Here is a 144,179-nt window from a genome sequence, read left to right on the forward strand (position 1 = left end):
AATGACAAAACAGTCAAAAAATGATCAATGACCGAAAATGGTCAAAGATTCACAAATTGGTAGTGACCGATTAACGGCCAATGACCGGTACACGGTCAGCAAGGTGGTTACAACCGACTCTCAAAGAAGTGGGTAGTTATGAAACTACTTGGTAACTACAGAAACCACCTGAACTGCCAATGATGCCTATAAAAAGAAACATTCAAAACAAAGGAAGGGATCCACAAATCAATCAAACAAGTCTTTATCTTTTATTTGTTATTTTCTTTTATCTTAGGAGTAGTGTAATGTAGATTTCATCCATCAACATGCCTTTTGGCTTGCTTCAAAAGACATCCATTATCATCAAGTTGCAAGCTTCAACAGTTCGTGGTTGAGAGAGCTGTGAAGGCTTCAACATATTCATTTCTATATTGTGAGCAATTTTGTCGTAGAGTAGTGGTAGTGTAAATACCAAGTTTTTTTTTTTTAATATTTGTGTAAATACCAAGTTGTAAGCCTCATTGGTTTCGGATTTGGCAAAGTTATAATGACTTCAACAAATACGTTCTGTAAAGTAAGTAATTTGATTTCTTCTTCTTCTTCTTGGCATTGCAACTTTGCATTTTTAAAAAAGTCCTTGGATTACAAAGGCACTGGTAGAACCCATTCTTTGATTCAATTCATTTTAGGACATCTTCAATTCATGCCGTCGATGCCAAATTTAGTGGAAACATTTTTGGCATACCCAATGGGACACCAACCAGAATTGAATCGTAATGTTGCCAAGAAGAGAAAATGCCGATGAGGGAATCCAGTTCCGAATCAGACACTGAAAAGGTGCTCAACCAGGGGCACATCCTACTGTACATGAGCACTGAGAAGCCATAACCCATCAACAAGGGGCACGATTTTATTTTCCAACTTTACTGCTGGTATTTTGGACGATTGATAGTCTATTTTCTGGCCAATAACCGAACCTCTGGTGGGCACCACCAACCAGGGGCAGAAGCTTGTTTTCGACCGTAACACCTGATATTGGTCAATATCGACCAAGCAAGGGGCATGGTTAAATCTTCATGAAATGGTGAAAATAAAAAAATCTGTTATCGCCATTTTTTGTAACCCTGGGGCAAGTTATTATGCTTTGGCTAAAACTAAGTGTAAGATGAAATATGTGGATAGAAAAAGCATCAATTATGGAGTTTAAAGAGGCCACAAAGTATTGAGGATAGATTGGTCTCTCTCTCTTGATTGGCACATGTGATAATGTTTCCTATTGAGAATGGAAACCCAGATTGCCTATCTCCTTAGAGATCTACATGCGATATGGATTCCCTGCAAGAATGGCAACTCGGCTCCTTATGATTCACCACATCTTTATTTCCATATTTTATGTTTCCATTCTCATCCACTTACCTTGTACAAATCCTAAAAGGATCTCACATTTTGTATTCCCTATTAATACTCTCCATTGAGAGTAATCTGTAATGTAATGAACATATTCAATATAACATGGTAATCAGAGCCACAAAGACTCCCACGAGTTTCCTCTGATCCTGCTCGTTCCTCAATTTTTTTTCCAATGACTGAAAGTTCACTCTCATCCACTATTACTGGCTTCCTCTCTTCCTCCTCTGAGGGCTTGCTGAGCATGCCATCTCCCTCCTTCCCCAATGCACACCACTACATCTCTATCAAGTTAACTTCGAAGAACTTTTTGTTTTGGCAAACACAAGTTGAGCCGTTTCTCAATGGGCTTGATTTATTTTGACACCTTGATGGTACTACACCGTGCCCTATCGATCCCACTACTACTGCTACCTGGCACCACCAGGACTCCATGATCCAGAGTCTCCTCCTCTCCTCTCTCTCGGAAGAAGTCTTTTCCATTGTGCTTGGTAAACGCACCAGTCGTGAAATATGGACTGCCCTCTGCACTGCTTACTCATCGCCTTCTGAAAGTCGAATTATGTCCCTCACCATGGCCATGCATGATCTGACCCCAAAAGCCTGATGAAACTGTTTCACAATTCTTGCAACGTGCCAAATCAATTGCGGCTGAACTTGCGTTGTCGGTCAGGCTCTACGCCCTAGTGCATTCAATCTTCATATTTATAAAGGACTCAAATCGGATTTTTGTGCCATGGTCTCGTCTCTTCTCACCCGCACTGATCCGATTGAGTATGATGATCTCCACGCCATGCTTCTCAGTCATGAGTTTCTTCATGGTACAACAATAACGACACTTGCTCTCTCTGACCCGGCTCCTGTTGCTGCTTCACCGTCTGCAAATACTGCTCAATGCACACCCAACCCTGGTGACATCTCCTCTTCCACTTGTGGTGGTCGAGGTGGCCATGGTGGCCAGAACCATGGTGGTCGAGGTGGCCGTGGTGGTACTTTTGGCCAATTCTCTGGTCGGTTTTGGTGCACCGTCTGTCGTAGAACAAATCATAGCATGGATTGTTGTTTTTACTGCCAGTAACCAAGTTACCCCTACCTGTAACTAGTCCTATACCCCATCCGGCCCCTTTCTAGCAGTTCATTACACCTATCCGGCCTCTACCCAACCCTACGGTCACCCTAATCTTCCCCTCCTACCGACCCCATACCCATCGACTGCTCTCCCTAGGTACCCTGACACCAGTGCAACCCATCATGTCACCCCTGATTTGTACTCCCTTTCTCAATATGATGAGTATACAGGTTCGGATCAACTTCATGTTGGCAATGGTAAGGGCTTACCGATTTCACATCTTGGTTATTCCTCTTTACCCTCTTTCTCTAATCGTTCTTTTCATTTAAATAATGTTCTTCATGTTCCATCTATTTCCAAACGTCTTGTTTCTGTTAATCAGTTTACCCGTGATAATAATGTATTTTTTGAATTTCATCCCTCTCACTTTCTTGTGAAGGATTAGGTCACCAAGTCAACTCTGCTGTCCGATCCGAGCAAAGGCGGTCTTTATGAGTTTCCTTCATCTCCATCTCCATTGGCTCATACTTCAGTTCGCATCTCCCTTGATTTGTGGCATCGTCGATTTGGCCACCCTCACGAACGTATTCTTCGGTCCATGCTTCATCAAAATAATTTGTCTTTCTCATCGTCTCGTCTTAGTTCGCTTTGTAGTGCTTGTCAGCAAGGTAAAGCACATCACCTTACTTTACCAGTTACTAATAGTAGAAGTCTTTTTCCTTTAGATTTCATCTATAGTGATGTTTGGGGCCCTTCTCCTACTGCTTCTTGTAATGGTCATCGATACTATGTAATTTTTATGGATGATAATTCAAAGTTTATTTGGTTTTATCCCATTGTGCACAAATATGAGGTTTTCCATATTTTTGTTCAATTTAAAGCACTTGTGGAACGTCTTTTTGAACGCAAAATTAAATCGGTTCAAACTGATTGGGGTGGAGAATTTCAAACTCTTCCTTCTTTTTTTCTCCAACATGGAATTTATCACCGCCTATCTGCTCCCCACACCCATGAACAGTAAGGGGTTGTTGAGCGCCGTCATCGCCACATTGTTGAGACGGGGCTCACCCTCCTTGCTCAAAGCCATGTTCCCCAAATTTTTTGGCATTTTGCTTTTGAAACTGCCATTTTTCTAATAAATCAGATGCCCTCTATTGTTTCTAGTGGTGTTTCTCCTTTTCAACTTGTTTTTCACAAAGTTCCTAGTTACTCCTTTCTTCGGGTGTTTGGTTGTTTGTGCTTTTCTTACCTTCGTCCTTATAATCATCATAAAATGGATTTCAGGTCTTCTCCCTGCGTTTTTCTTGGTTATAGTCCCTCTCATCATGGGTATCGTTGTTTTAATCCCACCACTGGTCGTTTTATTATTGCTTGCCATGTTTGTTTTGATGAGTCTTCCTTTCCATTCTCCACCTCTATCTTGGGTCCCCCATCACCCTTGGCGGCTCCTTAGGCTGCTGCTCCCCTTTGCGTTGCACCCCGTCCTGCCTCTTCTATGCCCTTATCACGCCAGCCCACACCACCCCCTTCTCTTGCCCCGAATTATTCCCAATACCCTTGGCCGAACCCTCTCCCTTGGTTGTACCTCATCCACCCTTCCCTGAGTCTCCACAATCCCCACCACTGCGTCTGCGCCCTCTTCATGACATCTATGAACAAACCCGACCCATGAACCTTCGGCCTGGTCCCCGTGCTTTGGTTGTTACTAATGCTACTGATGTGTCTATTGAGCCTACATGTTTTTAGCAGGCCTCCAAGTCTGTTGAATGGTGCACCGCTATGTCTGAAGAGTTTAATGCTTTGATTCAAAACGGCACTTGGTCATTGGTTCCACCATCTCCCCATCAGAATCTTATAGGGTGCAAATGGGTGTTTCACATTAAACGGAAAGCTGATGGTAGCCTTGAATGTTACAAGGCCCGCTTGGTTGTCAAAGGCTTTTATCAGCAGCATGGGCTTGACTATGGTGAGACATTCAGCCCTGTCATGAAGCCTACCACTATTTGCAGTGTTCTATCTATTGCTATCTCTCAAGGCTGGTTTGTTCACCAATTGGATGTGCACAACGCTTTTCTCCATGGTCGATTATAGGAGGAGGTATACATGTCTCAACCGCCTGGCTTTGTGGATCCGGCCCATCCTAACTATGTCTACAAACTCCATCGTTCTCTTTATGGTCTCAAATAGGCCCCTCGGGCATGGTCTTTCGGAGTTTCTTATCAATCTCGGTTTTCAGGGTTCCAAAACGGATACCTCTCTCTTTATTCGGCGCCATGGTAGTCGGATTTGCTATATACTCATTTATGTTGATGATATCTTAGTCACCAGCAGTGACTCGCATGAGGTGTCTTCTCTTCTTCGTCAGTTATCCAGTGAGTTCTCAATCAAAGATCTTGGGGCCCTTCATTTCTTCTTGGGCATTGAGGCTTTACCTCACTCCAAAGGCATGATTCTATCTCAATCAAGATATATTTTAGATTTACTCCACCGGGCTGGTATAACTGATTGCAAACATGTGCACACTTCTATGGCCACGACCTTTAAGGCATCTGATTTAGGGGGTGCCCCTCTGCCAAACCCCACTGAGTACCAATCAATTGTTGGGGCCCTACAGTATGTTACACTGACACGCCCTGATGTTTCTTTTCTTGTCAACCAGGCTTGCCAGTTTATGCACTCTCCTACAGTGGACCACTGGCAACTCGTTAAGCGTATTCTTCGCTACCTTAAGAGCACCCGCACTCATGGCTTACTTTTTGAGCACTCTCCATCTCACTCCCTCCAGGCCTTCTCTGATGTCGATTGGGCTAGTGACGCCTTAGATCGCAAGTCCACGGGTGGGTTTGCAATTTTCCTTGGTCCAAATCTCATCTCCTAGACCTACCTCAAGCAACGCACGGTTGCCCGGTCTTTCGTGGAAGCTGAATACAAGGCCTTAGTGGATGCCTCTGCTGAGCTAATTTGGCTAGAATCTTTGTTTCAAGAGCTGGGCTTCCCATTGTCTGGCGCCATGTACCTCTCCGCCAACCCCGCTTTTCATGCTCGTACTAAACACGTGGAAATCGATTTCCACTTTGTTCGAGATCGTGTTACTCAACGGCAATTGCAGGTTCAATTTATTTTCACTAAGGATCAACTGGCGGATATGTTTACCAAGGCCCTTGGTACTGCACGTTTTCAGTTCCTACGCGACAAGATGAAGATTCACGTGCCTGAATCTTCACCTTGAGGGGGTGTATTGAGGATATATTGGTCTCTCTCTCTTGATTAGCACATGAAATAATGTTTCCTATTGAGAATGGAAACCCAGATTGCATATCTCCTTAGAGATCTACATGCGATATGGATTCCCTGCGGGAATGGCAACTCGGCTCCTTGTGATTCACCACATCTTTATTTCCATATTTTATGTTTCCATTCTCATCCATTTACCATGTACAAATCCTAAAAGGATCTCACATTTTTGTATTCCCTATTAATACTCTCCATTGAGAGTAATCTGTAATGCAATGAACATATTCAATCTAACACAGAGAAAGTGGGGGAATTGGTTTCAATGGAGCCGTTAGGGCTGCTTCCACATGGAGTCTTGGAAAAGAACTCTTTTGATGAAACGGTTACTGGGCTTTCCCACGTTTTAATTCTGAAACCGTTTGGGTCCTTTTAAAAATAACGGTGTTAACAATCACGTTCCAAATGCTGATGCCATGTCCGGGTCGGCGTGCAATGTGTGGGGGTTGTTGTACTTACAGCCAAAGTAAGCATTTTTTGAGCAACTATCTTTACTGTGGAACGTGGATTATGGCCAACTAGGTAGAACAAGATGAAGAGAAGAAGTTAGTTAAAAGTTCATCGACGTCACCATTTTGATGGGAAGTGAAGCAAGCAGGGGATACAATGAGAATGAGGGTCAGAGCGGCGCAACCACGACAAAGAATGAGAAGCTTCTTTAATTGCAGTAATGATCTTCATTTGATCTGTTAACTGCTCTGTCAACCCAAATCCCAAGAATGGTTATGAATGGTTAAGCCCAAGGTTGTATTCGATCAGTTACGAACGATTATGAACAGTTATGGCGAATTTGTTGTATTTGACCGGTTATGACCATTTATGGATTTAAGTTTCACAGGTTAAATCTATCATACTAGAATGCACTTCATGTGGCGAGGAAGTGAAAGCCGTTTGTGGGACTCGTTTTTTCTTCCAAGGTGGTATCATCTTTCCCATCTGCAACCACGACCAATAGTGCTGCATCTTCTTCAACTAAGTTTAAGGGGCAATAGCAATGACATGTTTTTGGCCTTTCAGTGCCATCTACGTCAGGCTGGGCTACATACTTGCCAACGTGGGTGAGAAGAATGTGCTTATCTATGAATTCAGTGGTGGTGAATCCGTCTATACCTGTGAAGGAACTTGCTGAACGTGTTGCTAGTCATGTGCATTTGTGTACACTCTACTATTGGCTCTACCCTTTTTTGGGTGTGGAGTAATCCTTGGAAGTTATGATAGAGATGGACTACAATAGTACACGACTGAAAATTCTGATGTTTCATGTTGCCTCGATCTCTTTAACATACTAAGATGTGGTCAACGAAGCCATTGCCCTCCAAGCAATTGAAATCTGGAATCCCATCTGTGATCAAAGTATTGAGGTTCAAGGATATGAGGCACCTAAGAATAGTAATGCTGCACCACCATGCGACACCATGTATAATCAATCCACTAAAGGACACAACTGATCTATCACTTGACATCATCAGCAAGTTCGTTGCTCCATTCTTTGTCATGTGCGGTGACCTCATCTTCAAGTTCTTCTAAGGGATAACATGGGTAACATCCAAGAGGGTGGATTAAGATCACCAATTATTTTTCCTTATTTCCCTCCATTTGCTCCACTCAACCTTTTATTGTAGGAATTAAATCCCTTCTATAAACACATGTAAACAAGATCATGTCATTATGCATTCATGAATCACAAACATAAAGGGTAAGAGATAAGTACCGTTCACCAACGGTCCGGCAGAGTTGGATGAAGCCATTGATGCCATTGCTTGAGTTCCTTTCCTTAAGACTTTAATCGAGCTAGGTTTCTCTCCCTTGCCTTAGCCGTATGCTCACTCGTCAATGGGAATGAGTGTGCGTTGAGGTAGAGAGGGGACCTAAGTCTCCCTATTAAATAGTTAATATCTAGCCTCCCATAATGGCTAGATATTAACGGATAGTAGAAGAGTGTCTTATCCCATAATGTGTTAATCCCTAACAAATAGGAATTTCCTAATAAATAGGAAACTTAGCATCCAAAGTGCAACTAACATAACATTTGGGATACTTGGTCAATTGGACCAACCAATGAGATATTAGAAAAAAAATATCTTACAATCTCCCACTTGGACCATTTGACCAAACTGTAAATTCTCAAACAATAACACTTGGATTTAACATAATGTCCTATTCATAGGTCACACAACAAAAATACCTTGAATGAACAGTCTTATTAATGCGAATTATGACGGTTATATGTCATTTATTCCGACATACTTCCTTCCATAATTACTAGATCAATAATTCCATTCAAACCGATGCATAAAAAGGATAAACCCAAATATAATGGTCTAAAACAATAATATCTCACTCATATCAAGATAAATGTGCACATAACGATAGAGATGAGAAACATTCAGAAACATCAATAATATGATCAATCAAATAAGAGAGTGTTTATTACAATATGTGACCAATACAGCAGACTCTTACAAGACCCATATCCGATACAAGATCTATAAAGAGTTTAGGCGTCAATGCTTTGATCAACGGATCAGCAATCATCAAACTTGTCTTTATATGAACTATAGACAACTCTTGTTTCTGAACGACTTCCTTCACAAAGTTGTACTTCACTCCAATATACTTCGCTCTACTAGAATGCTTGTCATTCTTGGAGTAGTACACAGCGGCAACATTGTCACAGTACATTCTCAGCGGCTTCATGATGGTGTCGACAACCCGAAGCTCTAAGATAAAATTCTGTAACCAAATTGCCATAGATGTGGCCTCAAAGCATGCCACAAACTCAGCTTCCATGGTAGAAGTAGAGACACAAGTCTGTTTCTTGGATCTCCAAGAAATTGCCCCACCAGCAAGTAGAAAAACATAACCTGATGTAGACTTCCAGCTGTCAAGGCATCCAGCATAATCATGAATATCCAACCACTTCCAATTGATCAGATGCTCTATGAGTAAGCATGTATTCTTTTGTTCCCTGTAAATAATGCATCACCTTTTTCGTTGCCACCCAGTGATCCATACCAGGATTACTGACATATCTACCTAACATTCCAACAACATAGCTAATATCTGGATGAGTACAAGTCATGGCATACATAAGGCTCTCTACAGCAGAGGAATAGGGAATATTCTTCATCTTTTCTCGCTCCAGATCATTCTGTGGGCACTGGCTCAAACTGAACTTATCTCCTTTAATTACAGGAACAACACTTGGTCTGCAATTCTTCATACCATATCTCTCCAACAACTTATTGATATTATCTTTCAGTGACAGCCCAAGTAATCGACGAGATCTATCATGATATATCTCTATGCCGATCACAAACGAGGCCAAACTCATATCTTTCATTTCAAAATTACTAGAGAGAAATGATTTCGTATCCTTTAACAAACCAAGGTCATTATTGGCAAGTAAGATATCATCCACATACAAGACCAGAAATATAAACTTACTCCCACTGACTTTCAGATATATACACATATCAAATGTGTTTTCAACAAATCTGAAAGATACTATAATGTGGTTGAACTTGAGATACCACTGTCTGGAAGCTTATTTAAGTCCATAGATAGATTTCTTTAATCTACACACTAGACCTTCCTTTCCTTGTTTACTAAACCCCTCAGGTTGGTTCATGTAGACTTGTTCCTCCAAATCCCCATTTAAGAATGCCATTTTCACATCCATTTGGTGAAGCTCTCAATCATAATGAGCCACCAAAGCCAAAATGATTCTTAGTGAGTCCTTCTTAGATACAGGAGAGAAGGTCTCATGGTAATCAATGCCTTCCTTCTGAGTGAAGCCTTTTGCAACTAGTCTGGCTTTATGTCGTTCAACATTACCCTTCGAGTCGCTTTTGGTCTTAAATACCCATTTACAACCAATTGCTTTGAATCCCAAAGGTAGTTCAACGAGCTCCAAGACATCATTATCTCTCATAGACTTCATCTCATCTTTCATGGCATCTACCCATTTATTGGAATCATTATCATTCATAGCCTATGAAAAACTTAAAGGGTCATCCTTAATTCCTATATCAAACTCAAACTCTTGGAGATACACTATGTAGTCATCCGAAATGGCAGACCTCCTGACTCTCTGAGGCCTTCCCTGTAAATCCGGTTGAGGTGGAGGTAAATCCTCAGTATTCTCAGTGACAACATCCTCATGAAGTGGTACATCCTCTGTAGTTTGTTGTTCCATAGGATCATCACTAGTGATAACTTGTGGAAGAACAACGCTATCATGATGTACAAGAGCTGGAAGTGTAATCCGAAGCTCATCAAATACCACATTACGTGGTTTATCACTACCACTAATGTCGCCATCCTCTAGGAATCTAGCAGTTGATGTTCCCACAATCCTAGTACTATGAGAGGGTGCATAAAACCTGAATCCCTTTGACCATTGACAATAACCAATAAAATAACAACTTATGGTCTTAGGGTCGAGCTTCTTTTCATACGGATTATACAATCTGGCCACTGCAGGACAGCCCCATACGTGTAAGTGTCTCAAACTAGGTTTCTTTCCCGTCCACAACTCATAAGGAGTTTTAGGAACTGACTTACTGGGAACCCGGTTCAAGATATACACGGTTGTTTTTAAGGCCTCACTCCACAAAAACTTGGATAATGTCGAGTTGCTCATCATGCTTCGTACCATTTTCTGAAAGGTATGATTGCGCCTTTCTTCAACTCCGTTTTGCTCAGGTGTACCAGGAAATGTATATTGGGGAGTAATACCCTTCGATTTGAGGAATTGGGCAAAGGGTCCCTCACTTTCACTTTGTCCTACATCTGTATGTCTACCATAGTATTTACCCCCTCTATCAGATCTCACGGCCTTGATCTTTCTGCCTAATTTATTTTCGACTTCAGCACAGAATATCTCAAAGACATCCTTAGTTTCAGCCTTTTCCTTTAGTAAATAGACATAACAATACCAAGAGAAGTTATCGATAAAGGTGATGAAATACCTTTCACCAGTAATACAAGGGTTAAATGATCCACAATTATCAGTGTGAATTAATTCTAGAAGTGCATCACTCCTTGTGGCGGCCACTTTACTCTTTTTAGTTTGCTTACTTTTAATGCAATCTATACAAGTTCCAAAGTCAGTGAAGTCTAGTGTATGTAGCATACCTTCCCTCACTAACATTCTAAGTCTAGAGATGTGACCTATGTGCCTATGCCACAAGGTCGAGGAATCATCACTGTTAGATTTACATTTAGATCCAACATTCACATGCAGGATAAGAAGGGATTTCTCATAATCGGAGTCCAAGTTCAGTTTATAAAGATTTTCACATAAATTTCCAGTAAAATCTAGAACGTCATTTTTATAAACATTCAAAATCTTATTTCCAAAATTAAGATTAAAACCCTCATAATCAAGTCTGGACAAAGAAATTAAATTCCTAGACATAGAAGGGACAAAGAGAGTGTTCATCAACTCCAGCTGGTATCCAGTATCCATAATGAGTCTGTAAGTACCGATTGCTCGAACCTCAGACTCCATCCGGTTTCCCATGTAGACAACACTCTCACTTAGACTTGGTCTCCAGGTTGTAAGGAATCCCTGCATGGAATTTGAAATATGCACAGTAGTACCAGAATCAATCCACTATGTGTTACAAGGAATGTCAATAAGGTTGGTTTGAAAACAAACAAGGATAGAATTATTACCATTCTTTTCAAACCAAGCTCTACGCTTCTGACAATCCTTACGAAGATGCCCCGCCTTCTTGTAGAATAAACATTTCAGTTTGTCAGGATTCTTTTTCTTGTTGTCATTCTGTGGATTGACTATCTTCTTCTTAGGTGTAGCTTTAAAATTATGTCCTCTCTTTCTTTTGTGTGCCACAAAATTGGCTACTTGTTGTCCTCCAACTTGTTTCAATCTCTACTCTTCCTGAACGAGTTTACTTTGAAGCTCATTTAGATCCCAATCATCATCATTCGTGGTACGATGGATCTTGAATGGTTCAAATTTATCAGGGAGTGATTGCAGAATCATCTCAATAAGGATTGGTTCATTCATCTTCTAGTTCAGCTTTTCTAGTTGTGCAGATAAGTTTGCCATTTTATAGATGTGCTGGGCTATGCCACTATTGCCATTGTATTTCATGGTCACTAATTTTCCCATGAGAGTGCCTGCAAGAGACTTATCTGCTGAAGCAAACCGCTTTTCAACAGAAGCCAAATAGGTCTTTGCATCATCAAACTCAAGGATCGATCCTTTAATAGTCTTGCCAATGGTTTGTTGATGAACAAGAGGCATAAATGGTTCGATCGAGTCCACTTCTCATGAAGAGCTTTCTCAATTGGTGTACTGTTATCAGTGAGATCATCAGGTTTTACAATGCGGAAGGAATAGTCATGATTAATGGCAGCTAGGTAGTAAATCAACTCCTCGTGCCAATTCGGATAGTTTGAGCCAGTGAGGATAGGGACGGTATTAGGTACTGACATAGGTGATGGTCCCTCTGAAATGGAACAAAATACATCCTTATTATCAATAATGCTTTGAGTTTCAGTAATACTAGAACTATCAATTCTAGAAAGGAGTAACCTATTGTATCATTACAATCTATCCTTTGGGATCAAGGCTGTAACACATTAATGGTTCACTCAAAGGATGTTCAAAGTCATCGTTAGGGCTAGACAATCTATCTACACAATCAAACTAAGATGTATACCTTTGGATATTCCCATTTTAGCTTGACTATGAGACTAATGATTTTACCATAATGCCTTAAATAAGTTTGTTTATGATTGAAGTGTTTCTCCATTTATGTCTAGGACTAACAATCGAGGGCATCACAACCAAGAAGAATGTGTACCTTTGGATACTTCCATTCAACTTAATTGTATGTCCAAATACCCTAAAATAGTTGCATTCTTGTTTGAGATGTTTCTCTATAATATTTAGGACTAAACATAAATAAATCAATATAATCAAGAGAAGTGTGTGCCTTTGGACACTCCCACTAAACTCAACTATATGATTTTCATTAATGTCTTAAATAGTATTTTATTGATGTCATTTCATTAATGATGTCTAGGTTCAATCCCCTTGAATATTTTCATTATATGTTTACTTTGGTAGCAATTTAATCACTAAGTTCTTGGTTTTATCCCCTAAGTCCCCAACATCTAAGTGTATGTATCAATAAACTTAATTTATCATCCCAAGTTAAATTACAACTAATCATATTATTCAATCATATTAAAGTGTTCCAAAAAAATAGAAATATGGAAACAAACGAAATCAAAATCGGATTCAAAACGATAAAGATATCGCAACGGAAGTGATTCTAATAATGTTTCAATCATACAGAAACAGAAGTAAAAATTTAAACAAACAGAATTTATAGACTGTTTATATCATAAATGATTTCATCAGGCATAAATAGAAATCAGAATAAACAGAGACATTGATTTCTTTAAACAGAAATAGCAATCATAAACAGAAACTAAAACAAACAGCATACTTTAATAAACAGAAATTTAAAGTATCATAAATAGGAATCAAAATAGAAATAAATACAAACCAATTTATTTTCTTATTTCTGTTTCTGTTTTTTTTTTTTTTTTTTTTTTAAAATTCTGTCTCACCGGTCAACGCCAAAAATTCCCGACGACGGCACCAATTTTCGACGGGTCTGCCGGCAACCCGACAGGTCAAAAATTTAGGTTCTCGAGTCAGGTATATGGGTAACCCGAAAACCCGAACTGACGACCCGGACAGATAAACCGGATCGATACAGTTCAAAAGGTTCATCCGGTTCAGTTCATACTAAACCGAACAAATGTATTATCAAATGGACTAAGGCCCATTATGAGCTTTTAAAAAAAACTAAAAATAAAATAGCCAAATGAATTATTAAAACATAAAGAGGCCCAGAAAAGAATGGCCCATTGAAAATTCATTCACATAACTTAAACATAATGGACCTAAAGGTCCTAAAACAAATGATATAATTACTATCATATCCCTGTCTTCAACCTCAAGGATACACGGACAGAAACGCAAGGGACTTATCTACTTGGCTCTGATACCAAGTGTAGGAATTAAATCCCTTCTATACACACATGTAAACAGGATCATGCCATTATGCATTCATAAATCACAAACATAAAGGGTAAGAGATAAGTACCGTTCACCAACGGTCCGGCAGAGTTGGATGAAGCCACTGATGCCGTTGCTTGAGTTCCTTTCCTTAAGACTTTAATGGAGCTAGGTTTCTCTCCCTTGCCTTAGCCGTATGTTCACTCGTCAATGAAAATGAGTGTGCGTTGAGGTAGAGAGGGGACCTAAGTCTCCCTATTAAATAGTTAATATTTAGCCTCCCATAATGGCTAGATATTAGCAAATAGTGGGAGAGTGTCTTATCCCATAATGTGTTAATCCCTAACAAATAGAAATTCCCTAATAAATATGAAACTTAGCATCCAAAGTGCAACTAGCATGAACGTTTGGGATACTTGGTCAATTGGGCCAACCAATGAGATATTAGAAAAAATATCTTACATTTCCATCTTTGTCTCTTCCAAGGAGGAACTATTCTATAATTGGTACTAGTGGAGGAATATTATATGACCGATAAGAGCATCCAAAGTCCCATTTGAACACATACGACAAAGGTTGGCCGCATCTTGTATGGCTTAAACTGTCATAAACCATATTGAACTCTAGACCTTCAATCCCGTTCAACAGGTTTGTGAGGGGCATTGTTTATACCCTATTTTCGATCTATTCTGGTCAATTAAGAAATAGACAGAAATCCATTTCAGTCAAGACTGACCTGTTAGTCAGTGACTGGAATACGGTCAGTTATTGACAAAATAGTCAGAAAATGGTCAATGACCAAAAACGGCCAATGACCTTAAACGGTCAATGATCGAAAATGGTCAATGATAGAAAATGGTCAAAGATTCACGTATTGACAGTGACTGGTTAATGGTCAGTAGGGTGGTTACAACCCACTCTCAAAGAAGTGGGTAGTACTGAAACTACCTCTCAAACAAGTGGGTAATTATGAAACTACTTGGTAACTACAGAAACCACCTGAACTGCCAAGGATGCCTATAAAAAGAAAAATTCAAAACAAAAGAAGGGATCCACAAATCAATCAAACAAGTCTTTATTTTTTATCTGTTATTTTCTTTTATCTTAGGAGTAGTGTAATGTAGATTTCATCCATCAACATGTCTTTTGGTTTGCTTCAAAAGACATCCATTATCATCAAGTTGCAAGCTTCAACAGTTCGTGGCTAGGAGAGTTGTGAAGGTTTCAATAAATTCGTTTCTATGTTGCGAGCAATTTGGTCATACAGTAGTGGTAGTGTAAATACCAAGTTGTAAGCCTCATTGGTTTAGGATTTGGCGAAGTTGTAATGACTTCAACAAATACGTTCTATAAAGTAAGTAAGTTGATTTCTTCTTCTTCTTCTTGGCATTGCAATCTTTGCATTTTTAAAAAAGTCCTTGGATTATCAAGGTATTGGTAGAACCCACTCTTTGATTCAATTCATTTTATGACATCTTCAATTCACGCTGTCGATGCCGAATTTAGTGGAAACATCCACACAAGCACCTTCGGGATCGAACACCTCCGATGACCATTTGACTAGATGGGTTATACATGCTCTCTGTTGCATCAAGAAACCTCTGGTGGGCCCTCTGAAGATAGAACCTGTACAGAGGGGTAAACAGGCAAAGGAGATGAGTGCTAGTGGGGTATCGGCGTAGGACTCTTCGATGCCCAAGTTAGATCCCTTTAGCAAATATATGAAACAGTAAATGTTTCAAGAGTGTGACCCCTTGCATGGGATATTACCTTCCAATCTGTAGAGTTGGATCAATGCTATTGATATGGTAATGAGAAGATCCTGATTTGACAAATGATAGGGCCCTCCTAATTGTTAGGAGGAGTGTTCATGTTTATCAGGTCATGAAAAGTCTCTATCTGATAAGATCTCCTACATGCTTGAGAGCCTTGTTTGGTAAGCATCTTTAAATGCTCATTAATATTGTCGTGTAGTGGGATATGGCTTCTTTTATTGAATAGTCATACTTAGTGGGCAACGATGTGCCAAGCCCTTTACTGGATAACCATACTTAGTGGGTGATGATGTGCGACTGCATGGAGGTTTGCTTTGACCAAAATAGTTTATCCATCAAATTAGTCAGTTGCTTCTCGATCTGCGAAGCGGTTGTTGAACCTCAAGGACAAGTCCTACGCGGGTGAGATCCCTTAGATACCCCTGACATAGTCTCTTTATAAATGCCACGTGTTTCGCTATAATTGGGTGACCATTTTATGGCATAACACTCCCAATGGCTACACATTATTTCTTTTTTTATTTTTTTAAAATTTTATTAGTAAGTTTAATTATTTTGAATTTAATTTTTTAATCCCCAGTTTGACAGGTCAGAAGATTCGGAACCATTCAGAACTGAAACTGGGCTTCTTTTTAGCTCGATTCAGAACTATGAATTACTCTCAATCAATGGCCTACAATACAAATAAAAAAAAAAGTTCTGAAAAAAGAAAAATTCGGAGAATTGCGTGGAGGGAAGTGAACAACATTGCACACAAGTCGAGAGCTAATGAGCATAACACCAACCACCAAGTTTTGGATAAATAAATCCAGGCAAAATTTTTTGAGTACTTTTCAAACACTAGCTCCTAAACGAAAGACTTGGGCAGTGTTTGGTATGCATTCATAGTCAATTTCGCATTATTGGATGATAAAAATAGTTATTTTTATTTCTTGAGAATGCAAAATCGACCTAAAATGAATTCCAAGAATACATACCAAATACTACCTTAGGTTGCATTTGGTATCCATTCCAAGTTAACACTACATTCCAAACCACAAAAAAAAAATAAAAAAAATACATAATGCTACCATAGACTTCCACCTAAGATTTTAACATCTGGACCCAATATTTATTTTACCTAAATTTGTCATCTCAACTTCTCAACCTCGACATTTTGTGGGTCCTGTTTCTGAACTATACATTGTGTATAAAGGGAACGAGCTATACATCTATCTTTGAAAGCGTATGGAATCAAATAGTGGATTTTTTATTTTGAAGTAAAAGTATTTTTCTTATAATTTTTTGGAATGCATTATTGACATTATTGACCTAAAACACATTCTAAGAATGCATACCAAACGCAGCATTAAAGGACCAATAGATGGTTGAGTGCAGAGTCAGTTGCCTCATGCCTCACACCTTTGGAAGAAATCTTTGATCAATATTTAACTAGTAGAACGAACCTATATACCATTATCCCACAACCAAAATCATCACTTTCTATATCAAATTATTTTACCCTAGGAAGCAATGAGATGATAAAAGAAGGTGCTTTCAAATGAAAGTTGAACTCTTGATTAAATTATGTGAATTGATATAGCATCTTACAATCATTAGGAACAGCTCTTAAGACTTCCATTTGATGGAAAACACATCATCCTCTGAACTGCCATTGATTTGGTTATCATTTACTAAAAGCACAGTTTATTATAATTCTACTACATAAACATGTAATTTAACCCAGCAATAGTTTTTGGTGGTAACTTTGATGCTTGTTGTCCCCCAATTTTGGAATGTGGTTTACTGATGAAGAATAATACCTGGAAAAATAAATGAAGACTGCCTTTTCTGATAGAGCAGTACTGCATTCAAAATTCTCACCGACAACTGATTAGCTTTTTCTACTATCACCACTGCAACTCATTCAAGTAATTTTCCAGCTACAGTATGCTGTCAAGCCCTAACAAAAACAAATAAATCCTTTCCCCTGAGACACCATCCTCTTTGCAGGTTCAGTTCCAATGATCCTCCCAATATAACCATCACAAAATAGTTACTCTTTAACAGAAAACAAATGTATTCTTCTCTGATGATACCATCCTCTTTGCAGGTGCAGTTCCAACGATCCTCCCAAGCTAAACATCAGGGAAAAAAATTTGTCACATCTCATTAAGCAAAGAGTCAATGAACTAGAGAATTTCTCTCTTCTTTTCATAAAAAAGCCATAGGCATTACCCGGAACTGATCAAAGCAAGAAAAGAGCACTGTGCAGGTCATGTTATGCGAGCCTTCAAGCATATTAACAATCTGTAGTGGAAAAGTAGGGAGGGGGGGGGGGGATTGTAAATTCCGAATGAATCTCAATTAATGATATGCCTAGATGATACAATAATATTAAGGTGACCAAGCTCAAAAGCGGAAAGAAAGAAAATTAAAAGCCACATGATTCAAGGTTTACCTCTGGGTAGAATTCTTTTCTTTCTGGAAGAGAGTAGATTATTAAATTCTGTATGCCACGAATCTGTTTTACAAGAAAAACATAGCGAAAGCTTAAATCATGAAATAACTAAACATCAATATAAACACATTAATTGATTTTATACAATAATATTAATGTAATTGTTGAAAAATAAAATATTTAAAACCTTCAAGGATTAAACATTAACTATTCTGGAGTTACTTGATTTCAAAACCTGTGCTTTGGATCTCTTGTTGATTTGGTTCTCCCATGTCAAGCTTGCCAACTATATTTGTGGTATTTCTAGGGAGAGAAACTGTATCACGTAAAGCCTAATATTGGTATCCCCAGTTCTCCACAATGTAAGGGGTTTGAGTAGTCTTCTCGTGGGGGAAGAAATAGAGCAGCTCTCTGATTTTTGTAATGTTTCCGTTTCTGTTGGAAGTTATAACTAGAAATTAGAGTAAATTTGATAAGATGGCATTATATGGATGTTGATCTTGGTTACAACTGGAATGAATTACTGTTGTTCCTTTGCTCCTATCTTTAATTTTCTCCTTTTTATGAGTAACACAACTGTGCTTCTTGGATTTGGAACATCAGAATCCTCAAACTTGTTTCAATTGTTTTGACAACAGTAAAATATGGTTTAAACTTGGATTTGTAATGCTCTATGCACAATTCAATTTAGGGTGGGGAATACCAAGGACTTCAGAATTGAGGAAGGATTTGTGAGATCCAAGTTTTTACTGGATTTATTGATTATATCCTGAATATATGACCTAATTTGCTTGACAGTTGGTATATGTTATTATGAAAATATCATTTTGCGAGGGAAGGGGGAGAGATGCAGGAGAGAGAGAGAGAGAGGCTTTGGGGGGAGAGAGACACAGTGGGAGGTATGTGGGATGCAGCAGAGGGCGGCAGCTGGCCATGGGGAGATAGCGGGGAGGCCTGGCGGTGATCTGCATCTTGGAGGTGGCAGTGGCAGTGGCAGAGCCGTCAGAGGGAGAGGGGGAGGTGGTGGTATGGGTAAAGTTAGAAAAATGAAAAGAGGTACCCCAAACATAATATCAAACATGCGGTACCCTAGACATAGTTTCTCCAAACGAACCTAGGTGTAATTTACCTTCTTTTTTTTTTTTTTTTTTTGGTTAGTCATCTTATGTTTTCCACAACTTGGTTTTAGGAACCAATATATAGCAAGTCAGTTACATCTTTCTATAGCTTCATACATATATTTTTTAAATCAAAATTTTATTGTACAGAGTATGCTTGCGCTAGAAAGAACCTTATATCTGTGATAGAAGTGAGCTCTCTCCGTGTAGAGCATGATCTTCCGCTTTCCTCCAAAAAACCAAACCCGTGCACGAGATATATCACTCTGCTTTGTGTACCTTAATTTTCAAAAGAATAAAAGAAGCCAAAATGATCTCTCAATTGACTCCATCTAAACTTTGCATCCAAAATTAGTAAATGAAATGTCACTAGAAAAACTATTTAAAATTTTAAAATCTTTTAAATGACAACACAAAGGGTTCAGAATAAACTTATAAAATGAGAATGGACAAGAATCTCACTCGCTAAGCATACAGAAGGATGCACTCTGGGACTTCAAGAAATTACGAATCCGAACAAATTCGAAGTAAGAACTTATAAATATCATAATTCCACCCTGTATATATGATATGGATTATCAAAAAATAAATAACAATCAAAGAATTTCTATCAAGTCATCTGCATCAATATTAGTTATGCGAGCTACAGAGTCATTACCTCAATAGAATACTTCATTTTAGGAAATACCTGCAAAAAGAAACTACTGGAATCATATTTTGATGCCTAACCAAAACAAGTAAATGATAATATGAGACAGCTGCATACTTTCACCCAAAAATTGAAATTTAAGCTTTTCAAGTACATTTTAAATGTGTGTGTGTGTGTGGGTGTGAGAGAGAGAGAGAGAGAGAGAGAGAGACAGAGAGAGAGACTAGATGACAACCTGTCTTCAACTCCATTGCACCTCAACCACCAAACACCTTTCCCCCCTAGTATCTGCATATGGGAAGAGAACCTAAACCATTAGGCCTCTTCCTTTCCAGTCCCGCCCCCTTCCATAACGGCACAACACCTTCTAGAATCTCTTCCCAGCCCCATATCCTCTCTACAACTTGTTAACTGCATTCTAACCTTCAATGACAAGATTATGAAAACTGGTTCCCCAACCTCCATATTGACATGGAGATAACACAACCACTCCAGCTAGGTTTAAGAAATCAAATACCTATGGGCCAGACCAAGAAGATGAACAAAAACCTACTAAGTAATTTGTTCAATATTCTAAGTGATCCTTCTACTAAAGACAAAGCCTTCTTCCAATGCATCTGATTTTAATTTTCAGACTCAGGGTATTGAAGACTTGTAACAATTTGTTATTCTTGTCCGCAAGGCTCGTTGATTTAATGTGCAACACCTAAATAGTGGACACTAACATTTGCAGATCTATGCCATGCATGTTCCTGTTCAGCATGACTGGACTCCACCCCCTACGGGTATGTGGAAACTCAGTCTGATGGAGATTCCATAGGTAATCCTTAGCCAGCAGGGATTGGAGAGGCTATCAGGGGTTATAAAGGAAACATTTTGCTGAAGTTTTCAGGTCCAATAGGTGTTGCAGACTCCATACCAGCACAACTAAAATCCATTATCTTCATATTAACCCATGTCCCATCATTGGAATGAGATGTCCCCTCTAGAACCTAATGCCATTGTGTGTGAGATCAGAAAAGAGTATTTCCACAGGTCACCCTCTGCTCCATTCATTTGCCAAATGACCAATTCCAAGGCAGGATCCATTGGCTATCGTGCATTCAATATCTTAATAAAATTTTTCTATTTATCAAGAAATGGTTATGGTGGTATATTTATTAATGTAACTAGAGCAACTTTTCTGGACCAGTGAGCTTTAGAATTCTCTTTCTGAAGGGGACAAAACTTGAGTTGATTAATACCCAAGCAATAAGAAAAAGATACTTAAGGGCAAGATTAAACTTTAAAATTTTTAACCATATCATGCATTGGTTAAAAAGCGGGCCTTGGTGCAACAACAAGGTTGCTCCATTGTGACCAAGTGGTCGTGGGTTCGAGTCTGGAAACAGCCTTTCTATGACAGCAGGGGTAAGGCTGCATACATTATGACCCTCTCCAGACCCTGCAGTGGCAGGAGCCTGGTGCACTGGGTATGCCCTTTTTTTTTATTTTTTTTAAAATTTTTTATCATGCATTGTACATAGCCAAAATAAAAGAAAAGAGGAAGAAATATTGTAAACTGACCTTCTTCGCAAAATAATCAAGGCGGGCATCATCAGCATCAGCGATTGAGGTAGCATCAAAACGCTCATAAATCTGCACATTTCCAAAGTTACATCATACATTTAGAGCCAATCAAATGAGATTTAGCTTTCCCATCCCCCTTTACTAGCTGGAAACAAAAAAAGAAATCATTAAGCACAGAAAGTACAGATAAGTAATAAATGGGCAGGCACCGTAAGAAGTAAGATTTACAACATGTTCCACTATCTCAGGGAATGGAATTTCAGTTTCCTGTAGATGAGGTCCATGATTCTCTGAAAATTCTTTTAAAGAACAAATCAGTGACAGTGAATATATTCAAAGAGTACGTCTATGCCCTCCCAAGATCTCAAAAAAGACAAAGGGGAGCATAAGTTAGTCTACTACGAATGGAATGATAGTCAGTTTATGAGGTGACCATTTAATGTGTTAGGCATAATCCAGGACATTCCAAATAGACAGAAAAAGAATGTCCACTGCTTCCTTGTTGGCTCAAAGTGTTAATATAGGTGAACCCAGTAGCTTTGCATTTTTGACGTAGAATGCATCTGATGCAGAAGCCAAGTTGTTTGGCAAGAAATACTCTAAGAGATCACATGGGAGAAGGGCTGGTTCACTTCACCAACTGGTGGACCAACCAACTTTAAGTTGAGCCAGTCCAACTGGGCTGGGAGTTGCTAGGTCTCTGAAACCCAAAATTGTGGGGGTATAATTGTCAAATTATTGACAAAGTTTTTGTAACTCAAGTGTGGACCGATTGTCACTTATAGTGGTCCCCACTTGAGGAGTGAAGTTTTTATTTTTAAATTAGTTCAATCAGTAACTAAGGTAGTTTCTAATTTCTAAGTTGAGTTAATAAGTCAAGTTTCTATTTTCTCTTTTCTTGAGGAGCAAGACTTGCCCTCTATTAATTGTAAGGCTGTTGTAGCCATTCCCCACGATTTACCAGTTGAATGAAATTATCTTATTGCTGCAAATATGATTTTTTCTCAAGTTATGTGTGAAGACTTGAAGGGCTGAAGGAGCCTGGCTGTGAGACCCTAATCCACCTATCCCCCCAACCTTCTAATTTCTGTTTCTCCATCTTCTCTATCTCTCCATTTATCCCTGTCAATGCTGTGATTTGTGACTGCTAAACTATTGAAGAAGACCATTCGGTTGCCTCTACTGCTGCTGTTGCTGAACAATCAAGGATCCTCCACCTCCTTCGGATTCCAGTTTCTGATACATTTTGGTTGCAAACTTCAAGGCCCCACAACTCCATAATCTCTCCTCAGTTTATGCGGCTATTTGGAGCACAAAGTCCCCACACCAGGCCCCACACTCGATCCTGGTTTGGAGACCAGACTCCCACTGGTTTGTAAGTTCCAGCCAAACCTTCTATTTTGGTGTCACCCCTGCAACTCCCAATCCTGCCATCAGAGTTGTACGAGATTTACAGCAAAGGTGCACCTCCATAGGATCTCCACTCGACCCAAGTGTTGGTCCAGGTTGCTGCTTGGTTTGGTTTCTACACCTAACTCCCCTACTTTCTATTTTGGTGAATTTTCTCTTTGACTGTTTCCAGCCATCCGATTTGGCCCTAATTTTGGGAGTAACTAGTGCTGGTCCAGACTTGAACTCGACCCTGATATTAGCCCATTCTGTTGGCTGAAACTTGAGTTCCAGCACCACCAAGGTTTTAGGTCTCGGTTTCACCAGGCCACGAGCGAGATCATGTATTTTTTTTTTTTTTTTCTGAACTCGATGGTAGGTTTCGGTGGCCATATGGCCATGATAGGGGCTGAAACTTGACATTCCCCCCTATTTTAGGCCTTCTAAATACAGTGGAACCATTAGCTTTTACAAATTCAAACCCAAAATGGTACTTTGATTACGGACCATAAGTTGGTAGTCTACGGCGTGCATGAGGTCTACCCTAGGCTATTCCACACAATGTTTAGACTCATATAATTAAAGTAGATATGCAAAACAACTTAAATAATCATTAGGAACTAAAATACATCAAACCATAAACCATTTAACCATTACATACTACATAGTCACATAGAGTCATAGATTAAATAAATACAAGCTAGTAGCCTAGTACTGAAACGAGTGTCGGGCCGGATCATCATAATGATCACGTAGTTGTCGTTGTTGATGAATCAAGCACTGCTCTGATTGCATCACAAAGGCTGGCCATGACATATGTTGGTGGAAGTAACGCTCGAAGTCGTGCACAACAGCCCTATAAACCGAGTCATCAGCGTAGTGGAGGTACCCTAACCTATGGTATATATCTCTGAAACGCAAGGAACTCGATCGAGAGCCACCGCTACTAGATGGTGCCTGTGGAACCAGAACCGGCAAAAACATGTATGGCTGGGGGGCTGGGACCACAAAGATGCTTTCCGTAAAACCTGACTCAGTATGTGGGTGTTAGTCGTGTGACTAACCCTCATACTCACAGGCAGAGAGTAATGATGATGAAGAGCCAGCCCGTCTAAAGCCCCCAAACTGATCATACCCAGTATAGTGACTATACTTGGAACCGGTGCTCCCCGTGCCATATATGGATGATGGTGTATGCCACTACTCCCCATGATGAATACCACTCTCCATACTCATGCCTCCAATATGTTTGAATCGGTGATGTGAGCCTCTCGGCCCCCTCCTATAGACAATTCCAGCATGGTCCTCATCCTGTGTTGCATGAGTGAACTGAGTCTCTCCTGTGAAGCACACTGGATCAAGCTCACACTCCGGCTCCTGGTAGTGATACGTCTCATGCATACTCGCATCACCCGCATCATCTGCATAACCCCCATCATCCCCATCATCCCCATCACCGTCATCAGTACAATCACCATCACCATCACCATCACCATCACCATCACCATCACTATCCTGGAGGACAGTGTTGGAGGAGAAATTGTTGGGCTTGGAAGAAAATCACAGATGGGATCTTGTGCCACCTGGGGTAAGTTTGCTATTGGTTTCGATGGGCATACACTGTAAAAGTGGACCCTAATAGTTCTCTTGCCCGTTTAAAGGCTAAGTTGGTGGCCAAGGGGTATGCTCAGGTTTATGGGATTCATTATTTGGATACTTTTCTCCAGTTTCCAAACTTGCCTTTGTTTGCATTTTGATACCTCTTGGAGTTTCTCATCATTGGCCATTGTACCAGTTGGATGTTAAAAATGCTTTCCTTCATAGTGATATCCATTAGAAAGTCTATATGGAGTGACCACTTGGTTTTGTTGCTCAGGGGGAGTCTAGTCTGGTGTGCAAGCTCAAGAAATCTTTATATGGTTTAAAGCAGTCTCCTCGGGCGTGGTTTGGTAGGTTTACTGATGTTGTTCTTGAGTTCGGACTATTGCGATGTAACAATGATCACTCGGTGTTTTATCTAGTAACCAATGCAAAGAGGATATTCCTGGTTGTATATGTAGATGATATTGTGATCACCGGTGATGACGATGAAGGTATCACGCATTTGAAGATTCACTTACAGCAGAACTTTCAAACAAAAGATTTGGGAAGGTTAAATTTTTTTTTGGGTATTGAAGTGGACTAGTCTAGGAAGGTATTTCGCTTTCCCAACCGAAGTATGTTTTGGATTTACTTACATAGACAGGAATGTTAGGGTCCAAACCTCTTGATAGTCCCATGGACCCCAATGCGAAGCTTACAACTGATAGTGGTGATATTCTAGATGACCTTGAGAAGTATCAGAGACTTATTGGAAATTGAATTATTTGACTGTGACATGACCTGATACTGCCTTTCCAATCAGTGTTATGAGTCAGTTTTTGTCCTCTCCTCGGACCTCTCATTCGGATGCTATTATTTGTATCATGTAGTATCTCAAGCAGGCTCTAGGCTGTGGATTATTGTATTCTAATCATGGCCATGGACAAATTGAGGGTTTTTCAGATGCCGATTGGGCTGGGTCTCCAATTGATAATAAGATCCAATATTGGTTATTGTACTTTTGTTGGCGGGAATCTTGTGTTGTGGAAGAGCAAGAAATAGACCGTTGTGGCTAGATCCAGTGCAGAGACAGAGTATCGGGCTATGGCACCTGTCACATGTGAGTTGATATGGGTGAAGCAGTTGTTGGCTGAACTTGGGGCTTGCAGATGTGTCTCCTATGCAGTTGTTGTGTGATAATCAAGTTGCTGTCCACATTGCGTCAAATCCAGTGTTCCATGAAAGAACGAAGCACATTGAAGTCGATTGCCATTTTGTTCGATAGAAGCTACAACAGACTTATTTCTCCACAGCATGTTCACATAGGAGAACAACTTGCAGATGCGTTTACGAAATCTCTAGGAAGCGGGAGGACTGATTATATTTGTAACAAGCTGGGCATGATTAACATCTATGCTCCAGCTTGAGGGTGAGTGTTAGGAAATACAGGGTATCGGGATTAGCGCCAGGGTAGTTAGCGCTAATCCTGATATGCCTTTGGGTGCCTATTATTTTTTTACTTTATCGTTTGCTTTTCCTGTTTTGCCATTGACTTGTTATTATATATTGAATGGAAGTGGGGAGTCTAACCTAACAGCTGTGACTCCCTGGAGTTGCAGTGATAACTCTCTTCTTCTTCTTCTTCTTCTCCTTCTTTTATTCTTTACAATGCACAAACGGAAGTGTAGAATAAGGTTAAAATTTGGTGTTGTTCAACTTTAACCTTTCCATTCCAGGTGCTACATGAAGAAGCTATTAATTTCATAGTTGAAAGTACTGAACAACAGAAAACATTCATTAAAATCAAACCTTGTTTAGATCAACATACATTCACATTTAATAGCAATAGAGAGATATCTAAACAAGAAAACATACCTGCCGTACTTGAAGTAATACTTTTGGAAGAACACCTTTATAGTCGCATATCAACTTCACCTGCAAAATAGAAACAAATGAAAATCAAAGAATGCTGTCTCTACTGGAAGGAAGAATAATTAATACAAAGTTAAAAGACGAGCAAAACATTTTGCTCACCTTTCCTTGGTAACTAACACAATGGTGGTTGAACAATGCATTGATGTCTGAACATTGAAAACAAAAATGTGGAATAATTTCAGAAGGGAATTACAGCATCAAAACTAAAAGTCAAAAAAGTAAACATCATGTGGCAAAAGTCATGAGCTACAAGGTTGAAACTGGGAGATAAGAATCAAAATTTTTCCAAGAATTAGCAAATACAAAAAACAAAAGGAAATAAAGAGAAAAAAGAGAAACAACTTCATAAACTAAATCCCAGTTAACGTAAGAATCCTCATTGAAGAGAGAGATCTGGAAACGAGATGCGCAATGTAGGCTGAGACTTCGGATCTCGTTCCATTAATTTTTTGTTTCTCCTGGATAGTGGGTTCCTCCCCTGCTGATGGCCCAGCCGAAGGTGGTGGGTGGGGCTTTGCTGTGCTTTTATGTTTCTTATTTCTGATGTCTTTCTAGACCCAGCTTGTATCTTGTTATCTTCTTTTTTTACTCTCTTCTTTTAATATACATGTTCCTTTTAGCAAGAGTGAGAGATCTGGAACCTGAAATGTCACAAAAGGCTCCAGAAAACTCCATACCATGGAAGGTTATCAAAGACATCATCTTAAAAGTCTATTTTATTTAACCAAACTGCCTCCACAGACTCTTCTGTATGAACCCAAACTTTTTAAACCAACATTTAAGTGAGAAAACAAAAGACCCAAAACCAAACTTGAAGCAAAAATCATTCAAGGTAAACCCGAAACTATAAAATTAAGACAGGTTACTGGTCAATAATAACATACCCAATAATCCCTTAGGTTGGGCAGTGGAGTTGTAGAGTCTGCTGCCCATTGGATTTTGTTGAAATAAAATTTGGATGGATCCTCATTATGAAATCCAGGCCCATCTGGCAATCTGGCATTGGGGAGGTATAAGGTCTACGTTCTGGTGCTGTGATGGGAGCATACTCTGGTCTGATTGGGATCGACAAATCAGTGTTAGCTGAGTTGCTTTCATTGGGATGGGCTGGGCATATGTCTTGAGAGAGGGCTCCTCCAACATTATGGTGGAAGGTTCATTGCTTGGGTATCATTAGATAGGGAAGGACCTTTGAGACTTGCTCATGTCAATAGACACATAGAGCCTATTGCTCACATTTGAAGTCCTTGTTCCAAAATGGAACTAGGATCTTCAAATGACATAGCGAATCGTTTGGCCAAACAAGGGGTGGGAAAATTTTCTGGTGGTTTGGACATGCTCTTGCAGAACCAGGTTAGCCTCTCTTTTTTGTTGCTTGATGTCAGTCAGTCATGGTGGGAGGCCTTGTGAATATGTTTGTACAGTTCCTTTGTACAAACAATGATTTTTGTTATATATCAGAAAAAAAAGAAAAATCCTGACATCAGATGCACTCTACGTCAGAATCCTGACCAAGACTCAGGTGGAAACTTTGGATTTCCAGCAAATTTTCCTTCATTTTTTTTAATGTCCTCAAACTGCCTATGTATCCCCACCATCATGGTTTACTCAATCCAGGAGTTAATATATATAACAAGTGGTTCAATGTTTATATCCGATGAAGGGAAGATGTTGCCAAGCTTGGAGAATAATCCCCAGTGTGTGTGACTTATTAGGAACTCAAGGTGTGATTGCTTAGGCCCATCATCATAACCTTCTCTTCTCTGAATTTATGCCTCTTCTGCAATCTATGCTGCTCCTATACAAACTTCACTGTTGATTGCCTCTAAACTAAACCTTAATTTTCGATCAATTCAATGTATTTTTGTTCACCCCATATTACTATATTAGAAATTTGGTTGTTCTACAATAGCCATCACCTATAGTGGAAGCCGTCGCATGGATAGGGACTTTAAATCAGAAATTCATCAATCCAATGGGACAATAGATGTGTAATGTGTAATTATACAGAAGATGAAGCTTAATCTCAATTTCTAAGGTGACAGCTGCTGTTTGGACTTGGGAGACATTACTAGGACGTGTTAAATGGCTCTTTTTCTGAGACTAATAATCCATATCTTTGGTCCTAGATGAATAATATTACTGATATGCTATCTTTACCAATTCTCGGGGTTTGTAAGAAGATGAAGAACAGTCTTCAGACGATATAACTCAACAGCTCTGTAATAAAATTAAAGGGAAAGAAGGAGAAAGAGAGGAGAAGAAGAAGTGCAGCAACAAGTTGGGAGTCACGGCCGTATGAAGGCCTGCCCCAAAACATTCAATATATTAAAACTATCAATAGGGTAAACAGCAAAAGACTAAAACACCCCTAAGAGGGAAATCGTGAATTAGCTCTAGCACTAATTCACAACTTCCCTCCCCCTTTCACGACAACTTCTAACACTCCCCCTCAAGTTGGAGCATATATGTTAATCATGCCCAGTTTGTTACAAATATAATCTACTCTCACACTCCCCAAAGACTTTGTAAACAAATCAGCAAGTTGCTCCCTGGTTTGAACATGACGAGGAGAAATAATCCCTTGCTGCAGCTTTTCACGAACAAAATGACAGTCAATCTCAATGTGTTTCGTTCTCACATGAAACACAAGATTAGTAGAAATATGAATGCCCCCTGATTATCACACCATAATAACATAGGAGAATCATCACTAAACCCAAGTTCTGTCATCAACTGTTTAATCCACATCAGCTCACAAGTGCCATGTGGCATAGCACGATACTCCGACTCTGCACTGGACCGAGCTACAACGGTTTGTTTCTTGCTCTTCTATGAAACAAGATTTCCTCCAACAAACACACAGTAACCTGAAGTAGATCTTCGATCAACTAGAGACCCTGCCCAGTTAGCTTCACTAAAACCTTAAACCTCCCATGACCATGATCAGTATATAGAAGACCACATGCTGGAGCTTTCTTGACATAGCGCAAAACCCTTATAACCGCTCCCAATGACACGTCCGAGGAGAGGACATAAACTGACTCAGTACACTAACAGAAAAGGAGATGCCAGGCCTAGTCACAGTCAAATAGTTGAGTTTCCCTACAAGTCTCCGATACTTCTCTGGATCATTAAGGATATAACCATCATCTGCAATTAGTTTCGAATTAGGATCCATAGGAGTATCCAAAGGTTTAGATCCCAGTAACCCTGTCTCTGAAAGCCAGTCAAGAACATACTTCCGCTGTGAGAGCGAAATCCCTTTCCTTGATTGAGCTACCTCAATACCCAAGAAATATTTCAGACGTTCCAGGTCCTTAGTCTGAAATTGTTGTTCCAAATGTGTCTTCAAGCTCTCAATACCTGAAGAATCATCTCCTGTGATAACAACATCATCTACATAAACTATCCAAAATATCCACCTTGCATCAGAATGCCGGAAAAACACGAGTGATCACTCTCAGACCGAGTAAGTCTTAACTCCAACACAGCATCTGAAAATCGACCAAACCACGCCCTTGGCGACTGTTTCAGCCCATACAATGATTTCTTCATCCTACACACCTTACTAGACTCCCCCTGAGCAACAAAACTAGGAGGTTGCTCCATATACACTTCCTCATGGAGATCACCATGCAAGAAAGCATTCTTGACGTCTAACTGAACAAAGGCCAATGGTATGTAGCAGCCAAAGAAATGAAAATGCGAACAAAAGCAAGTTTCGCAACAGGAGAAAAGGTATCCAAGTAGTCTATACCATAGACTTGGGCATATCCCTTAGCAACAAGACGGGCCTTCAACCAAGCCACAGACCCATCAGGATTAACTTTCACCACAAATATCCAATGACAACCAATGGCGGACTTACCCGAGGGTAAGGAAACAAGGTCCCATGTCTGATTGTCCTTCAGTGCAGATAATTCCTCAGTCATAGCAAGCTCTCCACCTAGGGTCAGGCAAGGCTTCTGCAATAGACTTAGGAATAGGATGACGTTCAAGAGTAGACAAACAAGCAACAAAAGTAGAGGACAAACCAGTATAGGAAACAAAGTTAGAGATAGGATGTTGGGTACAACTCCGAACACCCTTACAAAAAGCAATAGGGACATCTAAATAAAAAATAACAGGAATAGGAGGCGAAGAGGAGGTACCTATTAGAGGATCCGGATCTCGAGGTGAAGAAGACGAGGTAGAGGTAGCTAACTGGGTGCTATATTTGTCATAAGCTGGAAAGCGAGTTGTCGGCTCGTCGGATGACCAACAGTGGAACACAACAGATGGCTTAGTAGGAGGCGACGCTACTGGCAAAGGATCCTAGGAAAGAGAAGAATACTCGAAAATAGAGACGGGCAGATCATCGTCCAAATCTGAAAAAGGCAGCAAAGACTCAACAAACGGAGTGGACTCAAAGAATTTAACATCAACTGTAACAAAAAATTTCTTTAAATCAAAAGAATAGCAACGATAACCCTTTTGAGTTTTAGAATACCCCACAAAAAGACATTTAAGAGCCCTTGGATCCAACTTAGAGCGACTAGGACGATGATCCTTAATAAAACAAACACTCCCAAATACACGAGGAGGTAAAGCAAACAAAGGTTGAGAAGGAAACAACAAAGAATATGGAATACCCCCACACAAAACTGAAGATCGTAGACGGTTAATACGATAACATGCGGTCAAAACTGCATCAACCGAAAAAATTTAGCCACTTTCATCTCAAACAAAAGAGAACGAATGACTTCCATTAAATGTCTGTTTTTCCTCTCGGCCACACCATTTTGTTGAGGTGTGTCTGTACAAGAGGACTGATGAATGATGCCATGCTAAACCATAAATGTAGTAAAAGGAGCAGAAAAGTATTCTTTAGCATTATCACTACGAAGAACTTTTAATGAAGTATTAAACTGATTCTAAATTTCAAGAACAAAAGCACAAAAAATGGAGAATAACTCAAAACAATTATTCATTAAATAAATCCAGGTAACTCTGGAATAATCATCAACAAATGTAGCAAAGTAACGAAAGCCCAACTGAGAAACAACCGGACAAGGGCCCCATACATCAGAATGAACTACAGAAAAAAGGTGGGCAGCCTGTTTATTGACTCTTGAGGGATAACTTACACGGTGAAGTTTCCCAAACTGACACGACTCACAATTAAGACTAGACAAAGATTTAAAACGACTATCTAAAACTTTCAAACTCTCCAAGGAATGATGACCCAAACGACAATGAATCTAATGAGGAAGCGCCACACTCGAACATGCCACCGCTGATGTATCTTCAAGTAGATACAACCCCCCAGATTCACAACCTCTACCAATCGTTTTCTTCGACTTGAGATCCTGAAATACACAATAGCTAGGGAAAAAAGTGATAGAACACTTATGAGCTTTGGTGAATTTGTGAACAGACAACAAATTAAATGGAAACTTCGGAAAATAAGAAACAGAGGATAATGACAAAGACGAGATAGCATGCACAGTGCCTATACCCCGAACCTGAGCTAAAGACCCATCAGCTAACGCAACATTTGAAGAAGACTCACGAAATGAAGAAAAAATACCTGAAACCCCAGTCATATGATCTGAAGCACCTGAATCAATGATCCGGGGATGAGAAGTGGATGAAAGGCATGCAGTAGCATTACCTGTCTGAACAAGAGTAGCAGGGGAGAACTGAGATGACTGGGAACTCTGAAACTGAGTAAAGCGCTCATAATCTTCATCAGACATCATCACAGTCTTACCCTCAAGATTGGAGGGAGAGGGAACACCCGAATCACTACTAGCCGAGTTGGCAAATTGAGGTGTTTTACCATGTAGTTTCCAACAAAAACGCTGAATATGGTCAAGCCTACCACAATGATGACAAGTCCTCACCTGTCTTGAAGTCTCTGAAGCACTAGAAATGGGAGCTTTACTAGTGCCAGTTCCACGACCACGATCACCACCACCACTATTACCTGTCCCACCATTAGAGCCACGGTTTGGTGGAAAAGAAGCAAGAGCAGAATTTTCAGCATTGTTGGGTTCTTGGCTGATCTCACGGGAAGCATGTAAAACTCGAGAAAAAGTTTCCGAAAGAGTGGTGATCTTATCTCCACCAAGATCTGAGACCTCACCGACTCAAATTCCTTACGAAGTCCACCCAAAAATACCATAACAGCAAGTTGTTCTCACTGGTTTTGCATCGCTTGCACATCCAATGAAATAGGAAGGACAGAATTCAGCTCCTCATACAAACATTTGAAGTTAGCAAAATATTGAGTGACATTGAGATTCTTTTGATCCACTTTATAGAAAGCCTGGGAAAGATCATATATACGTGATAGGTTGTCCTGTCCAGAGTACAAGATATTCAAATATTCCCATAATTCCTTAACTGTATCAATATGAGTCACCAAGTCTGCAATCAGATTTTCCATTAAATTCAGCATCTGGCTCAAAATCCGTGCATCGACAATGTCCCATGATGTATCATCAACAGGTTTCGATTTTGTCAAATGATCTTGTTGATCACGGCCAATCAAACCACCTTCTTCCATTGCTGGAAAATTGATATTCCCTCTAACTTGCGATCAATAATACGATGAAAAGACGAAAGCTCAGTCACCGTAGTCTTGGTCTCAACCATTCTTACTAATTCAGATAATCTTCAAATAGCAGAGACAGCCAAAGAACAATCCACCAAATAATCCCAATTTTAAAAAAATCGAGAATCACCCCCAAAGTATAACACAACTCAAAGTACAAAATCACGATAAAAAATATATATATATATATCGTGAATACTCCCAATGTCGCTGAGTTCAAACACTCACTCCATCAACCTTCACGTCCCACAACAACTCATCAAAATCATCCAAAAATAGACCTAGTTCTTCATAAAATCATGAACTAGTCTCTAAACAAAAAACAAAGACAGCATAGGGTGCTGCACCCCTTCAACCGAAAGACTGAATAGTCTACAACTTGATTGGTTTGTAGAAGCCACCTTCAGCCGCTGTAAAACCTCGATCAAAAGAGAACAATGGATCTCTGGAAGTCGTGAACCAGTCCCTATCAATCCAGCTCTGATACCATGTAATAAAATTAAAGAGAAAGAAGGAGAAAGACAGGAGAAGAAGAAGTGCTGCAACAAGTTGGGAGTCACGGCCGTATGAAGTCCTGCCCCAAAACATTCAATATATTAAAACTATCAATAGGGTAAACAGCAAAAGACTAAAACACCCCTAAGAGGGAAATCGTGAATTAGCTCTAGTGTTAATTCACGACTTCCCTCCCCCTTTCACGACAACTTCTAACAAGCTCCAACAAAAATGTGGGCACATCAGGATTATTATTGCCTTTTGACTTGGGAATTTGTTTTTCCCCTTTGTTCAAACTGTAGTACTCTACACAAAATTGTTACAGAGTCAATAATATTAGTTCTTATGAACGAAAAACAAGCAGCAGATCAATGACTCCAGTTGATCTTATTTTTGAAAACTCAAATTAAATTTGTAATGGATCAGGATATTCATTTGTGTAAGTGTATAAACAGTGGTGGTGCGTAGTCTCTTGGATTTAGATTACTAAAATGAGTATACATCAGGTTCAGAACTTAGCCACAAGAAGTACTTTGAATTTCAGATGAGATTTTTTGTTGTTTCCTTTTGCTTTAAAGTGAGTTGAATCAACAAAATGAGCAGCAAATGCAAATTATGCTCATGTTTGGTTTATTTGGAAGTTCATAAAGCAGACATGAAAGATGGTTCAATGCTTTGAGAAATCCATTCACTATAAAAGTAAGAACTTCATGGAAATTTAGAATTTTCTCACCTGGGTTTATAAAGGAACCTAAAATTATTGTTTGTCGATAAAATCGTGCATGTCCATCCAGATACCTTAACACGAATAAGATTTGTTAGGATAATGAAAAATCAACTCAATCAAATCATCGTCTTCAAAGCAATGCTTTTTGAAGCCTGGATCAGAAGCGCAGTGGCCAGGCATCATGGTTGAACCATTTAATTTGGTCCTGTCATCCAGCAGATTCAGTCGAGACTCCAAACCCTAAACACTGCTTCAAAGAAAATCTATTTATGCCAATAGCAGACATAGGACTTTTCTTTTAGAGTGGGGCATAAAATAATGGTTACTTTGAAGTAAATCTCAAATATGCAGCTAAACAATCCTAACATACCAGTGTCTAATGCGCATAACGTCAGTACCATGCTGCTTAGAGGGTATACGGTTCAATTGTTCAACTACGGAATTCACATGTGACCAATTCTGCAAATTTTTCATAAAACAAAGCCAAAGAACTTGTTTCTCATTTCAATTTAGAGAGAATAAAAACCAAATAAAGCTCTCAAGTCTCGTACCTGCATGGCTATCACATCTGCATGATCAATAATCAGTACCTACTCATGGAAAGAAAACCATCACCTTTAACAAACGTGAACATAATATGCTGGTATGGATAAACTTACTAAATTAGTAATCCCTAAAAGCCATCGAAAGCAATACCAAAGATAGAACAAGTCACACACCTCTATAGAGGAAAGATAATCAACATCTTTATCCTTCTCAATCTCAGCCTCCCCAATTTTCTGAAAAGTACAAATAATCACCTCAAATTCCAGATACATATTTGTTAAGAATGTTAATAAAGGAGAATATTATCATTCTTCCCCTCCACCCATTAATCAAACTGCGAAAGACAGATGACAGTTTGGATTGAAAATACTGTTACTTCTTTTGTGTTTCATTAAAGAGAATTTGATATAAGCTGATATTAAGGAAAAAGAAAATTGCAAAACAGAGTGCCATCATTATAAATGGAAACATACCCACACATGTGAAACAAGTAATCAAACATATTAGATTATTAGGACCCTGTTCCAAGAATAAGTTTTGTGAACTGAAGATGGTCCAGGTAGCCCTACAGCAACCAAACCAGAAAAATAGCACTGGAAATAAAGCTACAATACTCCCCATTGATAAAACTACCACCATAGAATCTGAAGTACATAAAGAAGCAACTTACAGTAATTAGCGCAAGAGGTGAAGCAACAAGCATGTCTGAGGAGTAGAAATCACTATACAGCTTTATGCTTTTCCTATAAGAACAATACAAAATATGTAATATGTAACTTTTTTAAACAACTACAATAATAATATTTATTACAGATTACTAATAAAAGAAAGTGTTCCCTCAGGATAGTGCTTAGATTACTTCTGACCATAAATGAGGAAATTTAAGCACTTTAGATAATCAATGTACCGAAGCTAAGAAGTAATTTTTACCTAGTAAACTTGATGCCAAGAATAAAGTGGTCATTGTTGTTCCCACCAAAAAGGGCTTGAAAATCTGAAGGCTTGGATGACTTCTGAGGCTTTGAATTTTCATCATGATGAAAATTTTCTAGTGACTTATTCTTGTCATCATCACTCTCTTTATCCTCCCCAGTTCCAAACTCATCAATGAAACGATCCATGTGCTCCACATTAACCTAGGAAAATCATCACAGATGTGCTCAAAAGAGGTTAAAGCATTATCAACAGTATTCTAAATCAGATATCACACCAATGATAACAATGTTGATATTTATATGCGTGCTTTATCATCAGCATAAGAGCAAATGCAGTAAGAAGTCGTGGCCTCATTGAGTAGGGCATCAAGTGATCAAACAGGTTGAATGTAGCCTACGTTTGTATCAGCTCTGAGCCAGGAAATTATCCAACTCAGATCTGTACATCCGGACTAGATCCGCCACAGCACCTATGCTATGGTTGGGGAGATCCAGTCCTCATTCATCATTATAACATCCCTTCACTCCTAGACAAATCTACACATAATGCCAAACAAAGGACCTGTTATAGTTTCTGAATTTTGTTTCTGTGAATGAAATACCAAGGATCCATGATGCCGAGACAGGCAGGACTGCTGGACCGTCTATGTGGAGAAATGTATGGATCAGATCTTTTCCTGATTGGAAGTTTGGACCTCCATGGTGGTTCCTCATCATCTTTATTGGAGGAAATGTAGTTACTTGGCGTAGTAAGAAACAACTGGTGGTTCTGCAAATGTAGAGTATACCATGAAAAATGGTGGATGTGAACTATTATGGCTGAAAACCTTATATTTTAAATGAAACAAGGGTTCCATAAACGATGAACTTATATTTTGAGTATCAGACAAGTAGGACATGATTGAAATTCATGCACCGACGTGACTAAGGATAACAGTAGAAGTCAGATTTGTGAGCTGACAAGTAGGACACGATTGAAATCTATGCACCGATTTAAGCCAAGCATTGAGATCTAAATATGGGTACTATTCAAATGATGTCTTGCATAATTTTGTATTTTTTCTATGTTAAAAGATTATAAAATAAATATGGGGAATTGAGTGGCACAATTCTTTCCTCTCCTTATTCACAGATTTTTTTTTCTGGGCGAATGCATTTACAGGTTTAAGTATCTGAATAATAACTGGACCCACTAAAGAACTTAATTCTCCTTCCCACCACATGTACCATTGCAACAAGGATTTCTAAACTACTGTCTCCCATTGATCTTGGATTCAAAGAAGAATCTCCAGGAACTTGGACAGAAGTTTGAGTTGGGATTGCTTTGCCAGATCAGCAATGACTTTGTGACGATTCTCTCTTTACTCTCCAGCCCTACCAAGAGCACAAAAAGCTGGGATTGTGAAAATCAAGAAATTTTAGCAAACCAACAGCCTTCAACTTATACAGTTGCCAGTATTCAAAATTTGGACAGAAACCATTGAGATTTAGCAAAATATTTCAAAGTTGAGTTGGAAGGCAAGCTCAAACTGGTTATACCCTATCTCTACAATCTTTTGCTCAAAATAAGCAAAGACATTTGGGCAAATTTTCCAAAATTTTGGTTGAACTCCGTTGAAATGGCCGAAAAGTCACATTGCCTATACTACCTGTTTTCAACCATTCTCAAAGGTTGAATAAGATGATGACCTGTATTAAGAAGTCTGCCAAGGATGTGCTTAGGGAAGCGAAGGATAGTCGTCAGGCCCTTAGGGAGACTTGGTGGTGGAATGATGAGATCCAAGCAGCCATTAAGACCAAAAAAGATTATTTTAAGACATGGCAAATGGCTAAAAACAGAGGATAAAAAAGAGATATAATGATGCCAGAAACAAAGCTAGGAAGATTGTGGGGTTGACTAAAGCGAAGAAATATGAGGATCTTTATACCAACCTAAACACTAAAGAAGGGGAAAAAGCTATTTATAAGATAGCTAAGACAAGAGAAAGGAAGAGTAGAGATTTTGATCAGGTGAGGTGCATCAAGAGTGTTGACAGAAGAGTGTTGGTGAGGGATGAGGACATTGTGAAGAGATGGGATGAGTATATTTGTGACCTACTAAATGGAGATAGGTCGAGTAGAAATGACCCGGACGATTACATTCTTCAGCAAGACACCACACATCATAGACATGTAAGAAAGATTACAGTGACAAAAGTTAAAGAAGCCTTAAGAAAGATGAAAAAGCAAGACTCCAGGCCCAAATGAGATTCCAATAGAAGCGTGGAAAACCCTTGGAGTAATGCAGACCCAGAGGGGATTTGCTATGATGGGCTTCACAGAGAGAACAATAGAAGAATTAGAAGGAGGGGAAGAGGGAACTCACATTCACACACACTCACGCAAAGCTTCACTAATAAAATCTCATTAATCGAATTTGAGTTCTCATAACACGGTTACATCTATTTAAATAAAAGAAACCCAACAAGAAAGGAAACTAACTCTAACTTGGAAACTCAAAGGAATAATTTTCAAAGGAATAATGAAACTAAATCCTAGTAGCTTTCTAAAACTGAAATAAGAATCTTATGTAGCTGACCCAAACAATTAAAAGACATAAAATAAATAACTAATTACTAAACTAATTCCAACCCTTGTTGGACCAAAAACCATTGGACCGGTTCTGTTTGGGTTAGGGTCTCCAAATCCTATCATGTAGGTCCAACCAGCCAAGTGATATTGCATCATGGAGGTTGAGGGGTTTGTTGGTCAACCAATTTGTTTAACAAGATTATGAATACTAGGAAGATGCCAGATGAGTGGAGGAGAAGCATTGTAGTCCCAATCTACAAAAACAAAAGTGATATCAAAAGCTGCAACAACTATAGAAGCATAAAGTTTACGAGTCACACTATGAAACTTTAGGAGAAGGTTATTGAAGCCCGTTTGAGAAGAGAGACTCATATCTCAGTTAACCAATTTGGCTTTATGGCAGGTAGATCCACAACAGAAGCTATCTACTTATTGAGTAGGCTCATGGAAAGATATAGAGATAGTAAGAAGGATCTCCATATTGTCTTTATTGACCTGAAAAAAGCTTATGACCGAGTCCCTATAGATTTAATCCGGCATGTTCTAGTGATGAGAGGAGTTTCGAGTAAATATGTGGATGTAAATAAAGATGTGTGAAGGCGTGGTGACTAGTGTGAGATCTATGGGAGGTCAAGGAAAGGAATTCCCAATTACGATTGGGTTACACCAGGGATCAGCCCTAGGCCCTTACCTATTTGCGCTTATCATGGACAGTCTAACCAAGAACATTCAAGACATGGTCCCGCAGTGTATGCTCTTCGCTGATGATATTGTTTTAGTGGAAGAAACGAAAGAAGAGATTAACTCTAATTTAGAGCTTTGGAGGTCAACCTTGGAAACAAGAGGCTTTAAGATTAGTAGAACAAAGAAGGAGTATATGATGTGTAATTTTAGTCACACCATGATGGATATTGATATACTGCAAATTGAGGAAAGACAGATACTGCAAAGTGACTATTTTAGATATTTGGGGCCAATCATAAGTAAAGAAGGTGCATAGAGGATGATGTTTCACAGAATTAAAGTGCGATGGATGAAGTGGAGAGGTGCATCAGGAGTTTTGTGTGATCGACGAATTCCTTTAAAGCATAAAGGAAAGTTCCATAAGACTGTTGTACGACCTGCTATTATGTATGGGGAAGAATGTTGGGCAGTTAAGAAGTGTCATGTTGATAACCTATGTGTAGCAGAGATGAGGATGTTAAGATGGATGTGTGGAAAAACAAGGAAGGATAAAGTACGGAATGAACGAATTAGAGCGGCCTTGGGAGTTGCCCCGATCATGGACAAGCTCCGAGAGAGTCGTTTAAAGTGGTATGGCCATATTCAATGGAGGCCTAGGGACGTCCCAGGAAGGAGGAGTGATAAGATTCTGACTAAAGGAGCTAAAAAAGCTAGGTACAGGCCTAAAATGACCATAGGAGAAGTGGTGAGGAAGGACATGCATAGTCTAGGTCTTGTACCAAGTATGACCTTAGATAGAGCTTATTGGAGGGCAAGGATGTAGCAGACCCCATTTAGCTGAGATTCTTCTGATGTGTTGGGTTGTGCCTCTTTCCTCTTACTTTCTTTCATCTTTCATTTCTCTTCTCTTTCCCTATCCCTCTTTTCCCATCTTTTCTTTCCCTTTTTTTTTGGTTAGTTTTCCTTACTTTGTTTTGTTTGGATCCATGTAGTCGACCCCATTAAGTTGGGATAAGGCTGAGTTTGTTATTGTTGTTGTCCTCAAAGGAAGGACTTCTCCTAAAAGCTGAAAAAACCTCTATTTGACCCTCTTTATTCTCAAACATAGTTGTCAATGTGACCCAAGGCCTTTGGGGGGGGGGGGGGGGACTGGACGCCAAGGCTTCCCAAAAGGCATCCAGTTTAGTACTTCCGACACATCGTTTTTTCATTCTTTTCTTCTGAGGTTGTGTACAACAACCAACACCGCACAAGCCTGGGCTGGGCCTACCCTCATCCCTAGAGGAGACAACGAACAAGATCTTAATCTTTCCCTTTCCTATATATTTAGTAAAAACTAACCTGCAAGCCCCACATTGAACTAGGCTTCCAGGCTTTGCCTCATTATGCACCTCTTTGTCATTCATAGAACTTACTCCCATTTTCTGTTCTGGTTCTGGACCTACCCGGCCCAGGGAGCAGCCGTCTAAGTGCCGTGCAGTTTTGCTTGGCTTGGGCTTACCCGAATGAAGAAAAGAAGGACCGGCTTATGAGTAAGTAGTACTAGTCTGTTGGTAGGTAGGGTAAAGTTGTTGAGGGGGAAGCCTGCCCTTTAAAATAAGTGCTGGATGCCTTGACAACTATGTTTGAGAATAAAGAGGAGGCACCAGATTTGAAACCTAGACTAACATAAAAACATGATTTGCACCATATTTGAAGGGATTTGAGAAGATTTTGAAGAGATCTTGAACTTCACTTCAACAAAAAGGTAAGAGCCCAAATAACCCAGTTTTCTTTGACTTTTACATTAAGATTGAAGTTATAATCTGACAAGTACATTAAAAAAAAAACAAAAATGATTTATGATTTCCACCCGCCCTCCAAATGCATAATCACATGACAAATTGCAAAATGACAGAGGAAAAATTAGCGAAACCCATTTATCCAAAAAGCAAAATAGCCGTTGATATACTGCATTAGAGTTTTATAATTATGTCACGAACACTGGACAAATATATAAATTGGTTGGGTTTAATTTTTCATAGGAAAACTAATTTAAGGTTTAGAAAAATATTTACAAAATTAAGAATAATGAAAAATTTTCGGTATTTGCATAGTTTCTTATTAAGCATGAAATCATGGAAACTTATTAGGCCATGATCAATGTTAGTTTTGCTATTTTCTGCATATAGCAATACTTTTTGAGATTATTTGAAATTTATGAATAAAAAAAGAAATAGATATTTTTCAGAAAATATGAGAATTAGTGGATAATGCAATCACTGCCAAAACACTATGATCAAGCAATGTTGGGTGATATGCCTCATTTTTTTAGAGTAACCCGATGTTCTAATTCCAATCAGAATTGTCAAAATTTAGTGAGATATTACGGTCTCACTAGGAATCAATTCCAAAACATAGGGTAAATGGTGAAATTTCATGCACGCATTCCTTTAGCTAAAACACTAATTCTCTAGTCATTTCAACTCATTTCAATATCTTTCATCAAAGCAACGTCAAATCACCAAAATTGATGAAATTTTCTCTAGATCCTATTTCAAGGCACTTTTTCCCCCAAAAAATGGTGGAATTGTGATTTTCCCAACTCATTTCACTCTTCAACATTACCAACAAGAAGACTAAAAGGAGATTTGAAATGGATTTGGGGGGTTTTTCTGGCAAAAGTGGCAAGTCCAAAAATAAGCACTTTTATCTCAAATTTGATGTATGATTACAATTCAAATGCATGAATAACTAAAGAATTTCATGCATTTGAGGGGGAAAAGAGAAAAGGAAGAAGGTTGACTTTGCATGTATTTAGAGCTAAAAAGAGCAGATATTTTGGGAAAATACATTTTTCTGAAAAATTAGCTTAAGAAAACTTCAAATATTAACCACAATAAGCCAATCACAAACTGATTTTTCAGTCAATTGCACTGGGTATGCCTTTTTTACAAATATATCCTTGCAACTGCACCAAATGCAGATAAACTGGATAAAATTCAGAAAAATGTCAGGATGTGCCTAGTCCGCTGTACAAATTAAGGCCTGCCAAGTGCCAATGATACCCTACTGCATTAAGCTTCCCAAAAATATATGGATCACATTCCTCCCAGAATTCTCTTGTTGGGGCCATTCTATTTTCTGTTTTCATTAACAGCAGTTGTCTAGAGAAACCAAAAAAGGGCCCTAGTTGAAGCCAAAGACCAACCAACATATAGTAAAGCTGGCTGGAAAAATAATGCCTAAGAACTCAAAGATTCAAAATCCAAGAATGCCAATATACTGCGGCATAGTACTAAATCTCGCGAAATCTTGGTCGAGATCTCGAATATTTCAAGTATCTCGACCTGACCAAAACGAAACACAAGCTCGAATAAAAAAAATAAAAAACTCAGTTGAAATTTCGACTATCTCGGGATATCTCGAGACAAAATCAAAATCTCGCAAGAAATCGAGATTCTTTTTTCAAAAGTAGCTTTATAAATACCAAAACTCGACCGAGACTTAACAAACTCTGGTTTTTTTGGGTTTTTTTCTCCTCGTTCATCTCGGTCGTTTCTTCTCCCATACTATAGCGTGGCATTCATTTGTCCTACAGGCGGAGAACAATGCACGTCGGCTCCATTGGACTATGAGTGGGGTCGATTCTGGACGTTGGAGTAATTATTATTAGAATATTTGTAAACATTTGAGTCACTAGATGACTACTTGACTTGTATACTATTGGGGATATTGTCATATTGATATCATCTTCTTAACTTGTTATTTACTTATTGTACTTAATATTATGACTTATGAGTCATTCACTTTATGTTTCCAACTTCCAAGTCAATTTACTTGTTTAAATTGCTTATTAATCATTAATTTATTATGTCCTCTAGTACTTAAAGTCTTAAAGAATGTGTATGTGTAATTAACTAAGTTATACATTAGGATTCGACCGTACATTGCCAATCAATGGTGAAAATCCAATTGGGTGACTATTTTTGCAATTCGAACATTTAAATGTGTTTATATAGCCTAAAATAGGGTTTCCATGAAGTTTCAGGCCTTAACTTGGCCTAAAACCCACCGAAATGACCTACCAAAACATAACAGAAAAATGCAAAATTTTGACCGAAATATCCGAAATTTCGGATATTTCGGTCAGCCTCGGTCAGCCTGAAACGAGTTTTCGAACTATGAATATACATCAACAATGATCTACCCTTAGTTGGGAAGAAAATTTTTGTGGTACTTTTAGATGAAGGAGCCATAAGTAGAACCCTCTCAAGCAAGCAGAAATCTGGTTGAAGCTATAATTCATTAGAAGAATAATTTTAATCTACACCTTTTTATAGAATTGATAGTTAAAATACAATAAGTAAAATACAAGAGAAGGTAGCCATACTTTATTTTTTGATGGAGTCAAATTTATTATCCTCTTAACAACCCGAAGTGCAATACTCGCAAGGGGCAGTAGTATCAGTACCTGTAAAGAGCATCGAAGACAAGTATTAATAATTAAAATGAGCAGAATGTGTTCATATATCATAACATAACCAATATCGTAAAAATTATCTTTAGCAGCTAGGTGTCCCTAGCAGATCTATTAGCCTGACCAGGCACTATGAATCAAAGCAGTTGCTCAATCCCTGACCAATGTTGTCAGTGGAAAGTAATAAATAATATATTAGTTACAAACTCAGATATCCTATATCTTCTAACAGAGTCATTGATGTAAGCACAGCAGCAAGAGCTACACCTGAAGCTTGTTTCTCTCTCTAGTTTCCCTCTTGAGACTAGTTTTGGCCTAAGTGCCCTTTTTGTCTAAGAAGCCAGTTTGATTCAATTTTGGGGCCAATAGTTTAGTTAGACTTCTTCAGACTCAGTTGAGAAGAAAAGAGTTGAAGAGAATAGACTGACTTGTTAGAATGACAGAGGCCTTTATTTATAGAGGGAATGATGGATAATTCAAATATGGTATGCTAGCTAAGGCTGCGTCACAGTCCTTATCTAGCATACAAATATAACAAACCCAGACAATGTCTATGCAATGCCTATCCTTAAAACTCCCCTTCAAGTTGGTGCATATATATCCCGCATGCCCAACTTGAAAATAGTAAGATGGAATGACTTAGAAGTCAATCCCGTAGTGAATACATAAGCTAACTGGTTCTTTGAAGTGACAAATGGAATGCAAATTGAGCCTTGTTCAAGTTTCTCCCAGATGAAATGTCTGTCAATCTCAATATGCTTGGTCCTGCCATGCTGGATTGGGTTATGGGCTATACTGATAGCTGCCTTATTATAGCAGTAGATTCTCACAGATTCTTCAGATGTTACCCCCAAATCTTCAAGAAAAATCTTAAGCCAGATAAGCTCACACACACCTTGTAACATTGCTTGGTATTTTTGTTTCTGCACTAGATATGAATACAATTGACTGTTTTTTTTTGTTACGCCAAGTAACTAGATTTCCTCCAAGGAATGTACAATATCTCAAGGTAGAGTGCCGATCATCAATGGAGACAGCCAAGTCTGCATTGGTAAAGCATTCCAACTTCAAATGGCTATTATTGAAGAATAAATACTCTTTCCTGGTGCTGATTTCAAGTACTTTAGTATTCGGTATACAGCCTTAAGGTGATTAGTCTGGGGATCATCCAAGAAACGGCTCACAACACCCACCACATAAGAAATACCAGGTAGGGCATGGGAGAGATATATCAATCAGCCTACAAGTTGTTGATATCTTTCCTTATGTACTGGTTCACCTCCTTTGCAACCGAGTTGATGATTAACTTCAATGGGCGAGTCTGCAGGTTTACAGTCAAGCATCTCTGTCTCACTTACAAGATCTAGGTCATACATTCTTTGGGAAATGAAGATACCCTTTTTTGAACAGGCTATTTCAATCCCTAGAAAACATCTGAGAGGTCCTACATCCTTGGTCTCACACTCAGTAGACAACTGGGTTTTCAGCTGGGGGATTTCTGCATCATCATTCCCTGTATCACAATATCATCTACATAGATAATAAGGGTAGTAACTTTTTCGTCCTTGTGTTAGACAAATAATGTATGATCAATATGGCTCTGTTTATACCCAAACTGTTGCATAGCCTTCGTGAACCTTCCAAACCAAGCTTGGGGTGATTGCTTAAGACCATAGAGGGACTTCCATAAGGAACCCGGTTGATAAGAAAAGCGGCAACAAGAACCGCATCTCCCCAATAAAATTTGGGAAAGTAGGTGGTAAACATCAGGGAACGAGTGATGTCAAGGAGATGTTGATTCTTCCTTTTGGGGATACCATTATGTTATGGGGTACAAACACAAGATTTGAGACAGAATACCATACTCATCAAGGTACTCAAGGAATGAACCATCTATATACTCTGTCCCATTATCGCATCTCAAGATTTGAACTTGGACATTGAACTGAGTCTTGATCATAGTAAGAGTTAATGAACCGGCTGACTCCGAATCTGCAGCTCAAATGGAAAGGAACGAAAACGTGAAAAAACCTCAGACTTAGAGCGGAGAAGGTAAACCCAAGTCAATCGAGTACAGTTATCAATAAATAAAATAAACAATCGAAACCCACCCCTAGCAACAATTTAGATGGTCCCCATAAATCCGAATGAATAATAGAGAAAGGAATATTGCTTGTATTATCACTGGGAAAATAAGGGGACCTAATTTGTTTAGCAAGTTCACCGTTGTCACAAGTAAACTGGTTCATAGTACAATGCTTTACTAGAGATGGAAATAAATGACTCAAAGCACGGAAGGAAGGTTGACCGAGTCGACGATGCCACCGAAGTAACTAAGAGCAAGCTCTATTGCACAGAGGGTGTAAGCTGAAACTGGGGAAGATGAGGCACTGATAGCAGGGTCCAAGTAATACAGCCCATCACGTACCCTACCATACTCCCGCCCCCTCCTCTTCTTCCTGAGGGTTGGGCCTAGTCCTCCCTTGTTTGCGTTTTTCTGTTCTTTATTTTCTTCTTTGTCCCCAATTTAGTGGAGCCCCTTGTTTCTTTTCCTCTTTTTGGTAATGAATTTTATTCACCCAAAAATAAATAATTTATATATATATATATATATAGATAGATAGATAGATAGATAGATAGATAGATATGCAGGTTTGTCCACAAACTATGACTTGTAGAAAAGTTGGATATCCCAATTAGCACAGCGTGGGATCTTAAATAGGGATAGAATATATGCATATGTCTCGGAGGATGAGTAGAAAAGTGAGAAGAATCAAGGTTCTGATATGAAGTTAAACCCAAAGTGCATCAAATTGATGTAAGATCTTGAAAATTAGAGTCTAGGTTTTGAACGACAACAGCACAGAATTGCTAGAGAGTTGAAGAAAGCTAGAGAAGAGGAACAAGAGGATGACAACAAATTGCAATCACACATAGGTCACCAAGAAATCAGATTCAAATAGAGCGTGATTTCCTAGAATAATTTCCAAAAGCAATATCAAATATTTCATTCATCATACCAAATACCTTCACAATATTTAAGCTCTAACTAAACTATGACTGAAAAGTAGAAATTCCTCCACAAACTAATAACCAGCCAAATGCTTTTTGGCCATAACTTTCAAATCAACTCGGATTCAAGAGAATTTAAACTATAAGAAACATTTTGACCAAAAAAACAGTGACACAAATGGTAGTACATAGACTTGATAAGACTTCCAAATATAGAATATAGCCTACTCAAAGCAATTAAATTAGTACAACAGAAAATCCAAAACTAACATGAAATAATACCAAAATTTGTCTAGACTGAAATCTGACTCCAAATGAAAAATTAAACTCAAAATGCCAAAATTATCCTTTTCCCCTGAATATGGAAAAGGCTGTTTGGTCCAGCTAATGCAGCTAATTCATACAACATTTTACCTTAATTTTATGGCACATAGCTTCACATTTTAAGTAGATAAGTTATGTGGACCCCATAATAAATGGATCATTTCTATGATTCCCTGCTCTGCATGAGAGAGGAAGCTGGTATCATGCATTTATGAGGAACTCAGCAAGGCCTATGACTAACCAGGCCGTACTTTAACAAATCTTGGATAGCCGAGCATGAGTGCAGTACTTCAGCCTCATCACAGGCCTCAGTTTGAGTCCTAGACCATGAACTCGAGCTGATCTGCATAAAGATTCAGGTTCGGCTTCTCTGGATGGGCGTGTCCAAAAGGTTTTTCTGACTGCACACAGCACACCTAGTTGTGCCATATAGAAGGTTGGATGGGGCTGAATGGGGAGGAATCTGCACACCGCATCAATGGCAGTGTAGAGAATGGTATCATCCACATAGTGCCCACATGAGTCCCCACGGCTCATTATGTGAGAGGGCGCATGATGGAATCTGCACTTCGGCATCGCGAGGATCTTTTTCCTTATAAGCATATTCATCAATAAACTGAGAGCATAATAGGATATAATTATGAAACAGAATTATAAGACATATACTATGCAAGTATGATTCCCTGTATTGCATATGCTTTATAATCCTTTACACAAACCAATAATAGAGTTAGAATTAGTCACTTGCATATGATATAAAATAAACACACACACCATTCAATATGGCATCCACATTCCGTCCAAGCCATAAGGCGGACCAAGGCATCCAAGACGATCACCTTTCCTGCAACAAATAAGGCGTGTTGTCACCTTGAACCCTAGACTGCACTTGGGCGCCTAGGCAGCACCGCTGCAACGCCTTAACAGCTATGAAAATAAATCACTGAAACATCCAGGACTACCAGGTTGGTGCACAGAGTGCTTGGACTACCAAGAGGATGCATGCCATTAAGGGGGAGGGAGAGGATTTAATTTGAGTCCGAAGTTTAATGAGTTGGTAATACAGATCACTTTTAGATATCCCATAGATGGTTTTATCACCCTTTCATGTGGAGTACAAACCCTTTTGAGAGTGATCATCCAGATATTGCCTAAAGATTTCTACAACTCAGCTCGAGCATTTAAAAAACACAGTGGATTGTTGATTCTTTTTTTCCCTAGATATTTAAAAAAAAATTGAAACAGATCCAGAATTACTGAAAATGGGAAGGCCATTGGATGTTCTTTATAACAAATAACTCATAGGTATCCACATTTCAGAAAACTCAAAACAAATCTTGGATGAAATAGAATTAATTATTTACGCAAAAGGGAAAAAAATACAAGAGGCAATAGGAAAGGATCATGTTACCAAAATATAAAACTAGCAGTTTGTCAACTCCAATACCATACTAATCAATTAATACAGAAAATCCATGTCCATGATAGTGATACCAAGAGATTTTACAGAATAAAAAACCCTTAAGTTGGGCAGTAACAAGCATAATATATAAGCCTTTGTCACAATACGTGTATACTAAAAACCTAAGTAAGGATTCGTAAAAGTGCACAACAAATGGAATCCAACATAACAACCTTTATAAAATTAGAGCATGCAAGTTCTATAAGCTTGAAATTACAAAGCAACAATATTACCTTAGGTCGGGTAAATCCATGATCAAGAATTCCATCACCACTAACAATTTCTGCTTTCACATCTTCTTGATGCTTGGCTAATTTCTCATTGTTTTTAGTCACAAGATCTCTGGTTCTGAAAACATGATTTAACTAGAAACAAAAAAGGGGGGAAAACCCCATAGATATAGACTACCAATATAAAAATGGCATATAGAAACCAATTAACTTAAAACTACATGCAAAATGAATAGAGTCACAAGGAGGAAGAGTATCAACATACAGCATGCATAATGTATGCATCCATGATGCTTGAATCTTCTTCCATGCCTCTGAGATAGAAGGGCTTCTTGTCGCAGTGCATTATATCACGATAGGTATTGCCTAGGAAGGGGGAAACAATCGGAGTATAATCAATGCCTGCCACTACCATTCAAAAAGAACTCCTAAATTCATACCAAGTTGGATTGTTTTCAGGTCATAAAGAAATAAACTATGAAGTAACTGAGCAATTAACAGGTAATGAATGGAAAATAAGTAGAGTTGAATTTCCTCTGTAGGTAAAAGCAGCCACTGAAAACTTTGTTAAGCACTTAAGCCCAGCCCTTCCTCACCATCTCTCCATTATGTTGGTTTCCATGACCTTATGTATCACAAACAGATTTACATTGTTTCTCTCTAAGGAACTAGCTCCCTGTTGATTTGGAGGTGTTTCCGCTTTTTTGGTGTTTGTTTGTTGAAGTGACTTCTGGTGGTTGCTTGTTGTAGGAGGTGTGCTTAGTGCAGTGTGAAATAGTGATGCAAAGTCTTTCTTTTTATTTTCTGGGAGGCAATGGTATTGAATGACTGAATTTCTTCTCAAGGACTAGAAAATAGCCGTTGCCAGTCTTTTTTCCCCACACTTTTGATGTATATGTTGGGTTGTAGATATTACTCATATGATGACTTTTTGTTGTAATTGTCCACTTCCTTTTTCCTTTTTTTCTTCTTAATAGTAAACCTTTACTGCCTTCGCTATCAGAAAAGGATACAAGAAGCTCCCGGAAAGGGTTTCAACAAGATTGTGTTCTATCAATTATTAGTACAACATGATATTCAAAATAATGCAGACTGAGTTGTCTTTGTATGATAAAAATCAACTTTGAATATCTTTAACTTACAAACTGAGAAAAATAGTCTCTGCTTGGATGAATGAAAATCACTGCCATCATCTTTCTTGTAGACATCCAACCAATGCTCATATAACTTTATCTTAAGGCCATAATCAGAATTATGATCAACCTCCTGGAAAGAAAAATGAAATCCATCAACAGAGATATTAAGATCTCAAAATGAGTTGCTAGAAATGTGGATCAGATTTTAAGAGAATACAACGATACAAAGAAGAAAATAAAGGAAAAGGAGAATTGTGGTTCCAGCTAATGCAGTCATGCAATTCGGCTTTGAAACCAACCTTGCCCTTCATATGCCAGAAGTTCATTCAATATGAGGGTCCAGTAGTCCCATGACTTCCAACTACAAAGGTAAGTTTGAATCAAGTATTAATGTAGAATTCAAAGAGATCTCTGACCTCCCTAAAACACTATAGAAACCAAAAGACAAAAGGGAGAAAATTATTCAACCCTATCCAAAAGACCTTCGGATATGTTCCTTGGATATCACATATTTTGTGCTATCTTCCATGACTTGAAGAGAAACCACATGGCAGCTCCTCTTTTTTGGTTCTAGAAGAAAATTTTAATTTGAATCAAAGTTCAGCTTGCTTGCTTCCTTTTACAATGTTTAATGTTTTTAGCTTGTACCTAGATTTGGTTAAGCTGCAATGAAGATTTGATCATTATGGAATGCGATTATGTGAAACATGTCATTACAAACTTTCTTTTGGATGGATTTTGCAAATAATGTTGTGTACTTTCTTCCTTGTTCATGCCTGACGTTTGGACGTGACCAATGGTTAGAATTTTCTTCTTTCTTTTTATTCTTTTATAGCTTTCGGGGTGGGAGTAATGGCTATCAAATTACCCAAAAGCTGGATTAGAATAACAAGCAGTGATCTAAAATAGCACGTCCAATAATAACCCTAATTAGCAACAAACCAGCAACATGGTGTAGGGTGATCAGATCTGGATGCAACTCTGGTCACAGGGTCTTTTATTGAATGGGTTGCCAAAATTAGAAGTGAATACGATGGTTAGATTGGAAGATATCAAGGAGTTATGACTGAAGAAAATATAGAAGGCTACTAAAAAAACTTAGGATTAGGAACAATGAAAAAAACAGCAACTAAAGTGAAGAATAGCTAATGAAAACGAACATAGAAAGTAAAGACTGAAATTAGTAACTAAGGAAACAAAATAAGAAGGAAATGAAAAAGAAACTAGACAATGTAAGTTGCTGCTGTAGGTCACCACAAGAGAAAACAAAAACTGCTGTTACTCAGGATTCAATGGACTGGTCTGGTGGTTGTTCTTACACCATAATGAATTCTGAAACTTGAAGAAGAGGTTTAAAAATTAATAGACAGAATTGAAACTAAAGGAATAAACAAAATGGAAGAAAGAAACTGATATGCACAAGTTTAGAGAAGCAGATCGACATTGACGAAGAAAGAAGAAAAGAAGAAGTGGAAGGGAAAGGAATCAAGGGATATGACCTTGGAATCACCACCAAGGCCTACGGGAATGGCTTCAGCACCAATCCCAACCTGTTGATTCACCACAACAGGGCAGGAGCTGCATCATCAGAGTCCACGGAACAGCTTCACCAATGTACCTAGGCAAAAACCAAGTTTTTTCGATGTTCCAATCATAGGGGAGATTTATGGCCCTTGACCTTTATTTATACCTTCCATAACAATCACAAAAATAGGAAACCCCTATGTATGGTAGGAGGAATCCCTTACAACTTGGGTCTCTCTACAAAATAGAAACTATCAAGAATATTAAAAACTAGAAACTATGGCTGGACTGTAGGACACCTGCCCAGCCCTTCTAGAAACACTACTAAAATAAAGAGTACAACAACAACTAAACTAAATGGGGTTGGCTACATGGAACCTTGCAATGACAAAAGACTGATAAAGTAAAAAAAGGAAAGAACATAATAGCAATAATGACACAACTCAGCATTATTCAAACTAAATGGGATCAGTCATCAGTTACATGGATCTTTGCTCTCCAATCAGCTCTATTCGGGATCATACTTGAAACAAGACCTAAGCTATGCATGTCTTTCCTCACCACTTCTCCCAAGGTCATTTTACGCCTACTCCTAGCTCTTTTAGTGCCTTCAATCTGAATCAAGTAACTCCTACGAACTGTAGCATCCAAAGGCCTCCGTTGAACATGACCATGCCACCTCAGGCAACTCTCTCAAAGATTATCTTGAATCGGGGCTGAAGTTTTGAAAGTAGAGAGTGAAGAGAAGAGAAGAAGAGCCTTCTCAATCGTAGAGCTATTCCATTACTTTCATAGAGAAAAGGGTTTACAATATAAACATAAGAAAAGGGGTAAAACAGTAAAAGACTATCCTACATAACTTTAAAGCTAAGAAGGCTTATAATAAACTAATATCTAACACTGTCCCTCAGGCTGGAGCATATCTATCTATCATGCCCAGCTTGTTACAAATATAATCAATCCGCCCACTACCCAAAAGCTTTGTAAACACATCTGCCAGTTGCTCTCCAGAGTACTAACATGACTAAGAAGAATTAACCCATTCTGCATCTTCTCACGAAAAAAATGACAGTCCACCTCAATATGCTTTGTCCTCTCATGAAATACAGGATTGGAAGCAATATGAACTGCTGCCTGATTATCACACCATAGTTGCATAGGAACTGAAACTTTACAACCCAATTAAGACAACAATTGTTGTATCCACATCAACTCACATGTTAGGTGTGCCATAGCCTTATATTCTGACTCAGCACTAAGAACGGGCTACTACACTCTGTTTCTTGCTTTTCCAAGAAACAAGGTTTCCTCCAACAAATGTGCAATATCCTATAGTCGATCTCCTATCAGTTGGAGACACTGCCCAATCAGCATCCGAAAATCCTTCAACTCTGTTGCAACTATGATCTCGATACATTATTCCTCTACCAGGAGCCTTTTTGAGATGGCGAAGAATATGAATAACTGCATCCCAATGAGAGGTTCAAGGAGAAGAAAGAAATTGACTCAGCACACTAACAGGGAAAGCAATATCTGGTGGGGGAACTGTTAGATAGTTCAACTTACCCACCAGTCTTCGATACCTCTTCGGATCATCAAGAACATCTCCCCCTTCTGTAGTGAGTTTCACATTGTGATCCATAGGAGAGTCAATAGGCTTAGACCCAAGCACGCCTGTTTCAGTGAGTAAGTCCAAAACATACTTCCTCTAAGAAAGAATCCCTTTTGAGATTGAGCTACTTCAATTCCCAGAAAGTACTTCAACTAGCCCAAATCTTTAGTCTGAAATTTTTGCTGTAGATATAACTTCAAATCCACAATACCTGTTGAATCATCACTAGTAACGATAATATCATCAACATAAACTATCATAAAAATCCTTCTTACAATTGATTGCCTATAGAAGAAAGAATGATCACCACTGCATCTGGATAAGCCAAATTCCAGAACAACTTCAGTAATGTACTTAATATTATGACTTAAGTTATGACTTACGAGTCATTCACTTTATGTTTCCAACTTCTAAGTCAATTTACTTGTTTAAACTGCTTATTAATCATTAAAATTAACTAAGTTATACATTAGGATTCAACCGTACATTGCCAATCAATGGTGCAAATCCAAAACACCACTTTGGGTGACTATTTTGCAATTTGAACATTTAAATGTGTTTATATAGCCTAAAATAGGGTTTCCATGAAGTTTCAGGCCTTAACTTGGCCTAAAACCCACCGAAATGACCTACCGAAACATAACAGAAAAAATGCAAAATTTCGACCGGATATTTCGGTCAGCCCGAAACACCCAAACGAAACGAGTTTTCGAACTATGCCCACTACCCATGCATTAAAATGGTAAGACTGGATTGGGCCACAACACCATATATTAATCTCTCTAAACCGTTCGGCTTACCACCGCTAGTTGTGCAGCTTCAGCCTTCTTTTAGTTTATTTTTAATAAATCAGCTTCATCCATATTGAAAGCCAAAAGGGCAGTGAAACTGTCTTTTGAATATCCAAGGGAAAGTCTGACTCTTCTTCATATAGCACATCTGAGATATTTCCTTTTATTTAACCCCAACCCACCCCACCCCCCTCCCCAAAAAAAAAAAAAAAAAAAAACTCAGTTCCTCCTTTCACAGTAGGACTTCATCCAGTGAATAACCTTTTCTATTCACACCTAAATAACCCTTCAAGTTCTTCATTCTTCACGAGTCCACTCTCTATATGAGAAATGTGGGCAATTGCATCTCCTTAAATGAACAGAAAATGGCTCCAAAACCTCTCTCGAACAGGCCACCCAACCAGCTCAAAGCCAGTTGAACAGCAATAGGATGGAGCAGTGTCGGTTGTTTTACCCTGATTTCTTCTTAAGTGTGGGTTGGGTGTAGGGTGCAAATGGTTTCATGTGGTGCTTCAGTTATTGAGTTTTGCGGTGTTGTCTGTGTCCTGTTTTGCAGTAGGGTTCGGGTTTGGCTGTGTTTTCCAAAGGGTGGTTTCATGCCTTTTTCTACCTTTATTTCGTCTGGTTCCTTGGGGTGAGCTTCCCTCCCCCCCCCCCCTTCAATAAATTTGTTTGTTGCTAATGGTAGGGAACCCACAATGCTATTTTTGTAGGCCGTTCAATCCCAACTTTTTTTTTTCTCTTTCAACCTCGTTCTTTTGTCTCCTGTTCTATCCTTCTCTCTCCCCTAATCATAGAACCTTTTTTTTATTTTTTTGTGGGGGGGGGGGGGGGAGGTGTTGGGTCAGGGAATTAGTAGGCTAGGAAACAACTGAATATTGTTAGCGACAAAGGGGGAAGAACAGGAAACTGGCTAGAAATGGCCCCAACCTACCCCTGCCCCCGGAATAACAACAGCCACAACACAATGACAGGCTGATCCACCCCACAACAGCCACTGTCAAGCATCAACAACTCAGAACAAGGAGAGACCCACTCTCCATCACTCCAAGCCACAGCCTGAAATTAACATAGGAAAGGGGGGAGAACAGAGACCAAAATGTCATTCTCAACTAAAAGCTTCATTACTTTGTCAACACAGCTTAATGTAAATATCAGCAAGATCATCAATTCCCAGTCTGTCCCTATTCTCCGCCCTGCGAAAGAATACTATTTGTGAAAAAAACTATGACCGGCATATTTTCACCTCAAGAGTGTTAGATGCAGCACCTCAATTTAATGGTGGTGATTCAACCAAAAAAGATGTGAATACTCTACACCCTTTTTCATATGATGCATTATGAATTTTTTAAGTTTCTTCACCAATTATTTAATAACGGTGTTCCTCCCTGACTATGGATCATGGGGGGTCAAATGCAGGAGCATACTGAGATCCAAATAAACACCTAGGACTTGCTCCACACAGTCTAGAATCGATTTTTTTAAATTAGGGGTAAAATTCAAAATTTATTTTTTGCTAGTTGTGGGTCATAATGTATTAACGTTGGGAAATAAAAATTGTTCTTTCCTTTAATTTATTTCTTGAAAAAAAAAGTGGGTCAAGGCATGGTGGGCTAGTTTATTAATATAATTAATTTAGATTTTTTAAAGTGAAAGTCTTATTTAACTACTATTGTTAGAGACTAGATTAGAACAGTCCTATGTCTGTTATCTTCTTAAATTTTAAGCCTATCAATACTGGTGTACACCCCCTAGGATTTTAGTGGATTGAAAAGATAAAGTTCAAAGTGGTACACTGCTGGGTTTGTAGCTTATGGTTGCCTTGTGTTGCTGATCTCTCTCTCTCTCTCTCTCTAGAATCTAGATTGATTTGACTATCAGAGCAGAGATACTATTTTTTAGGCTAATAATCTCCTCTTTCTCTCCTATTTGGCTCTTCCAATAGCTATCAACAACCTGCTTTCATCACCTATTTGCTTTAATGATTTCTCATATTTCCATTATTCTTCTTCTTATTCTGTTACCAATCTTCAATAAATCTGCTCTCACTAGATTAGGACATCCATATCCCAAATAGCATCCGCCATATAACTAGGGATGTCAACGGATAGTCAAAAATCCGAATTCAATTAGCATTCAATCCGATTAGAGGTATCCGTATCCGGAAAATCACTATCCGAGAACTATCTGTATCCATCTGATAATAAATCGGATACGAATTCGGATATCCCAATTTCTGACCGGATACTATCCGATCCAATTAACTCCCCAATAATATATGTCAATAATAAAGGAAAAAGAAGAAGAAGAAGAAGAGAAATCGAGAGGAAGAAGAGGAAAGGAGATGTGCAACTTGGGAGTTACACAATATGTGTAATCTCCCTCAATACTTCATTATATATTCAGTGAAGGGCAAAACAGGAAAACACTAGAGACATAAAGAATAAAGACCTAGACAAAAATACCCCTCACATATCCCGGTATTAGTGAAGGCACTAATACCGAGCCTTGTACACTTCACGATAACACTCTCCCTCAAGCTGGAGCATAGATATTAATCATGCCCAGCTTGTTACAAACGTAATCCACTCTTACACTCCCCAAAGACTTTGTGAACACATCTACAAGTTGTTCTCCTGTACGAACATGATCAGGAGAAATCAATCCTTGTCATAGCTTCTCTCGATCAAAATGACAGCCAACTTCAACGTGTTTCGTCCTTTCATGAAACACCGGATTTGAAGCAATACGGACAGCAGATTGATTGTCACACCACAGTTTCATTGGAGGACCATCAACAAAGCCAAGTTCAACCATTAACTGTTTCACCCACATCAGCTCACAGGTAACATGTGCCATAGCCCTATACTCTGACTCCACTGGAATGAGCAACTATTGTCTGTTTCTTGCTCTTCTAGGACACCCAATTTCCACCAATAAACACACAATAACCTGTAGTAGACCTCCTATCAACCGGAGACCCTGCCCAATCAGCATCTAAAAAACCCTCTATCCGCCCATGGCCATGATCACTGTAGAGAAGACCATGTCCAGGAGCCTTTTTAAGATAGCGTAAATATGCATAACAGCCTCCCAATGAGATGTCCGAGGAACAGACAATAACTGACTCACCACACTAATTGGAAAGGCTATATCAAGCATAGTCACGGTTAGGTAATTCAACTTTCCAACAAGCCTCCGATACTTCTCTGGATCAGGCAAGACATCCCCACCATCTACAATAAGCTTCAAATTGGGATCCATAGGAATATCTAAAGGTTTCGAACCCAACATTCCTATCTCTGATAGAAGATCAAGAACATATTTTCGTTGTGAGAGCGAAATTCCTTTCTTTAACTGAGCAACTTCCACACCCAAAAAATATTTCAACCTTCCCAGGTCCTTGGTCTGAAATTTCTACTGCAAATGTGTCTTCAAACCTTCAATACCAGAAACATCATCTCCTATGATGACTATATCATCAACATAAACCACAAGATATAATTTTTCCGCATCAGAACAACGGAAAAATACAGAATGATCACTATCACACCATGTCAGCCCAAAATCTAACACAACCTTAGTGAATCTGCCGAACCACGCTCTAGGGGACTGTTTCAGCCTATACAGAGACTTTTTCAACTTACACACCAAACCAGACTCCCCCTGAGCAACAAACCCAGGAGGTTGCTCCATATAAACCTCTTCATGCAAATCGTCATGCAAGAACGCATTCTTGATATCGAGCTGATATAAGGGCCAATGGTAAGTGGCAGCAAGAGATATCAAAATTTGAACAGAAGTAAGCTTTGCCACAGGAGAAAACATATCCAAGTAATCCACACCATATACTTGGGCATAGCCCTTTGCAACAAGGCGGGTCTTCAAGCGAGCCAACGACCCATCAGGGTTCACTTTCACGACATACACCCATCGACAACCAATAGCTGATTTACCTGAAGGTAAGGGAACAAGATCCCAAGTCTGATTTTCTTCTAATGCCAACACTTCCTCATTCATAGCAGTCTGCCAACCAGGACTAGATAATGCCCCTGCGATAGACTTAGGAACAAGATGAGTTTCAACAGTGTGTAAACAAGAATGAAAGGTGGAAGACAAACCATCATAGGAAACAAAGTTAGAAATGGGGTGTAGGTACAAGCCCGAACCCCCCTTACGATGAGCAATAGGAATATCGAGATCAGAAGGAGGTTCCAAAGGAGAAGAATCATTACCTATTACAGGATATGTTGGCAACGAAGGAGATGGTGCAGAAGTCGATGTAGCGGGGGTCCAAGCACATAATTTCCATTGGTGACGTTTAAACACAATAGGTTGAGGTGCCGGTGATGAGACTGCCTGCGGAGCATGGTGAACAATAGACTGAACAATAGAAACGGGAAGATCATCATCCAAGTCAGACACAATACCAAACGAACTATCATACGGTGTAGACTCAAAGAAAGAGACATCAGCTGTAACAAAGTATTTCCGCAACTCAAAAAAATAACAACGATAACCCTTTTGGGTACGAGAATAACCAACAAACAGACACTTGAGAGCCTTTGGATCCAACTTGGAAACACCAAGACGATAAGAAGAGAAATCGAGAGGCATAGATCGAGAACTTGTGAGATCTCGGCTTTCTCGGTTTTTGGAAAAGCCGAGACGAGACTGTCTGCGAGTCTCAAAAGTGCAATATCTCAGCGAGATCTCGGATCTCGGTTTCGACCCTTTTTTTACCCCACCTACCACTTAAATACCTTACCTAACTTGCCAAAACTTGACATATCTCGCGCCGAGATCTTGGATCTCGGGTTGACCCAAAGTTGAGGCTTCGAGTTGGGGAAAAAAAATGCACCAACTCGGCGAGATCTCAACTCGTCTCAATTTTTCCAAGAGCCGAGTTGGTACCGAGACCCGAGTTTTAGTACCTTGTCGAGAGGAAGAAAAGAGGAGATGTGCAACTTGGGAGTTACACAATATGTGTAATCTCCCTCAATACTTCATTATATATTTAGTAAAGGGCAAAACAGGAAAAAATTAGAGAGAAAAAGAATAAAGACCTAGACAAAAATATCCCTCACATATCTCGGTATTAGGGAAGGCACTAATACCGAGCCTTATACACTTCACGATAACAATATACATAATATATTATAATTTATATGTATTATAGTAACTTGATATACATTATAAAATATTTTATTGATCATGATTACCGACGAAAGTTTGTTATACCCACACCCGAGGTCCTAATAAATTATTATTATCCTTGTGACGTGTAGATGATGCTGCCACGCATACTGGTGAGCTATTCTCGATGGTGGTCAAGCCCAGCTACAAGATCATTGATTTCAGCATAGGTTTGCCCGTCCAAGAAAGATTCCTCAATCGGGAGTGGGGGAAATTCGTCGATGGTGACTTCACCGATTACCCTCCTAGTACAAGCCCTAAGAGCAAAGAGTAACGAAGGAAACACCCCGTGTCGTGCCATATCGACACTTTACTCCTCGATGAAGTTTGCATCGAAGTGGGGAAGCTCTTCGGGATCACGGGGCACAATCCGTGATGGACGAGGGGTAAGTTACTAACCCTATTTATTACTTGTTACTACCCTCTCTAAGTCCTTGAAGTACGGGCCAAAGCCCGGGCCTTTTTAAAGTGTGTTAAGTCCTCTTCTTGGCATCGGATGAAGGGGCAGATGCAAAGTCACTGGTTGCATCTGATGCTGCTATCAAGCCTCTATTGAGTGAGACTTTGTGTGGGGTCCACATGCCCGTGTCTAGGGTGTTGCTGGTGTCCCCGGGCATGGCCAACTCATACCCTAGCTCCCCTTTACCTTAATGACCTCTTAAGTGGGCCCTAGTGGGCCCATAAGGCCCAAGTCATGCCTTAAGTGAGTTTATTGTGTTGTGAGCCTTAGGGGACCCTAATGAAACAGACCCTAAGTGGGGTATTGCTATAAAGGAGGTAAGTGAGACTATTCATTAGTCTTTGTCCATTCCTACCTAACCAAATCGTAAAAGAGAGGGAGCGTTAAGAAGAAAGAGAGAAAGCAAGGAGAAGGAGGAGAGAGGGTGGTGGGTGGAGCTTGGCCCCACAAGGAAGGCTGCTCTTGGAGCTCATTGATTGGGCTTCCACCTTCTTGACTTGGTAAGACCCCTAGCAATCGATCCTCTCCCTTCCTCTAGATCTCTTTGGGTTTTTTGGGACATTGATGATTGGTCTGGACCTAGGGTTCCCCTTAGAACCCAAGGTATGACCCTAGCTTATATTTGAGACCTTATTATGGATGGTTACCCTCTTGTTACATCCATTAAGACCTCTACTTGATCACCTTTAACCTTAGGGTTTCAAACACCGAAGAGGAACCCTAGTTTTTAGCATTCTTGAGGTTTGATCTTTTGAATCCCTCAACCTTTGAACGTATTGTGTTTCTAAGACCTTAATGCACCCTAGGACACCCCCTCCCTAACCTTTGGAGCTTGGGAACTCAAGTGGAACAATTGGGTTAAAAAAACCCTTTTAAAAATTATGTTTAACAAGCATCGGAGGCACGGTCGGATCCACACCTGTGCGAGAATCCGTACTTGGATCCGATCCATCCTACATAGACACAAGCATCGGAGGCATGGTCGGATCTAAGGTTCCCCTTGAATCCGTACGTGGATCCGATGTTTCCTGCTGGTTTGCTTGCATCGGAAGCACGGTCGGATCCAAGGTTTCCCATGAATCCATATATGGATCCGATGATGCTGTCAAGGCCTGTAACCCTTGTAACCTATGGGGCTTCGCTATGGGGACCTTCCCTACCTCTTCTAATACTCTTACACACTTCCCTAGGCATTCTTACACGTACGAAAGGGTGATACAAATGGGAATCGATACGTGAATACAAGTTCTAAAACAAACCATCGGTGAGTGGGTTTGGGTGACTGTTTGGGTTTGTTCATTAATACTTCTACATGTATATTGTTGCTTGCATCATTATGGGCATAATTGCATATTTGCATTAATTCTTACTTGATGATGATGATGATGATGATGATGATGTGGATTATGTTGGGTTACGATGCCGGGAAGTACCGGTACCGGAACCCCAGGATTTTGTGAATTTGAAATTGCATGTCATGAACCCCAGGATTTTGTAAATTTGAAATTGCGTGTCATTCTTGCTTGTATGCGTCGTGTTGTGCTGGTACCCGAGTGTTAGATGGAATGGGACATTGATACACCCGGAATACCCCTTGACATGATAGGATTCATGTAGTATATCTGTAGTGGTTAGGTTCAATTCCCTATGCTACGACCCTTACCAATAGGGGTTTAGGTATTAGGTAGCCAGAGCACCTACTGCCTGTGGAGACTTTGAGAGGCCAGGCTAGGGGTAGTAATGGTTATCAGGGTCTGCCTCTGGGTGCAATGAGGCTACGGCCGGCACGGGCCCCAAGGTAATAACTGAAGATTCCCTGTGGCGAGAATGGAAGAACCGACAGTGTCTCCCGAGTTATTGCAGATTTGCAGTAACATATACCCTTGGACTAGAATTTTGTGTTAGGTGGCAAATGGTTAATAATATCATGTACCATGGACTATCTGTGACATTGTGTGTATGTGCATCCCCATCCCCTCACTAGCTCAGTGGAGCTAACCCTCTTTGTGTACACTATTTTAGATATTGTTGCAGGTGATGCATATTTTGCTAGACTCGAGGTTCAGGTCTCGAAGTATGATGATATTGGTACTAATGACCTAGAGGTTGTGACTGAGGAGCACAACAATGGATGTCCTTGTGATGACTGTGCCTACGGACCTTATTGATACTTGGGACTCGTTCCCTCATTTTTATTCTTTTGGGGCTTCAACCCCTTGTATAAACATTATTGTTATATGTGTATTTTGAGTAGTTACGTCATGGTCAGTCGGGTAAACAGTAATAGAACTCATTCATGTAACACTCAGCCGGTTGAACATATTGTAACTGCTATTTAAACACTTCCGCATATTCTGATCATTTTGGAAATGTAATATTATTTCCTTTACCGCACTCTGATGTTAATGTAAATTGATGTTAGTTTATGGCTATGGCTTAGGACACTGTATCTGTGATCCTGATAGCTTATTGGGATGACACGTGTCGTCCTAATCGCACCCTCTAATATTATTATATTCCTTATTAGGATAGGGACGTGATACAGTTGACCACTATTCCCACACTCTTTCCCACCACCTCACTTTTAATTCCCTGTTTTTATTTTAAATTACCCCCACAACCCCACTACTTACTTTTAAATTGCCCCATTATAACCTGAAGTTCGTAGGAGGTTTCTGGATTCCTCCGGTCTTGTACGGTTCTATTAGGTTTTTCTGTTCATTGCTCTCTTCTTCAGCACTGGCCACTGCAGATTTTGAGTTTGAATCCTCTGATACTTTGTTGGTGGCCTAGCATGCATCTTATTCGCAAATGCGGAGATCGGAGATCGGAGCGGACCGATCATCAATACAACATTCCGGCTCTTCTTTGTATTTTCTGATGTTGAATGGCTTTCTTGCTCTGTTTTCTGTACTACATGAGTACCTGTCTCTCAGGTCTCTAATTGATCATCGGAAAGTTGACTCTGCTCCGCTACTGCACTCCGCTAAAGAAAAGAGGTCACACTGGGATTTTAAGCATCACCGCAAGCAACGTTTTAAAGCTAGGATCAAGTGGGGAGACTGAACATGATCTGAAGTTCCAATTGTAAGAACTGTCATGAGGTTTTCTTCAGAAAGAAACCCACAAAAGAAAAAAGAGTGAAACAGAGAGGGCGAGGGAGAGGAAGGATTGGATTACGGTTATGATTACAGTGATGATGGAAGAAACTGAGAAATGAAGACAAAAGAGAGCATGCTTCTAGCTTTGTAAGCGAATCGAACCGAATAATATCCGGATAACCGATTGAAAATGAATTCGAATTTGATCCTAGTTTTTATATGTCCGGCGGATATTTAACCAAATTCGGATAGTATATTTGCCAAACGAATTCGACCACAAACATTGTGATATCAGTACCGAATTCGATCCATTTACATCCCTACATATAACCTACCCTAATGCGAACCCGAGAGGGTAAGCAAGCTAAGATCAAATCTGGAAGAGGGTTCTGATCTAGATCTGGTTTGAGTGGGTTATGGGTAGGTATGATGGAGGTTGATGGAGGGTGGCTGCAGGGAATGGATGCTGGAGATGATGAGGATGATGATAGTTGAAGATTAAGATATATAGATAGGTGGCAGCCTAAAGTCCCACAGAGATCACGATCGAAGGAGTCCCACCTTGATCACACTTGAGTCTCACAAGCAAAAGTTCTCAAAGAGAGCAATTTGTTTTCAATTCATGGTTGATTAAAGAGGCTCCCACGGTTTCTCTTTATATAACCCAAGTGTGGAGACTAAATGCCGCATGAAACCACAAATTACATTAAAGTGACTTTTGGGATTCCAAGACAAAAGTAATTCCCAAGAAGTCAAATTGAAAAGACCTAAGCCACAATTAAAATTTAGCACTAGACTCTAGACTACTACTTTGGAAACTGAAAAAGACCAAGTTCTAGGAATAAGAAAAGGCTCATAAACTTGCCTGGGAATATAAAAAACCAGCACTAAAAACTAGGAGATACACTAGTGGCTATTAGACATGTACCTAGAAACATGAAAGGACTCTTAAATAAACCTAGGAAATATGAAAAGACTCTTTGAACTTCATAACTACATAACAGAACTTGTTGAAGCCGTTGCCATGTGGACCCTACTTCCAAAGAGCATGGAAGGGCTAGGCCTTGGGCTGGGTCAGCAGAACGATGATGCCCTGCATCAATTCTCCCCTTCTTAGGAAAAACTCAACCTCGAGTTTTGTAAAGAAGGAATAATCTTCATGTGATGAATGTCCAGCTTCAGCCCATAATAAGATTCTGGCATCTCACAAACATAGGGAATGAAGTCTGTGAGACGTGGTCCTTTCTCCTCGGAGAACTTGGTGGAATCCTAAACTCTATATGCTCAACATCTGGATCAATCTCAGCGGTGAAGGGTGTTTCCAAAGAGTCCTCAGGAACTTTTGTGTCACCCTCCAACTCAACTGTATTGTAAAGTTCCTGAATCACGACCTCATCGTGCACTGTTTCAACCTCTTCAGTGTAGGCCTCTACAGTAGAATCTTCAAACACTGTCTCTTCCTTGTCATTGCCCAAGTGCTGGATTTTCTTCCTTGGCTTCAGGCTCCGCTTCTTTTAAGTAATTTTGTTTCATCTTCCTTTGTTGATTCAATCGAATAGGCATTCTATCAACTTCCTTTGGCAATGTAACTTTGAGTTGAGCCTTCATCGGAATATTGTGGTGTTAAACTGCCAATAGTCTCTCTCACTAGCGAACTGAACTTCACATATGGCCGCTGGAAATTCTCTTCAGCTTTAAGGCTACATTTGGTAATGGTCAACAAAACGTTCTTATGTGTTCTTTCGTTCTCCAAGAACAGAAAAACAGGTAATGATGTTTGGCATTTCGGTTTGTTCTATCGTTCTTAAAGAACGAACCGGGCAAGGAAGAGGTCTGTGGAACGGGTTTTACAGAACACCTCAGAGGTGTTTTTTATTCTCAAGAACAACTTACAACAGCACAATATGAACCAAAAAACTGATGAAACCCGACATTTGAGCACGACCTTCACATCATCTCACATCGTCTCTGTCGTTGGGAGAGAGGAACTCCACCTTCACAAATCTCAAAGGCCCCGGTGCCGATTCTGGTTCTGGCGGCGTCGCCTTTTCTTTCTTCTCTTCCTTCACTTACTCCACCAGTGCCGACTCTGCAACATCACTAGCCTTCGGCTTCAGGGGCTCTTTTGTCACTACTGGTGCCGGCGCCTCGACAGTAGCTTCTACAGTAGCATTCAGCTTTTCCTCAGCAAGGGCAGGGGCTTGTTCAGTCTCGGCCTTCTTCTCCTCCTCTGCAACCTTCTCTTCGTCCTTCGCCGCTGGTGGAGGCGGTGGAGGAGCTGTGAAGTCGTTGTTGTTAAGGGCGTCTTGGATGAGCTGCTTCAGATATTCAAGAGCCTTCTTCTCTGGATCAGGAAGATCGGAAACGACGTTTCTCTCCTCCTGGAAAGTAACTGTTAACAGAACACGATGGGAAGAAATGCTTGAGTGAGTAATGATCACCCCAAGCTCTTCTATTTATAATATTGAAAAGAGAAGACAGAATTACAAATAGGCGATGTGGGACTAAAACCCACATAGCCGACTAAACAACTTAAGAATATAAAAGACAAATATACCCTTTTGAGTTTGACTACTCAACACTCCCCCTCAAGTTGGTGCATAGATAACACACATGCCCAACTTGACCAAATTAGGAAGAAACATCTTTCCACTCAATTATTTAGTAAAGACATCAGCAAGTTGATCACTTGACTTCACAAAAGGTATACAAATCTGTCCACTTTCCAACTTTTCCTTGATGAAGTGTCTGTCAATCTCCACATGCTTGGTACGGTCATGTTGTACTGGATTGTGGTTAATGTTGATTGTTGCTTTGTTGTCACAGTACAACACCATTGGACGATGAACAGAACCACTAAGATCTTGGAGTAGACTTTGAAGCGCCACAATAACTCACAAATTCCTTGAGCCATAGCACAGAACTCTACTTCAGCACTAGATCTTGCCACTACATTCTGTTTTTTTACTACGCCATGTGACAAGATTACCTCCAACAAACATGCAATACCCTGAAGTAGATTTTCCATCAGGATTACCACCCCAGTCCGCATCTATGTAAGCTTCAATACGAAGATGATCATGCGGGGACAAGAAAATTCCTTTTCCTGGAACTGACTTCAAGTAGTGGAGGATACGAAGAACAGCATCCATATGGTTGGAGTAGGGATCATGCATGAACTAACTGACAAGGCTTACCACAAATGCAATGTCTGGTCTTGTGTGAGAGAGATAAATCAATTTTCCCACCAACTGTTGATAACGGCCCTTATCAACGAGAGTACCATCTTTCTCTTGCAGACGAGTATTGGCTTCCAAAGGACTATTACAAGGACGACAACCCAACAAACCAGTCTCCGAAAGCAGGTCCAAGATCCTTTATTTCAAATTCTCGTCCCAAGAGAAGTTTCAATTTAGAAACTTCATCAGCATCATTAACAGCTACAACTATGTCGTAGACATAGACAATAAGAAGAGTTATCTTATCTCCGCGATGCTTGATGAAAAATGTGTGGTCAGCATTGCTCTGTTTGTACCCCCTACAGAGATCATGGCTCTATGGAATCTCCCAAACCTAGCTCGAGGAGATTGCTTCAGCCCACACAATGCGCGCTTCAGTCTGCAAACCTTCCCATAAGCTTTTTCAGAAGAAAAACTTGAAGGAATCTCCATATAGACTTCTTCCAGCTCCCCATGAAAAAAAGGCATTTTTCACATCTAATTGGTGCAAGTCCTAGCCCAGATTAACAACATATGATAATAGGACTTGGACACTATTCAACTTTGTAATTAGGGCAAAGGTCTCCTGGTAGTCAATCCCATAGGTTTGAGTAAACCCCTTAGCGACAAGTTTAACCTTGTATCTATCAACTAATCCATCCACCTTCTGCTTGACAACAAATACCCATTTACAGCCAATTGGTTTCTTACCCGAAGGAAGAACCACTAGCTCCCATGTCTCATTTTTGGATAAGGCTTTCATTTCCTCCATCATGGCTGCTTTCCCTTTTGGATCTGCAATTGCCTCCTGCCACTTCTGTGGTATAGAAATAGAGGACAGAGAAGATACAAAAGTGCAATATGAAGGAGATAAGGAGTCATATGAAACAACATGAGAGGTGGGATGTTGGGTACAAGACCTAATGCCTTTACGAACAGCAATAGGAAGATCAAGGGAAAGACCCTTACCAAGAGGTGGAGCAGTCTCTGGATCAAGTTCTGGCGATTGGGGAAGAGGTACGGTAGTGGTGGTAGTCTCAACATGCTCTTATTGTTGCTTTCGATTTTGGGTACAAACTGTATCAACAGGAATTTGACTCACAAGTCTACGCTGCCCTTGAGTAGGAACTAAAGTGGACATCGGCTCCCCCCTGGACAGCAGGCACATTTTCAAACACATCTTCAAGGATAACTGGAACATGCTCCCACTGAAGAGGTGGCTGAGAATAATAAGCCAAGGATTCATGGAAGACAATGTCCTTAGTCACCAGAGTACGCCTAGTGGGAGGGTGATAACACTTGTATCCCTTTTGAGTAGCGGAGTAGCCCAACAAAAAATACACCGAATGCTACGAGGATCAAGCTTGCCATGAGGAAGATGATTGCGAGCATAACAGACACAGCCAAGTATTTTTTGTGGCACCACAAAAGAGGAAGAACCCTGTAGGATGTTAACAAGAGCACGGCCAGTAAGGACTGGAGTAGGCATGCGGTTGATGAGGTAGGCAACAATGAGAATAGCATCACTCCAATATTGGGTAGGGACTTGTTGTGTAAACATGATGGCCCGAGCAACCTCCAAAAGGTGACAATTCTTCCTTTCAACCACTCTATTTTGAGCAAGAGTGTCAACACAGCTTGTCTGAAGAATTATCCCATTTTCAACTAGATACGTTTGGAACTGCCCCTCCATGTACTCTCTGCCATTATTACTTCGCAGAATTTTCGGAAATGCATTGAATTGGGTCTGAACCATACGGTGGAAGAGCTGAAAACAACGAAAAACTTCACTCTTGTGCTGCATCATGTACACCCAGGTAGTACGAGTATAACAGTCTATAAAGGAAACAAACCATCTAGAACCAGATATTGAAACACAACGAGAAGGTCCCCAAACATCCATATGAACTAAAGCAAAAGGTGAAGTACTTCTTTTATTAGTGGAAGAATAACTAGAACGAGTCTGTTTGGCCAAAACACAAGCCTCACATAAAAACTCATCCTTTTTACAACCTTTGACTACTTGAGGAAATAAAAAGGCTACAATTCGAAGAGGAGGACGCCCGAGTCGATAATGCCATAGCTGAAGATCAAGTGAAGTAGCTGAATGTAACTGATGAACTAGAGATGGAGTCAATGGAAGTAAAGGTTGACCCATGTCGAGTAAGTAGAGACCACCATGTACCTTACCACCCCCAATTGTCGTCTGTGTCACCGGATCCTGTATGACACAATGAAAAGAAAAAAAAGGTTATTTTGCAGTTTAATTGATTAGTAAGACTACTAATTAAAAGAAGATTAGTAGAGAATGAAGGAACATGTAAGAGAAGGAGAACAGCGAATGGATCCTTTTCCAGAGATAGGAGAAAGGGAACCATTAGGTACTCGAACTGTGTCGTTCCCAGAAGAGGAAGAATACTGATGAAAAATATGGGAGGTACCAGTCATGTGGTCAGTTGCACCGGAGTCCATAATCCAGGGATTGGTAATAGCCGATGCACAATGACGACCGACTGGAATACCTGAGGCAAAGTGAGAACCAGAAGAGGCAGCAGGTGCAGCTGATGATGTTGATGAAGCCTTGAGCATGCAACGGAAGGCTAGGAGTTCATCTGAAGCAAGACCAGTGAGACCAGTGTCAGAGGATGGAGCAGAGAGAGCAACAGTAGTTTCTATGTGCAGTGTCAGAGGATGGAGCAGCGAGAGCAACAGTAGTTTCTGTGTGATTAGCCTTGAACTTGGACTTCCCCTTAGCAGCCCATTTAGCCTCAAAATCAATCGGCTTTCCATGTATCTTCCAGCACGTAGCCTTAGTGTGATAAGGCTTGTTGCAGTGTTCACATTTAACCGGCTCCTTGGAGGCAGCATTACCACTATCAGTAATGGTATTAGAAATGGTGTTAGAACCAGTTTGCAAGGCATATTTTTTAATAGGAGTAGTTTGCAACATAGTAGCTCGACGACGCTCCTCATTATTGACCAAAGCAAAAGCCTGCTCTAGTGTAGGGACTGGAGATTTGCCAAGAACTTGGACTCTTATGGGATCAAATTCAGCATTCAGCCCTGCCAGGAAAGTATAGACACGTCTTTTCTCCACGTGTTTATGGTAGGCAGCAATGTCGGCTGCAGTAGAAGGCTGATAATCTGAATAGTAATCTAATTGTTGCCAAAGTCCTTTTAGGGAAGCATAATATTTGGAGACAGACAGTTCCTTCTAAGTGGTTTCATGGACCCTTTTTTGAAGCTCATACACCAGAGCATCGTTCCCATCCTGCCCAAAGGTCTGCTTGGCTGCACTCCAAATAGAGTAGGCTGTATCCAAAAATAAGTAGTTGTTGGAGATGTCCGGTTGCATAGAGTGCAGCAAATAGGACATCACCATGGCATCATTGGATACCCATCGATCTTGAGGTGAACCCTCTTCAACAGGTTTCTTTTTACTGCCAGTAATGTGGCCAGTAAATCCTCAACCAGCAATGGTCAAATAAGTAGACCTGGACCACATCAATTAGTTTGTTCCATCCAGTTTGATAAGAGCAGCGAAAGGTAAATATTCAGGCCTTGGCTGTCCATCAGTTTCAGAACCAGAAGTAGCAGTAGTAACAGTCGAACCAGGCATGGTAATTAATAAACAAGGAACCAACAATAATGAATCTGAAACAAAGAACAACAGGCTCTATGCAACCAGCCTAAGAAGTGCCAGAATCAAATCGATAGTTTGGAGAGAAAAAACCTGATTTGTGCAACAAAACTCAATAAAAATGGCTGAAAAACAGATCAAGTGCTCCCCTGGTATGGATAGAACTTCACTCAAAAAATCAGCCAAGGATGACAACCCTAACCCTCAAATCGATTTTTGTCAGGGTTTTAGAAAACCCTGAAAGTTGAGATCGATATAGGGTAGGGGGCTTCAATTGGTAATGATAATTGGTGATAAATGCTGTCCCAATCTGCAAAAATGGGTCTCCAATATGAACAATCAATCTCCAATGATAACTGAGACTGATCTTCAAGAGGGAGAATTCCCAAAAAAAAATCGCAGAAAAGAAGGGCCAGCTGCAACTATCGAACCTTCTTCATATCATAGTGGAGGTACCATGGAGGACAGCAACTAGATCATCGATCACCTCCTAAGTGCTGCCCTTCAATAGGGAAAGGAAACCAAAATAGAAAAGGAAGAACAAGCCGAGAAAAAGAGAGAGAGAGAGAGAGGAGAGATGAGAGGAAACGATGGGGAGGTGTTCTGAACTAGATCAGATCTAGCTCTGATACCATGTTAACAGAACACGATGGGATGTAATGCTTGAGTGAGTAATGATCACCCCAAGCTCTTCTATTTATAATATTGAAAAGAGAGGACAGGATTACAAATAGGCGATGTGGGACTAAAACCCACATAGCCGACTAAACAACTTAAGAATGTAAAAGACAAATATACCCTTTCGGGCTTGACTACTCAACAGTAACCACTTGATTGATGGACTCTACCTCAGTGGCCTCCGACTTCTCAGCCTCCTCAGTAGTAGCAGTAGCAGCAGCAGCTTCTTCTACAACGGCTGGTTTGATAGCCTCCTCCACCTCCGGCACCTCTGCCACTGGTGCAGGTAGTGTTGTCTCTTTCTCAATTGTCGTTTTCTCAGTCTCAGCCACCACTAAAATCCTCTGCTTTCGTCTGGGTATCTTCTGCCATGGCTGAATAAGAAGAAGATAAAGATGGGTTTCTGGGGTTTCTTCGATCAAATGGAAATTTGATTGGAAGAGAGAATTTGGCTTGAAGAACGGGTTAGCCAAACGGTCATATACATACATAGAACATTGTTCCAAACCAAAGATGAAAAAAACAAAAAAAAAAAAACATTTCTGGCAAAAACACCAGTTCTTTACGAAAAAGAATATTACCAAACGTAGCCTAAATGTTTGGTGGTGGTAATCTTGTTGAGGATACTTCTTTGAAAATGCTCTGGTAGGTACTTGTTCATCAGCTTATGCTTCAACTCTTCTTGTTGAATTATGTACACCTAAATACCTTACCGTGGGGGTATTCTGGTCTTTTGGGTGTTTTATTTATGCTTTATTGTACTTTTGAGCAAGGGTAGAATTGTAATTAGGGTTGTGACACTGTTCACATGAACAGTGTCATGAATAGTGCTTCCCTTTGTAATCTCTTTCATTATTATACGTAGAGGGCTTGACTGATCTCATTGATCGTTCAAGCATTTCATTCTAATTTGAGATTGACAGAGACTTTAATGTAGTCCTAGATAGACAAAGGGTCTACTAGGAGCCAAGTAACCAGGACCTTCCAAAACTGCTGGCCAATTGGGCAAAATTAGGGTTTTAGGTCAAATTCTAGGGTTACATTGGGGTAATGAGGGTAAGTCTTATATGGTAATGCTGGGCAGGTTTAGGGGAAGCTAACAGTGAAGGTTTGAGTGGTGTTTGAATAAAATTTTAAAATTCAGAAAATTAGGGTTAGGGTTACAGGCAAGGAATTAAGTATCGGAGCGTATCGTATCGTCTCGGCCGATACGTCTTGGTATCGGTCATGGCCGAGACAAGACAGGTCGAGACGTATCTTTTTTTTTTAAAATGCAAATGTCTCGAATGTATCGACCGATACATATCGATACGATACGATACGGTCGATACGACACGATATGGTCGATACGTATCGATACGCACGAGACATGATTTAAACCATTATTTTATTATTTTTGAAATAACGATACATACGAGACGTATCGATATATCGTCGAATATCAATCGAGACGCTCGATACGTCGACACGATCGGCAACTTAAAAACCACATGGGCCCAAGTCTTCTCAAACAGAAAACTCGAGCGGAGCGGTGGCGAAAAAAACAGTTCCAGCTTTGAGAAACCATAAAAAACATCTTTAAACTTGGTTTTTGCCAAAGATTTGTTGAGGGCTTTGATTCCTTTGCCAAAAACGATCCTAAAGGAGGTGAAATCTCATCATTTGCTGCATCTAACAGCCCACATTCGAAATCAAAAGGTGTTCTTGAAGGGCAAGGTAGGTTTTTTGAAAAAAACTTGATTCTTTTGTTTAAATCTTTGATTTTTGGTATTTTTTTTGTTATGATTCAAAGGGAATATGTTAAACTGACTTAGTATTGCATTCTTTGTATACATTTACAAAGATTTGAGTTCAAAATCCATGTTTCTTTGCATTTTTTACCCAAAATCGAAAATTGCTTCTTTAAAATGATTTTTTTTTTTTTTCTTCTAAAATTTAAAACAAATGCTAATGTATATAATATATGTACTATATTATGTATAGATCTATCACATTCCAAGAAGATTATATATTTACCCTAAAATCTATCACAATAGTCACTCCTATTGTTGAAGACCCTTACAGACATGACTTTGATCCACCCCGACATTCTTCATGGCAATTGAGTGACTTTACATGTAAGAAATTTCATCTTTTAATCTTTTATAACAATTTCAATGTGCCGCACTTGTCTGGTTATTGATTATTCACAATTCTCAGTATATATGCATGATATATGACACAAATTGCTTGTTTATATTGTTTTTATTGTCCAAAAGTGTATTTTCATGTGTATTTTGATCATTTTCATGCGTTTCTGCACCGATCGATACGTATCTCCGATACGATACGATACGATACGATACGTCTCTTAAAATCGCCCGACCGATACGATACCCGATCCCGATACTTAAATCCTTGGTTACGGGTTTTGGGGAAAGTAAGAGAAATGAGTTTTAAGGGTTTAGAATGAGAATTCAGGGATGGGGTTCTGGCCGAGTGTTAGGGCAGTAGTAAGGTGGTCGGTTTTAGTTTGAGAGAATACTGATGGTTGAATTGGTCTTACTAGATTTTAGGGTTATAGGGTTTTACTGGAGGTGAGGGGGATTAGGGTTTTAATGGAGGAATGGGGCTGCAAGCTGGATCGAGTGCAGGAGGAGGTGAGAAGGGGCTGTGGTTGAAATTTGATTGAATTTGGTTGGTGGAATTGGGCTGGGCAGAATCTAGATAACCTAGGGTTTGGATGGATCGATTGGATTAATGGAGGGGATGACAATGAAAGTCGACAGGTTAAGGTTAGACAATTAGATTAAGAAGGGAATTGCTAAAACAGTAAAATAACTTACCTGTTGAGCAGATCTTCAATGGCAGCAACCTTTGAAGAAAGAAAACAGCTTCTCCCGATCTACAAGATGCAAGGAGATGAAAAGAGGATTCTCCCGGTCTACCAAACGCAAGGAGTCGATTGGAGATCCACCAATCCCTTTCACTTTGATATTACTCACAAGGCAGCACTCTCAAAGGAGCAACACAGCCGCAGCAATGGCAGCAACAGAAAAATATTTTTTTAAAGTCTGAATTGTGGAGGAGCCTCCCACGATTTATTTATTTATAATATGGCCTAAGGCCCAAATCCTATTAAAATCTAAATCCAGCCCTCACATAAATCGTGGAAGAGGTGGGACACTTAATTTAAAAGCTAATAATTTAAAATATTCCCTAACAACCAATGGGATTAAATCCCCTAACATCCAACAGGATTATTTCACTTAAATTGAACCATGGTCTGAACCGGTTCAATTTAAGTTTACAATTAAACTAAAAAAACTAAGTATGGAAATAACTAAAGCTGAAATAAACTAAGTATGAAAATAAACTAAGGCTCGAAACACTAGGCCCTAATCTGAGGGCTGCTTCTTCTTACGGATGCTTGGATTTGAATCACACTTCATCAAGGAGAAGTTTGAAAGTGGACAGATTTGTATACCTTTTGTGAAGTCAGGTGATCAGCATGTTGATGTCTTCACTAAGGGGTAGAGTGGAAAGATGTTCCATCCTAATTTGGTCAAGTTGGGCATGTGTGATATATATGCACCAACTTGAGGGGGAGTGTTGTATTATGTAAACCAGAATACCATATCGTGGGGCTATTCTGGTCTTTTGGGTGTTTTATTTATGCTTTATTTATGTACTTTTGAGCAAGGGTAGAATTGTAATTAGGGGTGTGACACTGTTCACATGAAAAGTGTCGTGAAAAGTGTTTCCCTTTGTAATCGCTTTCATTATTATAAATAGAGAGCTTGATTGATCTCATTGATCATTCAAACATTCCATTCTAATTTGTTCTATTAACACTTCTCAAGTACTAGGCACGCATCTTTGAACTTTGAACTTTGAGCTTGTGTTCAATGTATCTCCACCAATTTGGAGCTTCACCGGCCAGTCGTGAGTATGCAAATTGAAACTTTCATACCTTTGTCAAGCCACTCCAGTTAAAATAGTCCTCCAAAGAATTTAACCAACCAAGGAGTCGGTATGAGTCCCTTTTTCCAACAAAGGAACTTCAAGCTTCACCTTCGGAGGTGCATAAGATAGGGGGTCCATAATAAGAACTTCCGGCTATAACCGAGCTAGAGAGTTGATGTTGCACAATGGCCAACACTTGTTTAGTTAAGACCTTTAAGGAATCAGTAATCTGTTGTAATATAACAGAATTATTCTCACTTCCAGCCATGGCTCTGATACCAAAATTATGCAAACCCGAGAGGGTAAGCAAGCCAAGATCGAATCTGGAAGAGGGTTCTGATCTAGATCTGGTTTGATTGGGTTATGGGTAGGTATGATGGAGGTTGATGGAGGGTAACTGTAGGGAATGGATGATGGAGATGATGAGGATGATGATAGTTGAAGATGAAGATATATAGGTGGCAGCCTAGATTCCCACTAGTTGCCCAACTGTCGGAGTCCCATCGAGGTCACGATCGAAGGAGTCCCACCTTGATCCCACTTGAGTCTTACAAGCAAAAGTTCTCAAAGAGAGCAATTTGTTTTCAATTCATGGTTGCCTAGAGAGGCTCCCACGGTTTCTCTTGATATAACCCAAGTGTGGAGGCTAAATGCCTTTTAAAACCACAAATTACATTAAAGGGACTTTTGGGCTTCCAAATCAAAAGTAATTCCCAAGAAGTCAAATTGAAAAGACCAAAGCCACAATTAAAACTTAGCACTAGACCCTAGACTACTATGTTGGAAACTAAAAAAGACTAACTAATAGTTCTAGGAATAAGAAAAGGCTCATAATCATGCCTTGGAATACAAAAAGACAAGTACTAAAACTAGGAGATACACTAGTGGCTATTAGACTTCTACCTAGAAACATGAAAGAACTCTTAAATAAACCTAGGAAATAAGAAAAGACTCTTTGAACTTCATAACTACATAATAGAATTTGTAAAAGTTGTTGCCATGTGGACCCTACTTCCAAAGAGCACACCCCTTGAGCTGGGGCAGCAGTACGATGATGCCCTGCATCATGCCCTTTTCTCAATCGTATCCCTTCTGTCAATAAATCTGCTCTCACTGGATTTGGACATCCATCTCCCTAATAGCAGCCGCCATATAACCTGCCCTGTTTTCAATCTTATCCTTATCTGTCCAATAGTTTCTTTCTAAATACTAGAAAAATAAGAAATTGTGTTTACTTTCCGTTACCAAATACTTTTTATTCAGAGCCTTAGTTCTTTGATTGGACCCATTTCTCGCAGGCTCTTAGGATCTCTGATTCCTGCCTGCATCAGGGTCTCATTTTGATGCAAGCTCTGCCCACCAGTGGGATCATGGGGTCTCTAAGTCATCAGCTGACTGGCAGTCTAACACTTCAGGGGAAATTTATTATGTAGTTATCCCCAAGGTTTAAAATCTCGTCTTGTCTCGCCATTTCGGGCTGGTCGAGATTTCCGAAATATAATGAAATTTCACCGAAATATGGTATTTTTCCGCCATATTTCGGCACTCCATCTTGGTGGGTTTTTGGCCATATTAAGGACTGATACTTCATGTACACCCTTATTTAAGCTAAATAAACACATTTAAACCTTCATATTGCAAAAAAAAAAATGAACTCACAGTGGTGTTTTGGGTTTGCATCCTTGATTAACAGTATACGGTCGGACCCTAATGTATAAATAGTTAAATAAACATTGTTTAACGAAATATACCAAAATTTCACGAAATTCCGACGAAATATACCGAAATATTCTGAAATTTAAACATTTTTCATTTTGGAAGCCCATCTCGTCTCGGTAGTGTCGAAATTACCGAAATATACCAAAATTTCGGCGATATATCGTGAAATTTTGAACCATGGTTATCCTCTACTAGGGGGAAAATGTTCAAAAGAAGCATATATTCCATATGCTCTTGAATAACTCTCATATAGAATGGTTGACCATGATATATTAGAATTTTTTTTTTTTTTTTTTTTGGGGGGGGGGGTGGGTAGGGGGTTTAGCAACAGAAGCTCTCCAACAGAAAGTCAGCAACAAAGCTCACAAAGATATTCAGGGATTTACATCTCAAACGATGAGCATGCATAACATCGGAAATACCTTAAAGAAACACTGTCCTGTCCCTATCCATTTGGCCATCGACATGCCAACAGCAGGTACTTTCCATTTGAACTTCCATTTCATTTTTTTCAAATCATTGACATGCACTTCTGATAATTTGTGTCCCAGATGATCAAAGAAGGAACTGCATGAAGAAAAATTATATTTAAAAGCAACAAAATTGAACACAAGAAAAAGAAATGTCAATCATAGAGATATGAACCTAGCACACACTGACATCAAAAAACAGGAAGACTCACCGAAGCGACAGGCATTAGGAATTTTATTTGAGTTCTCTAAGGTTTTAAGTAGCTGCTATTTCTTTCTATTGTTGCCATTGCCTATAGAAATCTTACCCATAGAGGGGCAAATTTAGAAAGTCAATGTTAGGTCCATCATTTTTCTCAAGGTAATGCAGGTTCGACTAGGAAAAGATTCTTAAACCAATAAGGAATTCCAAGTTTGAACCAGAACAGGAATAGGGATCAAATAGGACTAGAAGGATCTACATACAATTAAACAAAAATACTTTTTTGGTAACCTAAACAAAGAAAATTAATGAAAATTTCACAGATCAGAATTCCTAAACAAGGGGAAGATAATCTGTAAGCTGCTGGTAGTTCAATACAGAAATCAGAAATGGATTCTGACCAACTCTACTTAAGTAAGAAGACAAGGAATCAATTGACTAATTCCTTGGAGCATTTGGAAATTGGAAACCCACACCTCTATGCAAGGTTTTAAGTATCATACCATATCAGTTCGTATCGGCCAATACATATGGTATTCTTCAAGGTACGGAACACCAATATGATACTGATATGATACCGATACAGTACCTAAAACAAAAAGTGGCATCGACCATGTATCGACTGCATCGAGTCGACCCAATACAGTTAATACCAATTGATACAGGTACCAATATGGTTGATACTCATCGATACGCTCAATGCATCTCTTATACACTGCAAAACATGACCTGTCTCTGCAGAACACTTGCCGATTGCTCCTGTTAGGCATTCTAATCAATTTTATTTTGCAAAATCAAATTGATCCCTTGTTTCTACCATAAAAAATGACTCTAGTGGTATTGATTTCATGTTCATTTGGAGATTAAACAGCCTACAATCAAGGATCGAAACCAGATCTTCACAAGAAAAGCTGTCTCTCAAACTCCGAGATTTTTGCTCAAATCTTGATTTTTAGTGCCGCTTTTTGCAAATGGATTACTAAATTAGTGAAAACAACGTGAAGACGACTTGAGTTAAAAAAGGAGGTGTACCCAGTGCAGGAGGTTCTAGCCACTGCATGATCTGGGGAGGGTCATAATGTATACAGACTTAGCCCTGCTTTGCAGAGAGGCTGTTTCCCAACTCGAATCGGCGACCATTAGGTTGCAATGGAGCAACCTTACCGTTTTTTGCAAATGGATCACTAGATTAGTGAAAACAACTTGGATGATTGCATCAAAAAAAAATTTCCCCGCAATGATTTGGGTATCAAAAGCTTAAATCTTCCCCAAAATTGAAAGTGGCATCTTTTTTTGTATTAGTACATGCAAGAAACCTCATCCTTCAGACATAGTCAATTGAATGCACTTGTCCCATTGTACTTTGTTCTCCTTTTTATACATGATAGATTTTACATATTGCTTATTTCTAGTGTTTTATGCTTCAAAGCTGTATTTTGCATGTATCCCAAGCATTTTTCCATGCTTTTCTTGACCATTTCCACACATATCTTGCATCTCTCCGATACGATACGTCTCTTCAAACAACCCCTCTAACACGATACATTGATACCCGATACCAATACTTCAAAACTTGCCTCTACACACCTGAACTGGCTCATTTAGCTTGATTTTGAGGATGCTAGAAAGTAAGCATTAATATCAACAACTGAAATATCACGGCATTAAGAAACATATGTGCACATAAGTAAGCAAAAATCACTGGAAATAATATGAACCAACCTCACACTTTCTGGTGCATTATTAGTTTGCCCATTGATTCCCACATCGTGCTCTTGATCCATGTCGGAGACTTCATCTTCATATTCTGTGTCAGTTTCTTCATTCTGATCCATGAGGTCAGTTCCCTCAGCATGACTCAAGTCAGATTCAGTATCAGATCCTAAGAAGAAACAAAAGTTGAAGTTGAAAAATATTTGAAGCAAAACAATAGACCTACAGCAATCAGAAAGAAACTGATCAAAAGATATTTAAAAATTGAATGTCAGAAATATAATAATTAATGAAGTTGTGTGTCGGTTCTATAGGGGTATACTTGTAATTTTCTTTCTTATTTCTGTCCTTAAGTGTGAATTACACTTAAGTCATATGCTTTAGTTGTGGACCCGGTCCCTAATTGTAACTTCTTGTTTTCATATCAATATATACATATACATTCCCAACCCAAGATTTGACACCACTTCAAGTTTACCAGTGAGGTCCTAAATCATCTTCACCTGCAGTTGAATCTCCTTCTCCATTGCCCTCTGCTCAGTCCAATTATTTGGCTGGAGTTCCTAGTTATTCCCCTGCACCTACTGACTTTCTGGTTGCTCCATACAAAGATACTCATTTGTGCACTTAATGGTTTATGGTTGCTTACCCTAATGATAACTTTGTTTTGACCCATCTTCCATCGTCCCTACATAGTTTTGCCTTGTCATTGTATGCATATTCTGTCCCAAAAACCCATCACGAAGCATTGTATAGATGTGAAAATGGATGCTCCAGTCTCTCGTAAGAAATGAACCTTGAGTGATCGTCATTGGGTGTATACTATCAAGAATAACCTTGATGAATCTGTTGAGCAGCTCAAGGCCTTGATTCGTGGCAAAAGAGTATGACGCAGAATTTCAGCAGGAAGAGAGGATGAGCCTGTTGTTTTGGATTTGGTTCACTTAATTGGGTTAAGTCTTAATTTCAAATGCCCAATGGTTTATATAGGCCATGGGCTTCGTATTTTTGAGTTCACTACTATAATGGACCATTCGAAATTAAGCCTTACTTACTTTTGAATGCCCACAGGGCAGTCCTTGGTACAACGGTAAAGGTTGCTCCATTGTGACCAAGTGGTTACAGGTTCGATTCTGGAAACAGCCTCTTTGCGACAGCAAGGGCAAGGCTACGTACAATAAGACCCTCCCCAGATCCCGCAGTGGCAGGAGCCTTGTGCACTGGATACGCCCTTATTTTTTTAATTTCGAATGCCCAATGATTTTAATAATGAATGCCCAACGATTGTGGAAACAGCCTCTTCGCAAAAGTAGGGCAACGCTACGTACAATATGACCCTCCCCAGATCCTGCAGTGGCAGGAGCCTTGTGCACTGGATAGTGGATACGGCATTATTTTTTTAATTTCGCCCAATGATTTTAATAATGAAAGAGTATTGGTTTTTGCCTTTGTTTGCTGTTAAATGCAGTTGTGTGGTGAGATACCCCATTCCCATTAATTAGTGAGAAACTGACCTAGGCCATAGGTGAAAGGCTTTGGTCACATCCCTTTTCTACATCCCCTTTTCTCTCTTCAGTCTTCTTTTTTTTATTTCTGCATCGATACACAGTTTCAATGAATGATTGTTGCTATTGTTCAATGTCCCACGGATGTAGATCGAAGCATGAAGAAGAGAGCCAAAATCACAGGGCTGAGAGAGCCGAATCTCCTTATCCTTTCCCCTTCTCCTATCTTCTACTTCTTCTCTTATTCAAGTCCCTACTATTCCTGCTGTTGTGCGTCTGCAATCAAGTGCTGCTACCTGCTACTACATCTGTGAAGAACTAGAAAGCATCCTAAACAATTGAATCTGCTGTTGCTGTCTAGAGGCAAAGAAGACCACTTTCCACACTTGCGGCTTCATCAGTTCCTTATTCACTGCTGCTGATTCGAAGGTCTTGATCTCAGGACTCTTCCTCCCAATCAGAGTGATACTTGGAGGACTGCTTCAGGCCCCTAAGGAGCCCACTAGACCTCAGTCTTGAACCCTGCTACTGTACCTTTCATTGTATCAATCCTGCTGCAATCAATGACCCGCTGGTTTCCCTGGTTCGAGGTCGACTTTGACTTTCAGCAGTGCTTCTACTTCATACAAGCACCAATCGACCTGAGTTTGATCCCTTTCCAATGGCTGGTTTGGGTCTTATTTACTAAGTTACTAATTCTGATTTTGTTTCTAATTTGATGTTCTGCTGCAACCTATCATCGATCCTACTGTAGAGTGGTTCTTGATTGAACCCCTTCTACATTACCCACTAAGGCATCTAATTGCTGGTACCAGTTCAAGATTTTGCCAAAATTTAGTGAAATATTTTGGTTTTGACAAATATCGAATGGAACCTTAAACAATATGTAAGTTTTGCAGCTTTTCGGTCGAATTTTTGCCAACGAAATGATTCGTTTCGTTATAGTTTCGACCGAAACGATACATTTCTTAAGTAACAAACATCAGGTTTCGAACAAAATGGGTCGAAATTTCGACATATTTTGTTCGCTTCGCTGGTTTCGAAAGAAAGGGTTGGGAAAACTTAGTTTTTGCTCAGAAGCGACGATTTGCTGCATTGTTGGAAAATTTGAGCAAGATACAAAAAAAAAGGGTAATATTTGGTGGTTGGCCTTCACTTTTTATATCTTACACACTATAACCCAATCTATGACTTCACAGAGCCCGATCTATTTACGTGTGTTCTAATCCTAAATTTAGTGTGAAATAGGCCATCTAAGAGAATGTATATAGCAACGTACAAAGTATACTACCAAACTAGGGTCCAAAGTCAAACTACCATTTTGGGTTCCTTTTTTTTTAAATCTAAGGGTTCCACTATGTTTTTTGGCTTCATTGGGGGGAGGGAGTAGATAGCTGCTTCCAGAACCGGAGAAGGTCAAACTCTGGGCGAGCTGCCTAAAATAGGGTTTACTAGAAATTTCGGGACTAATTTGGCCATTTGGGCCTCGAGATCCTCACTTGAAACCAACCACCGAAACCCTCCAGGATTCAATCGAAATTTCGTGGTTTCGTGAAATATTTCTGTTTCAAGTCTGGTCGAAACTAGGCTCAAAACCAAAACTTGGAACTATGGCTAGTATACACAAAGTCGACCATCAGTTAAATCCAGACCAGTCATTACTTGTTCAAGCCTGTGGTTTCTGTTTTCTACCATTATTGGGCTGCAACACTGAGTAATTGGTATCTCAAAATCTGGCCGTGGATTTGTAGTGCGATTTTTTGAAATGTTTAAGAGGTATTCCTATACAGCCATGGACTTTAGTTGTAACCTGATCTAACTTGTGGATAGGAAGATACAGGTAGTTACTAAATTCTAGCATTTGTTACTAATTTTCTGCAACTGGTTGAATCAGGGAATCTGTCCATTGGATGAGGTTAATTTTCATATATCATGCTCTACATGATTAGCGGGAAAATTATTCCAGATTTGATGATGTTCTGCCATTGGGATTTGAAGCTATATTACTGTTTCTAATTCTAGAACATTACTTTCTATTTTCATTCCTTGTTAATAACTTAGAATTCAGCCGTTGGATCATCAACCTACTTTGAGGGATTGAAGCAATACTGGTTAGTAGTTACCCACGTGGGCTAACAGAATCCCAATCCCTGTATTCTTCAATTCTGAACCTCTCTTCCACAAATCAAACAAACTCCAATCACCTTGAGATGTACTTGTTCTTAGTTTTCACACTGTTCTTCAATTTTAAAGCCTAGAATTAACCGTTCTGTTTTACTAAAGATCCTGCATCAACGAGCCATCAAGATGACATGCCTACTAAAAAGTTTAGGAGTTTGAAACAAATCTCCATTTCTAGTTCTCAAACTACAGTTCAGACCCAACATCACAGGTGCTCCATGCCAATAATTGGCTGAGCAGCACTAATCATACATTCATAAAACAATAGATATAAAAAAAATTTACCAAGGATCAAGAATAAAGCTGACTTGATCTGGGACATTTTAATTTTATGCATCTTTGGTTTATATTTTTAAATTTTAGGTGGTTTCCCCGTTTCACCTTCTTCACTATATGTCTTTTATTTTAATAATGAATTATTTTTTGTTGCTTATCAAAAAAATAGCAAATATATAAAGTCCATACAAATTATTAAATGAGTTTAGGATAATTTTATTAAGTAAAATGGTTCCGTAATTAAAAGGCTTTTAAAACAAAAATGAAATAAAGGTGGAACATTAGAATGATCAAAGGTCAAACATAATCTAGAATAGCCAAACAAAGTCTTCTTTACCTTTCTCGCTATTATCCTCTTCTCCAGATGCACTAGGAGATCCAGAGTCATCATCCTCTTCTTCATCTATGTCACTTCTACCTTCTTCTTCTTGTTGTCTATACAGAACAGAAGCACATAGTTCCAATCAAGCTCTATTATATTATTTAAACATTTCTCAAATTATTTAACAGCTGGAAGGAAGTCATTTTCCACCCATGAGAGAGAAATATTATTTATAACCAATTGTAACAGCAAAAAAAAAAGAAACAAATAAATTTCATAATTATAGACATGAAATTCCTAGATCATAAGATACAAGTGACTCCAGATTATAATCTCTCTTCTTCTTTTAAATAGAAATTTCAAAACTCATGACAGTAAGTTTTACAAATTCTTTGGATATGAAGGTAGATCAATGTCTAGCACACACGCCCCCCCCCCCCCCCCCCTCCCCAAATGGAAGGTACAAAAATTCTGAAAAAATTGGTCACATGGCATGTTCATGGGGAAGACTATATCCTTCACAAATATATAATCGCAAATCCAGAAAGGAATAAGATCTTATAGTTGAGAATTAGGAGTAGTTTAGTCTTATTATTTTGGGTTTTGGGGTTTTATGTAATTTTATTCGTTCATGTCTTTATTTATTAATTTGTAATAGGTAAGAGGACTTAAGGGTATTTTCATATAAACCCCCAAGTCCCTTTCCTACTCTAACTGTAATTTCAGTTTTTAATATTAATAGAACCCCCGACCTGCGATAGGAACTCAATTTTCCTATCGCAGGCTGCTAAGTTCCTCTCGGCAGTGTGCTCTCCTTCTTCTTCTCTCTTCTTCTTCTGCTCTTCTCTTCTCTTCTGCTGATTAGTTAATACACCTTTGTAACATGGTATCAGAGCTATACTAATCAGCCGAAGGCTCCTTCTCCTTTTCTTCTGCTGAATTCCCTTTCATTTTTCAGTTTCGTTTTGGTGAGCAGCCTCCTGCTGCTGTTTCTTGTGGTTAATGGATTGAAGACTCCAAGTATATGAATGCAGTACTCGTTTTTGGTAAGATGAAGACCCTCTCTTGAGGACTCGATTGGAGGATGAACTACTCCTTCATTTTTTGAAGCCGATAAGAATTTTTTTGGAATTTCCAGAAGTTCAATCCCTCTGTTCTCCAGAATTCAATGGTTTTGATGCTCTGCTTCGATTGCTGGTGGGTTGAAGACCTCCTTCTGCTATTGTTTGTGGTTGCCTGGTGATGGCCGACTAGTTACTTGAAGACTGCCTCTGGTTTCCTTCTTCTTTCTGAAATCGGTAAGGGTTTCTGGTAATTTTTTGAGAGTTTGCTTGCTCTCTTCCTCCAGTATTGGCTGATATTCTGGTTCCAAGTTAGAAGATAATCTACTGTTTATTTTCCCTGCTGTTTATGGATCTGTTTTTCTACTGCAACTGAAACCTGGTGTTTTCTTTTTATCGTGAAGCTGTTCAAGCTGTTCTAAACCCTAGTGGTTTTTCCTGGAAATCTTTCCCTTGCTTGGTTCTATTTTTTTTTCCTGTGTTGCTGCCCCATCGTTGGGTACAGGCTGCTCTGTTTTTCATGTTGCTTTGTGGCTGACTGTCTGCTGTTGGTGCTATGGGAAAGAATAAAACCAATTCTGCTGTTATCTCCCAATCTGACTAAGTGAATGTTACAATTACATCAATCAAATTAAAAGGAAGTTCCAACTATTTGTTATGGGCCCAGGTTGTAAAGGTTTATATTCAATGTACAAAAACTCGTGAAATTTCGGTTATCTCGAGAATTTCGAGTATCTCGCCCTGTCCGAAACGAAATGCCACTTCAATACGAAAAAATACAATGCTTCGATCGATATTTCAATCATCTCGCGAAATTTCGAGCCAATGTACCATCTCGCGAGATATCGAGCTTCAGTTACAAAAATTCTCTTCTATTTAGGCCTGATTTGGTATGATTTCTATTTCAATTTTGGATTGATTTCTTGAAATAGTCAACAAATAGATTTTTTGTCAAAAAATTGATATTGTTTTGGTTGTATCAATATGAAATATTTCAAGAATAAAAAAAATCCATTTGATACTTTAAATTCTGAGAATAGATTCTCTATATTTCTTTGGGAAGGATGGTGGTGGTGGCAGCGGGGTAGTGGCGGTGGTGGTGGTGACGGTGGTGGCAGGGTAATGGTGACATGGAAGTAGTGGCGGTGGTGAAGGGGTAGCGGTGGCGGTGGTGGTGGTGGTTGTGGAAGTAGTGGCGGCGGTTGTGGTGGTGGCAATGGCAATGGCAATGGTGGTGATGGTGGCGGTGGCGGTGGCGGTAGAGGTGTAGGTGGAGGTGGTAGTGGTGGCGGTAGCGGTGGCAGCAGCAGTGGTGGCGGTGGTGGTGATGGTAGGGTAGTGGTGGTGGTGGTGGTGGTAGCCGGGTAGTAGTCGTGGTAGTGGTGGTGGTAGCGGGGTAGTAGTGGTGGTGGTGGTAGCAATGGTGGGAGTGGGGTGGTGGTGGTGAGACCATTAGGAGAAAGGTGGTGTTTTATTTTTAACATGAAATTAACCATGTGTTCATTCAAGAGCAAGAGTGCTAAATCAAATGAAATAGAAATTCTGAAACAGCTCCTCAGCTATTTCAGAATTTCTATTCCACTTGATTTCTATTTCATTGAAATAAGGTGCAAAAATCAAACCAAACAATTTTAAGAATAAAAATCACCCCCTGAAATTGAAATAGAAATCATACCAAATCAGGCCTTATACACCGTCTCGTGACTCTCGGAATTTCGACCGAGAGCTCACAAGAGTAGTATTTTTCGAGTTTTTTGGGCAACTTGCTCATTTTTCACTCATTGTTGGTGATTTTGGGTTTGTTCTTCGAATCTTCTCGCCGCATCTATGCCGGAAGCACCTTCTTAACACATCTGTAAAGCCTTTCCACTATTTCAGGTAAAACCATTTTCTCTAAAATTGTTTTTTTTTAAAATGCATGATCAATACATGTTTGTTTGTGATGAAATTAATATATGTCAGACACTGGAGACCGATCTACAACCTCACGGTGTCGAAATTTTTTTCTGTACATATATTTTATTTTTTTTTTCTACTTCAAAATTTTGATTTTCCTACAACAAAACTCTAAAAAAAATAGGGGTTATGTACATTGTATGGTGATCAATTAAATATATGTTAGACCCCATTGGCCGATCTACGGCCTCACGGTGTCGAAAATATTTTTCTTCCATTAATTAATTGTTTTAATTTTCAAAAATTATGAAAATTAATAAAAAAATTCAAAAAATAGGAAAAAAAAATAGGAAAAAATATGAGGTTTGTTTGAAAATTAATGAGAAATATGAAAGTAAATTCAACATGTATTTTAAGTGCTGCCCATTGCATATCATTTCGGTTTTGTTGTGCTAGGCCAATATTTATTGGGTTTTTTTCACGTACCACCCCTGAGGCTTGACGTAATTATGAAAACATCCCTCAGTTTTGAAAAATTCTGTTAGTCTAAGACTAACAACGTTAAAAGCATGGGATGAACTACCAAAAATGCCCTTCTAAGGAAAAAAAAAAAAAAAAACTTGCAACTCATCTTCTCCAAATCCCAAAGATGAGTTGCAGGTTTTGTAGGGAATGCTGCAAAAAGAGTTCCCCTAATCTTGCATGTTATAGCCTTTAAGCTTTTCTTATCATAACAATGAGTTTATTATTGGATTATCAAGTAAAGAAGAAAATCTAAGAGCAAAATAAAAGAAGGGAAACCACATATGATGACTCAATCGTTATGGTTCGTGTTAAGTAATTTCCAGATCAAATCCAACCACTACTTCTGAAATTTAATTAAATTCATGCCCACCTTTTATGACGAATTCTCCATATATAAAAAAAAACAGTATATTCTTCTCAGCACTCAGCAGTAGTAGTATATGAAGGAGTTTTGAACTATCAGGAGAAGACGACGAAGCTCTTTCTGAGGACTCTTTTCAAGTACTACAAGATTCCAACTTTCACAGCTATTTCAGGGGACCCAGAGGCAGGCAGAGAGAGCTTCTGTGTTTCATAAAAAAGCTTCCCTTTTATCGATCATTCCGCCCGTATAGCAGTAATTTATTAGTACCATTCATTCTGAATCTTGTTCTCAAGCATATCTTGGGGTTCCAAAAATTTTGATAGCTAATAGCAATTGAGTAAAAGGGAAATCGATTCAAGAATCATGATCCGTCAATTTATGAATTTTTTTTCTCCTTTCCACCTCCCCTCTCGAGATTGTTCTTAGTTGCAGAGAACTTTTATCTTGTTCAACTACCAGTCAGAGCTTCCTTGTTGATGGAGAAGTACATGAACTCGTCCCACTGCATCTCTAACATGAAGAATATTATGGTCATTTTTTTATCCCTCCCCTCATTTTTTATAGGATAAACGGAGCTCAAAACCGGAACTCTCGGTGGGTGCGGGTCACATGACTCATCTACGCCATGTGACCGACCTTTCTCTGATAATCTCTCATCCTCCAAGAAGCCCAAGGTGGTCATAGTTGTCACGGCGTCATGGTGATCCAAGTCGGTGGAGGGGTGTCTGATCGATATATCGACACGTCGCCCGCCATGCGATCATGTCGACCATGGCAGAATTGTAATTAAATCCAAAGTTGAATGGAAACCTAGTAGATAAATCAAGATTTATAAGAGCAATGGCAGAATTGTAATTAAATCCAAAGTTGAATGGCAAAGTTGAATGGCAAACTAGTAGATAAATCAAGATTTATAAGAGCAATGGCAGAATTGTAATTATTCTGAAGTTGTAAAGGAGTGGCAGAACTGTGATTTAATGGAGTTAAAGAGAAACCTGAATGGGCTAAACAGAATAGCAATAGAGAATATAAGGGGTTTTATATAAATAATATAAGTTGTCCTTACTTGCAATTTTAAAGACTTAATGTCTTCTTCAACCTTGCAATAACACGATAGAAAGAGAGGCAGAGAGGCGGTGAACTGGAGTAGTTCCAGCAGAGGAAACTCCTTCTTATGAAGACGATTCTCCCTGCAATTTCTAGAACAAAATCGCAGCACCAACGTCTGCCGATCCCCAAGAGAAATAGCCCCAAAATTCTACTAGTAACCGAATGGTGAGATCTGAAATCAGATCTGGCGGATGTTTTAGTTGCAGGTTACTAAACCAAGGCTAAAATAGGAGATTTAGGGAAGCAAGGAGTGAGTCTAAGGTTGGGGAAGAAACAAAAAATTAAAGAAGAAGAAATCGAAGAGGGAAAGAGAGGCAGGAAGAAGAAATCGAAGAGGGAAAGAGAGACAGGACGTCATGGCATAAGTCGATATGCACAGACCTCCAGCGCCAGGATGCCATGGCGACGCCATCACAACTATGCAGGTGGTAGGCAGCCTGGGTTGCCTAATCCCTTTAGGAGATCACAAAGTACGAGGGCAGCTCCGCCTCCACCACCTCCAGTAGTACCACCACGAATTGAGCCCCACTCCAACAAGCACCTGATGTTTATAGAAAGAAAGGCAGCAAGCGACCAAAAATCAAGGGAGCATGGAAAAATCTAAAGGGGATGGTGAAGGAATCTATAGCTAAGTGGATGTTATACAATACCATCCCAGCAAACACTGCACAATGCCCCTTTTATCAGACTATGATACATGCCATTGCTGAGGTTGGCCCTAAGTATAAGGGGCCACCTCATATGAGATCATGAATGTTTATTTGCCCCAACAGAAGAGAGAGCTTCAAGAATATATTGATGAAATGAGGGGGATGTGGGAGAGCTATGGGGTGACTATCATGTGTGATGGTTGGACTGGTCTTACAAGAAAGTCCATCATCAACTTTATGATGTATTGTGATGGGAGGACAGCCTTTCTCAAGTCCATGGATGCATCCAAGGAGAAAAAAGATGCAAAGTATATTTACAATCTATTGAAGGACGTGATAGATGATGTAGGAGTGGAGAACGTTCTCCAGATTTTAACGGACAACAGAAGCAACTACAAGAAGGCCGACGGGAAGTTGATAAATAACAGTATCGACTGTTTTGGACTCCTTGTGTTGCCCATTGTATAGGCCTCATGTTAAAGGATATGGGAAAGATCAAATTCGTACAACATGTTGTGGAAAAGGCAAGACAAATGACCAATTTTGTCTACAATCATGGGTTTGCATTAAAGCTCTTGAGGGAGAAGTGTGGGGGTGACTTAGTGAGGCTGGGCATAACTAGATTCGCCACCAACTACATTGTACTCAAGAGTATTGAGATCAATTTTCACCAAAAAAAAAAAAGAGTATTGAGACCAAGAAGTCTGGACTTAAATCTATGTTTGCTTCTGAAGACTGATTTGAATGGAATGGGTCCAATACCCAAGGTGGTAGGGAAGCACAGGCTACCATTGCATCAGATGACTTTTGGTCAAAGCTGCATAAAGTGGTACAAATTTTGGTCCCAGCAGTCAAGGTTTTGCATATAGTTGATTCTGCTCTCAAGGGACCAACTATCCCACATCTATATATTGCTATAGACTTGATGAATGAAGGTGTTTACAATACAAATCCACGAGGTAGCAAACACTTTCTCAAAATTATCAAGGAGCGGTGGGAAAATCAACTTATGCATCCACTGCATAAGGCTGGTAAGTTTTTTTTTTTTATGCAATTACATCTTTTTAAGTTAATTTGAAAGATATATTACTAACTATTAAGGCATTGACAATATGTAATGTCAATTTTTCAGCATACTATTTGAACCCCAAGTACCAATACAATCATAGACTTGGGTTGAATAGTAATCTTATTAAAGCAGTAAAGCAACCAGTTGCCAATTTGGAGCCAAACAGTAAATTACAATCTACACGCAACACAGAGCTAAGTATTAATTCATTTGGAATTACCTCTATAAATACTAAATAGTAATAAGTCATTACTAATTTTAAATATTTTCCAAATGAATATAGATGAAGACTTTTAGGGATGCATTGGGGAGTTTTGGAACCGATGCTACAGTGCAAGGCCGGACACACGGTGATGCTAGTACTCATTAGTCATTACTCAATTCAATATCTTGGCGAGCCAATGTGAGATGATCTGGCTTCATTCCTAAATGACTTGCCTTGGTGGGATTTGCATCTTCATTTTTCTTGAAAGGAAGACGAATGAAGAACTGTGGGTTCTGCCATAATGGATGGTCACACTTTGTGAGGAACTCAGTATGATAGTTTGCACTGCACTGAGAGAGCAACTGCTGCTTAATATCTGCAAGAGGAGCTGTTAGTAAAAGATTGCTAACATTTGTCCAGGGGAGAAAGTGTTGCTTATGGCTAAGACCATGGACACTCCATCGAAGGTGGGGGAGACGACAAAGGAGGTCGAATCCATTAAGAGCATCACGACCAGGGAGAGAGGAGCCTAACACTGTATGGCAGAGGGTAAGGGTTGGAAAAATCTTGAAACAGACGGGGCCTTTGGAGATAAGGTCAATCGAGAAGGTCTTTCCGTCAGCAGCAGTGAAATACTACTTATGGGGTTTCCAATAGTACGAGGGGAGAACATGGGGAGCAAGGATGGTCATTGAACAACCTGTGTCAAAATAACCTATTACCTTGACTGGGCGATCCCAAGTAGTGGCTGAGATATACAGGGGAGCCTGAGGAAGTGGGGTTTTGGTAACGGCTAACATAGGGGTAGAAAGGGGGTGAGAATGGGGAGGAACTGAGGGATCTCTAGGGATGATTGGGTAGATGGGGTCAAATCCATCGGACTCAGTATCAGAAAGGGAGTCGGAATCATCATCACAGTTCTCTACAGCGAATAACAGATCCGGAGAGAACTCATAATCAATAGAATATAGTGATTCTATGTCCGCATCGTTGTCATCCTGTATAGAGAACTGAGTCAACATGTGCATGAGCTTGGCCTTCTTCTTCTGATTAGGACAATCCTTTGCAAAATGTTCAGTTTTTCCACAAGCATAGCATCTGGTAGAAGTTTTGCCACGGAACTTCTTTCTCTTGAAATACTTGTACTTCTGAGAAGAAGAACGGTGCTGACGTTTCTTGAAATGTCTACGCTTAGAGTGCGGCTTGCTGGCATCATGAGATTGAGTGTTGTACTTGGAGAAATGAGACTTCTTCTTTAAGGGACACGTGCAGTTATTCTCCTTGCACTTAATCTTGAGATAGGACGTATCACAAGCATCGGTGATCTTATGGGTAGTGTTCTCCCATTGTTTGAAGAACTGTTGCTGATCACATAATTTCTGGAGAGCATTCAATATCTCTTGATAAAGCCGACCAATAGGAGCTTGGTCAAGTCGGAGTCCTAGATGCTGCAGAGATTTCAAAGCATCTTTGCCTAATGGTTCAGGGAAAGAGTTAAGAAACACCTGCTTCATATTAGGATCATCAAGCCCACCAAGGATGTAGAATCTGTCAAGCATCCTGGTATAGTGTTTGGCAAGGTCCGCCTTTTGGAAGGAGCAGCACTTCATCTGGAAGTATTCTTCTCTGGCCTTGATTCTGCTGTTTTCAATTGGACCGATCATTTCATTATAGAGTTGGGCTATGAAAACATCAATCGGGACTTGAGACCATTGAAGCTGCCTGTATCCTCCAAGGGCCATAAACCACTCACGAAGAGTGCCATGAGTTCGGGAAGGGAACTTTGTAATGACACTGGCATCTGTAGTCCCTTCTTGAAGCAGTTTTGCCATCAACCAGGCATGAAATTCGGAGATCTTATCAGGCCATTTGTGAAAAGGGATGCCATCGAAAGTGAATAGCTGCTTTGGATCTTGGTTTGCAAAGGGGTGAGTTACCGGAAGAGGCTGTTGCGGCAGTGGTGGTTACTGCTGTGCATGAACTGATCCATGGTCACTTTCACTATCAACGAGAGGCTCAGTGACTCCTGAATTTGCAGCTCCAGGATTTGTCTCCTGAGGGTGGGTCCTAGTTTGAAAGATTGGTGGAGGAGGTTCATCATAGGATTGACAAGTGCTTAAGGTATCGGAGTGATCCTTGGTGAGGGTGAGGACAGGGATGGAATCCTGCATGGTAAGCTGGGTAAGGTAGGTGCTCAAGGTATTTGGGTTGTGAGCAGAGGGGAGAATGGCGAGGGCTGTTTTGGAGGTAGAAGGTTGATTGGGAGGAGGTGAGGTCAAAGGGGGAACCCATGGAACAAACGGCGGGGGTCCGGGTGGGGTGTGAGTCGTGTGACCAGGGATGATCTGAAAGGTTGGCTGTGAGGTTGGTGTGAGTGAGGGGTGGAGATATGGTGGTGGCAGAGAAACAATAGGTGGCTGGGATGGCTAGAACCTTTTTGGTTTCGGGGTTTTGCTCTTGTGAGAAGCAAGGTTTCTTTGTTGTTCCTGGAGTTCTTTGAACATTGCAATGGGAAAGGTGTGAGGAACATCGGGGGAAGGATGAGGAGCAGAAAAAGCTTCAACGAAAAAGTGGTAGCTATATGAGGGTGGACTTAGTGGTTGGGAGGGTATTGGTGCCTGGGCATACCGCAACTGATCTTCAAGTTACTTCTTTTCTTTTTCCCGAACAGAGATAAGGGCAGACGCATAAGCGACGTCCTTAACTGTGGTGGCAATATGCATCAGTTCCTGGTAAAGGGCTTCGATCCTCGTCTTGAGGTATCTTACATCAGTTTCATTTTGTTGAAGTGCAAGGGTATGGTGCTCTTGGTAAGAGACCAATTTTTTCAAGTATTGGTTTTAGACTAAGGCATTTTCTGCTTGCCAATTAAGCTGAGCTTCAACAGAAGAATCGACTGGCATCTGTCCAAGGTTGTCAACAACATTCGGCGGAGTTGTTTTCCACCGATGGCGACGTCTGTCCGCATCTTCATAATCTGTCGTAGCAGGGAAATTTCTGCTGATGCCTTCGGAACTTGTGGCCATGTAACAGGGGATTGGCTGCGGTTGCACTTGTTGTTGCCACAACATAAGGGGTGGTGATGCCGGAGGAGATGGCGGCGGAGCAGGAGGTAAATCTGGCTTGCATGTAGGCGGAGCCGGTGCCTGGAAAGGTGGATCTGGAGGCACTGGAGAACAACACCCTAAGGAACAGGGCTTGCTGGATCCGTACTTAACAATAAATTGGTAGCGGCCTCGATCTTCTCCTAGAGGTCCGACATTAGGACAACCAGCCTGATACCTTTGCCAAAGAGGGTCAGGACCTTTCTTCTTCTTCTTGGCTTTTGTTGGTCGGGGAAGATCAATCTCATCGTCTGAATGGTTGCACTCAGAGCAATTACAGACATCGAACCAAGTGTGGCCAGTTGGTCCAGAGAACTGCTAGATTGGTGCACCAGAGCTGTCAAAAGCCTCAATAAGGACATGAGGTAACCTCTCAGGGAGATCTTGAGGGTAGATTGGAACAGCCGTGCAGAAATCAGCTGGCCGGGGGTAAGTCACCATGGTTCTACCATCATCCAAATTTTTGTAGATTGGGTTTGTGGCAGTAATTGGTGTAGCAGCAGGAGTATTATGAGTAGACTCATAAGCAGTGATCCATGACTCAGGGATCAGCTTGATCAGCTCAGCACAACTAATCTGACGGGGTACATGAGTAACTGTAGGTATCCGATCTTCTCCGATCTGGACAAATAACGCCGAATCATTGCTCGAAAAACCAGTGTTAAGGTATGGCGTGATTTTGAAGTCTGTAGCAGATCTGGTAATGGAGAGTCGCTGCTATGGCTGATTCTTTCTGAGGAGCACCAGTGAGTTGAACGAGAAATTGCCAGGCATCTGGAAGATTGGGATCTTGAAGGGAAACATTATAGTTGGGGTACACCGCGCCAGCACACCCGTAAAACCGGTCTAACAGGGGAAGGTATAGGATCCAATATATGGACAAAGGGCTGATACCACGGAGCGATGTGGAACTAAACTCGTTACGCACGAGATAGCCGCGATGACACCCCCCCGGGCCGCCCTGGCTCTGATACCAGATATGGACCGCGCCAGCACACCCGTAAAATCGGTCTAACAGGGGAAGGTATAGGATCCAATATATGGCCAAAGGGCTAACACCACGGAGCGATGTGGGACTAAACTCGTTACGCACGAGATAGCCGCGATGACACCCAAGACGGTGGAATAGGTACGTGACATAAAAATCATCACCGGGGAGATCCTGTAGCATGTTGATCCATTGGGGGATTGGAGCAAAGAGGCGAAGGAAACGGGCCAAATAGGTTATTTTGACACAGGTTGTTCAATGACCATCCTTGCTCCCCATGTTCTCCTCTTTTGTTGTAATGCAGCTGAATGGTGGGTGTTGTATGGGGGTTCGGCAGAGAATTTAAGGAAAGCAACCACGGTCCTCTCCCAGACATGTTCTCCACCTAGCTGTGAACGGAATTGGAGTACATTTTCTCTCATCCACTCCAAGAGGAGAAACAGATTGGATTCCGAACGTCTATCAGACTTGGTGTATGTGCATTACAATTTGAGGCTGAAGATGCAACACATACACATGGGACAAGAGGGTATCAACGAAAATATCGATCTCGTCGACATTTTCCAGGTAGAGTGAGATGATGAAGATCCTATTGTGGATTGGGTGAGGGATACAGGTGAGCTAGTGTTAGATCAGCCTGGAAGTAGGCCGGACCCCATGATAGCTGAACATATAGATGTTAATGTGGATGAGTTCATGGTTGAAGAGGGTGAGGTACACGCATGGGACACGTCACCCATACCGTTCCAACCTACAGGTGGTAATGTTGATGAGGAAGATGATTGATCCATGTCCTCCGGTGGTGGTGGTGGGACTCAGACTCGTAGAGATGATGATGATGGTGGTGAAGGAGGTGATGATGATGGTGGTGCTGGATGTGATGGTGATGGTGGTGATGGTGGTGATGGTGGTGACAGTAGTGATGGTGGTGGTGGTGGTGGTGAGGCATATGAGGGAATTCGAGAGTGGTATGCAGTAGAAGAGCAGCAAGAACTTGTCCGATTCACCAGAGAAACATAGTTTGATCATACCACACAAAATACAACCCGCGGTGCACGTGCCCCCATACCGGCCCCACCGGCTACCTCGATCTACTCGAGAAAGCGTCGTAGCCATTCCCGTCCTCCTAGTACTAGTAGGTAGGCTGATCTTATGGACATTGATACCTTATCTGGCTTTGTTGGTGGATTGAGTATTGGCAACAAGGACAGCAGATCGAGTAGGCATTTCTGTGCCCCATTTTTTCAGGTAGATAGCAGTCCATCTCCAGCACAATCAGAGTACAGTTCATCTCGTTCACATCCTTATGGCCAAGGGCAGTTGACTTAGGGGGGGAGCATATATCTTCTCCATCCATTCCCATTTTTGAGTACGACTCCCACTCACAGGGACGTAGTGGATCGTCTTTTGTGGATGACATCTTCTCCTACCCAACCCACCAGCCGTACCCGTACATGCTCCCAGAGGCATCATATCATAGTGGATCAGTGGGTAGTTCTTCACAGTTTGGTGACCCATATCCTAGGATAGGTTACCTTCAGCATGTTGATGATGCAATTTACATGGCCACTGTGGATGACTACACTCGTTTCTTCTCCCAGACTATGATGTGGCATTCATATGTCCTACAATCGGAGAACATTGCAAATTGGCTCCATTAGACTATGAGTGGGGTCGATCCTGGACGGCGGAGTAATTATTATTAGAATATTTGTAAACATTTAAGTCACTTGATGACTACTTGGACTTGTATTGGGAATTTGGGATATTGATATCATCTTGTTAAGTTGATATAAACTTGTTGTACTTAATATTATGACTTAAGTTATAAGTCATTCACTTTATGTTTCCAAGTGAATTTACTTGTTTAAATAGCTTATTAATTATTAATTTATTATGTCCTCTAGTACTTAAAATCTTAAACAATGTGTATGTGTAATTAACTAAGTTATACATTAGGATTCGACCGTATACTGCCAATTAATAGTGTAAATCCAAAACATCACTTTGTGTAACTATTTTTGCAATTTGAACATTTACCTGTGTTTTTTTTTTTTTTTTTTGGGATGAATAATAATTTTAATTACGAAGAAAAGAGAAGGAATATACAAGCCCGACGGCAAAAAGCCATAGCTAAGAGCTAGCTCGGCTGCAAAATGGAAAGAGGAAGGCCCCAGGAGACAACAATGAGCCTATTCCTTAGGGAATCCTTAACCACAGTGAGGAGAAGGGAACTAATTCTAGAAGAAACATCAAAGGAGATGTCTTTCCAAATCTTGCCAAGAGAGCGAGAGTTTGATGTCCATCTTCTGAGATTACGCTCCATCCAAATGTGGGAGATAGCGGCACAAAAGGCAAGCATGCCAACAGAATCATAAATCGAGTTCCCTCCGAACGTCATATCAATCCAAACCCATTCCCGGTTAAGCATAGTTGTCACGGCGTCATGGCGATCCAAATCGGTGGAGGGGTGTCTGATCGATATATAGACACATCACCCGCCATGGCGTTGCCATGGCGATCATGTCGACCATGGCAGAATTGTAATTAAATCCAAAGTTGAATGGCAAACTAGTAGATAACTCAAGATTTATAAGAGCCATGGCAGAATTGTATTTATATCCCAAGTTGAATGGCAAACTAGTAGATAAATCAAGATTTATAAGGGCAATGGCAGAATTGTAATTAATCTGAAGTTGTAAAGGAGTGGCAGAACTGTAATTTAATGGAGTTAAAGAGAAAACTGAATGGGTTAAACAGCATAGAAATAGAGAATATAAGGGGTTTTATATAAATAATATAATATAAGTTGTCCTTACTTGCAATTTTAAAGACTTAATGTCCTCTTCAACCTTGCAATAACACGATAGAAAGAGAGGCAGAGGCAGTGAACTGGAGTAGTTCTAGTAGAGGAAACTCCTTATGAAGACGATTCTCCCTACAACTTCTGGAACAAAATCGCAGCACCAAGGTCTGCTGATCCCAACGAGAAATAGCCCCAAAATTCTACTGGCAACCGAATGGTGAGATCTGAAATCAGATCTGGGGGATGTCTTAGTTGCAGGTTACTAAACCAAGGCTAAAATAGGAGATTTAGGGAAGCAGGGAGTGGGTCTAAGGTTGGGGAAGAAACAAAAAAATTAAAGAAGAAGAAATCAAAGAAGGTAAGACAGGGAGGAAGAAGAAATCGAAGAGGGAAAGAGAGACAGGACGCCATGGCGTACGTCGATATGCACAGACCTCCAGCGCCAGGACACCATGGCGACGCCATGATAACTATGTGGTTAAGTAGGTGGGGACTTCTACGACCTGGCCAGCAATGACGAAGGACACGTGTCCAAATGGAAGAAGCAAAGGGGCAAGAGAAGAACAGGTGATCTGTATCCTCAAGCCCATTCCAACAAAGACAGCAGTTGGGTGGGACCTGTATGTGGCGGTGAATGAGGAAGGGCTGAGTGGGGAGGCAATTGGCTAGGGTGCTCCAAGAGGTGAGACTGTGATGAGGGATATGCCCTTTGAACCAGACTACTTTGTGCCAATGACAGTGGGTCCCTCTATGTCTAACCAAATTCCAAGCGCAATGAGAACTGAATCTGCCAGATGAGGAAGGGAGCCACAGAATGGTGTCGCCTCTACCTCGGTGACCGGGGGAGGGAGCTCCAGAGGTCAGCAAGGGAGGGAGAAATAAGGGGGAACCAAGAGCCTCTGCTGATGATGGAAGCAACCAAGGAAGATCTGTCCAATCCGGAGGAGTAGATGTCACGGGAACTCATGACTGAAGAGAGGACACCAAAAGGGTGCCATTTGTCCAACCAAAGAGAGGTAGAGAGGCCATCATCGATCCTGCAAGAGATGGCTTCAATAGCTATGTGTCTCACTTGAAAAATTCTGCGCCAAACCCAAGAGGAGTCAGCCACTAGGCTTACAGACCAAATGGAGTCCCTGCGGAGGGGCCCTGCGTAAACCCAAGAATTCCAAATGCTGGTTTTGTTTGTGAGGAGCTTCCAAATAAGTTTAAGAGAACCAGCAATGTTGACATCTTTTATCCTTCTAATACCAAGACCTCATTCAGATTTAGGAAGGCAGAGGGAAGACCAACTTTTAGGATGAAGAAACCTAGCTGAATCCACTCCTTTCCAAAGGCACACATAATAGACTCCGCTGCCTTTACATGTCTGTATATAGCCTAAAATAGGATTTCCATGAAGTTTCAAGCCTGAACTTGGCCTAAAACCCACCGAAATGACCTATCGAAACCATGCAGAAAAAATGCAATATTTCGACCGAAATTTCGGATATTTCGGATATTTCGGTCAGCCACAAATACTGAAACGAAACGAGTTTTCAAACCTTGTTTATATTATGGCTAGGAACAAACTTAAGTATCTTACCTCCGATCCTCCTGCCTTTGATTCAAAAGATTATGAGGATTGGATGCACGACAATGCTATTAATCTGATCTGGTTATGGAATAGCATGGAACCCAACATAGCTGCTAATGTAATGTTTCACACCACTGCTAAGAGGGTGTGGGAGGATTTGAAAGACATCTATTCACAAGAAAAAAATATGAACAGGGTGTATGATCTTATATGAGAAACTCTTTCAGCTCCGTCAGTCAAATAAGCCTCTCCAAGAATATTACAGCATATTTAAGGACTTGTTGAAGAATTAAATGTTTTTCAGCCTCTCACCACCGACATTGACAAATTAAAAGCTCAGAGGAATGAATTTTTTGTGTCTGAATTTCTGGCTGGTCTCAATTCTGATTTGAAGGCTGTCAAAGGACATATCCTTGCCGGTGAAACTGTTCCGACACTTGCTGACACATTCTATCGCCTACAGCGTATCTCTTTTCCTGGGAAATCTGACTCCACTCCCAAGGAGAATCATCTAGTGAAGTTCCACCTCCTTTAACTGATGACTTACCTGTTGCATTGCGTAAAGGTACTCACTCTTGCACTAATAAATCCAATGTTTTATATTCTCTTGATAAGTATGTGTCTCTTTCTCATTTACCTTCTTCTGTTCATACTTTTGCCTTGTCCTTGTCTTCCAACCCTATTCCCAAAAATCATTCTAAGGCTCTTTGCCTACCTGGTTGGAAGAAGGCTATGGATTTGGAAATGGATGCTCTTTTATCTCATCACACTTGGAGTTTGGTTGATCTTCCTCCTGATAAGGAACTTGTTAAGTGTCGCTGGGTTTATACCATCAAATACCTTCTGGATGGTTCTGTTGAGCAGCTTAAAGCCCGACTGGTTGCCAAGGGGTATACACAGACTTATGGTGTGGATTACTTTGAAACATTCTCTCTTGTTGCTCGGCTGAAATCTATTCACATTCTTATCTCTATGGCTGTTAATTTTGATTGGCCCCTATTTCAGTTGGATATTAAAAACGCAGTTCTATATGGTGATCTTCATGAGGAGGTATATATGGAGCAACCTCCTGGGTATGCTGCTCAGGGGGAGAATCGTACTCGGGTATGCAAATTACAAAAAGCTATCTATGGTCTCAAACAGTCATCCAGAGCATGGTTTGAGAAGTTTAGTGTCATAGTAGTTTCATACTTTCATGCGGTTTTTCATAGTGTTACTCTGATCACTCTATGTTTGTTCGATGTCGTGATGGCAAGTTGGTAGTTTTGTTGTGTATGTTGATGATATTATTGTCTCAGGTGATGATACGACAGGCATTGCTGAAGTAAAAGTGTACCTACACCAGAACTTTCTGACCAAGGATTTAGGTGATCTTCACTACTTTCTTGACATTAAGGTTGTAAGAAGCAAGAAAGGCATCAGTCTTTCACAGAGGAAGCATGTTTAAGATCTTTTGTTCGACACTGGCATGCTTGCAACCAAACCAGTGGATATTACCATGGATCCTTATCAGAAGCTTGGGGTAAATCATGGCAATCCCCTCAAGGATGTACATCAGTACAGGAGTTTGGTTGGGAAGTTGATTTAACTCACTGTCACAAGACCAGACTTTTCTTTTGTTGTGGGAGTTCTGAGGCAGTTTATGCAAACTCCTCAGAAAGCTCATTGGGATGCTGCCATTTGCATCCTTCGTTACTTGAAGGGTGCTCCTAATAAAGGTTTGGTTTATCGTCGTAATTGGCATATGGATCTGGTTGCTTACTCTGATGCAGACTGGGCTGGGTTTGCCAGTGATCGTCGTTCCACTACAGGTTATTGTACGTTTGTTGGGGGTAATCTTGTTTCGTGGCGTAGTAAGAAGCAGATTACCGTTGCCCGGTAGAGTGCAGAGGCAGAGTACCGGGCTATGGCCCACACTACAGCTAAGTGATGTGGCTTAGGTCTCTTCTTCTTGAGACGGGATTTCATGTGCCTACGCCAATGAAGATGTATTGCGATAACCAGACAGCCATATATATTGCTAGTAACCCAGTTTACCATGAGAGGACCAACACATTGAGGTAGACTATCATTTTGTTCGCAATGCTGTCTTGAAATAGCTAGTTGAGACTCCGTTTGTTTCTTCTTCAAATCAACTAGCTGATGTCTTCACCAAGTCGTTGTTTGCCCCCAATTTTCGCAACTGTTGTAACAAGCTGAGCATGGGAGACCTATATGCTCCAGCTTGAGGGGGAGTGTTAAGAATTAGGGGTAGTTTAGTCTTATTATTTTGGGTTTTGGGTTTATGTAATTTTTATTCTTTCATGTCTTTATTTATTAATTTGTATAGGTAAGAGGACTTAAGGGTATTTTCATATAAACTCCTAACTCCCTTTCCTAGTCTAATTGTAATTGCAGTTTTTAATATTAATAGAACCCCCGACCTGCGATAGGAACTCAACTTTCCTATCGCAGGCTGCTAAGTTCCTCTCGGCAGTGTGCTCTCCTCCTCTCTCCTTCTTCTTCTGCTCTTCTCTTCTCTTCTTCTGTTGATTAGTTAATACACCTTGTAACACTTATCATTAAAAGTTGATCCACGTGCCTTTTCTTTCTTGGGTTTATTATCTTTGAAAAGAACATCATGGATATTCACAGAACCAGCCTGGCCAGTCAAGTTGAGCCAGTTGACGTGTCATTGGTCCCCGAAACAGTCCATCAAACAACTTTTCTCTCAACCTATAAATAAGTCAATAGGTTCATTCAACTTTATCGGTTAAACCATCATCCACTCACCACCTGGTCATTCTTATGCTATATCTTTTTAAATTGATAAAAGAATCACTTCTTGTTGCAGAATTCCAGCAAGAGAAGATGGGCTTCTTGTTTTGGATATTGTTTAATTTATTGGGCCCAACTGAACTTACGCTACAAGTTTGGTTTAAGTTAAACTTAATTTGAGCGCCCAATGGGTTATAGGAGCTATGGGCTCAGTATTTTTTTAGTTTTTTTATCATAATGGGCTAATTCTATAAGCCTAAATATTAGGGATTTAGGTACGGAATTAAGTAGTTACTTTCTATGATGTGATGCTCTAGAATAGCTTCTATTTTGAAGAGAGACTTCAATTGTAAGGATCCCTCCTACCATACATAGGGGTTTCCTACTTAGGGATTGCTATGGAATTATAAATAAAGACAAAGGGCATAACCCCCAACGATTTTGGCTATTGAAGAAACTTGTGCTCAATGTGAGATGCATGCTACCATGGTGAATCAGCAGCAACCCTAGGTGGTGAATTCTAGGTTGGGTGGTGGTGAATCCCCTCATAGGCTTTGGTGGTGAAGCCAAGTCATATCCCCCCCCCCCCACCTTTTCCCCCTCTTTTCTCTCCATCTTGTTCTCAGTTTCAGCAAGCTACAAGGTGAGTGTACAGATGTCTAACAAGGTAAACTGGATCCATCTTCGTGAGAGTTCGAACCCACTTTCTTTGTTTCCATTCTAGTTGTTTTGTTTTAGTTATTCTATCTACGATCTACTAATGTTCTTCCTAAGTTTCTATTCTTGCATATCAATTCTGTCCACTTGTGTTCTCATTCTTCTTCTTAAAGATTCGCGCCCATCCAACCATCAAGATTGAGCCTAATTTTGGATAAGATGTTCCTCCCTAATAGTACTACATCTGTCCAGAATTGCTGCATCAGATCTGGAACTAGGGAAATCTACATGTTTTAGTAACCTACTATTTTCTATTTTCTTTAAGTTTCTATTTCCTATCAACAGTCGTTATTCACCATCTAACCGTTTGTTTACTATGAATTTTAGCCACAGGTACAGCAGGTTTAGGCCAGACTTTGACCAGTTTTTCAGCCTCATCGGTTGTCTGGTTCTTTAGGTATTGATCTTTTCTATTTCTGCCCCATTGTTCTCTAAATCTGGGTCACCGTCTCTGGCCTAGGGGTTAGTTTCTCTAATCCATCCTACCAGATTAGTGGAACGCATCACTTGTACACTTTTTTGCAGACTAAAACACCTAACTCAACTTAAATTTTTTTTTAAAGGAAGTTGTGGTAGCCTGACAAGACTAGAGGATATTTCTAGTCTGCCGGATCAGAAAAACCTCTCCCTCGCAATGATGAACAGGAATGTTTATTAAGCAAATAAATAATGTGTTATAAAACATATAATACAATATCAACAACAAAACCATAGGGCACCACATGTACGAGAAAAGTACAGCACAGAAATCACTCCTCTCACAAGGTTAAGCATTCCCATAATACAATCTAAGTCTCACCATCCCTATTTAGCCGTGAGGTCACCCACATCATTTCCTATCCTCGGCTTCCTCCGGAAAGAAGCATCTGCTTGCCAAGTCAAGGATCTGATATATCTAAACACATAAGCAAATCTCCATGGACCAGCCTCCCTTAGGTTTGTCCATGCTATAATCATGAAGTCAAATCCCCTTCCACCAATACATGCTCTAGATCCAACTGTGAACTAAGTTCCAACCCGAATGGAGAAAAAATAGTTCTGCCCCTGTCGAATCCCCTACAAATCAGACTCACATAGATTCCAAAATGGATCCCTCATGTGACATGAACACTCCCCTTACACCTGAAAGGGCAAGATTTACAATAGAGCAGCAGTAAAAGTTTAGCATTACACTACCTCAGGAGGTGGGCTTCACATCTCCGGCCTCTCCCATATGGAACCTAAATCAGTGATATTCTCCCAGTTTATATAAGAAAAAGTGGAATATCTTTGAATAATGGGTCTGCCATTGCCCAATACTTAAATGGAAATTTTCTCAATAACCTATTTATCCTCAAAAACTACAATCCCAAATGCTAGGGATAGAAGACTTACAAATTCTATGATCAGGAAAGTAACTTTTATACCAACAATGGTAATGTAATATTGTATTTGAAAGATCAAAACAGTACCAAATAACAAGATCTTTTATCAAAGAATAAGTTCAGGTTAGGGAGAAATCATATAACACAAAATCCGATGGATAGATGGGGCTGAAACTCAAATCGAGTTCAGTAAATAAGATTAGAACACCTGTTGAAAATCTTATAGATCGATCCAAGGGCTGGATCAGAAGATATGAGGCAATCCTAGTTGTGCTAAGAGAGAGGTAGAACAGAAATTTCATCACTCAAACAGAATTTCAGAAGAGAGGAATATCAGAATATGTAGAGTAATCGATTCTGATTATATACTATAAATCTCAGCAATATCAGCTTAGAGAAACAGTAAATCAAATCAGTATTTAAAAGGACAGAATTCCATTAAGAGATAAGGGTAAAATAGGGGTTTCAGTATAACTAAAGATCCACAGGTCAGATCTGATGGAGATTCTAATCGAATCTCTGTAGAACAGTGAGGAACAGATTACCGAAATCTGAAGGTATTCTAATGGCTAGACTCTCCAAAGTCCTAACTCAAATTCATGCAAAAAAAGACTTGCATATGAAATTCCTAATTAGAGTACGAAGTGCAGGAAATTTCAGAAACAGTACTTACCTGTAAATGGAGAAGTAGAGGAAGAAGAAGATAACAATAAGAGAAACACCCGGGCTTCACACTGCCGTGGTTGGAAGGATCAAACACCAACCAGCCTTGATCTAACACAAGGTTTCTTCACCAATGGAGAAGAAGAGCAGCAAAAGCTATTCATTAATCAAAATTCGTGTACAAGGCTGGGCCTCCCTTACAAAACTTATATAGAAGACTCAAAATAGACTCCTACATAAAAAAAGAAAGGTCTGCTATTCATTAATCAAAATTTGTGTAAAAGGCTGGCCTCCCTTACAAATTTTTATAGAAGACTCAAAAATAGACTCCTACATAAAAAACAAGAAAGGTCTAACACAATCCATATCTAATAAGGTAACCTAAACTGACTAGGAAACTGAAATAATAAATGAAACTAACTCACAACAGGACTGGACTTATAGAATCCTAATCCAGCCCAACAACAACAACAAACTCAGCCTTTTCCCAACTGAATGGGGTCGGCTACCTGGATCCGTGCAAACAAAGTAGGGAAAACTGAGGTCTACATAAATAAAATGCAAGTAAAGTGAATGAAGAAATGAGAGATGGGAAATGATAAGTAAGAGACAATAGTTAAAGAGCCTAACATAGCTAGGCTAAGAGATAATTGAGCATGCCATGACGTCTCATAGAGGCCTTTATGACCTTGGCCTGTAAATGGGCCTTTATGAGCCTCTAAAATATCTTTCAGGCCATGACCAATGCCCCAGTTGGTCCTATACATGTGACCCGCTATCAGGAAAAGAATTGCAATAGCTAAATGATGGTGTGCAATATCGGTCAGCCATAGACCCCCTGTTACTGGATCTAATCCTCCATGAAAAATAAGAAATTCCACATATTTTGACCAATTTAAGGTGAATAAGAAGAGGGAATAGGCACAGCCCATCACGTCAGGAGAATCTCAGCTAAATGTGGTCGGCTACACACATAACCAACTCAAAGCTTATTTTTAACTAAAACACTTAATAACAATTAAGATTAAAAAAATACACTTAACTAGGTAATCCAGTATGCCTAGCCTCTACCCACATTAAGGCTCATGAAGTGTCCCATTACAATGAAAACACACGGGATCAAAGGCCCAACACACACATAACCCAACCAAAAGGCTCATTTAGGTGATTTAACTGCATCGTCACCAGCAATGGTTAAGAAAGGATGGACCATAAGATGCAATGGAAGCATCCTTGATCCTCCCCTCCCCCACAGTGGGTGGGGTATTCATTCCTTTTGCAGTTTTTCATAGAGTGCATTTCAAATTGTGGAGGCTTACCATTTCAATATGAAGGTTATGTAAAAACCATAATTGGGATTTATGAATCACGTTTCTTTGAATCTTTTGTTGCTCCATCACTACTCTCCTCGTGTAGTAAATCGGATCATTGTACAGCAGAGTGAATGATTAAATTTTCAAACAACTCGCTCAGAATAATCAAGCTTGCCATCCTTAACCTCCAAGCTCCAACCTTGAGTATTGTTTGTTGCAGCAGATCTAGCCGATAATGGATCACCCCAAGTATTTGGGAAAGCATTGTAAGATACTCCACCTATTGCTCTGATCCCATAGACTTGTGATGTAGAGGAGAGATATCAGACGAGTATTTGAGCCAGTTGGACCAGCAGAAGTACACCCGAAGTGGTCGAAGGTATTAGGGAAAAATGGGGCGAATCATATATCAAATCGAAGATCTCGAGGAGCTCTTCAGGAATCAGTGCCATGTATGTGTTTTTAGGCCATGGTGAAAAAGCCCGCCGAAGTTTTGAAATTTGAAATTTGAATTTTAGCTCTCTTTTTGAATTTCAAATTGTATTTGACCTATTATATAAGGTCACTTTAGGGTTTGTGATCTTCAAAAAAAAAAGTGATTTAACTGCATCACATACCTAGCCTCCATACACAGTTTTAATCCACCATATCATTTGAGAGACAACCTCATTCAGATTAGACAACTGCAGAGCTAAGAAGGGGAATTCCCAACAGTTCAAACTTCAACTATTCCAATAATCCACAGCATGCACCCCTCCACTCTATACATATAGAGAGCTGCCACCACCATCAGGTTTGATTAGTGAAATGTGAACATTATACATGAGGAAATTGCATATTTTTACCAATATAGAAACTCTCTTCTTCCTCCTCCATATTCTTCCTCTTCTCTTCTTCCTTTTGCAATTCTGCTGGTTTATTAGGTTGATATTGTTCCAAGTTGGGAATGGGTGACCTATATGCTCCAGCTTGAGGGGGAGTGTTAAGTTACCAATTTATATTGTAAGGGGTACATGAACCATATGTACTGTGGGGTACATATGGGTGATGCACACTGCTGGCAGTAACTTATGCTACTGCCTTGCTTCTTTAATTAGTCTTCTAGATGGTTAGTGTCTCTATTTCTATGTTTGTGTTAGTTCCCTATTGTAACTAGGATAGAAAGTGATGCAGATCCAAGCATCCGCAAGAAGAAGAAGCCCTAAGATTAGCACCTAGTAGTTGGAGCCTTAGTTTAGTTCCATACTTAGTTTATTTCAACCTTAGTTATTTCCCATAGTTTTTTTTTAGTTTAATTGTAAACTTAAATTAAACCGGTTCAGACCATGGTTCAATTTAAGTGATTAATTCCTATTGGTTGTTAGATGCTTATTTCCTTTTGGTAGATTAGGGAATCTTTCTTTTAAGTATTTTAATTCCACCCCTACACGATTTTTAAAGGAAGTGATTTAGTTTGTAATTAGGATTCAGACTAGGATTCAAAGTCCTAGGGTGAATACATTTAGGCCTATGGCCCTATTATATATTAATAGAATCGTGGGAGGCTCCCCCACAGTTCAGATTTAAAAGAATAACCTTTGTGTTGCTTGCTGCCATTGTTGCTGCTGCTTCGCTCCTTTTAGAGTGTGCCTTGTGAGTAATATCAAGGTGAAGGGAGGGTGGATCTCCAGTTGACTCCTTGAGTCTTGTAGACTGGCAGGATCTTCTTCTCAACTCCTTGCATCTTGTAGATTGGGAGAACCTCAATACTGTCTTCAAAGCTGCTGCCATTGAAGATTCAGTTTTCAAGTAAGTCGTTCATTAATTCAGCATTCACCCTCCTCCTTCGAATCCTCTAACCTAAGCCTATCGACCCCCATTATCACCCCCTCCATTAATCCAATCAATCCACTAAAACCCTAGGTTATCTACATCCTGTCCAGCCACAATCCACCATCCAAATCCTTCAATAATTTAACCTCAGCTTTAATAGTTCATCCCCTCCACTCGACTGTAATTTCAGATCCATCCTAACATCTAAACCCTAATCCCCCTCATCTCTGTTGAAACCCAAAACCCCTAAAATCTGTCTAGACCTATCCAACCATCCAAATCCCTCCAAATTGCAGCCGAACCACCCTACTAGTGCCCTTAGTACTCGACCTGAACCCTTTGCCTAAATTCCCCCTCTAAACCCTAGATCCCATCACCCTCCTCTTTCCCAAAGCCCAAAACCCAAAACCCTAATTGTCTAAATTTTAAATCTTCATTCAAACCTCAACAAACCTTCACTGTTAGCTTCCTATAAACCTGTCTAGCTTTACTAAATAAGATCCAACCCCATTACCCTAAGCCTAACCCTAGTTTTGACCTAATTTCTCAAATCTGCCCCAATCAGCCAGCTGTTTGGGAGGTCCTGGTTACTTGGCTCCTAGTAGATCGCTTATCTATCTAGGACAACATTAGGAAGGTTCTAGTTATTCTGCTGGCTGTAATATCTTATTATTTAAGTAAAAAAGTGGGTGGATTCTCACCTCACGGTTTCTATTTTTACCAATACAGAAACTCTCTTCTTCCTCCATCGTATTCTTCCTCTTCTCTTCTTCCTTTTGCAATACTGCTGGTTTATTAGATTTGATATTGTTACAAACAGGATAATCAGTCATTCCTCCCACACAATTATACAGTATTCGAATTAAGGTAGACAGAAAATCAGAGGCTGAAGCTATAAACCATATAAAGTGCTTATCATAAGCTAACTATGTCAAATTCCTTCATTGGGAATAGTTAAGTCCAATAAAAGGTAATGTGCATAAGACACAGAGAGACATCATTTGATCAGCACAACGATTGTGAAAATTCCCATGCATCCTACCAAAGGTAAAATGAGAATTATATAAACCAGGAAATGCTAGTCATTTACCTTCTTCTGCACGCATCAGCCAGAGAATTACTACTTTTTCCCAGCGTAGCAAGCAAGTTATCATACACTGATGGCTCCTTGTAGACTGCCATGACTCCAGAAGCTATACCACTCGAACGTTCCTCAGACGAAGTCCCTGAATTACAGTTAGCAAGGGGGGGGAGGAGTGAAAACACTTCAACAAGCCACAGTCAAGGTGTGAAACATCACTGATAAATTGTGAGCTCTCAATATAGTAGCAAGCGGTCGATTTAAATCGCAGTTACTTTCTCGAGCTCTCAAACACCAACCAAGCCAATAATTGGTTTTGCCATGATTTTTTACAATCCAATTTTCTCCAAAAACCATTTGAAAGAACTAAATAACAGATCCCATCTTCATAAAAGGGTCATCAGTTGGATTTGTCACTAGGTCTCCTGTGTCTTTTGCTTAAATAAGGTCACAGGTACCTTCAGCAAGCTAATATTGATGCATCTAGTTTTTCGTGGTGTAGATAATTTTTCCTCAGTTTTTGTGAGGCCCCATTCCCCTTTCTTGGCTCTTTTCACGAAATATACTTATCCATTACCCATACAAAAAATTGAAATAAAACAATGGCACACCTGAGGAACTTGGAGATGGGCTACGTGCAACCTTAGCTTCAATGTGGCGATTCTTTCTGGATCGCTTGCTTGTGGGAGTCTTAGCAGATGTTCTGGATCTCTTCAACTCTGCTCCAATGAGCAAAAGAGATATGGTTTACCACACAAAACAATCCAAAATAGAAATGGAACCAAATAAGACAAAGAAGGAGGATAATACAGATGTTAAAATCAGGGTTTCTTTGATATATAAATTCTCCATAGTTCCCAGAACAGAGAGCATCAAATGTACCTTTTCTTCCACCATAGTGTCTCCCCATTAGAGTAGTGTCTGCAACAAAAACTCGTGAGCCAAGAACAACAAACAAAGAAAAATCAATGGCAGTTTGCGTGGGAGACCAAACTCTTGTACTCAAGTAAGAACCTACTTCAATCCATAGTACGTTCAGTTACGGCAAAAAAGCAGGTATGGATACATAAGGGTTTAAACAGAGGAGACGGCAATAACACTTGATAAAAACCCGGTGCAAAAAAAGTGCATACTGCATTAATACAATACGCGTTAATACATGCTTAATACAGTTCCTCTGTAAAAATCTGGGAGCAAAAAAAAGGGGCATATATTCATTAGGCAAGAGGCATTTAAATTGCCTAATAAACAGAATAATAACATGTAGACTATGATTTTATCAAAAGGAAGCCTCACAACTGAAATAAACACAATATAATAGCTGAATACAAGTCTCAATCTGCACCAGCCCCTCCTTAATGGCTGGATAAGGTTCTCTATTATTCTCCCTTTTTCCCTATTCAATTCAGTCTCATATTTTTCTTCTTTAATTAGATATCTAAATATCCACTACAGGTTAATTTCACTTGTAACAGAAAAACTCTGATAAATGACAGTGTATCTTCTAAAATTGCATAGTTAATCTCCATTATGAGAACCTAGTGACAGAAATGTATGCTACCAAATGTCATGATGATGCAGGAGAATCTTGGACCGGCCCGGCCCAACTGATGCACTACCTTGGACCGACCCAAACTCAATTGAACCGGTCCCAATTTGAATTTTTGGATCTAGTAGGATTTTAGGAATTTATCTTATTTGGGGAAATAATGTGTTTTAGTTTATTTTATTCTCTCTTTATTTTAGAAGTTAGTTACGGATATTTGGTTTCCAATTGTTTTAGTTTCCCTCTTTGGATAAGTTTTAGTTAGAGGGTGAGTTTTTTTTTTTTTTTAGGAGTCTTTTATTTTTTTATATATGATGTAATCCCCCATCATTAAGAGATTATGAAAGAATGAATTGAGTTTGAATTGTGTGCGTATTAACTCTCCTCTCTCCTCTCTCCCCTGCTTCTTCTTCTCACGGTTTCTTCTCTTTTTCCCCTGCAATTCTGATTTCTTCCTAATTTTTCCCTTCTCCTTTCCGGTCCCCCATTATCTGGTAGCAGAGCCCAAACCTGGGTGAATCTCTCTCTCTCCTCTCTAATTCTTCATCCTCTAAGTCTCTCTCCCCTGCTATTCTTCTCAGTGATCTTTCTCCCCATTCTGTTCTTCTTCTCCTTCTTTTCTTTTCACTGTGGTTGTGATCGAACAACACCAGCAGCAACCCCTTTCCCTTTCCCTATTCTCTATCCCCGTCATGGTTCTGCCGATATCAGCAGTGGAAAAAAAAAAAGTGTTTCTATCCCCTTCCCAAAGCAACCCTCTCTCTCCCATCTCCCACTGAAACCCTACCCCTTTCCCTGTCCTTCGACTTCACTGAAACCCAAGCAGCAACCCTCTGCGATTCCCATAAAAAAAAGAAAAAAAAAAAAACCCGACTCTATGGAAACAGAGGTCGAACCGAAAACCCAGACCCATCCTTCGGTCGAGTCCAGTGACCCATCCCACCCCTGCTATTCCCACCAACAACCCCAACCCATCTCTTTCGATTCCCCTACCAAAACCCAAACCTAAGAGCCCTTCTTGTTTCTGCCAGAGCCGGGGAAAAAAAAAGTGAAGAAGAGAGAGCGAGAACAGAGAACCAGAAGAGAAGCGAGGGACACAGAGACAAAAACCAAAAGGAAGAAAGGAGGAGAGACACGAGAACTCCTACCTGGATTCAGAAACCTACTGTTTCGAAGTCCTCCCCGGTCAGTTTCTTCGCAGCAGATCGACTCCCTCTCCGGAGTAGTCGGCGTCAACAATGGAACCCCTTTCCTTTGAATCACGCCCTTCTCTGTCCACAGTCGCAACACACAGCCATTTTCTCCGCAAGTTTCCTGGAGTTGCAGACTCCAAATAGGACCGTTGGGTAAACCCATGATTCATCTTTTACTTGTGTCTTTTCCTTGTTGTTTTCCTAAACTGCCCTCCCCTTTTAATCAATTCTGATTTCCCTTATTTTCGTTATATTCTAAGTATTCCCCTCCCTCTCCTTACTCCTATTTTTTTAATCTTTGTTTCCCATAATACCCCGTTTTTCTCTCATTTCCTTTTCTACTTTAATTTTAATAGTATCCAAGTTTACCCCTCCCCACCCAACGTTACACCACACCTCTTTTTTCTCTTTAGCTCCACTACCCAAATGAATCTTGAAGACTTGGACATAATACTTCAACAAAATGACAAAGCCCCAAGAATCGTTGAAGCAAACATTGAATGGTTGAAGTTAAAGCTCCATGATCAGATTTCGACCCAGGCAGTTGAAAATCACAATAAATCAACAGTCTGATCGAAAATTAGGATTCCATGATCAGATTTCGACCCAGGCAATTGAAGATCACAATGAAATCAACGGTCCGAACGAAAATTGAAATTCTATGATCAGATTTCAATCCAAGCAATGTCGTTGGCCGATGAACATCATGAAATCGTGACGGATCAAATTTCAATCCAGGCGATGTCGTTGGTCGATGAACATCAAGAAATCGTGGCGGTTGATTGTTTAGTTGATCCATTTGAATATATGCTTTCCCATGGTTACTTCAATCAAGAATTTCAGCTCATGGATTTTATACAAGTTGGATATGGACTGATAGTTGACGTTGATCGTGCGATGTTGATTCTATCCTTCTACAAAACTCGTGGACGAGTTTTTTTTAACTCCGGGAGAATTGATGCAAGAGAATCTTGGACCGGACAGGACCGGACCGACCCAAACTCAATTGAACCGGGTCCAATTTGAATTTTTTGATCTAGTAGGATTTTTGGAATTTATCTTATTTGGGGAAATAATGTGTTTTAGTTTATTTTATTCACTCTTTATTTTAGAATTTAGTTGTGTAGGGTATTTGGTTTCCAATTGTTTTAGTTTTCCTCTTTGTTTTAGTTAGAGGGTGAGTTTTATTTTTTTAAGGAGTCTTTTATTTTTCTATATATATGATGTAATCCCCCATCATTCATACTATGAAAGAATGAATTGAGTTTAAATTGTGTGCTTATGCACTCTCCTCTCTCCCCCCCCCCCCCCTCTGCTTCTTCTTCTCACGGTTTCTTCTCTTTTTCCCCTGCAATTCTGATTTCTTACTAACTTCTCCCTTCTCCTTTCCAGTCCCCCATTACATAATCTCCATCCATTCACCCAAAATCACAATGGTGAGAAAGAAAAATGCAGCAAAAATAAAGAAAAGCAGTCAACAAACACCAATATTTCTCACAGTTAGACAAATAAGTAGCTAAAGTTGAATTTATGGCTAAAATATTCAAATAAACTTTCAACTAAGAATCCAGAGAAGCATTGAACACATTCAAACTCAAACTTGCAAAACTCAGATGGATTTCAAAATTGACAACTGATAACTAGAAATACGATGATACTGAACTTTCCCCTCCCAATCCCGCTGTTCCAATCCCTTTTTTTCCCGGAAAAGACATGGTGGTGCTCTTTTGGGCTTGTATGTTGTAATTTGTAGGACATCATTAATCAACCAGAACTAGAACATCACTGATCAAACCAATGAAAGTATACATTTTTATCATGAGAGATTATTATTGGCTGCTATTATCCACCTCAACACCACATTCATGATACACCGCAATACCCCATTTGATCAGTGATCGAGGCTAATTGTTTGGATCACCTAATTGTAGTTACAAAACATAAAGTAGAGAGAGAGTGAGAACAAAGACGCCTCTTCTCAGATTTTGATTGCCAAAGGGAAGAAGGGTTGAAGACCCGTCGATTGCAGAGGTTTGGTCGCCTGAAGGGAAGAAGGGTTGCTAGCTTGATCGCTTGAAGAGAAGAATGGTTTGCTCGAAGGGTAGAAGGGTTACAGAGGCTTGTCGCTGGGTAACAGAGCATGACACATGCCATGATCAGACTATAAAAGAGAAAGAATCCAGACAGACAGTAGCTAAAATTGTCACTTTATGATATAGTTTTGCTTTGTATGGATTCCCAAGAGGGGGAGAAACCCCAGTCAGAGACACAGAAATGGTTGAATCAGAGTTCTAGAAATTGGATTGGTATGAAGTCAATGATAGCGTACCTTGTATGAAGCAGGCGCACAGCACGAAGAGCAGCACTCCTAGCTGTCGTTAATGGAAGGAAGAGAGTAGGGTTGGTTACCAGTCCTCTCTCCTCGTCAACTATACCCCTATCCTCGGGTTAGTCAAAGTCTCCTCGCCTTAGAACCTGCAATAGGAGTGAAGAAGTGTGCAGTGGCGGCGTGTTTAACATAGGAATGTCCACGGACACCTCTTTGGCTTAGTGATAGCTCTCTGAGTAACAGTCTTGTCGCTCGAAGGGAAGAAGGATTGCAGCGGCAAGAACGATTGCAGTGGCGGAAAATAGAGGAAATTCTTGGCGAAGAAGGGCTTACAGTGAGATGGTGGTTTCGGGAAAGGGGTAGGCGAAGGGTATCGCGCTATCGGTATTTTGGGTTTTTAGGGTGAGTGGTCGCGGTACGTACATGAGAATTTGTTTGCAGATCGTTCTTCTCTGGTAACCATTGATTTCACCAAGTATAATCTGAGTCGTTGAACCGCTTCTCCCTCAATTCACTCAAAACCGTGACAGCCGGTCATTATTTGAAAACCCCATCGCAACCAAACGGATTAATCTCGCCAAGACTCTGTTTTTTGGGGAATCGAAGGGAGTGGGAGAGTTGAGCATGACGAACAAGGTAAAGCTCTCTCTTGGGGATCTCTTTCTTTCTCTCTACATCCGCTGTTGCTTATACGAACCAGGTAAACGTAAATCTCTTTCTCTTGGGGGTACCCATCTATCTTCCTCCTCCGCTTTTACCCAGTTTCTCTAGACTTTTCCATCTCTCTTTCTCTTCCGCTTCTACCGTTGGTTTCATCCTGGCTTTCACCAACTCAGCAAGAATTGGCTATGATTGGATTGGGAAGCCTCTAGTTTTCACAAATCAAGATTTTGAATTGGATGGTGGTCTGAAACAAGTGCACAGTAGCTCTAGAAACCTAGGTTTGATGTGGACAGTGCAGCAAGATCAATCTGGAGTGCTCTCTTTTTCTTATGGTTTTGAAAGTCCGTGTTAAGACGATGAAGATTCTCACTTAGAAGCCGAAAGGGGGTTGTTGCGTCAAGAACCATGCCGGAGCGTCCTGTTCCTGCAATACAGAATTAACAAGAGGAGGGTCAGGCTATGCTGGTGTCTCCACTCCGATGCCTAAGTCAGAACTCTTAGCAACAGATAGTGATAATTCAAATCAGATGATTGTGGAAGGAGTTTACCCTGTTATTTATGGATAACGGTGGGCAGAATCGTGCCCTAATAGGAAAGTAGAATACCCGACGTGGAGTGAGAGATTTTAGGGATAACGTTGATCCCTGATTCCCTTGTGCCTTATTTGGCGCCATACAGGCGAGCATCTCGAACCACAGTGATTCATGGCTTATCCCTTTTAGTGGAGTGTGTATACGGCAGGTTGTCCTGCTAAGTTCGTCCCCTTCCTCTCTGGAGTGGTCCAGCTTCTTGGACGGGTCTTACCTTGGGAAGGACCGGCCCAATGGCTCATCGCTCTTATGACGACGTCTGGCCTTCTCACGCATGTCCTTCGAGGTCCGACGCGACCCCCGGCCTCACTCCTTATGGGAACGGTCTGCTCATGCTCGCCCTTCATGGCTATAGCTCGTTCCTGATACACATGTCGGTTTCTGATTGGCTGACGTTTCTTGACATATCACGAGCCCCCCACTCCTCTAAGAGTTCTCGCCCAGGGGAGTTAAATCATTTTGGGGACGCGATGGTTGGCAGTTGGGAGATGACTTGACGTTCCATCTCCCGATTGATGCGTGGAGAGAGTTATGATGGTGCCTCGATCAGGGCTATTGTCATTTGAACTTGACGGCATTGGATGTCCCATACGTCTTTCGACTCATGGCTCTAGGCATTATGGTGTCTAGCAGAGCTACAGTCGCTCGAGCTCTATTGCTTCCAGTATTCCACTCGCTAGCTAACACGTGGCATGGGTCTTTATGACGCCTCGGGTATGCCTACCATCGCTCTCCCCTAGCCCTCTGATGGTTTCTACTCTCGACTGTTAGATCTTGGTGGTTTTTCTTCTTCTCCTAGTTATAATTTTGGAGTGTTGTCGTTTCTCCTACTGTTGCCTCAGAGTTTTTTCGTCTTCGTCTTTCTTCTGCTGCTCTGTTCTTCTACTTTTCGGTATTCCTGCGTTCTTGTCTGTGCGTCGTTGGTGTCTTCAGCAAGTTCAGTTCCTTCTGCTCGCACTGCTTTCCTTGTTCGATCGTCGTTTGCTTCCCAACGTGCGAGCTTTGTTTCCTATTTCTGCGAATTTCTTTTCTCAATAAGTTCTCTGCAACTATGTTTTCATCTTCTTCTCGGTCGGAGTCCAATAGGGGTTCTAGTGATGTTCCTGGTATGAGTGGGGGTTATGACCCCGAGGTGAGTTCTGAAAGAACTCACGATGAGTAGTCTGCACTTTTTGGGTCCAAGCGTTTTGCTGTCCAGTATGACCATTTGGGCAGTTCTTCTTCTGTTCCCCCAGTGGGAGTATTCCAGCCCCTGCCCAAGCTTTAGAGGAGCAGGCTGCCGATGGTGGTGAGGCCCTTGATGAGGAGGAGGGGGGCGACTCCGCTTCTGAGGCCCCTAAAGAGGGTGTCAGGGGTGTTGACTCTTATGAGAGTGTTCTGACTGGGCGATCTCTAACGGCTCTGAGGGACCAATTCGGGTTCCCCAAGAAGTTGGTGCATGGGCCCCAAAACCAGAGAAGAGGACGAATGCCCTGCCCCAAGGGACTGTGGGTCTGTATGAGGTCGCGTTCACCTGCGACCTCCGTCTGTCTGTTCGGCCTTTCGTGGCGGACATCTTTCGCCACTACGCCCTTTCTCTGGGCCAACTGGTAGCGAACTCGTGGAGGCAGATCTTCGATTTCTACCTCTTTTTTGCCCAGCTCGGCCGTAGACCGTCCTAGGCCCTTTTTGCCCATTTCTTCATGTTGAAGAGGGCATCATGCGAGTAGTACTATTTGGCGTTGCGCGGTCAGAAGGGGTCGTTTAAGGCCATGCTGTTTATAAGCCACATGCCCCAGTCTGCTAAGAAGGGGAAGGATCGCTTTTTCTTCGCGCGGATACCTGGGGATCCCTTCAAAGCAGAATGGGAGAAGATCCGGTGTTACACCCGCACCTGAAATATACCCAAGTACCCCGAGGTAAATTGGACCGTACCGAAGGGTAATGCCATGGTGGCTATAGTCAACACTTATGACCTTGATCCTAGTATTTTATTATAAGTGTCCCCTCGAAGTCCTGAGAGTGTGGGTCAAAGGCCCGCAACTTTCCTTGAAGTTTGGGCCCTGACAGCAGCAATGGAGTCACGAACAAACTCATTTGACTGATACCACTCGTGGATCCACCCTTGCTGTTACTTGCCCTTTTGATTTATTTTTCTGTAGGACCCACATCCCCGTGTCCGAACACCATAATTAGGTCTCCGGACCAAATGAACCCTCACCCTCACCATTAATTGGTTATTTGGGCCATAAAAGTGGGCCCACAAGACTTGACTTAAATAAAATAATGAGTTTTATATCCTAACTTAAACCGAATGAACCTTAGGGACAAATAGGTCCTATGAGGCTTAAGGCTAACCCAAACATGTCCTAATTAACTATATGGACCTAATGGTTTATGACTTGGGTCAAACAAGCCCTAAGGCCCAAATTAAAACCCATTTGAACCTAGGGACTATTTTGTGTTAGGGGCACCTAAACAAACAAGACCTAAGGCCCCTTTTCTACCCTTAAAAAGATAAAACAAGCCTCCTATTCTCTTATCTCTCCCCCTCCCAAGCAAACCGTGGAGGAGAAGAGACAATGAAGAAGAAGTGGAATTAGGAGAGGAATGAGAGGGGAAGGGAAGAAGGTGGAAGCCACGCCAAGATGGCTGGCTGCCCCACATCTCCTCCTCTTGCTGTCCGGACAAGGCCTGAACAAAAGAAGAGATGGAAAGGAAGGGAGGGAGGAAGAGGTGGTGGTTCTTCAAGGCTGGCTAGGCTGGGAATGGAGCTCCACTCACCAAGGTATGAACTAAACCCTTAGTATATCTCTCTTTCCATTTCCATTTTGATAGATTCCTTGAGTTTGAGCTAACCTAGGATTCCATTGGGACTCAAGGTGAAGCTTGGTCCCTAATTGGAGCTCTAATGGTAATAACCAAACCTTAGTTAAGCTCCTACAAGCTGCCTTGCAGCCATTGCTGCTGAACCCTTGGTTCTAAACCATGAAACCCTATCCTTGGACCAAATGGAGCTAAACCCTTATGAGATCTTGGATCCATGAGGTAAGCCTAGGTTCTAGTAACCCTGGGGAGACCTAGACACCCCCTCTATGATCCTGAGTGCAGGGTAAACTCCAGGCTTCAAGCTGGAAGAAAAACCCTTTGAAATCTTGAAAAAGATTTCCGATGGACGCACGAACGGATTCACCAATCGTGGTACTGTCCGTCAGTCGGCCCAGTGTAATCCCAGTGACTGGACCTGAACTGATGAAGGAACGGATTCATTCTGTTGCCTCTGCCCGTGGGTCTGTTCCCTCTCGGGTAAGTCTCAGGGATCGAACGGATGCAAGGGCTGATTAAGATGGCGCATCCGTCTGTGGATCCGCTCGCTCTCGGGTGTGTCTCAGAAATCGAACGGATGCAGGAATGGATCCAAGCAGAAGTTCTATCCGTGAATCCGCTCCTTGTGTTTTGACCTTTTGGCCTGAACGGAGTCAAGGGCAGACTCACCTTGTTGCTTCCATCCATGAGTCCGTCTGTGCTGTCTTGGTTGAAAGTTGATTTTACCCTTGGGGGCCTAGCATGGGACTCCTTTATACATCTTTTGATGATTGCTTTTGTATCTTTAGGCTACCCAACTCGATGGATAGCTGGTGCACCGGTGAGATTCATGTCAATCACGCCGGATGACACCCGAGTTCAGCGAGTGGGTTTTGGGTGATTTTATTGGGTTTGAATATATATATATATATATATATATATATATATATATATATATATATATATATATTAAGCAATCTTAATCATGTTATTATATAAAATATAAGCATTATGCGCATTGCATTATTTATCTCAAATGTGAACTGCTATGGATGTGATATTATTCTCACCATTGTATCAGGTTACAGTGCTGGGTGTGTCCGTACCGAAACCCCAATTTAAATTATGAAACTTATTATCTATCATCCTGATTTGTATGCACCGTGCCATGCTGGTACCCGGGTACTAGATGGAATTGGATGTTGATGCACCCGGAATACCTCTCGGGACGATAGGACTTGCATGTAGTATATCTGTGACTAGGATGCTTGCTCCCTTATGCTACGATCCTTGCCAACAGGGGTTTATGTATTGGATAGTCTGAGCACCTGTTGCTTGTGGAGGTGGGAGAGGCCAGGTCAGGAGTAGTGATGGCAATCGGGGTCTGCCACTGGGTTGTCTGATGGCTTCTACCAGCGTAGGCTCCCTTGTGATAATTGAGGTTTCACTGGGACGATAAGTCAAGTGACCCTCAGTGTCTCCCGAGTTATTACAATAGCATACACTTGACCTATAAAATTATGTGTTAGATGAAAAGATGAAACTAACATTAGCATGCATCATATTGCTTGAACTTGTTTTTGTGTATGTATGTGCATTCCCCTTTGCTCCCTCACTAGCTAGTGTAGCTAATCCCATTGCACAATCCCTTTTTAGTTGATATGCAGGTATTCTCTTGATGAGCACCGTTGGATGCGAATCAAGTGGAGTCGGTGGCTGTGACTTGGATGTCGTTGTACACCCAAGAATGGTGCCCTAGTGGCGATTATTTATTTATTTCTGTATTCATCCACAATCATGTATAAACTTAATGTTTAATTATAAGGAGAGAAATGAATGGTTACAAACATTTAGATTGTACTATGTGTTATCATTAGAGAACCGATGCTCTACAATTCACATGATTTAATCAAATTTCGCTTCAGCTAACTCTGTAATTGGAACGATTTATTCCATTTGGTACATTCCTTATTATTATCATGATTGATGACAGGGTGGACTGTGGCTCGGGGCACTGTATCTGTGATCCTGGTAGGTATTGGGATAACACGTGTTGTCCCAGTCACCCCCTTTGTTGTAAAATATCTTTCATCGGGATGGGAGCGTGACATCCAACTGAGGACCGTGAACTTCATCCCTGAGCTGAGCCGGTATGTCAGGAGTCTCTCAACTTGTGCTTGAACGGCGAGGCCTTCGACGTGCGCGAGCTGAAGAATGAGGGTCGATTGATCTAGTATGGCATCAACGTCCCATTCCATATAGTACCTATGTTACGCCCGTGCCCGGACCCTGACCCGAACTCCGAATGTAGGTCCGAAACCCGATGGATCCTGGGTCTTACCCACTAGTAACCTGTGGTGCACCGACCCGGTGCTCATTTTTAAGGGGAATCTTTGGTGATGTCATACCTACCGGTCCGGAGGCAACTACTAGACCTGGGTTGCTGTTCCATACACCAGTTGATGGACAACCTAAGGTACAGCCCATGCTTAACAAAAACATGTTTAAATTTATTTTAAATGTTTAAACAACTGGTCAATGGCCACAAATTATACAAGGGCAATGCCTTAGGCATGGCAAAGGCCTCAGTGGGACCCAAATGCAAAAATAATAGGGTTTTACCTACTGGTCCATCCCTACTGGTCTATTGGATCAACCAGTTGGATCGACCAGTACTCCTGTACTGCACAGAATGCATCTCAGATGCGTGGGGCCCAGTGTTTCGCACCCCAGGTCACCTCTCTGTACTTAGAATGACCCGAGGAAATATTGCCCTAACAATGTGATCATGTGGGGCCCACTTTGAAGCCATTTGCATGGAAAAATGGGTTTCAATAATGTGTTTTTATAAAAACACCCTTGGCAAACAGGCCTTAGTGGCTGGGTCTATATAAACCAGTAGGGGTGTCAATGGGTCGGGTTGGGACGGGCCTGCCCTAAACCCTAACCCAACCCTAGAGGCCTTAACCTAAGGGTGTCAATTTGGAACCGAAACCGTGTACCAAAATCGAAACCGAAACCGCCCATGTAAAACCATACCAAACCGCACCGTTGCAAAAATGGTACGGTACGGTATAGCCAAATGGTTTTGACCACGGTACGGTACGGTATCGGTATGGGGTACAATAATGTCGGTATGTACCATTACCGTACCATTTTTTGGGGGTATATTTGTCAAATCAATTTCTAACTCCTAACTCCTAAGACCCTAAACCTAAATCCCTAATTTCTTAACGGCTTAGCCTCTCCGCCCTCTCGTCCTTGACTCCTCTCCCGCTTGCAACTTTCAGAGTTTGAGACTTTGAGTCTCACAGTAATGGAGCATTTCACACTTTTGATTTTCAGAGTTTCAGACTTCAGTCTCACAGTAATGGAGTGATGGAGTAACCTTAACCTCTTCAAAGTTCAAACACAACTCCTCTCACAAGGGTCATATTCTTCAGTTCAGCGAAAACCTTAACAGCGGAGGCGGAGATTTATCAGGTACACAATGAACCTCTCTTTCTTGGTTACCTTTGAGTGTAGTTGTGTTTTTTTTCAAGTGAATCACTGGAAAATTTGTGAAAAATTTCAGTTCGATTTCGTTCTTTGTGATGTGGTTTCTTCTATTTTGTGATTTATTTCCTCAAAGCTGCTGCTGCTGTTGCTGCTGCTCTCTCTCTCTCTCTCTCTCTATTTTCTATACTTTTTAGACTGATAAAGCCCTGAATATTGCAATATGTGATGACCAAAGCAGTAGAAATCTGTTCATAATGTTTCTGAAATACCAACAGAGTGGTCAGGATTATTTGGTCATGGCTAATGGCTTACGATAAATATTTTGGGCTAAAAAGTCCTAACCGAGGGCAAATGGAGCAATGTTTTAGTTTTGGTGAGGCACCACTTAATGATTTCACTACTTTATTCTTTTGCAGGAATTTCACATAGATCTTGTTGATGGATATGTTCCACCCGAGTTTGTAACAGATAATGGCTTCTATTTCTCGAACCCTGTGAAACATTCTCTTGATGGATCCTTTCCAGCTTGTCTGTTACGGTCCTTGTAGAATAGCATGTAAGATTTAAATTCTACTATTATAAAGACTGAATTTTGGTTGGGTTTTACTTTTCATATTTTCGACGACATGAGGTTGATGTTCTTTTAAAACCACATAAACACTTGTCTTTCAGAATGAGTGCCTAACAGAAGGCTTTTGCAGGTGATGCATAACATGGCCGAAGCAAAGTGAGTGGGTCATCGTGAAGATATACTTGGGTCTACTGTTTGAGAAATGCTTCATGTCATTAGAAACGGAAAGATTGGCATTCCACATGAATGGAATTGATCTGAAGACAAGACAGAGAAGGTGAAAGCAAGCAGATGGAGACCTGTTGTTGCATGACAAGCTCTATTTGCAAATGTATTATCTGACATCTTGAAGAGCATTGGATTGGGCATCAATTCCTAAATTTGCTAGCTTGCCACGAGTGAATTGAAATCCTTCTTTGGCCAGTTGCCAGGTATTGAAAATAGTGAGGCATGGTTTTTCTAGCCCTTCAAACTTTATTTTATTGATAAAGATAGAAATTAACATACGCTTTCTTGAGTTGTTATTTTTATTTACTTGGCAATTCTTGTTATACTTAGCATGTAAATTTATTTCACTTTCCACAAATTTTGTTGATCTGAGGTTTTTCATTGAGTCCTATTAACATGATTCATTAATTTGGATTTGTAGGTGTTTAGATATTACTTCTTTCTTACTCCACTGAAACGGGTTGCAACTAAGATGAGTGAGTCAAATCAGGGTACTTTTGTACCAAATCCCTCTGATAGTACTTCAGTACCACAGACACAGGGACCTTCTGAACCTTCTGTTAGTCAACAAGTAGAGAATCATGATAATAATGATAATGTTGACAATATTTCCCAAGTAAGTAAAAGGGGCAAGGCTAGGTCATCAATTTGTTGGACAAGTAATTGGTTCAAAATGGTTGACCCCCAAAAATTTCCAGATGGAAAGCCTAGAGCAGAATGCACTAAGTGTGGGCAGGTGTTTATGGCTCACCCCCAAAAAAATGGGACCACTGGTTTAAATAATCACATGAAAAGGTGTCCTAAACGTGATAACAAGGACATAGGCCAGATGATTTTGCAACCATCTGATGGGAATTTGAACTTGAGGAATTTGAAGATTGACCCCAATATTGTGCGAGACATGATTTTGACTTTAGTGGTAAGAAATGAACTCCCTCTAAGATTTGTAGAGTATGAAGACTTTAGGAAATTAATGTTATATGTCTATCCTGATTACTCTCTTATAAGTAGAAATACTCTTTTAAGTGATATTCATAAGGTGTTTAAGAGGGAGAAACATTCTATAAGAGAGGCGGTGAAAAATTCTGCTGGGAGAGTGTCAGTCACTATTGATTTGTGGACCTCAATAGCTAATGATGGGTATATGACACTCACTGCCCACTATATTGATCAATCATGGGTGTTGCACAAGAAGTTGATCAAGTTTTCTATATTGGCACCTCCACATTCAGGTGCTAATATTTGTGAGGGTATTCGCAAGATATTGATTGAGTGGGGCATTGAAGAGAGAATATTTTCGGTGACAGTCGATAATGCGAGTGCCAATGATGTGGGAATTAGTTATTTGAAAACAACTTTGAATGCAAAGAATGCACTAGTTTGTAAGGGGGAATTTTTTCATGTTCGATGTTGTGCTCATATTTTGGACCTTATAGTTCAAGATGACATCAAATTAATTGATGCATCTATCCAAAAGGTTAGAGATAGTATTAAATTTGTTAAGAGCTCACAAACTAGAAAGTTAAAGTTTCAAGAATGTTGCGAGCGCTTGACTTTGAATACCAGCAGGGGCTTGCATGGAGATGTAACTTCAAGATGGAATTCAACATTCCAAATGCTTAGTGATGCTTTATATTATCGGCCAGCATTTGACACTTTGGAATTTTCAGAACAGTCCTACACATTAAGCCCTACTGAGGATGAATGGAAAAAGATAGAAAAAATTTTAAAGTTGTTGGAGCCATTTGATGAGGTCACCAAGGTTCTCTCGGGTTCAAAATATCCAACCTCAAACCTCTATTTCCATAACGTGGTGCTCATTTATTTGACTTTAAATGATAGATCATTCTTAGATCAGTTCATGGCAGAAATGATACATGCCATGAGAACCAAGTTCAATAAGTATTGGGAAAAATACTCATTGGTTTTATCAGTTGCTGTCGTTTTAGATCCCCGTTACAAGTTATCGGTTCTTAAGTGGGCATTTAATAAGATCCATCATGGAAAGACCAACTTAATGAATGAGGAGATTGATCGGGTGAAAAGTGCCTTAGAAAGACTTTATGGGGAATATAAGAGCATGCCAAAAGATCAAGGGTCTTCTTCTACTGCTCATGTTGATGGTGTTTCAGCTCGTTATGCACAGGTATATTACTTTTTGACTATCTAATATTTTAACGTATGATTGACATTTCACTAGTTTTTGTGTTTAATGGTGCCTTCTTTATCTATTTTTATAGGATTATCTCTATTTCCTTATTGAGGATAATGATGTGCTCACTAATGGAAAGTCTGAGTTGGAGCAATACCTGGAAGAGCCACCCAAAACTTGGGCGGTTGATTATGATGTTCTTGCATATTGGAAGTCAAATCAGAGCCAATACCCTGATTTGGCTCGGCTGGCCTGTGATATATTGGCAATTCCTGTGTCCACAGTTGCATCTGAGTCGGCATTCAGTGCTGGTGGTAGGGTTATTGATAAATACCGAAGTAAATTGCTCCCTAAGAATGTTGAGGCTTTGGTATGCCTTCGTGATTGGATGTTCGATGTGAATTATGGAGGTAATATTTTTTTCTTTTAATCATTATGTGCATTAGTGCATATCCTTATTTTATAAGTTCAGAGTAATTACTTTAAATTTTTTTTTTGTTATAGCTGAACCGGATCTAGATCAAGATACTGAAGAATTATCTGATGCATTAGGAGATGTTTTTACAATGTATAATGCTTCTACTTTAGTGCCTACAACTTCTAACCCCCTATTATTAACTAATTATCAAGTGCAATGTGAGTTTCTATCTTGGAACTTTTCTTCATTTGATTGATTGTCTCTTTCTTTAGTTATCAATAAATGGATCTTTGAGTAGCTATTTGCCTATTTCAATTGCTTTTGTTCAATTTCAGCCTTCTGATTTTGTTTCCCTCTTCTAATTTAGTTGCTGATCTCTTTGTTTACTTCTCTAGGTTTGAGTGTGCAAGACCTGTAAAATGGGTGGAAGTGGACTATGTACTATGGAGACATTAGAGCAAGAACTTGTTTTTACTTCCAACTTCGTTGTTGATGTGGTTTAGACTTTAGAGCAAGAGAGAATATTTTTCTTATGTCAATTTGTTTAGTTGTCTGAGTTGATAATTGAATATATTAGCAGGTGTTTGTGTTATTGATCCCATATTCCCATAGTATTTGGAAAAGGGAAGCACTAATGGACATACTAGGCCACTGAGAGGTTTTGTTGAGGCCCATGCAGATGGTGGCCTTCTAGAAATCTTTGGCCTAAAGCAAGGATGGCATGCTTCATTCTAAATGATTTGTATTTCTGTGGAAAACCACAAGGAAGAGTGCATCATCAATTTAGGCTTTATTGCCTTAGCTTGGCTTACCTTTATATACTGGATATCAGTGTTTATAGTTCATACATTAAATAGAAGGACATGGACTGAAGAGCACTGTGACACCTACATTTAACTTGTACACACAACTATTCAATCTGAGAACTACCCTTAGATACACCTTCTTGCTTGTAGCTATTTATAGCAATATTAACTCCTTCAATTAGAACCAATTAATTAGTGTCTAATTTAATCCATCCAGGATATAAGGATTCCAACAAATTCAAGCACTTGGTGTATTGTGGAAAGCTTTCTTTGAAAACTAGAGAGAGAGAGAGAGGCTTACTTGAAGTTTGGAAATATGAAGCAATTGTTGCACATTAAAGGTAGATGGAAGATTGGTGAATCTGGTGCAATGGGTATGGATCACTTTTCCCTTAAAAGTAAACCATTTTTGAATTTGGATTTCCCTAACTCCAAAAATGAATACATAACATGAAAGCAAATTGGAGGAGACTATTTGTTTTTGTTATAAACAAGAAAGAAGAATTGTTAGAAGGAAGTGCAGATGTAGCCTATCTGGGCATTGAGAGCTCCTATAGATGCACTCAAGAGTTGAAACTGGAAAGAGAACTGTTGGAAGGAACTGCAGATGTAGCCTATCTGGGCATTGAGAGCTTCGGTAGATGCACTCAAGAGTTGAAACTGGAAAGACATCTCTCTTGATGGTGATGGGAACTTTAGCAAATATATCCTATTTAACAACTGAGAACCCCTGCAGTTAAAAAAAATGATTTTCAAACCATTTCATTCGAATTTATAGTGTTTTATACCGTTTAAAAAAAAAAATAGAATTCATACCATTTTTGTATCGTATGCATACCATTTTTATACCATACTAAAACCATACCGTGTTTATACTGTTTTATATACCATTTTCATACCATACCAAAACCGTACCGTGACGGTACGGTTACAATATTGAAAATAGGACTTCTAAACGGTATGGTATGATATCGGTATTGCGTACCTATTTTTGGTATCGTACCGAAACCGTACCGTTTTACAGAAACCGTACCGGTTGATAAGCCTACCTTAACCTAAACCCTAACCCGACCCGACCCTGCCAGGGTTTTTCTTGACCCGACCCGGCCCGGCCCTGATTGACCCTGATAGGGTCGGGCAGGGTCGGGTTGGCCCTGATTGACCCTGTCTTGACCCTGACCCTGACCCTGATTTTGTCTGTAATCCCATGTGCCTTTAGGGCTTTTTTTGTCTTTTGCTTTTTAATTTTTTTATTAGGCTATATATAAAAATAAATATTAGACCAAAAAAAAATTATATATATATATGCAATAGTATATACTTATAATTAATACAGGGTCGGGTTGGGTCAGGCCGGGCTAAGCCCGGGATCTAAACCCTGACCCGACCCGACCCTGCCAGGGCCAAACTATAACTAAACCCAAACCCGCCCCCAGGGTTGAAAAATCAGGGTCGGGTTCGGGCCAGGCCGGGCTCAGGGCGGGTTCAGGCGGGTTTGGGCCAGCCGGGCTGTATTGACACCCCTAGAAACCAGCCTTCAGCCCAAAAGACCTCTCCTATTCATTTTGTTGGAGAGAAGGAAGAGAGAAAGAGAAGGAGAAGGAGAAAGAGAGGAGAAGAAGAGGAAGGAGAAGGCTTGGGACCTCCTTGTGCTTGGATCCTTCAAGGTAAACCTAAACCTAGCTATTCCCTGCTATTTTCATAACCATTACCATGGCTGTAACCATGAATCTTCTCTGTTGTTGGCTGTACAACCATGTTCTCATGAGTTCTATAATAAAAATCATGTTTTGCTAACCTTAGATGCGTAGATCCTTACATGCAAGTATAAATCTGCTATGTTTGGCCTGTCATCTACCTGTGTCATGATAAACACATGCTGTAACTATCAATACCAGCCTTGGTTAACTGATTCACATGCCCATGGTTAGTTTGAAAAGAGCCTTATGGGTATAGGATTTGTTAGCTTCATAGTATGTTTGATGCAAGGCCTTGATTTCCTAAGCCAGAACTATTATAGCACTGATATACACCTGCTCTTGTGTGATTTCTGTTGTTCCTTGCATGAGCAGCCAAGCATGCTATCATAGGTACCCAAACTCCCAAGAACCCCATGCATGTTTGATTTTCCACCATACATATGTTGATTGTCATGCATAGAACCCTACTGTAACTTCTGATCATCCATGCATGCTACTGATCCAAAGATCCAAGCCAAAACAGCAATGGCTTTTGAAAATCTCGAGCTGCTCATGCACTAGGCGATTGCAGTGGTCGATTGGATCAATCATTGTGAATCAACCAGTGCAAGAAATTGAAACCTGTGTTACCCCTAGCCTATCTTTAGGCCAGTGATGCCCTGTGTGAAGCCCTGCATGTAATCCCAGCTGAAATCCATGCTCTGTACCTCTGTTTGGAGCCAATCTGACATCCCGAGACAAGTTTAGGCGACTAGACTCATATTCAGCATGGAACTATAACCCAAATCACTGATGGAACTATTGCAGTGCCATCTAAAACCCTTGGAGTGAACCCTTTCCAATTCTGTGATTGAAATCCCCACTGGTCCATTGGATGGACCAGTACCAATCAACCACTACAGGGAACCTAACCCTGTGTTATCTCAGACCTACCCCGAGGTCAGAAACACCTTCATAGAGCCATTGGTACAATCCATAATACAAAACACATCATTCCAGCCCTGTCCTTACACTTTGAGCAATGGGTTGATTGCCACTGGTCCATTGCTACTGGTTCATTGGATGGACCAGTACCAATCAACCACTACGGGGAACCTAACCCTGTGTTATCTCAGACCTACCCCGAGGTCAGAAACACCTTCATAGAGCCATTGGTACAATCCATAATACAAAACACATCATTCCAGCCCTATCCTTACACTTTGAGCAATGGGTTGATTGCCACTGGTCCATTGGATAGACCAGTCCAATCAACCAGTACTGTTTATGGTTGTGTAACTTGACCCTAACCCCTGTAATTACTTAAATTAGTACCTAGGCACCCTTTTTGGTCTGAACTCATAAACCCCATTTGATTTTGGGCCGCAGCAGCCTACTAGTCCATTGCCACTGGTCCATTGGATAGACCAGTGCCAATCGACAATCGCTGCTGTCATGGCCGTTTTGAGTCCTTCTTTGGCCTGGAGGCTAGACCAAGGTTACCCCTAGACTCCTAGGGTAATTTAATGTGTATTAATATGAAATTCTAATTTATTTACCTAGGCTTTGATTGTTTGTTCGATGATGCGTGTCCGAGCACCTTTGCGGATCGGCAGTCCTTCGAGTAAGTGGAGCATAGCCAAGGTGAGTGGAAATACACCATACGTGTAGGTGTAGCATAACTAATGAGTTATGATAACAATAACAATTTACTTTTTTATCTTTATATTTATATTCTCATGTTCTTATTGGTATTATTTGAGAACTGTTAATGGAATGCTTGCATATAAATTGTTAGCCTAAATAGAAACGAGGCCGGTGGATGGGATGCGGTTGACACCACCCGACTCGTTCGATATCATTAAAACTACTAGGCTAGATGCCATAGTCGGCTTGGAAATGAGGCTAGTGGTGGCCTATAGAATGGGATGCGGGGCACCACCCGACTCATACTATGTCATGTAGAATGCATATGGCTAGGTAATCATCACCCGTGCTACGAACCCTTGCAAACAGGGGTTAGGTGTTGGATACCACAAAAGTGTGAGACCAATGTCCTGAAGGGCATTGCTCGGTCAGTTGGCTCATCGGATCACTAGGACAGGTGATGTCTGTTGGCCCATCAGTTAATAGGGCTGGTGGTAGCACAGTGGTAACATAGAGGGCCGGTTGGGCTGACCTTGGGAAGGGATGTTGGAGCCGACTGGTTTTCTCTGATAACTCAATGGGTGTATCGTGGGAAGGGGTTAGAGGCCCGCACCAGGGATACATGTATTGGGGATTGTAGTAGCACTATACCTGCCTTAGTTTTGTCTGTTAGGTGGCTTAATAATAACAATGAATATCATCCATATAGGCTCATTGTTGTGCTTACATATGCACGCATGGTTTATATTTCATTCACGGGCTCGGTGGAGCTCACACTCTTGTATATTCTCTTTTAGGTGATTTTGCAGATACTGGTTTGCCAATGGATGATGAAACTGTAGAACTTCCATACTTTTCTGCTTCGTAAAGATCTTGTAGTTTTATTGCTTCCATCATTTCGAAAGCGTAATCTTTTTGTGTACTGTACTTTTAGACATAAATGGATATGTATATGATATAACATAGGTACTTTGGATTTTACTGTAGTTAATATAATCTATCTTTTGGATAGTTTTTATCTTCTGTGGCACTCTGATATTCATTTATTATCTTTTACCCTCATTGTGTGATTTGTGAGATGTAAATACTGCTTCTGGATCCTTGGGGATTGGTGGATGTGGTTCGACATCCAAGTCACCCGCCCGAATCCTCCCAGGGGGTGGTTTGGGGTGTGACAAAGTGATATCAGAGCGAGAAGCTCTATTTACATTCACAAACAACAGAAGTAGAATGCTTGGTGGTCTAGTGGCAAGAAAATTAAAATTTTAAATAAACACACAAATAAAAAAATAGAAGAACACAATAGGAAACTAGGTAGGTGCCAAAGCCGATAACCTTATAATTTAAAGAGCATAAAGTATTACTTTCAAAGAAAGTGGAAGTACTACTTCCAAAGACAACATGAAAGAAGAGTGCTACTAATAAACAGAAACAAACACGAACATAAAAATGGAAAATTTATATTTTAGAAAATTTAAAACTAGGTCTACTCTTGAATTAAACCTTAAGCTCGAAATGATAATTAACGATCATAGATACCTACAGACCCAATTATACCAAAATCAAACTTTGACAGCCAAGGATTTCTGTGTAATTGAAAGGGGAATAGATTACCTCCAAGACCAAACCACCTGTATTGAGAAGTTACTCAATCAATGGTCGGACCAAATCCAGTGCTTAAATTAGGACACAAAGGTGCATATTTTATTAACTCTACCTCATGATCACTGCACCCATGCATTTCAAACTTCTTATTCCAAATCATTCCATTCAAATATTTCACATACGTAAATGCTAACTCAACATATGAAATATGTTGAACCTTCCTATTGCACCCAAGTAATCTTAAATTCTGAATTCTTTCCCAAAAAATAATCATTGTTCGAACTAGATCCCTTGAAGACATTTTCCGTGGAGCATGTCATCGTTCTCCACTTCAACCTTTCAATGAACCCCTTGCTCAGAACATAGAAGTTGCTGCCTCTTCCACTAGTATACTCGAAATTCCACCTGTACATGTACCTGATGTAGGATTAAACGCTTGCCAATCCCCCAAAAGACGTCTTGTGAGGGAAGGTGTAACTTTAATTCCTTATTGCACACCAACCAATGCGCATCGCTCCCTCGCCCGAGCCGGGATCTGGGCAGGACATTTTGGATCACTCCCAACAATCTCTTCCCAAATGCATGCCCAATAACAGAGCACCCATGGCACCGGGGAGACTCGAACTCGCGACCACCTGCTCTGATACCAATTGTAGGATTAAGCGCTTGCCAATCCCTTAAAAGACGCCTTGTGAGGGAAGGTGCAACTTTAATTCCTTATTGCACACCAGCCAGCGCGCATCGCTCCCTCGCCCGAGCCAGGATCTGGGCAGGGCATTTTGGGTCACTCCCAACACCTGAGGTCCCTCCGGCACATATGCCTGCACCTCCCCCAATTACGACTACTAGAGAAACAACTGCCATCATGGCCAACATGATACAGGCCATCCAAAAACAACAACAGACCCAGTTGCAAATCCTGCAACAACAGCAAGAGTTGCTCGCCAACATGAACACTCAGTTTGTGACTGCAATGCAACAGCAGCAAGAGTTGTTAGCCAACATAAACACCCAGTTAGTCACGGCCATGCAAGGAAGAGTAGCACCTTATCCCAATTGTCCCCCGAACTTTCCTCCTATACCTCAAGTTGCACCGGATAACTCCACTACCAGAGTGATGGAGAGATTCAAAAAGCTCCATCCTCCTGCCTTCTCCAAGATTGATTCAGATCCACTACAGCCTGAGCGATGGATCAGCGCTTTAGAAAAGGCTTTCAAAGTATTGGAGTGTACGGAAGCAACATAAATTGATTTGTGCTGGGTATCAGTGGCAGAACGAAGCCGAAGCTTGGTGGAAATCAACCAAGCCTAATCTGGAGGTAGCCCATCCCAACCCCACCTGGGAGCAATTTAAGGAGGTTTTCTTTGGGAATTACTTCCTAGAAAGCTTTAGGGATGGAAAAGAAGCAGAGTTTGCGGCTCTCACTCAAGGGTCAAAATCAATGTTAGACTACCAGCAACAATTTGAGGACTTGTTTCACTTTGCTCCAGAACACTTGAGGAGCGACGCTTGCAAATCTAAGAAGTTCAAGAAGGGACTCAAGCCCGAGATTGGTGCAATATTGGCCACTCTAGAAATCCAATCATATGCCCGGATGGTTCAGAAGGCCAAGGTCGTGGAAGGTCGACTGAAAGAGAAGACTTCGGTATCGTAGGGATCAGACAAGAGGCCAAATACTTTCCAAAATTGTAACTGGCTAAACAAGTCCTTCAGGGGACCTGGTTCCAGTCCTGATCTGATACAATACTGTGGGCCAGAAATGGGTCAAGCTTATCAACCCATCCACTCTATTTCGAGTCAGCCTACACAGTACTACCGCCCAGCACCAAGCCAAGTAAGTCAGGCCTCTTTTTAGTCTATCTGTCCTACACCTGCCTATCCGCTTGCTGGACCTAGCCACAGCTATACATGTAAACAGTCCGGACACATGTCTAGAGATTGTCCTCGTCGTAGATTTCGTGCACCACGATGGGATCCACCTACTACTTGGCCTTTCCTATCCCAAAGCAACATAGTTCAAGAATAAGAATATGCCTTGACCACAGAAGGAGCTGAGGCAAATCCGGATGTGATGACAAGTACTCTATCCATATCATCCTCCCTAGTTCAAGTAATATTTGAATTCAGTGCATCAGGCCCTTTTCATTTTTCCTGCTATTTGTGAATGGATGAATTGTGCCCTCGAAAAACTTAGAACATAAATTAGTGGTTAGCACTCCTATTAGAAATATTATGAATTTAAACGAAGTATGGGAACCATGTACAGTGGAAATATATGGGTAAAATATGGTAGCTCGTCTGATCTAGTCTGACATGAAAGACTTCGATGTGATCCTAGGCATGGATTGGTTGTCCGCATATGGAGCTAATGTCATGTGAGCGGAGAAATAAGTTTTATTTAGGCTAAGAGAAGATGATGAACCCACTTGTAAGAATGTGTAATCGATAGAAGAATGGAATCAGAACTGAGGGATTTGACAAACCTTGCTCAACGAAAGGTATGGGTGGAATAATGGATCCCCGAATGTTCCCTCCGTTATTGGGAGCGAACAATAGGGATTCCATTAATACTCCAAGTCATTCTTGAGTTGAGTTAGGTATTGGAGAACCTAAAGTGAAAAGTTTATTTAGGAAGGAGCCATACAAGTTCAGCTAGTTCAGACTTATGCCTTACAACCCAATATCAGAGAAATATAGATTACTAGACGAAACCAGCAGAGATAGTTGGATCATTTGAATTCTTGAGGTATATGTATGAGGTTTGACTCTCTTTGGACTTTTATATTAAGCCGAGACTTAGATTAGTTGAACTCATAATTGATTTAGATCTTTGGTTGAGAAGTGAATATTATTGGGATCCGAATCTTGGCAGCCCAATCAAAACAAAAGAGTTATGCCGATAAGAGACGAAAGAACCTAAAGTTCACCTTGGGTGATCAGATATTTCTTTGGGTATCACCAACTAAAGGGGCGATGTGGTTCAATAAGAAAGGGATGTTGAATCTGAGAATTCACGAATAGTGGCATATTGATTGGCAAAAGTCCATGACGTATTCCATGTGTTGATGTTAAAAAAGTACATCACCAATCCGACACATGTACTTTCGGCCGAACGAGAACATCTTGACTCTAACCTAACCTATGTCGAGCAACCCAAAGAAATTCTAGCGTGGAAGGAACATAAGCTCTGCAACTGTACCGTTACTCACAGTAAAGTTTGATGGAGAAACCACACCCCCGAGGAAGCATCATGGGAAAATAAAGAAGAAATGCATAAAGAATACCCTCACTTTTTTAGCTTACAAGGTACGTCAATTTCAAGGATGAAATTCTTGTAAGGGGGGAGGAATGTTACGCCCGTGTTCAGACCCTAACCCAAACTCTGAATGTAGGTTCAGAACCCGATGGATCCTGGGTCTTACCAACTAGTAACCTGTGGTACACCGACCCGGTGCTCATTTTTAAGGGGACTCTTCGGTGATGTCATATCTACCGGTCCGGGGGCAACTACCAAACCTGGGTTGCTGTTCCATACACCAATTGATGGACAACCTAAGGTACGGCCCCGACTTAACAAAAACATGTTTAAATTTATTTCAAATGTTTAAACAACTGGTTGATGGCCACAAATTATACAAGGGCAATGCCTTAGGCATGGCACAGGCCTCAGTGGGACCCAAATGTAAAAACAATAGGGTTTTACCTACTGGTCCATCCCTACTGGTCTATTGGATCAACCAGTTGGATCGACCAGTACTCCTATACTGCACAAAATGCATCTCAGATGCATGGGGCCCAGTGTTTTGCACCCCAGGTCACCTCTCCGTACTTAGAATGACCCGAGGAAATATCGCCCTAACAATGTGATCATGTGGGGCCCACTTTGAAGCCATTTGCATGGAAAAATGGGTTTCAATAATGTGTTTTTATAAAAACACCCTTAGCAAACAAGCCTTAGTGGCTGGGTCTATATAAACCAGCCTTCAGCCTAAAAGACCTCTCCTATTCATTTTGTTGGAGTGAAGGAAGAGAGAAAGAGAAGGAGAAGGAGAAAGAGACAAGAAGAAGAGGAAGCAGAAGGCTTGGGACCTCCTTGAGCTTGGATCCTTCAAGGTAAACCTAAACCTAGCTATTCCCTGCTGTTTTCATAGCCATTACCATGGTTGTAACCATGAATCTTCTCTGTTTTTTGCAGTACAACCATGTTCTCATGAGTTCTATAATTAAAATCATGTTTTGCTAACCTTAGATCCTTAGATCCTTACATGCAAGTATAAATCTACTATGTTTGGCCTGTCATCTACCTGTGTCATGATGAACACATGCTGTAACTGTCAAAACCAGCCTTGGTTAACTTATTCACATGCCCATGGTTAGTTTGAAAAGAGCCTTATGGGTATAGGATTTGTTAGCTTCATAGTATGTTTGATGCAAGGCCTTGATTTCCTAAGCCCGAACTATTATAGCACTGATATATACCTGCTCTTGTGTGATTTCTGTTGTTCCTTGCATGAGCAGCCAAGCATGCTAGCATAGGTACCCAAACTTCCAAGAACCCCATGCATGTTTGATTTTCCACCATACATATGTTGATTGTCATGCATGGAACCCTACTGTAACTTTTGATCATCCATGCATGCTACTGATCCAAAGATCCAAGCCAAAACAGCAATGACTTTTGAAAATCTTGAGCTGCTCATGTACTGGGTGATTGCAGTGGTCGATTGGATCAACCACTGTGAATCAACCAGTGTAGGAAATTGAAACCTATGTTACCCCTAGCCTATCTTTAGGTCAGTGATGCCCTGCATGAAGCCCTGCATGTAATCCCAGCTGAAATCCATGCTCTGTACCTCTGTTTGGAGCCAATATGACATCCCGAGACAAGTTTTGGGCGACCAGACTCATATTTAGCATGAAACTATAACCCAAATCACTGATGGAACTACTGCAGTGCCATCTAAAATGCCTGGAGTGAACCCTTTCCAATTCTTTGACTGAAATCCCCACTGGTCCATTGGATGGACCAATTCCAATCAACCACTACAGGGAACCTAACCCTGTGTTATCTCAGACCTACCCTGAGGTCAAAAACACCTTCATAGAGCATTGGTACAATCCATAATACAAAACACATCATTCCAGCCCTGTCCTTACACTTTGAGTAATGCGTTAATTGCCACTGGTCCATTTGATGGACCAGTACCAATCAACCACTACAGGGAACCTAACCCTGTGTTATCTCAGACCTACCCCGAGGTCAAAAACACCTTCATAGAGCCATTGGTACAATCCATAATACAAAACACATCATTCCAGCCCTGTCCTTACACTTTGAGCAATGGGTTGATTGCCACTGGTCCATTGGATAGACCAGTCCAATCAACCAGTACTGTTCATGGTTGTGTAACATGACCCTAACCCCTGTAATTACTTTAATTAGTACCTAGGCACCCTTTTTGGTCTAAACCCACAAACCCCTTTTGATTTTGGGCCGCAGTGGCCTACTGGTCCATTGCCACTGGTCTATTGGATAGACCAGTGCCAATCAACAACCGCTACTGTCATAGCAGTTTTGAGTCCTGCTTTGGTCTGGAGGCTAGACCAAGGTTACCCCTAGTCTCCTATTGTAATTTAATGTGTATTAATATGAAATTCTAATTTATTTACCTAGGCTTTGATTGTCTGTCCAGTGACGCGTGTCCCGAGCACCTTTGTGGATCGGCAGTCCTTTGAGTAAGTGGAGCATAACTAATGAGTTATGATAACAATAACAATTTACTTTTCTGTCTTTATATTTATATTCTCATGTTCTTATTGGTATTATGTTGAGAACTGTTGATGGAATGCTTGCATATAAATTGTTAGCCTAAATAGAAACAAGGCCGGCGGATGGGATGCGGTTGACACCACCCGACTCGTTTGATATCATTAAAACTGTTAGTCTAGATGCCATAGTCAGCTTGGAAATGAGGCTAGTGGTGGCCCGTAGAATGGGATGCGGGGCACCACCCAGCTCATACTATGTCATGTAGAATGCATATGGCTAGGTAATCATCACCCGTGCTACGAACCCTTGCCAACAGGGGTTAGGTGTTGGATACCACAAAAGTGTGAGGCCAATGTCCTGAAGGGCATTGCTTGGTCAGTTGGCTCATCGGGTCACTAAGATAGGTGATGTCTGTTGGCCCATCAGTTAATAGGGCTGGTGGTAGCACAGTGGTAACCTAGAGGGCCTGTTGGGCTGACCTTAGGAAGGGATGTTGGAGTCGACTGGTTTTCTTCTACAACTCAATGGTGCATCGCGTTAAGGGGTTAGAGGCCCGCATCAGGGATACATGTATTGGGGATTGTAGTAGCACTATACCTGCCTTAGTTTTATCTGTTAGGTAGCTTAATAATAATAATGAATATCATCCATATAGGCCCATGATTGTGCTTGCATGTGCGCGTATGATTTATATTTCATTCACGGGCTCGGTGGAGCTCACACTCTTGTATATTCTCTTTTAGGTGAATTTGCAGGTACTGGTTTGCCAATGGATGATGAAGCTGTGGAACTTCCATACTTTTCTGCCTCGTGAAGATCTTGTAGTTTTTTCGCTTCCATCCTTTTGGAAGCGTAATCTTTTTGTTTACTGTACTTTTGGACATAAATGGATATGTATATGATATAACATCGGTACTTGGGATTTTACTATAATTAATATAATCTATCTTTTGGATAGTTTTTATCTTCCATGGCACTCTGATATTCATTTATTATATTTTACCCTCATTGTGTGGTTTGTGACATGTAAATGCTGCTTCTGGATCCTTGCGGATTGGCGGATGTGGTTTGACATCCGGGTCACCCACCCAAATCCTCCCAGGGGGTGGTTTAGGGTGTGACAACCTAGGTACCAGCACGGCACGACGTATTTAGATCAGGATGACAATTAACAAGTTTTATATTTTAAAATTGGGGTTCCAGTACTGGCACACCCGACACTGTAACCCGAAACAATTGTGAGAATAATATCACATCATAAGCATAATAGATCACATTTGAGATAAATAATGCAATACGCACAATGCTTATATCTTATATAATAGCATGATAATGATTGCTTAATAAGTATATTCAAGCCCAACAAAATCACCTAAAACCCAATCACCGATCTTGGGTGTCACCCACCGTGGTTGACATGAATCTCACCGATGCACCAGCTATCCATCGAGTGGGGTAGCCTAAAAATACAAAAGCAATCATCAAAAGTGGTAATAAGGGGTCCCATATTATGCCCCCACAGTTAGAATCAAGTTTCAACCAAGACAGCACGGACGGACTCATGGATGGAAGCAACAGGGTGAGTCCGTCCCTGACTCCGTTCAGGCCAATAGGTTAAAACATAAGGGATGGATCCACGAATGAAACTTCTGCTTGGATCCGTTCCTAAATTCGTTCGATTTCTGAGACACACCCGAGAGCGAGCGGATCCACGGACGGATGCGCCATCTTAATCCGTCCTTGCATCCATTCAATCTCTGAGACATTCCTGAGAGGGAACGGACCCATAGGTAGAGGCAATAAAGTAAATCTATTCCTTCATCCGTTCAGGTCAAGTCACTGGGATTATACTGGACGGACTGACGGATGGAACCACGATGGTGAATCCGTTCGTGCGTCCGTCGAGAATCTTTTATAAGATTTCTCAGGGTTTTTCCTCCAGCTTGAAGCCTAGAGTTCACCTTGCACTCAGGGTCATGGAGGGGTGTCTTAGGTCTCCCTAGGGTCACTAGAACCTAGGCTTACCTTATGGATCCAAGATCTCATAAGGATTTACCTCCATTGGGTCCAAGGGTAGGGTTTGATGGTCTAAAACCAAGGGTTTAGCAACAATGGCTGCAAGGCAGTTCATACAAGCCTTAACTAGGGTTTGGTCATCACCATTTGAGCTTCCTTTAAGGGTCAAGCCTTACCTTGAGTCCCAAATGGAACCCTAGGTTAGCTCAAGCTCAAGGAATCTACTTCAATCAAAGAATGGGAAATGGGAAAGAGAGATGTACTAAGGGTTAGAGCTTACCTTGGTGAGTGGAGCTCCAATTCCAGCCCTAGCCAGCCTTGAAGATCCACTTCCTCTTCCTCCTTCCCTTCCTTTCCATCTCTCCTATTTATTCTTTTATTCAAGCCTTTTCCAGACAGCAAGAGGAGGAAGGTTAGGGCAGCCAACCATCTTGGCATGCCTTTCATCTTCTTCCCTTCCCCTCTCATTCCTCTCCTACTTCTACTTCTTCTTCTTCCTTGTCTCTTCTCCTACACGGTTTGCTTGGGATGGGGAGAGATAAGGGAATAGGAGGCTTATGTTTTATCTTTTAAAGACCAAAGGGGCCTTAGGTCTTGTTTGTTTAGGTGCCCCTAAAACACAAAATAGTCTCTTGGGTTTAAATGGACCTTAGGGCTTGTTTGTTTAAGGTCATAATCCATTAAGTCTATCTAGTTAGGACATGTTTGGGTTAGCCCTAAGTCTTATAAGACCTATTAGTCCTTTAAGGTTTGTTTGGTTTAAGCTAGGATATAAAACTCATTATTTATTTTAAATTAAGTCTTGTGGGTTCACTTTCATGATCCAAATAGTCAATAAAAGGTAAGGATGGAGTTCATCCGGTCCGGGGATCTAATTATGGTGTTCGGGACACTGGGATGTGGGTCCCATAGGAAAATAAATTAAAAGGACAAGTAGCAACATGGGCGGATCCACGAGCAGAATCAGTCAAGTGAGTCCGTTCATGACTCCGTTGCTGCTTTCAGGGCCCAAATCTCAAGGAAAGTTACAGGGCTCTAACCCGTATTTCCAAGACTTCGAGGGAACACTTATAATGGTAATTTAAGTTCAAGGTCATAGGTATTGGACATAGCCACCATGGCGTTACCCTTTGGTAAGGTCTAATTTGCCTTGGGGTGTTTGGGTATATTTTGAGTGCGGGTGTAACATTCCCCCAACCTTATAAAAAATTTCATCCCCGAAATTTGAGGTGCCTAGAGGTCTCAATGGGTAAGAGCTATTAAATAACAACACCTCTAGTCACCCACTACATGGACTAAGTCAAGGGTCTGGTTAAGGTGGGGTAGTGCCTACATGACATGACTAGTCAGGCTTTACAATTCCTCTTCCTTATAGGGTCACATTACCACAGGGGGTGTGAGGTTCACAGTAACCCTAGGCTTAAGTGGGTTAAGAGCCGACGATTACAACATCCCAGGGGAAAATAGGGCCATCAGTCACTAACTTAAGCCACAAGGAACATGGGTTCCTTGGATCTTCCAGATCAGGTCGGTACTACACTCTCTCATCCTTGAGTTACAGGATTTAACTCCATCTAATCCCCAAACATAAGGTTCATATTTGAATGCTTTCACTTCGGGTCATCTCATTACTTAACCCAACTTTAGAATGATTTGGAATATTGATGGAATCTCCTATTGTTCACTCCCATTATGGAGGGAACTCATTTGATGACCCATTACTCCATTCATGGCTGTTGTTGGAGAAGGTCTTATTAAATCCTTCAGTTTCAGCTTTCACAACCTTATAAACCTACTACTTAGTCATCCCACTGGGAAAAGTCCATATTAGTTCTCTTTCGAGAACCAACAACCTTTTAATAGTTTCGGTCTAAGTCAATTCCTTCAAGTAGGTTCAAATAATTAACCTACCCGGTCATTGTTAAATTCATTACCTATTAACCTAAGATTTGGTTGACCAAGGTCAGGGCTCAACTAGCTAACATAGTATGGTCAAGGGAAAGTCACATTATAGTGTAGGGAAGTTAGTTTAGTCACACACTAAGGTTTAAGGGATATATTTATTTTATTTTAAATTCACACATATACGTAGGTATAAGTTCAATAATTATATTTATATCCCTAAGGACATATCCGCCATCAATGTTAAATTCATAAGGGTAGGCAAGTCCTAGGTGCGGTATAACTGGGTCATTCGAAAAGTCTAAACATGACCCAAGACTCCATTTATGGATCTAAACAAAAGTTGGGATGGACTAAGCAGAATTCCAACTAGGATTGCCATTTACCTGTGAAGTGTCATGAATGGCCTTCACTCCTATAAGGTCTCTACTGATCACTCAAGCTAGCTATTCAAAACCAGCCTATTATTTTCTTTATTATTATTTAACTACGAGTTTGGATCCTATTTATCTCATTAAGGGTTTCTACCCGTATAGATTTAGGCTTCCTATCCATAAGTTTTGGTTTATTAAATTCACGGGGTTTAAGGGTTTTAATTCTCAAGGGTAACTCTCCTCCTTTCTCATAAGAGGGAAGCCACAGCACATACTAATGCCTACCATCTCTTACCGGCTTAGCCAGTTGGTTTAGGCCCTAACCTTTCAATTTCAAAGCCTTAAACTAGATTTAAGTTGTGAATTCACCTAGAGGGGGATGAATAGGTGAAAGTAGTGGAATATAAAAACTTATTGCGGAATTTAACAAGTTATCAATGAAATTAAATAAATAACAAAGATAACACAAGAGATTTATGCCAATACTTGCCTACGTCCACTCCTCTCACCTTAGAGAGAATTCTACTAAAAACGAATCTTGAATATGAGCAAGGGAACTCGTATAAATCTTGATTGAGAGCAAAAGGACTCACCACTATTCTTGATTCCTAGCAAGAGGACTCAACCAATCTTGATTCCGAACAAGAGGACTCAAACTACTCTTGATTCCGAGCAAGAGGACTCAAACAATCATATAAAATAAAGGGTACTAAAGAAGGAGTTACCTCAACCTTAGTAGTGTATGCTATCTTTCACTTTGAAGCTTAATGCTAAGTGTGATGAAGTAGCTAGTGAGGGAATGTACTTGAATGAATGCTTGATGAAGAATGCTCACTTCAATTCTTTGGATGATCAAGTAGTAATGTCCTTTGATGCCTTTGATTAGCTTTTAATAATTGTAATTAGCTCAATTTAGCTTACCTAAGACTTAATGTTAAATTCGGATACTAATCTGTCCTGATCCGGTATGTTGTTTTTCAATTCGGTATGCCAGATCATGGAATATATCCGTTGACCAATAGCTAATTCATCATAACAGTTAAATGCCAATTCGGTATGCTGAATCACGATTCGGCATGCTGGATTGTGATCCGGTATGTCGGATCATGACTTGGCACATTCCGTTTGGTCACTGTGAGCAAAACCCTGAGATTGTATTTTGCAGGCAAAATGGGATTCGGTATGCCGGATCAGCAAATTTTGCTGAACATGTTAAAACCTTTGTTGGACTTACTCGGGTGATTCTGGTCATATGGATTGGGTTAATTAAACCTCCTAAAGTCCATCTAAATGAATGCATGCTTGTGTGTGTGCATTACATCATTTGTGACTTTAAAATTATACAACTTAGTACAATTCTAAGTCTTCAATCTTTTTCAATTTTTGAACTTCACTTCTTTACATGAATGTCTTCAAAGTGAGTTCCTCTAACTTGTCTTGATCTTTGTCTTCAAAAATTTTTCTCCATTCTTCTTGATTCTTTGATGTCTTGAAAGATTGGACAAGTTCAATTTGCTTTGAGCATCAATCTCTTGAATTGAGTGCTCCCCCTCACTTGGTGCTATGCTCTTATTTAAACACCTTAAACAAGAGTTAGTACTATTCGATTTATTTATTATCATCAAAACATATATATCATCATGATAGATGATTGGAGTTTATGTATGAGGACTTTTCCTCAACAATCTCCCCCTTTTGGATGATGACAAATATAAACAAAAAAATAATGCAATATTCAAAAAATGTATATCATTAATTGCATAATAAGTTCAAAGAGAGAAAACTATATAACAATTTTTCCTCTCTATTTCTCTCCCCCTTTGGCATTATCAAAAAGCGGGGATAGAGAAGAAAAGAACTTAATAAAAATTTGGTCCCCAAAGTGTGTTGGGCCCGTCAATGTTAGTATCATACCTTTTTCTTGATTTCCAAACCATTTGTTTACCATACCAATTTGGATATGATTGAGGGTTCCAAGGTCTTTGGTTTTTGGGTGGTCTTTGCACCTTAGGATGACTTCTCCTATTTTGACTATTATAAGGTCTTCTAGGATGATGGAAAGTTTGTTTTATGTGATAACATTCCCAAATTGTATGTCCCTTTTTATTGCAGTTATTGCATACAATAATTTGAGGGGTATAAGAAGTCTTCCTTTTGGAATTATGTTTATGAACTTGAGGACTTTTCTTCTTGGAATAACATTCCTCAAGAGAGTGTTCTTTCTTTCTATAGTAGTTATAATATTTATTTTTCTTTGCTCCCTTGCTTGCTATCTTACTTGAACTTGGCTTTTGGGTTTGTTTTAAATTGTTATCCAAATCATAGCCTAACCCTTCTTTATTGAAAGGTACTTTAGATGAAGTTCTAAGTAAGATATCAAGATTCTTTTTACCATTAGTAAAAGATTCCAAGTCTTTACACAACTTTTCTATTTCTTCTTCCAAGTCGTTAACTTGAGAAGTTAAAGTTGTATTTTGGTCATTGAGGGTATTTATCTCTTTTAAAAGATTCTTTTTAGTAGTAGCTTATTCCATGCTACTTTGGTAGAGGTCTTAAAAGGCTTCTTCCAATTCTAGAAAATCCTTATCTTTATGAGATGGAGAAGTGAGGGCTACCTCATTTTGACTTTCTTCATCTTCAATAGTCACAAAAGCAAGGTTGATTTGCTCTTCTTCTTCAGATTCTTCGTCTTCCCCTTCTTCATCGCTTGAATCGAATGAGTGTTCAGTTTTGTATACTTTTTTGTATTTCTTTATCTTCGGTCAGTTTCCCCTATAATGTTCTGGTTTCCTACACTCATAGCAAACAATGTCTTTTGAAGTGGAGTCAACATTTTCTTTGGAAGTACCCTTACCTTTTTGGTCTCTTGAGAGTCTCCTCTTATTGAATGAGGTTTTGCCTTTATTTTTCAGGAACTTTGAGAATTTTTTAGAGAGATTCGATCTTGTCACCGGATAGTTCTTCTTCATCATCACTGATTTCATATGATTTGAATGCTACAAGCTTCTTCTTCGGTTCTTTTGGTTCAACCTCCTTGGTGTCTAATTTTAGTTCCATCTAATGGGTTTGAAGTGATCCCTACAGCTCGTCCAGACTTAGCTTGTTGATGTCTTTAGATTCTTTGATTGCTGTAGTCTTGGGTCTCCATTCCTTTAAGAGAGATCTCAATATCTTTCAAACATTTTCACCATTGGAGTAAATCGTTCTTAAACCTTTCAGCTTGTTTACAATGTTAGTAAAACGTATAAACATTGCATATATGTCCTCATCATTTTTCACTTTAAATAGCTCATATTCATTTACTAACATATCAATTTTAGATTGCTTAACTTCTGAAGTACCTTCATAAGTAACATTAAGCGTATCAAACATCTCCTTAGCGGAGTCACACATGCATGTCCTATTATATTCTTTTTCTCCTAAGGCACATTGGATGTAACTTAGAGCTACATAGTTGAGTTGAACATTTGCTTTATTAGCTGAAGTCCACTCTTTTTTGGGTTTGTCTATAGTGTTTGGCCCATTTTCAATAACTTCATATGCGTCAATGTTATTGGCACAAACAAAATTCTTAAAGCTATTCTTCCAATAGGAGAATCTTTCAACTTCAAAGAAGGGACGTCGGATAATGTTGTATCCTTCACCCTTGCGATTGACAGAGGATCCTATGGTCTTAAAACTCTTAATTGGATTAAAAATAATCACATTCTTGAGCTCTCGTTCTGATACCAAATGTGAATTCACCTAGAGGGGGATGAATAGGTGAAATTAGTGGAATATAAAAACTTACTGCGGAATTTAACAAGTTATCAATGAAATTAAACAAATAACAAAGATAACACAAGAGATTTATGCCAATACTTGCCTACGTCCACTCCTCTCACCTTAGAGAGAATTCTACTAAAAACGAATCTTGAGTATGAGCAAGGGAACTCGTATAAATCTTGATTGAGAGCAAGAGGACTCACCACTATTCTTGATTCCTAGCAAGAGGACTCAACCAATCTTGATTCCGAACAAGAGGACTCAAACTACTCTTGATTCCGAGCAAGAGGACTCAAACAACCATATAAAATAAAGGGTACTAAAGAAGGAGTTACCTCAACCTTAGTAGTGTATGCTACCTTTCACTTTGAAGCTTAATGCTAAGTGTGATGAAGTAGCTAGTGAGGGAATGTACTTGAATGAATGCTTGATGAAGAATGCTCACTTCAATTCTTTGGATGATCAAGTAGTAATGTCCTTTGATGCCTTTGATTAGCTTTTAATAATTGTAATTAGCTCAATTGAGCTTACCTATTTATAGGCAAAGGTGCTCAAGGCATCTAAGACTTAATGTTAAATTCGAATACTAATATGTCCTGATTCGGTATGCCGGATCATGGAATATATCCGTTGACCAACAACTAATTCATCATAATAGTCAAATACGAATTCGGTATGCTGGATCACGATTCGGCATGCTGGATTGTGATCCGGTATGCCGGATCATGACTTGGCACATTCTGTTTGGTCACTGTGAGCAAAACCCTAAGCTTGTGTTTTACAGACAAAATGGGATTCGGCATGCCGGATCCAGATTCGGTATGTCGGATCAGCAAATTCTGCTGAACATGTTAAAACCTTTGTTGGACTTACTCGGGTGATTCCAAATTGGTTTGGTCATATGGATTGGGTTAATAAAACCTTCTAAAGTCCATCTACATGAAATCATGCTTGTGTGTGTGCATTACATCATTTGTGACTTTAATTATGATCATACAACTTAGTACAATTCTAAGTCTTCAATCTTCTTCAATTTTTGAACTTCACTTCTTTACATGAATGTCTTCAAAGTGAGTTCTTCTAACTTGTCTTGATCTTTATCTTCAAAACTTTTTCTCCATTCTTCTTGATTCTTTGATGTCTTGAAAGATTGGACAAGTTCAATTTGCTTTGAGCATCAATCTCTTGAATTGAATGCTCCCCCTCACGTGGTGCTATGCTCTTATTTAAACACCTTAAACAAGAGTTAGTACAATTCGATTTATTTGTTATCACCAAAACATATATATCATCATGATAGATGATTGGAGTTTATGTATGAGGACTTTTCCTCAACATAAGTGATCTCCACGAATGAGCCAAACAACATGGGTGTTAAAACTAGAATATAGGCATATAATCATCACATATAGGTGTGGCCAAAAGGTCTCGAAAATTTGGGCTCAAAATCCTAAAAGAAAACGGACGAACTCACGGGCAGAATCATTGCTATGAGTTCGTTCGTGGCTCCTCCGTAAAATAGGCAAGACGGACAAACGGACGGATGTGGAATGTGAATCCGTTCGTTCGTCCA

The 144,179-nt window shown here is 40.3% G+C and overlaps 1 protein-coding gene and 1 long non-coding RNA gene across 2 annotated transcripts; one reads left to right on the plus strand and one right to left on the minus strand.

Moving 5' to 3' along the window:
* Positions 1-17,287: 17,287 nt before the first annotated feature.
* Positions 17,288-107,997, minus strand: LOC122662184 (U3 small nucleolar RNA-associated protein 25). Its single transcript, XM_043857754.1, has 25 exons — positions 107,952-107,997; positions 107,681-107,788; positions 107,079-107,214; positions 82,024-82,121; positions 77,734-77,893; positions 75,762-75,906; positions 49,462-49,585; positions 48,585-48,685; positions 48,323-48,454; positions 43,205-43,285; positions 35,573-35,778; positions 35,313-35,385; positions 34,816-34,875; positions 34,648-34,686; positions 34,467-34,555; positions 34,103-34,167; positions 26,373-26,419; positions 26,214-26,273; positions 21,366-21,437; positions 19,809-19,838; positions 19,613-19,707; positions 19,324-19,429; positions 18,033-18,095; positions 17,810-17,881; positions 17,288-17,709 (listed from the first exon to the last, which is right to left on the minus strand). Exons 1-25 carry the CDS (start codon positions 107,977-107,979, stop codon positions 17,635-17,637), a joined length of 2,265 nt encoding a protein of 754 aa, XP_043713689.1. The 5' UTR covers positions 107,980-107,997; the 3' UTR covers positions 17,288-17,634.
* A 12,014-nt stretch (positions 107,998-120,011) lies between these two features.
* LOC122662509 lies at positions 120,012-120,461 on the plus strand. The gene is made up of 2 exons (XR_006333044.1): positions 120,012-120,228; positions 120,345-120,461. It is a non-coding gene; the product is annotated as an uncharacterized LOC122662509 (long non-coding RNA).
* Positions 120,462-144,179: the final 23,718 nt, after the last annotated feature.

Source organism: Telopea speciosissima, chromosome 5, assembly GCF_018873765.1.
Source record: "Telopea speciosissima isolate NSW1024214 ecotype Mountain lineage chromosome 5, Tspe_v1, whole genome shotgun sequence".
In the NCBI taxonomy this organism is placed as follows: Eukaryota; Viridiplantae; Streptophyta; class Magnoliopsida; order Proteales; family Proteaceae; genus Telopea; species Telopea speciosissima.

What these genes read in the sequence shown, in the direction of transcription:
- LOC122662184 (XM_043857754.1), bottom strand. Translation starts at nt 107,979, where the DNA reads ATGGGGAGACACTATGGTGGAAGAAAAG. An exon ending in ATGCATACATTATGCATGCT is followed by an intron (nt 48,455 to 48,584) that starts GTATGTTGATAC and finishes TTTTGTTTCTAG; the next exon opens with TTAAATCATGTTTTCAGAAC. An exon ending in TCCTTCTGTATGCTTAGCGA is followed by an intron (nt 19,430 to 19,612) that starts GTGAGATTCTTG and finishes TTGAAAATTAAG; the next exon opens with GTACACAAAGCAGAGTGATA.